General features: G+C 40.4%; 5 protein-coding genes, 1 long non-coding RNA gene, 1 other non-coding gene and 1 pseudogene across 15 annotated transcripts; 3 read left to right on the forward strand and 5 right to left on the reverse strand.

The window, feature by feature from the left end:
- Positions 1 to 15,730: 15,730 nt before the first annotated feature.
- Positions 15,731 to 19,582, reverse strand: LOC123335217. The gene is made up of 3 exons (XR_006553618.2): positions 19,203 to 19,582; positions 18,842 to 18,928; positions 15,731 to 16,374 (listed from the first exon to the last, which is right to left on the reverse strand). It is a non-coding gene; the product is annotated as an uncharacterized LOC123335217 (long non-coding RNA).
- Positions 19,583 to 21,611: 2,029 nt separating this feature from the next.
- LOC102402946 (zinc finger protein 177) lies at positions 21,612 to 51,105 on the reverse strand. 8 transcript variants are annotated; one of them, XM_044948660.2, is made up of 8 exons: positions 50,468 to 51,105; positions 46,400 to 46,488; positions 44,550 to 44,632; positions 34,023 to 34,108; positions 33,032 to 33,158; positions 32,515 to 32,607; positions 32,063 to 32,145; positions 21,612 to 21,941 (listed from the first exon to the last, which is right to left on the reverse strand). In XM_044948660.2, exons 4-8 carry the CDS (start codon positions 34,053 to 34,055, stop codon positions 21,888 to 21,890), a joined length of 390 nt encoding a protein of 129 aa, XP_044804595.2. In that variant the 5' UTR covers positions 34,056 to 34,108; positions 44,550 to 44,632; positions 46,400 to 46,488; positions 50,468 to 51,105; the 3' UTR covers positions 21,612 to 21,887. The 8 variants fall into 8 exon arrangements, with proteins under 8 accessions (XP_044804595.2, XP_025149364.2, XP_025149369.2 ...); XM_025293579.3 differs by lacking the exon at positions 21,612 to 21,941 and adding an exon at positions 28,571 to 31,095 and having other exon boundaries at positions 31,958 to 32,145; positions 50,468 to 51,096; XM_025293584.3 differs by lacking the exon at positions 21,612 to 21,941 and adding an exon at positions 28,571 to 31,095 and having other exon boundaries at positions 50,468 to 51,091.
- Positions 51,106 to 53,965: 2,860 nt separating this feature from the next.
- On the forward strand, positions 53,966 to 75,986 carry ZNF699 (zinc finger protein 699). Of its 2 annotated transcripts, none has more exons than XM_006044412.4 (5): positions 53,966 to 55,363; positions 61,581 to 61,669; positions 62,894 to 63,020; positions 71,721 to 71,901; positions 72,256 to 75,986. In XM_006044412.4, exons 2-5 carry the CDS (start codon positions 61,622 to 61,624, stop codon positions 73,712 to 73,714), a joined length of 1,815 nt encoding a protein of 604 aa, XP_006044474.1. In that variant the 5' UTR covers positions 53,966 to 55,363; positions 61,581 to 61,621; the 3' UTR covers positions 73,715 to 75,986. The 2 variants fall into 2 exon arrangements, with proteins under 2 accessions (XP_006044474.1, XP_006044473.1); XM_006044411.4 differs by having other exon boundaries at positions 53,969 to 55,363; positions 61,617 to 61,669.
- Positions 75,987 to 81,796: 5,810 nt separating this feature from the next.
- LOC102401870 (60S ribosomal protein L7-like) lies at positions 81,797 to 83,824 on the forward strand. Its single transcript, XM_045161870.1, has 2 exons — positions 81,797 to 82,227; positions 82,508 to 83,824. The coding sequence occupies exons 1-2, from the start codon at positions 81,931 to 81,933 to the stop codon at positions 82,835 to 82,837; spliced, it is 627 nt and encodes a 208-aa protein (XP_045017805.1). The 5' UTR covers positions 81,797 to 81,930; the 3' UTR covers positions 82,838 to 83,824.
- A 2,404-nt stretch (positions 83,825 to 86,228) lies between these two features.
- LOC102413829 lies at positions 86,229 to 87,186 on the reverse strand (annotated as a pseudogene).
- A 10,554-nt stretch (positions 87,187 to 97,740) lies between these two features.
- Positions 97,741 to 98,717, reverse strand: LOC102413514 (olfactory receptor 18-like). The gene has a single exon (XM_045161886.1). The coding sequence runs from the start codon at positions 98,566 to 98,568 to the stop codon at positions 97,741 to 97,743; it is 828 nt and encodes a 275-aa protein (XP_045017821.1). The 5' UTR covers positions 98,569 to 98,717.
- A 25,758-nt stretch (positions 98,718 to 124,475) lies between these two features.
- Positions 124,476 to 124,547, forward strand: TRNAS-GGA. Its single transcript has one exon. It is a non-coding gene; the product is annotated as a tRNA-Ser (tRNA).
- Positions 124,548 to 133,955: 9,408 nt separating this feature from the next.
- LOC102398197 (olfactory receptor 18-like) lies at positions 133,956 to 134,935 on the reverse strand. The gene has a single exon (XM_045161887.1). It carries the CDS (start codon positions 134,808 to 134,810, stop codon positions 133,956 to 133,958), a length of 855 nt encoding a protein of 284 aa, XP_045017822.1. The 5' UTR covers positions 134,811 to 134,935.
- Positions 134,936 to 144,179: the final 9,244 nt, after the last annotated feature.

Here is a 144,179-nt window from a genome sequence, read left to right on the forward strand (position 1 = left end):
CCTCGTCCAAGGTAAGGAGCAGCGGCTGCGCTTTGCTGGAGAAGCAGGGAAGAGATACCCCATATCCAAGGTAAGAGAAACCCAAGTAAGACAGTAGGTATTGCAAGAGGACATCAGAGGGCAGACACACTGAAACCATACTCACAGAAAACTAGTCAATCTAATCACACTAGGACCACAGCCTTGTCTAACTCAGTGAAACTAAGCCATGCCCGTGGGGCAACCCAAGACAGGCGGGTCATGGTGGAGAGATCTGACAGAATGTGGTCCACTGGAGAAGGGAATGGCAAAGCACTTCAGTATTCTTGCCTTGAGAACCCCATGAACAGTATGAAAAAGCAAAATGATAGGATACTGAAAGAGGAACTCCCCAGGTCAGTAGGTGCCCAATATGCTACTGAAATCCTGGTAGGGGATTACAGATACAGAGGGAAAGAAACCTAGTGAACTTTGTTAGTTAATGATCGCTTAAGAAGGCTATCAAAACCTCATGAAATGAAGTAGGCTCGCTTAAGTATAAAGTATGAGACATGCCCCAGGTCATTAAGTGAAAGAAAGAAAATGTTATTAATCTTCTGATGATGTGAATAAGCGCTATGACAGTCCTAGTTTGACCTCATAGGGTCAGACACTCTTCTGCCCCATACGAAGGGGGAGCTGGTAACAAAAGCTTAACATCTACTTGAACAACAAGGAAGAAAGAGGTCTTTTCTTTCTCCCCCACTCTCTTTTGATTATAAAAATATAGCCTATTTAATCCTTGGAAGGGCTTTCCTAGTGGCTCAGAGGTAAATAATTCGCCTACAATGCAAGAGCAAGGAGACATGGGTTCGATTCCTGGGTCAGAAAGATCCTCTGGAGAAGGAAATGGCAACCCACTCCAGTATTCTTGCCTGGAGAATCCCATGGACAGAGGAGCCTGGCAGTTTACAGTCCATGGGGTAGCAAGAGTCAGACACGACTTAGCACTAAACCACCACCACCACCAATCCTTGGGGTGGAGTCCCCTCCACATGGCCTGCTTGCATCTCTCACAAGTGTCCTAATATATTAACAGATCAGCTTCATGCCTACTACTTTGCCTCTTGCTGAATTCCATCTGTTCAGAGAGACACAAAGAATCTGAGCCTCGGTAAGTTCAGACACCAGGTGAGTGACTGTAATGGGTTCAAGTCCCAATCTGAAGTTCACTGGTACCTAGATCTCAGAGTTCCAGTCTATAGAACTGTGAGAAATACATTTTTCTTGTTTTCAACCCCCACCCCACCCCCACTTATGGTATATATATTTACAGCAACCCAAGCTGACTTAACACTCCTTTTTTCAAGTAAATGGAAGAATTTGTGTAACCCATCAATATTATGATGTTGTTGTTTAGTTGCTAAGTCTTGTTCAACTCTTCTGTGACCCCATGGACTCTGGCCCACCAGGCTCATCTGTCCATGGAATTTCCCAGGCAGGAAAACTGGAGTGGGTTGCCATTGACTTCTCCAGGGGATTCTCCTGACCCAGGGGTTGAATCTGCCTTTTGAGCACTGCAGGCAGATTCTTTACCACTGAACCACTAGGGAAGTGCTTCCAATTTTCCAAATAACCAATATTCTCTCTATACACTCTCATTTGTCAAGTTTCCTATCAAAATTGTTATTTAAAAAAACTCCCATAGTTTTTACTAATTAATTGTTTCCAATCCAAGTTCTCACTATAATGCTTCTGTGATATTAATAATTTGAGCCTTAATATACTGCTTATATTTTTTGTCTTATCAATAAGTTCAGGGTTCAAATGCAAAAGTTTTGAAAGTACATACTGTGTAAAAAATCGATGCCATCCCTCTGAAGAAAGGAAGGGAGGAATGAAGGAAAGAAGGAAAAAACATTGAATTTGTTCTCAGTTTAGCTGTCATTTCTTAAGAGAAGCCTTTCCCAACTATGGAACCCCATGCAGCACAAATAAGTTTTCATCAGACACTGTTCATACTACTGTAGGTCATGCTCCCTGAAAAGCTGATTCTGAGACAAGGACAGACTATTAGGAAGCTTTTTGGGGCATGTTTTGGGGATAAACAGAATTACCATATGACTCAACAATTCTACTCCTAAATCATTGAAAACACTCAAACAAATATATTGGGTTGGCAAAAAAGTCTGAGTTTTTCATAAGATGTTACTTTTTGGCCAAACCAATATGTGCATGCAATCCAATATGTACAGCACTATTCCCAATTAAAAATCATGGAACCTAAATGCTCATCACTGGATGAAAGGATACACAAACTGTGGTATACATATACAGTGGAACATTATTCAGTCATAAAAAAGAATGGAGCAATTAAATATCAGTTTCACAGCCAGAGGGCAGGAGGAGAAGGGGACAACAGAGGATGAGATGGTTGTATGGCATCACTGACTTGATGGACATGGGTTTGGGTGGACTCTGGGAGTTGGTGATGGACAAGGAGGCCTGGTGTGCTGCGGTTCATGGGGTCGTAAAGAGTTGGACAAAACTGAGCAACTGAACTGAGCTGAACACAGCCAGAAATTTTTTCTAAGGAATGAAATACTAATTTCATGAACATGCTCGATGAAATATGCCAGATACAAAGGTCTCACATTGTATGACTCCTTTTATCTGAAATATTGAGAATAAGTAAATCCATAGAGAAAGAAAGCAGATTGGTGGTCTCCAGGGCCTGGTAGAGAAAGCAAAAATAGTTAATTGCTGAATGGGTAGAGTTTCCTATTGGGGTGATAAAAATAACCCAGGTCTTCCGCATTGCAGGCTGATTCTTTACCAGCTGAGCCACCAGGAAGCCCAAGAATACTAGAGTGGGTAGCCTATCCCTTCTCCAGCAGATCTTCCTCACCCAGGAATTGAACCAGGTTCTCCTGCAGTGCAGTGGATTCTTTACCAGGTGAGCTACCAGAGAAGCCAAAAATGTCTCTAGGAAAAAGATTTAAAGATTGGAAAATGGGCATTTCTTGGAATTGCCTTTCCCAGTTTTGACAGTAAATGGTAAAATACAACATGAGAAAGAAATGATGACTACGGCTGACAACACTCAGGGATGAGGTTCAGGGTCACCCTACCAACTAAGCCATCTGATCTAGCAGAGTATTATCTGGGGATAAGAGTTGAGGATGGATAATGCATGAAGGAGACAATGAGAATCAACTGTGGCCCTGAGGCCACCTACAGTAGCAGAGGCTATAGATTGACCCATTGACCCTCTTTTAAGTAGAGGTTTATCTCACTCACCCTCACCCCTAAAAACAACCCATGGAAACTATGAAAGAGAGTATCAAAGAAATTATTTCAGTGAGCCCAGACCCTTGCGTCTCCCCATACACGGAAAATCACTAAATTCCTTACCTTGACATATCTGACTTCTTTAATTAACAATAATCTTTTGACTTTCAGGTTACCTGGTCTTTGTTGCAAAAGCTTTTCTATATCCTAGCTCACCTCTCACCTCCTTGGAACAGTTTCTCAGATTATCTGAAATTCTTTTTCCCAGGATACACTTCTCATTTGGTCCCCACTAAAACTTAACTTGCTGGGGACCTTCTTGGTGGTCCAGTGGTTAAGACTTTGCTTTCCAATGCAAGGGATGCAGTTTTGAGCCCTGGTCTGGCCACTAAGATCCCACATGCCATGAGGCGCGGCCAAAAAACAACATCAACAACAACAAAAAGTAGCAACAAAACAACTTAACTCATAACTGTCATGTTGTGCAGTTTTTTCCAACAGGAGTTATGTTCCATAAGCCTATTTCCCCACATCAAATTCTTCATTTAGAGACCCATGTACTCTGTTGGAGATACAGCACATAATGATTGTCATTGACTTAGAGTGTATACTGCATTTTGCAAATTAGTTAGAATACCCTGTGTGTTCAAATGCCTACACTAAATATGATCATTCTTTATGAAATTAAACCTCTCCCTGTGTCTTCTATTAAAAATTTTAATCTTTCCTATATTTTATACTCCTTTTAGACTATACATTCCTCTTTCCTTCTCTTTATAGTTATTTTATATTTGCCATATATACGCCTTTAATATTTTTCAACCCACTTTACCTGGGTTATTTCTGTCCCTCTCGTTAGAGATAATAAATGGAGACCTCTCTTATAGCAACAAAGCTATTAGAGAACAAAGCAACAAATAGCTCCTGACATAAGCAAATACCAGGGGATATTTTTCAGTCTTCATTTTGATAGTTATTTCAAGAAAACCAAAACTATTAACCAGTTTATTTTTCTTCAGAAAGGACATTTTTTCTCCGTGATATTGTGGACACCAAATAATCCATGAAACCTCCAAAGATTCATCAAGGGAAGAGCATTATAGAAAGTTGGTTCCTGTAGAAATTAAAGTTTCTCTGGGGGACACCTTGTAATTTTAAGTCAAGACAAAGAAAGAAAAATTTCTACTTGGAGGAAATAAATCCATCTCCCTCCAAGGATACTTGCAAGGACATCACACTGGCTGAAAACTTTCCATTCTTTAATCTATGCACCCCAAAGGAGGTGAATTGTTTGGAGAGCAGGAAGACAATAGAACAGTTTATTTAATGAGGAGCTTTGAGGATCCAACCTCTGAGATGCTGGAGGCTTTAAAACTTTTGTTGTCCCATTCCTATAATTTTCTGACTCTAGCCAAGTGAAAACACAACTGGGCTTCCCAAGAACAGACAATGGAGAACAGAAAGCTTCAGTGATAAACATCAGAGAGTGTGTCTCTCAGGATGTACTGCTGGAATAAGAAGGAATAGAGAGATAGTACTGGGAGTTGACTTAAAAATACTGACAACCTAAAAGTTCTAAGTTGTGTTTTATTCAGCAGGGATTTTTAGGACTTCAAGCCTGGGAGGCAGCATCTAAAGGAATTCTGAGAGAACTACTTTGAGAAGGTGAGGAGGGGGGCAGCCAGGTTATATAGAAGTTTTATAGCCAAGGGCAAGTAGTCTGAATGTCAAAGATTATTGTTAATTAAAGAAATTGGGTATGCCACTTTAGGAATTTAGTGATTTTCTATGCCTGTGAAGATTCAAGAGTCTGGGCCTACCAAAATCATTCCTTTGATATGCATATCAGCTATGTAAGGCCAGTATCCTAAGATTTCACATCTTGAGTTTCCTCAGGGCTCACCAAAGGGGCTGTGCTCAGATAGCTGCTAGATGGCAGGTAATCTTTTTCTTCTTGTGTTCCCTCAGGGCTCACAGGTTCATGAAGGAAGGCTGCAATTGCTGATGACTGTGACATCCTTGTTTACTGATGTGGCAGAAAACAGTCCATCCTCATTGGCTTGACTTGTAAAATAGTGAGACTGGGAGAGTCTCATATTTACTTGATGTGTAACATTGAAGTCCCTGTTTTTTGAAGGTGCTGTAGTATGAAATGAAATTAGTCTTTTCTAGTTCTGGTTGTTTCTTTCTCTCCCTTCTTGGGATCGAGAGCCTCTTCCAGTGAAGAGTATTTTTCCAGAGAGTCTCCACATCTTCCCTCAGTTCAGTTCAGTCACTCAGTCATGTCCAACTCTTTGAGACCCCATGAATTGCAGCATGCCAGGCCTCCCTGTCCATCACCAACTCCCGGGGTTCACACAAACTCATGTCCATTGAGTCGGTCATGCCATGCAGCCATCTTATCCTCTGTCGTCCCCTTCTCCTCCTGCCCCCAATCCCTCCCAGCATCAGAGTCTTTTCCATTGAGTCAACTCTTCACATGAGGTGGCCAAAGTACTGGAGTATCTATGTAATACACCACATTAACAAATTGAAAAATAAAAGCCATATGATTATCTCAACAGATGCAGAGAAAGCCTTTGACAAAATTTAACATCCATTTATGATAAAAACTGTCCAGAAAGCAGGAATAGAAGGAACATACCTCAACATAATAAAAGCTATATATAACAAACCCATAGCAAACATTATCCTCAATGGTGAAAAATTGAAAGCATTTTCCCTAAAGTCAGGAACAAGACAAGGGTGCCCACTCTCACCACTACTATTCAACATAGTTTGGAAGTTTTGGCCACAGCAATCAGAGCAGAAAAAGAAATAAAAGGAATCCAAATTGGAAAAAAAGAAGTAAAACTCTCACTGTTTGCAGATGACATGATCCTCTACATAGAAAACCCTGAAGACTCCACCAGAAAATTACTAGAGCTAATCAATGAATATAGTAAAGTTTAAGGATATAAAATCAACACACAGAAATCCCTGGCATTCCTATACACTAATAATGAGAAAATAGAGAAATTAAGGAAACAATTCCACTCACCATTGCAATGAAAAGAATAAAATACTTAGGAATATATCTACCTAAAGAAACTAAAGATCTATATATAGAAAACTATAAAACACTGGTGAAAGAAATCAAAGAGGACACTAATAGATGGAGAATTATACCATGTTCATGGATCAGAAGAATCAATATAGTGAAAATGAGTATACTACCCAAGGAATCTATAGATTCAATGCAATCCCTATCAAGCTACCAATGGTATTTTTCACAGAGCTAGAACAAATAGTTTCACAATTTGTATGGAAACATAAAAAACCTCAAATAGCCAAAGCAATCTTGAGAAAGAAAAATGGAACTGGAGGAATCAACCTGCCTGACTTCAGGCTCTACTACAAAACCAGAGTCATCAAGACAGTATGGTACTGGCACAAACACAGAAATATAGATCAATGGAACAAAATAGAAAGCCCAGAGAGAAATCCACGCACCTATGGACACCTTATCTTTGACAAAGGAGGCAAGAATATACAATGGAGAAAAGACAATCTCTTTAACAAGTGGTGCTGGGAAAACTGGGCAACCACTTGTAAAAGAATAAAACTAGAACACTTTCTAACACCATACACAAAAATAAACTCAAAATAGATTAAAGATCTAAACATAAGACCAGAAACTATAAAACTCTTAGAGGAGAACATAGGCAAAACACTCTCCGACATACATCACAGCAGGATCCTCTATGACCCACCTCCCAGAATATTGGAAATAAAAGCAAAAATAAACAAATGGGACCTAATTAAACTTAAAAGCTTCTGCACAACAAAGGAAACTCTAAGCAAGGTGAAAAGACGGCCTTCAGAATGGGAGAAAATAATAGCAAATGAAGCAACTGACAAAGACCTAATCTCAAAAATATACAAGCAAGTCCTGCAGCTCAATTCTAGAAAAATAAACGACCCAATCAAAAAATGGGCCAAAGAACTAAATAGACATTTCTCCAAAGAAGACATACAGATGGCTAACAAACACATGAAAAGATGCTCAACATCACTCATTATCAGAGAAATGCAAATCAAAACCACTATGAGGTACCATTTCACACCAGTCAGAATGGCTGCGATCCAAAAGTCTACAAGCAATAAATGCTGGAGAGGGTGTGGAGAAAAGAGAACTCTCTTACACTGTTGGTGGGAATGCAAACTAGTACAGCCACTATGGAGAACAGTGTGGAGATTCCTTAAAAAACTGGAAATAGAACTGCCTTATGATCAAGCAATCCCACTGCTGGGCATACACACCAGGGAAACCAGAATTGAAAGAGATACATGTATCCCAATATTCATTGAAGCACTGTTTATAATATCCAGGACATGGAAGCAACCTAGATGTCCATTAGCAGATGAATGGATAAGAAAGCTGTGTTACATATACACAATGGAGTATTACTCAGCCATTAAAAAGAATACATTTGAACCAGTTCCAATGAGGTGGATGAAACTGGAGCCTATTATACAGAGTGAAGTAAGCCAGAAAGAAAAACACCAATACAGTATACTAATGCATATATATGGAATTTAGAAAGATGGTAACCATAACCCTGTATGCAAGACAGCAAAAGAGACAGAGATGTATAGAACAGTCTTTTGGACTCTATGGGAGAGAGCGAGGGTGGGATGATTTGGGGGAATGGCTTTGAAACATGTATAATATCATATAAGAAACGAATCGCCAGTCCAGGTTCCATACAGGATGCTTGTGGCTGGTGCACAGGGATGACCCCGGAGGATGGTTCGGGGAGGGAGGTGGGAGAAGGGTACAGGATGGGGAACACGTGTACGCCTGTGGTGGATTCATGTTGATGTGTGGCAGAACCAATACAATATTCTAAAGTAGTTAGCCTCCAATTAAAATAAATACATTTAAATTAAAAAAAATACTCACTTTTTATTTGGCCAAAGGACTCTCTTCTTGTTTGAAATAATTTCTGGGTTTTTTGCTGGCCTTAAAATTCTCTTCCAACTCTAGTTTAATAGATTTCCTAATTTTCTTCTAAAATTAAATATTTTTTTTACTGACATTTTAGTCTTTAATCCTTGAAGAATGTATTTTGCCATGTGGTGTGGGGTAGTATTTCCAATTACGTTTTCCTATGGAAAGACAGCCAATTGTTTACTGATAATCTATCCTTGACATACTAATTTAAAATTTCACCTTTAATAAATAATAAAGTCCTATATATACCTATATTAGATTTCAGACTCTTCTGTGCCAGTTAATATTTACATATGCCTGTATCAGACTCTTGATAAAAATAGATTTATGTAATTTTAAAATTTAGTGGTAAAAATATTCTGGAATTTTGGTTCCATTACCTTTAGCTGTCACACCATTTTCCCACACACTTAACATCTGCACTGCTGTGATTCCGCTATTTCTATACATTTGCATTTTCTAGAATTTCACATAAATAAAGTCATCAATAATTTTTTCACTTAGTGTATTTTTAAAGATTCATGTCCTTTATAGCATATATAATTTCTTTTTATTGCAGAAATATTCCATTTATTTATTCACCAGTTGATGAATGTTGGGTTGGATTGTTTCCACTTTGTGCATGTTATAAATAATGGTGCTTTAAAATTTATGTATATCCTTTTGTTCAGAAATATTTTCATTTCTTTTGGGTAGTTATTAGGATTATCCAGAGAAACAGAACAAATGTGTATATATACGTATGTATACAGACACATAGGTAGTAGATACCTATATACATATGTATGTATGTGTGTATGTCAGTCAGGTCACTCACTCAGTCGTGTCCGACTCCTTGCGACCCCATGAATTGCAGCACGCCAGGCCTCCCAACTCCTGGAGTTCACTCAAACTCATGTCCATCGAGTCGGTGATGCCATCCAGCCATCTCATCCTCTGTCGTCCCCTTCTCCTCCTGCCCCTAATCCCTCCCAGCATCAGAGTCTTTTCCAATGAGTCAACTCTTCGCATGAGGTGGCCAAAGTATTGGAGTTTCAGCTTTAGCATGAGCCCTTCCAATGAACACCCAGGACTGATCTCCTTCAGAATGGACTGGTTGGATCTCCTTGCAGTCCAAGGGACTTTCAAGAGTCTTCTCCAACACCACAGTTCAAAACCAGCAATTCTTCAGTGTTCAGCTTTCTTCACAGTCCAACTCTCACATCCATACATGACCACTGGAAAAACCATAACCTTGACTAGACGGACCTTTGTTGGCAAAGTAATGTCTCTGCTTTTGAATATGCTATCTAGGTTGGTCATAACTTTCCTTCCAAGGAGTAAGCGTCTTTTAATTTCATGGCTGCAATCACCATCTGCAGTAATTTTGGAGTCCCCAAAAATAGCCTGACAAAGTTTCCACTGTTTCCCCATCTATTTCCCATGAAGAGATGGGACCAGATGCCATGATCTTAGTTTTCTTGAATGTTGAGCTTTAAGCCAACTTTTTCACTCTCCTCTTTCACTTTCTTCAAGAGGTTGTTTTAGTTCCTCTTCACTTTCTGCCATAAGGGTGGTGTCATCTGCATATCTGAGGTTATTGATATTTCTCCCGGCAATCTTGATTCCAGCTTGTGTTTCTTCTAGCCCAGTGTTTCTCATGATGTACTCTGCATAGACGTTAAATAAGCAGGGTGACAATATACAGCCTTCATGTATGCCTTTTCCTATTTGGAACCAGTCTGTTGTTCCATGTCCAGCTCTAACTGTTGCTTCCTGACCTGCATATAGGTTTCTCAAAAGGCAGGTCAGGTGGTCTGGTATTCCCATCTCTTTCAGAATTTTCCACAGTTTATTGTGATCCACACAGCCAAAGGCTTTGGCATAGTCAATAAAACAGAAATAGATGTTTTTCTGGAATTCTCTTGCTTTTTCCATGATCCAGCGGATGTTGGAAATTTGATCTTTGGTTTCTCTGCCTTTTCTAAAACCAGCTTGAACATCTGGAAGTTCACAGTTCACATATTGCTGAAGCCCGTCTTGGAGAATTTTGAGCATTACTTTACTAGCGTGTGAGATGAGTGCAATTGTGTGGTAGTTTGAGCATTCTTTGGCATTGCCTTTCTTTGGGATTGTGATGAAAACTGACCTTTTCCAGTCCTGTGGGCACTGCTGAGTTTTCCAAATTTGCTGGCATATTGAGTGCAACACTTTCACAGCATCAGCTTTCAGGATTTTGAATAGCTCAACTGGAATTCTATCACCTCCACTAGGTTTGTTTGTAGTGATGCTTTCTAAGGCCCACTTGGCTTCACATTCCAGGATGTCTGGCTGTAGGTGAGTGATCACACCATCGTGACTATCTTGGTCATGCAGATCTTTTTTGTACAGTTCTTCTGTGTATTCTTGCCACCTCTTAATATCTTCTGCTTCTGTTAGGTCCATACCATTTCTGTCCTTTATCGAGCCCATCTTTGCATGAAATGTTCTCTTGGTATCTCTAACTTTCTTGAAGAGATCTCTAGTCTCTCCCATTCTGTTGTTTTTCTCTATTTCTTTGCATTGATCTGTGAGGAAGGCTTTCTTATCTCTTCTTGCTATTCTTTGGAACTCTGCATTCAGATGCTTATATCTTTCCTTTTTTCCTTTGCTTTTAGTTTCTCTTCTTTTCACAGCTATTTGTAAGGCCTCCCCAGACAGCCATTTTGCTTTTTTTTGCATTTCTTTTCCATGGGAATGGTCTTGATGTTTGTGTGTGTGTGTTGTGTGTGTGTGTGTGTGTGTGTGTGTGTGTATAGTATATATCTTCTATTATTACCCACCAGGGAAGGGCAGAAAACCAAACCAATTAAAGTAATCATTATCAATTTGATTCCTTTATGAATGACTGGAGCTAAACCCCCTTCTGAAATACCTCATGATATGTCTCTCAGAACTTTCCAGTCAATAAATGAAAAGAAAGCAGCTCCTCCATTCTATGGGCCAGAGGTGGTCCCAGAGAGATTAGCATACCTCTATGTCTGAGTTGTACATTTCTGAATACAGAGCAGACTCTCTCAGGTGTCCCATAGTGTAGTATCAGAGAAGCTTTACAGCAGAAAGCAGGAGGTATATGGCACGGGCCTATGGCAAGGTGTTGTCCAGTTGAAGCTGGACAAAACTTGTCACATCTTCCACTGAAATAATTATAGTGCAGATCTCTCCTCCCCTCATGTAGCACAAATGTAAGCTGACCCTGATCTAACCCCACTTTAATGACTAACACCCCCCACTACCCCCTCAAAGGAGAAAGCGATGGCACCCCACTCCAGTACTCTTGCCTGGAAAATCCCATGGGCGGAGGAGCCTGGTAGGCTGCAGTCCATGGGGTCGCAAAGAGTCAGACACGACTGAGCGACTTCACTTTCACTTTTCACTTTCATGCATTGGTGAAGGAAATGGCAACCCACTCCAGTGTTCTTGCCTGGAGAATCCCAGGGACGGGGGGGCCTCGTGGGCTGCCATCAGTGGGATCGCACAGAGTTGGACACGACTGAAGCGACTTAGCAGCAGCAGCAGCAGCTCCTCCCTCAAAGCTCCTGTACTAAAGAGATACTTGTCTGCTGTTATGCCATGTGGAAAGACACACTGCTGAGGTGCAATAACATCTTTTACAATGTCCCTGCCACAGGGATGCACAGGCCACCCTTTATGTAACAAATGACAGAACACTGAGGAGGGAGAAAAGGCCACAGGAAGACAGCTGCCTGTGAGAGCAGCAGGCTTGGGCAAAGAGGGAAGAAAGAACCCGAGATCCATTGACTGCAGGGTCCCAGAAACAGAGGACAAAGCAAATGGGAAACTCAAAGGATGGCACCACTGGGGACTGAGGTTGACAGCCATGTCCAAAGTTGTCTGGGGCAGAAAAGGCCAATGTGTGGAACTTCCCTGGTTGTCCAATGGTTAAGACTCAGTGCTTCCACTGCAGAAAATGAGAGTTTTATCCCTGATAAGGTAACTAAGATCCCACACATCAAGCTGCATGGAAAAAGAAAAGTCCAATGTGAAGCGTTCATGACCCAGGCAAAGCTGGGTAACAGTCAAAATCATTCCCATCATCATTACGGTTATGTCCACAATGGGGCAATCATGCAGTCCATCTCCATGGCTGTGTTCCTGTGGAAGGAGCCAGCCAATTTACCTCACAATAGTGCATTAATTTCACTGTTGCTGATGATACTGAGGACTTCCCCACAGGGGTTTCCAAGTCACTGTCAGTTGTAACTTCTCTCAAGAAGGAAGGGCTCTGCCACTTCTCAGGGGGGGGACTTGTTTTTTTTTCCCCCATCTGGGCCTGTTTAGTGCCTCTTCTGACTGTGTTCTGATTTTTGGGTCTCTGGGTCAGTTTGCTGCTGAGAAGTTGACAATCAGCATTGTCAAATGGGATCACAAGTCCCAGTACACTTTGTATGAGGGAAAAGGTATAAAGACTTTGGTGAAAGACGTTAATTTAAAAGGTTTCAGAGGTCTTTGCTAGTGGTCTGGGGTGAAGAATTAGACTTCCAATGTAGGAGACATAGGTTTGATTCCTGGTCAGGGAACTAAGATCCCACACTCCATGGGGCATTAAGCCAGCATGAGGCAATTAAATCCACACACTGTAACCACTGAGCCTGTGCCCCAATGAAGACCCAATACAGACAAAAAAAGTTTCAGGGTAGTAGCTAAAATGAAAGTTGTTGTTCAGGCACTCAGTTGTGTCTGACTCTTTGCAACCCCATGGACTGCAGCACGCCAGGCTTCCCTGTCCATCACCGTCTCCTGGAGCTTGCTCAATTGCTCAAACTCATGTCCATTGAGTTGGTATGCCATCCAACCATTTCATCCATTGTCATCCTCTTCTCTTCCTGCCTTCAATCTTTCCCAGCATCAGGTCTTTTCCAAAGAGTTGGCTCTTTGCGTCAGGTGGCCAAAATACTGCAGCTTCAGTATCAGTCCTTCCAATGAATATTCAGTATGGATTTCCTTTAGGATTGACTGGGTTGTCCTCTTTGCAGTCCAAGAGACTCTTACCAGTCTTCTCCAGCACCGCAGTTCAAATGCATTAATTCTTTGGCACTCAGCCTTCTTTATGGTCCAACTCTCGTATCCGTAGATGACTACTGGAAAAACCATAGCTTTGACTATACGGACCTTTGTTGGCTAATGTCTCTGCTTTTTAATATGCTGTCTAGGTTTGTCATAGATTTTCTTCCAAAGAGCAAGCATCTTTTAATTTCATGGCTGCATCACCATCTGTAGGGATTTTGAAGCCGAAGAAAATAAAGTCTGTCACTGTTTCCATTGTTTCCCCATCTATTTGCCATGAAGTGATGGAACTGGATGCCATGATCTTAGTTTTTTGAATGTTGTTTTAAGCCAGCTTTTTCACTCTCCTCTTTCAGCTTCATCAAGAGGCTCTTTAGTTCCTCTTCACTTTCTGTCATAAGGGTGGTGTCATCTGCATATCTGAGGTTATTGATATTTCTCCCAGCAATGTTGACTCCAACTTGTGCTTCATCAAGCCTGGCATTTTGCATGATGTACTCTGCATATAAGTTAAATAAGCAGGGTGACAATATAAAATAAAAATAGTGGAGTATATAATTTCAATCACTGACAGTTAAGTCATTCATGTGAAAATACTCTAACCATGCAAAGAAAAATTTCCAAGTGAAGGTTTTCTCACATTTCTTGGGTTTTATTCCAGAGTGAGTATTCTTGTAATGTTGAAGGCATAAGGAATGTTTAAAGGATTTTCCACAATGATTTCTATGCTCCCTAAATGGAAACTTAACAAAAAATTCACAATCTTCACATAAAAACTTTTTAGCATGAGTTTTCATATGAAAAGTGAAGAAAGACCAGATGAAGGCTTTACCACATTCCTCACATTTATATGGTTTTGTTCCAGGGTGAATTTGATTGTGAGTGTTAAGATGCAAAGAACTTTGAAATAATTTTCCACATTTTTATCATGGAAAAGGCCATCTTAACTATGAGATTTCCTATGTTCTCTGTCTACAGGAAGTATAGAAGTTCTTCCCACACTCCTTACATTTATGCAGTTTTTTATTTCTCTGTGATTCTGCATAGGAGGCCTCTTTTCAGTATGAGATTTTATACAGCTCCTAAGACAATAAGCTCAAATAAGTCTTTCCTATGGGAGAAAATAATAGCAAATGAAGCAACTGACAAAGAGTTAATCTCAAAAAATATACAAGCAACTCCTGCAGCTCAATTCTAGAAAAATAAATGACCCAATCAAAAAATGGGCCAAAGAACTAAATAGACATTTCTCCAAAGAAGACATACAGATGGCTAACAAACACATGAAAAGATGCTCAACATCACTCATTATCAGAGAAATGCAAATCAAAACCACTATGAGGTACCATTTCACACCAGTCAGAATGGCTGCGATCCAAAAGTCTACAAGCAATAAATGCTGGAGAGGGTGTGGAGAAAAGAGAACTCTCTTACACTGTTGGTGGGAATGCAAACTAGTACAGCCACTATGGAGAACAGTGTGGAGATTCCTTAAAAAACTGGAAATAGAACTGCCTTATGATCAAGCAATCCCACTGCTGGGCATACACACCAAGGAAACCAGAATTGAAAGAGACACGTGAACCCCAATGTTCACCACAGCACTGTTTATAATAGCCAGGACATGGAAGCAACCTAGATGTCCATCAGCAGATGAATGGATAAGAAAGCTGTGTTACATATACACAATGGAGTATTACTCAGCCATTAAAAAGAATACATATGAATCAGTTCTAATGAGGTGGATGAAACTGGAGCCTATTATACAGAGTGAAGTAAGCCAGAAAGAAAAACACCAATACTGTATATTAACACATATATATGGAATTTAGAAAGATGGTAATGATAACCTTATATGCGAGACAGCAAAAGAGACACAGATGTATAGAACAGTCTTTTGGACTCTGTGGGAGAGGGCAAGGGTGGGATGATTTGGGAGAATAGCATTGAAACGTGTATAATATCATATGTGAAACGAATCGCCAGTCCAGGTTTGATGCATGATACAGGATTCTCGGGGCTGGTGCACTGGGATGACCCAGAGGGATGGTGTGGGGAGGAAGGTGGGAGGGGGGTTCAGGATGGGTAACATGTGTACACCCATAGTGGATTCATGTTGAGGTATGGCAAAACCAACACAATATTGTAAAGTAATTAGCCTCCAATTAAAATAAATAAATTTATATTAAAACAAAATAAAAAAATAAAAAATGAGAAAAAAAAAAAAAAAAGAAGTCTTTACTAAGATTCCTTACTTTTTTAAAAATATAGATTTATTTATTTTAATTGGAGGCTAATTACTTTACAATATTGTATTGGTTTTGCCATACATCAACATCAATCCGCCATGGGTGTACACGTGTTCCCTATCCTGAAGCCCCCTCCCACCTCCCTCCTCATACCATACCAGATGGTATGAGGAGGGAGGCTGGTCCAGTGCACCAGCCCCAAGCATCCTGTATCATGCATCAAACCTACTTATAAGCTCTAATGAAAGCTTTCCTAAATTTCTTACTTATAAAGTGCTTGTCTCCAGTATGAAATTTTTATATACCGATTAAGTTTAGAAGGTATAATGAAGGCTTTCCCATATTCTTTACATTAACATGAGTTTCTCTCCAGTGTGAATTCCCATATGAATTTTAAGGGATGTACGATACTTTCCCACACTCCTTACATTCATAAGTAGTTTGAGGTGTGATTTCGTACATGTACATCATAGCTTGTGAAGTGAACAGAAGCTTTCCCATGTTACTTCTATTCAGTTTTTCCCCATTCTGAGTTACCATTTGTGCCTGAAGAGAAAGCTGATGCCCAGAGGCTTCCAGCTTTCTCTCCCATGCTGGTTCTCCCATCTACAGCATTCAGTCGGACTGATGGCTTTTCCACACTAATTAAACAGAATGTTTCACAACAGTAGAGTTTTTCTTCTGTGGAGGTAGGAAGCTTCTTCCGCACTCATTATGCTTTTAAGTGTTCCCTCCATTCTGAATATTCCTGTGTATCATAAGGTTAGTGTGTTCACTGAAGCCTTTCTCATGTTGCTCACAGTCATAGACTTCCCATCCATTTTTGATTGCTGCCTGTGGATGGATAAAGAAATGATGACACTGTTTTGCCAAAAGTTTTCACTTTCATCTCAGGTTCAAAGGTTTTGTTAACAAAGTGAGTAACTCGTTATATACAAATAAATAATACAAATATTTATTAGAGAATTATCTAGCTTACTTTTAATATACTAACATTAAAAGAAAAGAGAAATAGAAAGCAGAGAATACATCACCAAATTGGGTTTTGACCAACATCCTGACTTAAATAGCACTGAGAAGTCTCATGTCGCAGCACATCTGGAATCTCAACTGGGAAAGGGTTTCAGGAAGCAAGTCTGCTCTACGGGTAAAACTTCAAAGATTGCAGTTCAGGGTTCCCATTTATAATCCCAGGAGGGCTGCAAACTGATATTATCATCAATCTGTGACCAAATTGCAAGCCTGGTTTCATGTTAATACTGTTGGTTTTGTCATGTAAAACTTGGAATGTTGCTAAACCTGGGCCTTGGCTGGCCAGGCCCCCTCCAGGGGCTCAACAATCTCAAGACCCCTCCCCCATCTTATCTACGGTGCTGCAAGTCTTGCATTCACAGCAGGCAGTCACTCATAGTCACTCACAGTCAGGACAGTGTCCAGGCAGGTTGGAAGCAATGTCAGAGGCTTGCTTTGTCTCTGAAGCCTAAACAAAACTATTTATTTAATTTCCCAGCAGATGCAAAGATTGCTCAGACTCATTAACTGATCCTATTCATCTCAAACTTGAAATATGACTATAATAATGATGATGACTTTCACCATTTCTATTATATTCACAAACATCTGCTCTGTTGATTTCTTTCAAATTGAATGATGGAATCTTTCCGCTAGAATGATGTTCCATCTACTTCAACCTTGAAATAATCCTCTACAGCTTCATGAATTATTGTGAAAATCTCAAATTTCCTGTTACATATGTGGAAGCGAGAACTTAGGGGAACTCTGAAGCAATAAGTATCAAGCTAGGCTTACGATATCCCCAAATTCATCCTGTTCAGACTATCTCACCATAGACACTGCTTTCCCCTGGATGACTGCCACCTATTGCATACATCTATCACTTTGCTTGTACTGTAAATGAAATTACCTTTCTTTTCTGAATATGGATAAAATGAAATATGACATTTTAATATTACTGATGTTACTGTTTTCATTTCAACAGATGTTTCCCCCACAAAGTTATCCTGCTGAATTGCTGAGTCTTTGGTTTAAATTGTTTTTCCCATAAAAAAGAATAACAATTGTGTAAGAGTTTGTAGAAGCAAAGAGTTCATTGATGGAGTTAAAAATAATACTCATTTTTATTTGCTTCCAAAGTAAAGATGCTAAAAATGTTGATATATACATACTTGATTTGAGGAGTTTGGCTAATGCAAAGTATTTACAATGATAGGGTTGCAGAGCTGAAATCTAGTACCTGATTAAAAAGAATTCCATAAAAATTAAATGTGATGGAGAAAAAAAAAAAAACCAGAATATTATCAGTGAAGGAAAAAAGAACTTTTTGGGAAAAAAAGCCTACATCAAAATGATAAACTTAAAAAAGAAAAAATGTCATTTGCAACAATATGGATGGATTGAGAGATTACCATATTAAGTGAAGTAAGTCAGATGAAGACAAATATCCTATCACTCATATGTGGAATCTAATTTAAAAATAATACAAATGAACTCATTTATAAAACAGATTTAACAATATCAAAAACAACTGATGTTTACCAAGGGAAATGGAGGAGGGAGGGATAAATCAGGAGCTTGGGAGGAATATACACATCCTACTATATATAAGATAGATAACCACCAAGGACCTATGGTATAGCACAAGAAACTCTACTAAATATTCTGTAATGACATATATGAGAAAAGAATCTGAAAAATAATAAATATATGTCTATGTATAACTGAATCACTTTGCTGTACACTGAAACTTAACACAGTGCTGTAAATCAACTATACTGCAATAAAATTATATATATAAGACAGAAAGACTTCCCTGGTTGTCTAGTGGTTAAGAATCCACTGGTAATACAGAAGACACGGGTTCGATCCCTGGTTTGGGAAGATCTCACAAGACACCGAGCGACTAAGAAATACTGAAACTGCAAGCTGCAACTACTGAAGCCCATGGGCCTAGAGCCGGTGCTCTGCAACAAGAGAAGCTACTGCAATGAGCACCCCTTACTCTCCACATCTAGAAAAGTCCATGCACAGCAACAAAGACAAAGTGCAGCCAAAACAAAACAGATAAACTAATAAAATTAAAAAAAAAACACGAACAAGCCACCTTGTGAACCCATATGAAATTTTGAATCAATGTCAAATAAGTATCTATGATAACTTGAATATATTGTGAAACACTGGAGAACAATGACCTCAGCCCTCTGTGAGAAAGCCGATCATTATTCATAAGTCTCCTCACTTATTCCAAACATACTGAAAGTTTCGTTGACCAGGAATCACTCACCTTGGAAGACTCTTCTTCTTTCCACTGTCCTCAAATCTTATTTCAACCAAGATATTAGAGTGGGTTTCAACGACTGATATCCTGTCCCTGAGGAAAGATATATTAATTAAAGAAGCTCCTGCAAAACAGGAGAAATTATCCAATGAATCAGGTCCTGTATTTCTAAAAATGTGGTAAAAGTATTTCAGAATAGATAAAAATGGGAATTCACCTATATCTGTTTTCCACAAAAATTGTTTCTCTTTGGCATCTCAAGTCCACGTTCAGATTGATATACACAATGACAAAGCCAAGACTTTTTTTTGAAATGGGAAACTAAGTGCAAAAAGAGAAGTTCATTCACATGGAGAAACCAACATACCAATGATTGTCAAACTTTGTTCTTCACGAGAGTCAAGTCCAGTGTTTGTTAGGACATAGATGACTGGGTCCCAATGCTGCAATTTCATTCAGTGGGTCAAAGGTGGAGTCTGGGAGTCTGAGAAAGCACATGTCTAAGAACGATGGTGATACAGTTAGTCTTCAAACTACAATTTCAGACACCACCCAAATTGAAACCCATTCATGTGAAGACTAGTGAGTTTCCATTATATTCAGATTTAACATCACCCTTGCTGCAACATACCAGACCACCTTACCTGCCTCCTTAGAAACCTGTATGCAGGTTAAGAAGCAAGAGTTAGAACTGGACATGGAACAACGGACTGGTTCCAAATTGGGAAAGGAGTACATCAAGGTTTTATATTGTCACCCTGCTTATTTAACTTATATACAGAGTACATTATGCAAAATGCCAGGCTGGATGAAGCACAAGCTGGAATCAACATTGCTGGGAGAAATATCAATAACCTCAGGTATCCAGATGACACCACCCTTATGGCAGAAAGCAAAGAGGAACTAAAGAGCCTCTTGATGAAAGTGAAAGAGGAGAATGAAAAAGCTGGCTTAAAACTCAACATTCAAAAAACCAAGATCATGGCATCTTGTTCCATCAGTTCAGTTCAGTCGCTCAGTCATGTCTGACTCTTTGCGACCCCATGAACCACAACACATCAGGCCTCCCTGTCCATCACCACCTCCCGGAGTTTACCCAGACTCATGTCCATTGAGTTGGTGATGCCATCCAACCATCTCATCCTCTGTTGTCCCTCAGAGGGGGAGATGAGTCTTCTCGCCCCTCAATCTTCCCCAGCATCAGGGTTTTTTCAAATGAGTCAGTTCTTTGCATCAGGTGGCCAAAGTATTGGAGTTTCAGCTTCAACATCAGTCCTCTGGTTTCATCACTTTTTGGCAAATAGATGGGGAAACAATGGAAACAGTGACAGACTTTATTTTCCTGGGTTTCAAAATCACTACAGATGGTGACAGCAGCCATGAAATTAAAAGATGCTTGCTCCTTGGGAAAAAAGCTATGAAAAACACTAGACAGTGTATTAAAAAGCAGACATTACTTAGCCAACAAAGGTCCATATAGTCAAAGCTATAGTTTTTCCAGTAGTCATCTATGGATGTGAAAATTGGACCATAAAGAAGGCTGAGTGTTGAAGAATTGATGCTTTTGAACTGTGGTGTTGGAGAAGACTCCCGGGAGTCCTTTGGACTGCAAGGAGCTCAACCTAGTCAATCCTAAAGGAAATCAATCCTGAATATTCAATGGAAGGACTGATGCTAAAGCTGTAGCTCCAGTATTTTGGCCACCTGATGCGAAGAGCTGACTCATTAGAAAAGACCCTGATGCTGGGGAAGATTGAAGTTAGGTGGAAAAGGAGAGGACAGAAGATGAGATGGTTGGATGGCATCACTGACTCAATGGACATGAGTTTGAGCAAGCTCCAGAAGATGGTGATGGACAGGGTTGCCTGGTGTGCTGCAGTCCATGGGGTCGCAAAGAGTTGGACATGACTGAGTGACTGAACAACATCATGCTGCAAGAGTAAGTGCATCACAAATATCTGTTTTCTAAGAGGCTATAGGAATGATAGCAGCCTTATCTGCTGTGGTGAGGTTCTTGTAGTTCTCTAGCATCACATGTCTGTATAGCTTTCTCTGAAAGAGGTCCAGTAAAGTCCACTCTTCCTGGGTGAAGTCCACAACCACATCAGCAAAGGTCATTGAGTCCTAAACCATCACACACATACTAGCTTCAGTAAAGTAAGATTTCCGCCAATGTTTAGTGGGGAATGGAGATGGGTGACCCATAGGAAGAGGTATTCAACATCTCATCTCTCCCAGGTCACATTGGTCCTAGGTTCTCTTCCATCTACACTCACTCATGATTGATATTCTTCAGCTATGGCTCTACAGGAACAAGGAATACATGAACTTATCTAAATACAATGAGCCTAAAAGCATTTCCCTTTGGCTGCACAGTTGTAAGCCAATTGGAGGCCGTGTACATGCTGATGAGAAATTGATGGTCATCTTCGTTACTATGTAAGTGCACCAGGCAAAACAAAAACAATGCAGTCACCATTGTGAAAAGCAGTATTAGGAGGTAATTACTGAAATACTGAGATCATTCAGGGTAATGAATCCCTTGGACTGCAAGGAGATCAAACCAGTCAATCCTAAAGGAAATCAATCCTGAATATTCATTGGAAGGACTGATGATGAAGCTGAAGCTCCAATACTTTGCCCACCGGATGCAAAGAACAGACTCACTGGAAAAGACCCTGATGCTGGGAAAGGCTGAGGGCAGGATGAGAAGGGGACAACAGAGGATGAGATGGTTGGATGGCACCAGACTTGATGGAGACGAGTTTGAGCAGGCTCTGGGAGATGGTGATGGACAGGGAAGCCTGGCAGGCTGCAGTCCATGGGGTTACAGAGTTGGACACAACTGAGTGACTGAACTGAACTGAATGTGTCACCAGAATAAGACTCCATTTTGGGAGGGGATTTCCCAGGGACTGAGTCCTGCAGTGGCTTTTCTTTAAGAAGTTCTGGACAAGGGTCTACCTAAACAAAATGTGTCCACTGGTGGATGTAGCAGGCCATTTTGTAGAAGGATACTCTGTCTTCTTACCAAGAGCAACTTCTCAAACACTCAAGACATTATCCTTTCCCTCAGGAAGGCAGAAAGGGCCCTTAGAAAGAACACCTAGGAGAAAAGAAAGAAGGCATGGGCACACAGAAATGGTCATAATTCCCACAGTCACTGCCTGAAAGTCATTCCACTCTAGCTCGAAACTTCTGAATATTCTTCACATCCAAGAAATCTCACATAAATCCACACTACTGCTGTGAAATATCAGAATAGCCTTGTCTCACCTGGAGCCAGAAAAGGGGATGGTGAGCCACGCTGCCCATTAGGAAAAGACAGTGGCTTCATTTTATGTGTAAGGGACCTTAAGATCTGGGTAATGTGACTTTTCACTTGCCAAGACAATAAAATACATGAATAATATTATACAGCAACTCTACTTAACACACATTCCAGAAAATTTACTTAGAGAACAGCATTCTCTGGCTTCCTTCAGCAGTTCCTAGATGAACCAGAAGTATGACAGCTCAGGCCCAGACTAAAGGAAACTGGCAGATCCTAACCTAGGGTCTCTGAAAAATGGCATTAACAAAGACTTCTCATGGGACATATCATAGCTGTCATGTTGTACCGGGGTCCAGCCCCGGTAGGATCCAGGGATTCCCTCAGGATGACGGCGTTGGCGAAAAGGGATAGCGTCAGTGGAGAGAATCAGAGGCCTAATTATAATTGGTTTACGTGGGAAATCAATATACCCCCACGTTCCAATTACTTTGGCCTGAAGAAAGAGTAGAGACAAAAGGAAAGAAAAGGAGACGAAAAAGAACGACACGGGGAGACCGAGCTTAGTGAGCAGGGTTCGTAGCTTTATTTCCAGCAGGGGCTTTTATACTCAAAGTTGTACATAGAAGATAATAGGGGATGTAAACGCATGCAAAGTCAGCAGACCTTGAAACCAGGCTTTTCTTCAGATACAAAGGCTTTATGATTTACATCATCTGGTCAGGAGACCTGCTAACATTTTTCTTCTGATAAGAGTTAGTCAGCCAGAAAAACTTTTCTCCAAAGGTGACTTTAGAGTTTAGTACCACTCCCCAAAAGCACTAGGCAGAGTTGCATTCCTATAGGGCAAGGGTGCAGTGGGGGTAATTAAAGGAAGAATTTATTAGCTTAGGGGTCCAAGGTTATTACTAACATTAAAGCTTCTACTTATATTTCTTATATATCAACTATATTAATCAATACACTTTCAGGGACATAGTGGGTGGGAAATATGGAAACTTGGCAGCAGGCATTAACTGGACAAAGAATTTTTCTATTGGTTCTATTTTGACATTTTCTAACTCTCCGGAAGGCTCTGTATTGTTAAAATAACCGAGTCTCCTTGTACCTCATACAGTTGGGGGACTATAAACAATCACATGCATAGCTGTAGGAGTCTGGAAACCTGTTGGGCAGGTTAGAAGGCTTTCTGAGGGGATCACAATTGGAACACACCTTATTATACCCTGGAGACTTAGTAACTAGAGCTCTAAGTTGCTTTTCTTACAGATAAGAGTGGTTGGGGGTAGCCCCTCGTGACTGTCAAAGGAGTTGGTGAAAGTCATGAAGCAGTAAAACAGACAGGCTCAGGTTTTGGGGTAGATGCTCAGGCAGGCCCAGAGGGGCACCCCTCGAGTTCTGGCTCACCTTGCCCACCAGATCTCTCCCGCATGACCTTGTCATGGGGTGGGGACTCCCGTGCTGGCTCCCGGCAGTCATGGGTGGGGACTCTCATGCTGGCTCCTGGCAATGTTGTGATGATGGTAAAATTTGCCTCAAAATTTCATTCTTTGATGTCAAGATCATGTAAGGCAGCTTATAAATATAAGCGGATAGGGATATCTCCATCCCCTGGGAGACTGGGTTATCTGGAGTCTTGCTTCATACCAAACACCAAACAAGAAATACTAGTTATCTCATATACAACATCATAAATCCGGTCTATGTAGATGATAGTTACAAAAAGAGTATACTCTATATGGCAATATCAGTAACATCAATTGATATTCACTGAAGACATTATGTACCAGATCTCTCATTAGGAGCTTATACCTTACGTATATTTTTTAGAACAACTTGATTATTGGAATCTACTCTTTCCACTGTGAATTATGTAAACTCTAAACAGAAATCAAGTATATAGGATAAAAATTTAATGTCCGGTAGATTCAAATCCCTTTGCATGAAGAAAACAATGTAAAACATCTCATTGTTTTATGTGTGTATGTGTGCTAAGTCATTTCAGTCATGTGCAACTCTGTGCAGCCCTATGGACTGTAGCCTGCCAGGCTCCTCTGTCCATGGGATTCTCCAGGCAAGAATACTGGAGTGGGTTGCCATGCCCTCCCCATCTCATTTTTAATATTGACTTAAGTGTTTAATTAATATTTGAGTATATATAGGATAAAATATATTCATATAAACAAATTTCATCTTTCATTATTATTGTAGGCAGTGAAAATATTTTCATTATGTACATGATCTATACATTATATTTATATCGGAAAAGCACTGGTGTAGGCTGCTGCTAAAAGGGCTTCCCAGGTGGTGCTAATGGTAAAGAACCCACCTGCCTGGTTTGATCCCTGGGTGGAGAAGATCCCCTAGAGGAGGGCATGGCAACCCACTCCAGTATTCTTGCCTGGAGAATCCCCATGGACAGAGGAGCTTCATAGGCTACAGTCCACAGGTTTGCAAAGTCGGAAATGACTGAAGTGACTTAGCAGGCACTCAGGATGCTTCTGGGCTTATGAAGGGAGAAAATAAAACGTTTATTTGGTCAAAACCCTTGAGTTTCTCTTAATGGATGTTAGAGACGCTTGAAGCTCTGGGCCTTTTTAAGTTCTTGAAAGTGAAAGTCGTTCAGTTGTGTCCAACTCTTTGCGACCCCATGGACTATACAGTCCATGAAATTCTCCAGGCCGGAATACTAGAGTGGGTAGCCTTCCCTTCTCCAGGGGATCTTCCCAACCCAGGGATCGAACACATGTCTCCCGCATTGGATGCAGATTCTTTACCATCACTGGATTATTCCTTTATTCTTTCAATGCCACTAAGCCAGGCAATCACTTGAGAACAGTAACATATACAGAAAATATTATAGGCATTAAATATCCATCATTCTTATTACAGAAGATAGATAATAAAAGAATAATTGATAAATCAATTCATTAGTAATATGGGAAAACAATCAAACAGGTAAAAAAAAAATGTTATCCTACACACACATAGAAACAGAGACACACAGACACCCTACATATATTTTGCTATTTCCTGGGCAAATTAAGAAGGGAGAAATCATTAGGTCTCCCATACTTGACCCAAAAAGATTACAAAAAAATGTATGAAACTTTTTACAAAAGAATTCAGAATACATTAAAGTACTGGTAAGCCTCCACAGGTCCTCATTGGACACCCTCAAAACAGTTCTGCACTCTCTCCTTGCCTTGGACAAGGAGCAATGCCCCATCATACTTAGTCCAACATTCATCTATTTTATGAATCTCTTCAGAAAATCACCTTCTCATGTTAGTTTTCAATTCCATTTTCATTTAATTTGCTTTTGTTTATTCACTTCTTCCACAGACTTTCTTCATGCTTAAGTTCTTTTAACATTCTGTATCTAAAGGTTAGCTTCTTTTTGTTAAATATCAATAACCTTTAACATATCCAAACATGGATCACCACTTTCCCCCACTGCTCACCAGAATCTCCAGGACCGTAAGGATGTCAGGACACAAGGTTGGAGTCAACGACTTTAAAGGCAGAAATTCCTCACCTCTTGAAGAAAACTCATAAAGGTTGCTTTGGATGCTTTTGAAGAGCAGAGCACAAGATGAAACCAGAATGACCCTGTGGAGGCACCCTTACATTTTGCTGTAGCGGCCTCTGGACCTGGTTCTGAGAGTCCTCGAGGCCCCAACAGAAGGGATCGGTACACACCAGGCATCTCTAAGCCTGTCTGGGGAGTCCCAGGACAAATTTTTCTTTGAATTTTGTTTCATTTTTAAATCAGTAAGCAAGCTGAGACTAGCATTACATTTGCTAGATTTCACAACTGCTTGGTATATAATATTTAGTTTCCCCTTTTTTTGATAGGGGTTGAGGAGACTGCCTGTAAACCTGTAAAGCCCCAGCCTTTATATTTTTTCTTTTGGTCTCCTGTCTTTCCCTTTTTTATTTTTGTTAAGATACTTACCTGATAAGCTCCTGATGGTCCTGAGTGACTCTTGCTCTGAGCAGTAGCCTCCCTTTCTAGAATGGCCCTGTCAACCTCAGAGAGACTAGAGTCTATAGCCAAGGTGGGGCAATCCCTATTTTCTAAGTTTGATTTTCAGGAAGACGCTCTTTCATGGTGATAGGCAGTGGCATTCACCAGAGCCCAAGCACACTGACCAGGAGCTTTACAAACTGATTTGAGAAACCTTCTGAGATTTCTTGGGAATTAGAACAAAATGTCCCTCTCCCTTTTCATTTTTCATTAAATACTGAGCCACCAGTCTCTATGGATGAGATCCCTCATATCCCAGTAGGTTGGGGAACAAATCACTATAGAAGCCAAGCAAGGAGCAACAGAGAGATAGGTGAGGGTTGCTGGTGTCTTTGGTTGGACAGCTGCTGGGGACCTCCAGGTCTCTTTGTCTCCCACAAGGGATGTTGTGGAGGAGATGTCCCTTGGTGTTGCAAGGAACATCATAAATAATATGGTGATGAAGAAAGGTTGTTTCTGGCTGTCTTTAAAATTGGTAGGGAGAAAATGTTATCCTGGGGCTTCCCAGGTGGTGCTGGTGGTAAAAAACCCACCTGCCAATGCAGGAGACTTAAAGAGATGTGGATCCAATCCCTGGATCAGGAAGATCTCCTGGAGGAGGGCATGGCAACCCACCCAAGTATTCTTGCCTGGAGAATCCCTTGGACAGAGGAACCTGGCAGGCTACAGGCCACAGGGTCACAAAAGGTTGGACACCACTGAAGCAACTTAGCATGCATGCAGTAGGTCAATAGCTCACATTTATATCAAGTGAGGGAATTCCCTGGTGGCTCAGACAGTAGAGTGTCTGCTTACAATGTGGGAGACTCGGGTTCGATACCTGGGTTGGCAATAAATACTTATTAACAGGAAAAGAACAGACACTATTTAAGAATGAAAGGATAATTTATCAGAAACATATAAAATGGCTACATTTGTGTGCTTCCAGTTCTATGGCCTCAAAATAAAAGAATTAAAAAACAACCTAATATCCACTGTCATACTGGGACACTAAAATACCTCTCTCAATAAAGGGGTGATCAGGAGATAAAGTTTGTAATGATACAGGTTTTAAAAACACAAGATTTATTCATCAGATATACTGAAAATCTATTCAATTCAGTTCAGTCACTCAGTTGTGTTCAACTCTTTGTGACCCCATGGACTACAGCAGGCCAGGCTTCCCTGTCCATCACCAAGTCTCGGAGCTTTCTCAAACTCATGTCCATGGGGTTGGTGATGCCATCCAACCATCTCATCCTCTGTCATACCCTTCTACTCTCGCCTTCAATCTTTCCAGCATCAGGGTCTTTTCCAAGAAGCCAGTTCTTCACATCAGGTGGCCAAAGTATTGGAGCTTCAGCTTCAACATCAGTCCTTCCAATGAATATTCAGGACTTATTTCCTTGAGGACTGACTGGTTGGATCTCCTTGCAGTACAAGGGACTCTTAAGAGTCTTCTCCAACACCACAGTTCAAAAGCATCATCAATTCTTTGGTGCTCAGCTTTCTTTATAGTCCAACTCATATCCATACATGACTATGGAAAAAACCATAGCTTGACAACATGGACCTTTGTTGGCTAAGTAGTGTCTCTGCTTAATATGTTGTCTAGGTTGGTCATAGCTTTTCTTCCAAGGAGTAAGCATCTTTTTAAATTTCATGGCTGCAGTCACCATCTACAGTGATTTTGGAGCCCAAGAAAATAGTCTCTCACTGTTTCCCCATCTATTTGCCATAAAGTGATGGGACCGGATGCCATGATCTTAGTTTTCTGAATGCTGAGTTTTAAGCCTACTTTTTCACTCTCTTTCATCAAGAGGCTCTTTAGTTCTTCTTCACTTTCTGTCATAAGGGTGGTGTCATCTGTGTATCTGAGGTTATTGATATTTCTCTTGGCAATCTTGATTCCAGCTTGTATTTCATCCAGCCCAGCATTTCCCATGATGTACTCTGCATATAAGTTAAATAAGCAGGGTGACAATATACAGCCTTGACATACTCCTTTCCTGATTTGGAACCAGTCTGTTTCATGTCTAGTTCTAACTGTTGCTTCTTGATCTGCACACAGATTTCTCAGGAGGCAGGTAAGGTGGTCTGGTATTCCCATCTCTTTAAGAATTTTCCAGTCTGTTGAGATCCACACAGTCAAAGGCACTGCCATAGTCAATAAAGCAGAAGTAGATGTTTTTCTGGAACTCTCTTGCTTTGATGGTGCAATGGATGTTGGCAATTTGATCTCTGGTTCCTCTGCCTTTTCTAAATCCAGCTTGAACACCTGGAAGTTCGCAGTTCACGTACTGTTGAAGCCTGGCTTGGAGAATTTTAAACATTACTCAAAAAAGTCAGATATGACTGAGCAACTGAACTGAACTGAATTGAACTTGTTAGCATGTGAGATGAATGCAACTGTGTGGTAGTTCTGAGCATTCTTTGGCATCGCCTTTCTTTGGGACTGGAATGAAAACTGACCTATACTCAACAATTACAGAATACACATTGTTTTCAACTATACTTGAAGGATTAAAAAATTTTTTTTTAATTGGAGAAGAACTGCTTTACAATGTTGTTGGTTTCTGCCATACAACAACATGAATCACCCATAAGAATACATATGCTCCCTCTCCCTTGAAGGATTCTTAAAGCTTGACCATATATGAGATGCATCAGTTAAGACTGAAATCCACTGTAACAGATTCTTCCCACACGAGTGATTTAAACCAGTTAGGAGTTTATTTTTCTCATGTTACATGAAATTCAGAAACAAGCAACTCATAGTTGCTTATATACATCCAAAAAATACCTTACGTGTCTATTATATAATCAGTAGTCTATGATTGTCATCTTATTGGTCTATTCTCTAAGAAAAAAGAGATAAACCTGAGGGCAGATGGTAAAGTGAAAATGCCAGATGCCATGCTCCCATTTCCATGGAATTCTTTAGAACCCACAAGCCGTGACCTCTTGCTTCTTTCTCACAGGCCAAGAATGTGAGGTCATGGGTACTCACAGCTGCAAGAAAAGCTGGGAGATGAGTCCTCAGAAATTGTCTACACTGCTAATCTGAACACAACTGTAGTTTTGTTACTTGAAGGAAGCAAGGGAGAAATGGATATTGGGACAGCAACTTCTTATATCTCACACATTAGGCCACATAGCAAGTCTCTAATAATTTTCTGTTTGTAGGTTATTGGTCTATGTCATGAAGATCAGGCATTCTGTGGACAGTACAATTCAATTAGGAATCTATAACTAAAAGATAATTAAAATATGCCCAGCCCATACATTAAAATACATATTTATAAATAACCTATAGTTCAGTCCAAGATATCTTGATGAGAAATGCACAATACTTAGTACTTACTTATAATAAAAACATTACATACCTAAACCTTAGTGAGGGATTTCCCTTGTGGTCCTGTGGCTAAGACTCCACACTCCCGATGCAGAGGGCGTACCTAGGTTCAATTCCTGGTCAGGGAACTAGATCCTGTATGTTGTGACTAAAGATCTTGTTTGCCACAATGAAGACTGAGGATCCTACATGCTGCAATTAAGACTTGTTGTAGCCAAATAAATACATAAATAAATACTAAAAACAAAAACAAAAACAAAACCTTTGTGATGTACATCAGGGGGAATTTAGAGTGCTATATAATCTTTAATACTCATCAACTAATGAGTTGTCACACTTTAAACACTCACTGATAAATATAATCATAGAAGCGTAACATTTATGTTTGCCTCAGTATAATGTAACTGAAGAGTTGTGCCTGATGGCCTTCTGAATTGGTCATAATATGATTTCTCTCCAGAGTGTATTCGGAAATGACTGAGAGGGGAAGGAGCCCTTAAGGCTAGCTTGTACTCATTTCATTCACAGAGCTTCTGCCCAGTATGTATTCGCTTGTGCATGATAAGGTTAGTGCTAGTGCTGAATGCTTTTCCACACTGGATACATTTATAAGGCTTCTCCCCTGTATGAGTTCTCATATGTACTCTTAGGCAAGAGGAATTCCTAAAGGCCTTCCCACATTCTTTACATGCATAGGTTTTCTCTCCAGTGTGAGCTCTCTTGTGCACAATGAGATAAGAGCCTGTGCTGAAGGATTTTCCACAGTGATTACACTCATAAGGTTTCTCTCCAGTGTGAGATCGGGTATGTTTCTTAAGGGATGACTGATCAATAAAGGCTTTCCCACAGTTACTGCATTCATAGGGTTTCTCTCCAGTATGGGTTCTCATATGTTTCTGAAGGGATGAAGGAACAGTGAAAGCCTTGCCACATTCCTTACAGTCGTAAGGTTTCTCTCCAGTGTGAGTTCTTTTGTGAACGTTAAGGTGAGAGCTCTGGCTGAAGGATTTTCCGCAGTGATTACACTCATAAGGTTTCTCTCCAGTGTGTGATCTTACGTGTTTCTTAAGGGAAGATTGAAAAACAAAGGCTTTCCCACAGTCCCTACATTCATAAGCTTTCTCTCCAGTGTGAGGTCTCATACATATCTGAAGGGACAAGGGGCCAGTGAAAACTTTCCCATGTCCATTACATTTTGAGCTTTCTTTCACAGTACATATTTTTTTGTGGACACTATGGAAAGATCTTGTTCCACAGTCACTGCGTTCATGGAGTTTCTCTTCAGTAGGTATTTGTTTATGTACTGAGAAGGAAGAGTGTAATTTGGACATAAGATGTTGATTACACTCAGATTTTTCTCCTGTGAGAGTTCTGAAGTGTTTCCTAAGGGATGACTCTTGATTAAAAGTTTTTCCACAATCACTGAATTCAAGAATTTTCTCTCCAATGTGAGTACTTAAATGATTCCTAAGAGTTGAGGGATGGCCAAAGTCTTTCCCATATTGTTTATATTTGTAGCATTTCTCGCCCTTGCAATATCTTGTACGAATAAGGTGATAATTCTTTCTGAAGAATTTTCTACAGTGATCACATTCCAATGGTTTCTCACCAGGGTGGGTTGGTGCCTACAGAAAAAGGAGTAAGTGATGACTAAAGGCCTTCTTGGGGCTTCCCTGGTGGCTCAAGCAATAAAGAATCTGCCTGCAATGCAGGAGACCTGGGTTTGATCCCTGGGTTGGGAAGATCCCATGGAGAAGGGCTTGGCAGCCCACTCCAGTATTCTTGCCTGGAGAATCCCATGGACAAAGGAGCCTGGCAGGCTACAGTCCATAGGGTCTGCACAGAGTCGGACAAGCCTGAAGTGACTTAACATGCACAAAGGCTTTCTCACTTTTATTACACAGGAACTCATTTCCATGTGGATCCTGCCATATATAGGAAGTATATTATTATGACTAACATTTTTGCCATTTTCAGGATGTGTATATATTTTTTGCCTTATTCTTTCAAGTTGAAATAGCTGAATACTCTTCCCAAGGCCCCATGGAATTCATTCCATCAAAGGGCATCCTAATTATAGAGTTTTTCTAATCATGGGTGAAGAATGAATGATTTATTAAATACTTAATAGTGGAATGACATTTAAGTAAATGTTTGTTGTTGTTGTTTAGTCGCTATGTTGTGTTTCTTTTGTGACCTCATGGTCACCAGGCTCCTCTGTCCATGGGATTTCCTAACTAAGAATACTGGAGTGAGTAGCCATTTCCTTTTCCAGGGGATCTTCCCAACTCAGGGATTGAATCTGCATCTCCTGCAGTGGCAGGCAGATTCTCTACCATTGCACTACCAGGGAAGCCCAAGTAAATTTTACTTTTTGATATTCTCTGCAAGGCTGCAAGTGTTGAGGTAGGTTTGGAGATTTCTCCAATTTTATGGGATTAATAAAGGATTTCTTGATGCAGCTTTCTGATGAATGATTCTACTTGCCTCAAGTGTCTCCTCTTGCTTGGGTGCTGCTGCTGTTTTAATTCCTTGAAATTCACAGAGCTCTCCCAGTCTTAAAAAACAGGAATAATTTCTAGTGAATCTCACCATTTTTATGCCATCAGCAGTTTTTTCTCCAGGAACATTCTGCATGAGAATTACATCTTTTGATTTAAGTTGAGTAGCCCCATCTGAAAGTGAATGGGGAAATTTTTTATAATTATTGGGAGAAAAAGTAGGGGTGAAAGAAAAAAGGAGGCAGGCATGCTATCGATTTGTTTTTAATTAATAACCCTAAATATAGGAGGAAAATGTGAGAGAGAAGATACAACCAGTGACCAGAGAGATTAATTTACGAACTTGGCTCTCTCTGGGAAAAGATGCCAATGATAGGAACAAGCAACGGAAATGTGAGGTATTTTACATAGAATTCTGGAGGCTTGAGACGTAAAGCTCATGTAATGGTCTCAGCCTTCTTATCTCACAATGACTGACAACTGTACCACCACTCACAAGCTGTGGCTATTCCATACAATGACTCTTTCCTGCCTGGGGCTCACCTGTACAAGTACTTTGGAGAATTCCTCTCCCCTCTGGCCTCAGCTCTTCCTGCGCCACCTCAGTGATTGGACTGTGTTTGCAGAGATGATACCCTGCTCATGGGAAAAGACACATGATGTGGGGAGACTGTGAAGGAGACAAGGAATCGTTCCACAAAACTGATTCCAATACTTTGGTTTTCAAGGATTCTAAAGATAGGCAAGAGCAGCAAAAGAATCAGATTACATAGCCTTTTCACAAAGCACCGTAAGACAAACACCCGCACACCTTTTCCCACATGATCTGACCCTTGAATTCTAAGCCCAAGATCTGTAAATTACCTAAATTTTTTAAGGACTGAGAAAATACAATCAGTGAATTTTCTTGGGAAGTGATAAGACTGCCCCACAAGGGCAGGAACCGTTCATTCTGTGTTTACTGTGTATAGCTGTTCTTTTCAGTTCCTGGGAGAGACAAGTGATGAAGAACTAGTACATGCATGAACAAATGAATATGAAGGAATGAGGCCAACTTTACCCACTGAGGCCAGGTTCCTAAAGTTCTCCAACATCACATCTCTGTACAGGATTTTCTGAGCGGGGGCCAGCAGGGCCCACTCCTCCTGTGAGAAGTCCACTGTCACTTCCTCGAAGGTCACCAACTCCTAAAACACCATGTATACATTCAGGTTCAGCCAAGAACTATCTCTAACTCTGAACCAGAAAGATGATGGGTGAGGCTGAGAGGACTTGGGGAGAAGACCCAATGTGCAGTAAGCTCAGACATTCTTCAGAGGCCTCTTATCATCTCACCCAAGTTCTTGGAAACTTCCACTTCTGTTCTCACTCACTGGGCCATCTCTTTCAGGCTCATGGTTTTTAGAAGCTTTTCTAACACAACTGAGCTGATATTGCCACAACTAGGTTGCAAGGAGTCTTCTAATCTTATTCAAGATCTAGTACAGATTGAGCATACTATAGAATGAGAAAATACTTGGAAAATCAATGTTTTTCCTAGTGAAAAAAAGTCTTTATTTTTCTTCATGGCAGCCAGCAGAATATGGAACTCTCACTCACCCTGGGGGATTATCTGAAACACAAAACAAATGTTGAAGCCTTTCCTTAAACATTCTCTCTCTCCCATTCTAAAAAGCCCAAAGAACTGAGGGAGCCTGAGGCTCCAGTACTTCAGCCACCTCACGTGAAGAGTTGACTCATTGGAAAAGACTCTGATGCTGGGAGGGATTGGGGGCAGGAGGAGAAGGGGACGACAGAGGATGAGATGGCTGGATGGCATCACTGACTCGATGGACATGAGTCTGAGTGAACTCTGGGAGTTGGTGATGGACAGGGAGGCCTGGCGTGCTGCGATTCATGGGGTCGCAAAGGGTCGGACACGACTGAGTGACTGAACTGAACTGAACTGAACTGAGGCTAGCCTGGTTGGGCTGTGAAGCTCTGGGTCACAGACAAGAGATGTAGCCTTTGGGAACAGTGATTTTTTTTGGAAAGAGTAACTTCCCGCATACCTGTGACCAGGTTGTCAGTAATCCTGCAGCCATTCTTTCTTTTGTGTGTCTCCCTCCTGGCTTGGCAGGGTTCTGACCATGAAGACCTAGAAACGAAGAAAGAAGCCATGAGATTCTGGGCCTGACAGATATTCAACACTTACAGGCCTTGTAAGAGTCCTCATACTAGCTTCAGAGTAACCACACGCACCTAAATGCACATATATATATACACATAATACAGTAAAGAATTTATCTCCTTACCCAAGAACAATTAGGAATTGAGAATACAGTATGTTCTTATTTTTTAAACTTTTCCCTAGATTGAGCCACCAAAATTGCCTAGAGTCACTAACAATTCAGGAGCAATGATTCCTCTAGTATTAAAATTCCTCTGTATAAGAAACCAGGACTCCTTTGGGAACTATGTTCAGTGTGGAACAAGAAATGTTCGGCATAAGCCTGGAACAGCTTATACCAGAAAGGAAGGAATCTACCACACAGGAGAAAACTTAAAAAGGTTCCCACTGGCTTATGATGGAACAATTTAATAAAGAGTAATTACAATCAGTTGAAATACACCAAATATAAAACAAAGGCATGAGTCCATAATGTTACTAAAAAACGGTCAATGGTCACTACCGGAGGTGGCCAGGATATAATTTTGTTATTCTGAAAATTTGTAAAAAAAAAAAAAAAAATCAAGCCTGTATCATCCTGTCCCCTCCTTTATGAACAACATTTTATTATTACTAAATAGTTGTGATGCAAGAAAGTTCTTTCCAGAATAATCATACAAACTTTATTCTAAGTTTCATTTATTATGAAGAAAATGCTAGAATCAGAAAGTCACGATTCTGAAACCAGTAGTAAATTAATGCAAGTAGGCAATGACAATCAATGGTTACTAAAATATTACGTGAAAAGTGAATGGGAATATGTATTTTCAACTTCTAGCTTTGAAAAAATTTCAAACTCAAAAGTTGTAAGAATTAGTGTAAAAATGATGAGCTTCCCTATACTCTTTACTAATTGTTAAAGTTTTGTCACATTTGCTTCCTTTCTCCTCTCTGTAGGGGTGTGTGTGTGTTTCATCAAGAATATTGAGAGGAAACTACTTGAGAGGAAATTGCAGGTGTCAGACCCTTTTTTCCTATATACTTCAGAGTGTCATAGGAACTCAGGACTTTATACAATCAAAACCAGGATTTAATATTTATTATCTAACATATAATTCATATGCAGAATTTTACCAACTAGTCCAATAATATCCTTTACAGCAGCCACTTTAAAATTTCTCATCCAGGATTATACCCTCAGACTATGTTTCTTTCATCTTCTTTAATCTGGACCAGTCCCTTGGCCTTTCTTCATCTTTTCAGGTTTGAAAAGTCCCAGGTCAAATGTTTTACAGATTACATCTCAGTTTTAGTTTGTCTGTTTTCTCATGGTTAGATTCACAAAGTTTATTTTTGGATGATGTATTTTATAACTGATGCTTGTCCTCAGTGAATCACTTCAGGAGGCATATGACAACAGTGTGTCTGAATACTGATGTTAATTTTGATCACTTGGTTAAGGTGGTATGCAGCAGGTTTCCCCATTAAGTGACCCCCCCCCCTTTTTTTTTTGTAACTAAGAAGAAACCTGAAGGGGATTATTTTAACTAAATAGATGTGCTGGGCAACTTTATAAAGGAAGATCAAGCTGATAAATCTTAACATCTTAAGAGACATGTGGATACCATGAGTTCTGATATGATGCAATAAGAGACAATACCAATTATAAAATATTTTTTGCTAAAAAAAAAATCCTAACAAATCCTTTCATCTAATTAGTAGTTTATAGAAGAAGGGTAAGAGGAGGGGACAGAGGACATGCTTAATGATATATAGACGACATAATCAGAAATATCCAGTTTGGAGGAGAAAGAGGAAAGCAGAACTCTTCCTGATTAAGAGACTTAAGAGGTGTAACAATTCACTGCAATGTGTGGCCCTTACAGCTTAAAAAAAAAAAATAATGTTATTTATTTTAGGCCGTGCTGGCTCTTCGTTGTTGTGTGGGCTTTTCTCTAGTGGCAGTGAGTGGGGGCTACTCTCTAGTTGTGGTACACAGGCTTCAGTAGTGTGGAACATGGGTTCAGTAGTTGTGGTGCTTGGGCTTAGTTGCTCTGCAGCATGTGGGACCTGCCCAGACCAGGGATTGAACTCGTATCTCCTGCACGGGTGGGTGGATTCTTTACTACTGAGCCACCAGTTCAGTTCAGTTCAGTTGCTCAGTCATGTCCGACTCCTTGCGACCCCATGAATCGCAGCACGCCAGGCCTCCCAGTCCATCACCAACTCCCGGAGTTTACCCAAACTCATGTCCATCGAGTCGGTGATGCCATCCAGCCATCTCATCCTTTGTCGTCCCCTTCTACTCCTGCCCCCAATCCCTCCCAGCATCAGGGTCTTTACCAATGAGTCAGAGTCAACTCTTCGCATGAAGTGGCCAAAGTACTGGAGTTTCAGCCTTAGCATCATTCCTTTCAAAGAACACCCAGGACTGATCTCCTTTAGAATGGACTGGTTGGATCTCCTTGCAATCTAAGGAACTCTCAAGAGTCTTCTCCAACACCACAGTTTAAAAGCATCCATTCTTCAGCACTCAGCTTTCTTTATAGTCAAACTCTCACATCCATACATAACCACTGGAAAAACCATAGCCTTGACTAGGCGGACCTTTGTTGGCAAAGTAATGTCTCTGCTTTTTAATATGCTAAGTTGGTCTTTATTCAACTTATATGCAGAGTACATCATAAGAAATGCTGGGCTGGAAGAAGCACAAGCTGGAATCAAGATTGCTGGGAGAAATATCAATAACCTCAGATATGCAGATGATACCACCCTTAACAGCAGAAAGTGAAGAGGAACTAAAAAGCCACTTGATGAAAGTGAAAGAGGAGAGTGAAAAAGTTGGCTTAAAGCTCAACATTCAGAAAACGAAGATCATGGCATCTGGTCCCATCACTTCATGGGAAATAGATGGGGCAACAGTAGAAACAGTGTCAGACTTTCTTTTTTGGGGCTCCAAAATCACTGCAGATGGTGATTGCAGCCATGAAATCAAAAGACGCTTACTCCTTAGAAGGAAAGTTATGACCAACTGAGCCACTAGGGAAGCCCCCAATTTTTTTTTTATAGATTAGAGAAATATGATAAAATATTTTAACATTAAGGCTTTGTAATGGCATTTACAAAGTTCCTGGTTTCAGCTGGCACCTCAAAGATATATTCCTTTTAAGTTACATGATTTTAGGTTCTCAATGAACAAAGGTCAACAGACATGGAGAAAGTCTAGAAAATGCTCAACATTGACAAATTAGTTCGAAAACTAGAGAATTTGCCTTCAAAAATAGCTATTTCTACCAATGTGAGAAAAAAAGGTATTGTTGTTGGATTAAACTACAATTTTAAATATCACCGTCCCTTGGAAAATATCACTATAGCTTGAAAAATCACATTGACTTACAACTCACACTTTTGATCCTTGGAATGACATTTTTTAATAACAAAACGCAGTGTGCTTTTTTTTTCCCCAAAGTGATTTATTATAAAAAAGCTTGCTCCCTCTCAATGCTGAGTTAGTTCAGCAATGCAGCTCCATCCTTTTAAGCATTCTAGTCAAGTGTTAGTCACTCAGTCGTGTCTAACTCTTTGTGGCCCCATGGACTATAGCCTACCAGGCTCCTCTGTCCGTGGAATTCTCCAGACAAGAATACTGGAGTGGGCTCCAATTCCCTTCTCCATGCAGTGTGCTTCTGAGTCAGCAGTTTTATACTAGATGCCCTTTAAAGCAATCTTCCTGGATGTTAAAATGATCTATGATTTTTTTCATTAAACTTATGAGCAAATTTGCTAATATGTTTATCAAGAGCAATGTTTCCCTTTCTTTTTTTTTTTAAATATTTATTATTTATTTCCTGCACCAGGTCTTTGTTGGGGCACGTGAGATCTAGGTCTCTGACCAGGGATTGAACCTGGATCCCCTGCATTGGAAGCTGGGAGTCTTAGCCATGGGACTATCAGGGAAGTCCCTTCCTTTCCTTTTTAAAAGTAATTTTTAAGTTTATTTTTATTGAGGTAATAATGATTTACAAAATTATGTAAGCTTCATGTGTACAAAACCAAATGTCTTTTCTAACACTCCTTTATTAAGACATCCCACAGTTCACTATAGTGTGCATTCTGCCTTGCTGCAATAAGTAATAAATCCAACTTGCTTAATTCTGTGTGTTCCTGGTAACCTTTGGCTAAAGACCACTGATAATATAAAGAAAAACTATTAACTTGGGGGTGTGTCATAATGGTGTTGTGATAATGCTAAAAACTTCTGTTAAAAGTTTGTTTAAAAATTTTTAATTGAAGTATATTGATATATATGTCATGTTAGTTTCAGGTGTACAGCAAAGTGATTTATTTATATCCATTGTATACATACATGTATGTGTATGTGTGTGTATATATATATACACACACACACATTTATACATATATATACATATACATATATGGGCTTCCTTTGTGGCTCCATGGTAAAGAATCCACCTGCCAGTGCAGGAGATGAAGGTTCTATCTCTAGGCTGGGAAGATCCCCTGGAGAAGAAATGGCAGCCCACTCCAGTATTCTGGCCTGGAAAATTCCATGAACAGAGGAGCCTGGCAGGCTATTGTCCATAGGGTCACAAAGAGTTGGACATGACTGAGCAACTGAACACAGCACAATAGATCAAAGTAGAAAATAGTATGATCATCTCAATAACACACTAAAAATGTCTGATAATACTCAACATTGCCTAATGATTTAAAAATATTTTCAGCCAACTCCATAAAAAAAAATAAAAAAAACCCTCAACTTTTAAAATGGGCAAAATATGTTTTTCTAAAGAAAAATACAATGGCCATTAAGCATATGAAAATATGCTTATTATTAACTACCAGGGACATGCAAATTAAAACCACAAGATACTACTTGACACTCATTTTGATAATTATTCTCAAAAGACTAACAACTGGTGAGGATGTGGAGAAATCAGAACTCTTATTTGCTGATGGGAAAGAATAATGGTACAGCCCCTTTAGAAATATTTGCAGTTTATCAAAAGGTTACATATATGATTATCATAAGAATCAGCATTCCACTCCTAGGTATAAACCCAAGAGAAATGAAAATAAGTCCACACAAAAACTTTAGCAGGAGAGCTCACAGCAGCATTACTTATAACAGCCAAAATGTGGAAAATAACCCAAATGCCCATTAAATTTTGAGTGGATAAATGTGATGTATCCATACAAAAGAATTACTTGGCCACTAACAGGAATTAAGTACTGATACTTCCTACAATGTGGATGAACCTTGAAAATATTATACTAAGTGAAAGAAACCATTCACAAAAGACAAAATATTATATGATTACATGTATACGAAATGTCCAGAATGGACAAGTCTATAAAGACAAGAAACAGACTAGTGGTAACCTGGGCCTGGTGGGTAGTGAGGCATGGGGAGTGAGTGCTAATGAGTATGGGATTTCTTTCTGGGATGATGAAATCTTCTAAAATTAGATTGCGGTGAGGGTGGCACATCTCTGGGAATACACTAAAATACACTGGATTATACACTTTAGTTACATGTGATTATATCTCAATAAAGCTATTACAATTAAAAGATGCTCCTTGGAAGGAAAGCTATGACAAACCTTGATAGCCTATTAAAAAGCAGAGACATCACTTTGCTGACAAAGGTCTATATAGTCAAAGCAATGGTTTTTCCAGTTGTCATGCAGGAATGTGAGAGTTGGACCATAAAGAAGGCTGAGCACTGAAGAATTGATGCTTTCGAACTGTGGTGCTGGAGAAGACTCTTGAGAGTTCCCTGGACTAGGGAGATCAAACCAGTCAATCCTATTGGAAATCAACCCTGAACATTCACTGGAAGGACTGATGCTAAAGCTGAAGCTCCAATACTTTGGCTACCTGATGGGAAGAGCTGACTCACTGGAAAAGACCGTGATGTTGGTAAAGACTGAAGGCAAAAGGAGAAGAGGGCAGCAGAGGATGAAATGGTTAGATAGCATCACTGACTCAGTGGACATGAATCTGAGCAAACTCTGGGAGATAATGGAGGACAGAGAAGCCTGGAGAGCTACAGTCCATGGGGTCACAAAGAGTCAGGCATGACTTAGCAACTGAACAATAACAACAATGAAAACTATTACAAAAAATAATGTTAGTAAACAAAAAAAAAGAAGCATAAAGGGAAATGTCTTTAAACCTGAAAATGTCAAAAATATACAGCAAGTGTTTCAATTTACTAGATAAAAGCCGAAGGCCTTTGAGACACAGAAAAAGAGTGGCTCCTTCTATTAAGCATGTTACAGACAGCACAGTAAACTGGGGAGAGTGGACAAGGATAGGGAGACATGATAGGTTGGAAGATAATAAAGGAAGAACATCATCCTGCCATTCCTGGATGATATGACAGTGTGTAAACATCCAAAAGCATCTACAGGTAAGATTAATTGAAAACTAAGAGGTATGCAGCTTGCTGGATACAGAATATAGCTCTGAGGGCTCAAAACAGAACAAGGGGGCAGTTTGCAGTATACAGGAACAGCACCTATGACCCGACAACTCAAGTTCTAAAAATCGACCTTAAAATTTAAAATCCTAAGTCCATAAAAATGAAGAAACATGGACAAACCCATTCAGATGGGAACAACTCAATCGTCCACCAACAGGATGATTCCACACAACAGAGCTGTAAAAGAGGTTAAAAAAAAAAAGGGCAGATCTCTGTGACCTAATGAGTACTTCAAGACACGTCATTAACGGAAGAAAATGAGATACAAGAATGGACATCTTCTTACGGAAATGCAGTCTGATTTGAGTGAGGCTTTTTAAAGAAATGGTGGACAGGAGACGGAGAAAAGACCCCGCGCACGTGCCCTGTCCGCATCTCTTCCTGTGTACAGACCGATCCAGCAGTCTTTCTGGAGGCGGGAAAAGCGTGGCCCCAACAGGCGGGGATGGAGTCGGTCGCTGCGGGGAGTAAAAGCGGTGGGTCTTGCAGCCCTATGCGCGCAGCTAGGGCTGGGAGTCGCGCGAGAAGCGTGGCAATAGGCGCTTGCGCCTATCCTATCCATGATCCTTCCCCGTTCTCCAACCGCCACTCCAGACTCTCAGTCAGAACCTGGGCTTGGGTCTGGCCGGATCGGATGCCAACGGATAAGGTAAGCTGAGGAATGGGGCTACAGAGACCACGCCGTTTCCGGAGGCGCACTTCTGCTTCCAGTTTCGACGTTAACGAGTGGGCGGGGCTAGGATGCGGCAAAGCAGAGAGTGGCTAAGGCCCAGTGAGGCTGCTGGGCCACAAGCTGAGGACAAGCCCAGTAAAGTTTGGGGGCTTGCCAGGTGTCTCGTGGTAAAGAATCCACCTGGTAATGCAGGAGACGGCAGGTTTCAGGTTTCATCCCTGGATGGGGAAGATCCCCTGGAGTAGGAAATGGCAACGTACTCCAGTATTCTTGCCTGGAAAATGCCATGGGCAGAGCAGCCTCGCGGCCTTAAGTCCATGGGGTCGCAGAAGTTGGACAGCCCGAGAACCCACGCAGGACATCGTATTTTAAGCAAAAGAGGCTTATCAAGTAAAGTAACTTACTCTTGATGTCACATTAAAATATAAAATGATCCCCAGGTACATGAGCCCAAGTCTTTTGACTCCATTTGCTCTCCCCAAGGGAAAACGTAGAGGTCCCCAAGATTTTGAAAAGGAGACTCAGCAGTCAAAAGGAGTCCAAACTTCACTTCCTCAGCCATTATGGATTCTCTTGTGTAGTTAATGCCTCTCCCTTCTTCCTAACCAAAATAAGCCCCCAGAAGTCAGAGACCTTTCTGTCCCAATTCCGATTTAAACAATGATTATCCTGGTATTAAAAACAAATAACCAGAGAGTCTAGATCAGACTTTAAGCTACCTGCTGAGACAGACTGACAGATAGACAGAGACAGAGACAGACAGGCCACTACAAATCTGAGAATGGCCAAAATCCGACACTAATAATGACAAACACTGGTGAAGATGTAGAACAGGAAAGCTCATTCAGTGCTGGTAGAAATACAAAATTGTACAGCCACTTTGGGATACAATTTGGTGATCGCTTACAAAACTAAACATAATCCTACCAAGTAATACAGTAGTCACACTCTTCGATATTTACCCAAGTAAGCTGAAAATATATGTCCACACAAAAACCAGCACATGCATGCTCTGGATTGGGGGCTGGGGTGGGGGTGGGGGGTGGGGGGGTTGTTTCTTTGCACATGAATGTTTATAGCAATTTTACTCATAACTGCCAAAACTTGGAAGCAGTCAAGATGTCCTTCAGAAGGTGAACAGATAAGAAACAACGTATTACCAGAGCTAAAGTGAATGAACTATCAGGCCATGAAAAGACCTTAAATGCATATATATTAAGTGAAAGAAGCCATTCTGGAAAGATTAAATACTGTATGATTCCAACTATAAGACACTCTGGAAAAGACAAAATTGGAGATCAGTGATTGCCAGGGATTAGTGAGAGTGATTGGTAGAATATATAAGCAGGGCACAGAGGACTTTTAGGGCAGTGAAAATACCCTGTATGATACTATAATGAATATATATCGTTACAGTTGATAGGTAACAGGTCCACTTATATGTAGATTTTTTTTTGTTTTTTTCAATGAGTACATACTAGAGTACTACACAGTTCATGGATGGTTGTATTCACAGGTGCAGAACTCAGAAGGCTGACTGGTGAGTTGTACTGGGGTTTTTGACTTTGAAGAGGGTCAGGGTCCTTAGACTTCATGTGTTCAGCATTCAACTGCAGTTCTCAAATGAGATTCATTCAAATGAGAAATTCACATCTGGTTCAATAGTTTTATGCCAGCTTCATCATTCCTGGCCTCAGGTTCTGCTTGGCACCTGGAAGCCATCTATGTGGGTACCCTCAGGACTTACTCTTATATCAAATTAGTGTCCCCCACCCCGTCCTAAATATTTTTATCCATCAGAAGTAGGAGCAGTGTTTGGTGGTCCTGAAGTGGAAGAACCTTGAGTTCAGGGCCAAAGGTTGTTAATGATTATAGCAGGAAGCAGAGCAAAGTTTGGTAAGAAAAGACATGCCACTTGTCTGAATTTCTGGGCTGTCTGACCCCCTCTGGAACTTCCTTCTACCTCCTCTCTCCCAAATTAAAACAATGGAATAAACCTCTTCAGTGGATTCTCCTTTCTAGGCTGTATCCCAATGAATAAGCAGTCTGCCCTCTGTGTTTCTGTTGGGTGCAGCCTTGTCATTTCCTCTAGGAACAAGAGGCTCTGGGTTTCTAGTGAGGTGCATGAGTATGGATGGCCAAGGCAGAGTTACTGGCAAAGGGTGTGTGTGCTTATATTTACAGTAGAGCTCAGGAAGGCCCTCTCACTCTTTTTTCTGGTGATATATGATGTGGACCATCTTTTCACACGCTTATTTGCTATTTGTATGTCTTCTTTGCTGCTGTGTCTTTTAAGGTCTCAGTCCATTTTTAACCAGCTATTTGTTTTCTTATTGTTGAGTCTTAAGAGTCTTTTATCAGTTGTCTTTTGCAAATATTTTCTCTAAATCTGTGCTTGCCTTCTCACTCTCTGGACAATGCCTTCAGCAGAGCAGAAATTTTAAATTTTAACAATGTCAGTTTATCAATTATTTCTTTTATGGATCATATCTTCCATGTTATATTTAAAAAAGTATTGCCATACCCCAAGGGCTTCTAAGTTTTCTCCTATGTTATCTTCAAGGAGTTTTACAGTTTTGTATTTAATACCTGGGGCTGCAATGCATTTTGAATTAATTTATGTTGAGAGTGTTAAGGTCAGTGTCTAGATTTATTCTTTTGCATGTGGATGTCTGGCTGTTCCAGCATCATCTGTTGAAAAGAATTATATTTCTACATTCCATTTCCTTCGCTCCTTTGTCAAAGATCAGCTGATCATATTTATGCTTAACATCATTAGTCTTTAAAAATAAAGGCTTTAAAAATAAGAGTATATACAAGAAACAAATTGGTATGATTGAAGTTTTTTGTTTTTTTTTTTTCATTTTCACTGCAATGCATGGTTCCAGGCCTCACTGCTTTCAAGCAAAATGAAATAATCATTCTGCAACAAAGCTCTGTTGTATTCTTTACTTTCATAAGGATTCTTATAGAGTTGAGCTGATAGTTGACCAAAATGAAATGATTTATCCAAAACTTCATCAGAATGACATATATGGGAATATTTAGCCAAGTGAATTCTATGTAAAAAAATATATTGTGAGGGGTATTTCAAGTGTCTGCCAAATTCACAATGCTCAGAGACTGAAAAACAGGTGAACGACACAAGCCTCAAATATCTGTCATGGTTATCGTGCTGCTTTTCTATTTTATGGAACTGTTAATCTTCCACTAGTGGAAGGGAAGGAATTATACCTTATGAATCTTACCATGTCTACCACGTTGGATTTTTTCCCATTCAAAATATTCCCTTGAGGTGCTGACCTTCTGGTATTGAGACAAATCTCCCAATCTGAAATAAGATTACAAAACATTATGTTATTGGAAAATAAATGGAAGGAAGGTGTTAAAAATGAAGGCCAATGTGTGTTTACTTTCAAACACTGACTTAAAATATATTTTAGAACAGAAAGAATAAATTAAGTTTGGCTGGATTAAGAGTTTGGCGTGATAAGGTGCCGTGGTCAAATTGGTAGGTGATTTACTAAGAAATGATTCTAAAAGTGTTGAAACTGACTATGAACGGAAAGCACCATGGAGGAAAACAAAGGTGAAAGGAAATGGATAAAGAGCTTAAGGCAAATGCAAAATTTAAATTAAAAAATGGGACAGAGTCTACTGTCAGGCCAAAAGAAAGTTTCCAAAAGTGAGGGAAAAGTTAAAGAGAAGAAAAGTTTGGACTTCCCTGGTGGTACAGTAGATAAGAATCCACCTGCCGATGCAGGGGACGTGGGTTTGGTCCCTGGTCCGAGAAGATCCCACTTGCTGTGGAACAACTTAGCCCATGTGCCACACTGCTGAGCCTGAAAGCCTAGAGCCTGTGCTCCACAACCAGAGAGGCTACCAAAATGAGAAGCCCGTGCACCACAACAAGGAGTAGTCCCCACTTGCCACAACTAGAGAAAGCTGCGAACAGCAACGAAGACCCAGCACAGCCAAATAAATAAATAAATAATTAGCCTTTTCTCTTGCTTGGAAAACTTTCCATTTTCTTCAGCTTTCCTCTTAGTTCTACCTGAAATATCAGACGAGGTCTGCATAGCTGGTGCCCTGCTCTGAGAGGAAGATGCCTGATATAAGACTAACATGTAAGGGATGACAAATACTTCCATAAATAAGGGGCTGAGAGTCTGCTCTTCAGGGATACCAAATACTCTCAGGTATAACTTGAGAAACAACAAAATGTTCATGTCAACTTTATCAAACCAGTAAACTTTAAAATAAAACTAAAACGCAAACATATTCACATTCTCTATCATTTTTCACAAAATAGACTCCCAATCTTTTGCCTAAAACCTAAGCTCAAGCTTATATACAGAATTTTGAAGTCCTAAGCCTTTTATCCTAGAAAAAATAAAGTCAGTACAATGGACAGATCTTCATTTTTCACGAGGAAGCCATTGTACTGTAAAGTCTGTGACCTCAAAGGTCACTGGATCCTACACCATCACAAACATCCTGGCATCAGGCAGTTGCCATCTCTATCAGTGTGCACTTGAAAAAGAGGAAGGGAGACCCAAAGCCTAGGTTTCATGTTCTCCCACCATCAACCCCAGGGCTTGATGGTCCTCAAGCCCCTTCTCCTCTCTACCTGGACATATTCTTAGTGACCTCATCCAATTATGTAGCTTAAGAGCACCTATCTCTCTCCTAACGATGTATCTCACCACAACTAGATTGTGACCTCTTCTGGTCTTAATTTTCTCTTGTGATAGGATTAGCAATAGTTCTGAGCACATTACAGACAATAAATGCTGGAAATGCATCACTCCTCCAGTGACAGCACAAATTCTCAGAATCACATGTCAGCTCCCTGTCTATTATAACAAAATGAGGGCACACAATCATGGATGATCAGACTGAATTAGTAAATACTGGGATGATAGTATCATTCTCTTATGTAAATGAAAGGCCCTAAGATCTGAGGAAATTTAACTTGGACTCAGACCCTCAGTTTTTATTCCTATTGGAATAAAAAACTCTGTTTCACTAGAAGGAAACACATCTGCCTGGAAGGAAGAAGCATGTGCTTTTATAAAAGAATAAATTTCCCACTCACTTGAAAATAATTTGTCAGACATCCAGTCACAGTCCTTTCCCCTTCTGACATCTCTTCATAAAGACAGAAAAAGTCCTGAGAAAGACAGCCTTAAGAAGAAGAAACAAAAACTGAGAATTCAGGCTGCCCACAATTCCCATACTCACAAGCCTGGAAACACCCCACACTAATTCTAAGTAAACACATACACACTGCTGCCATAAAATGCCCTACAGTCTGCCTCACCTGAAATTAGAAATGGATTTTGGTAAAAAGGAAAAAAAGTTTAATAATCTAAGTTCATTTTACAGATAAAGTCTAGACAGGTAAAATTGTTGGGATTATTTTTTTGGCTAACAGTGATGACTCATCTATTAAGCAGAACTTCTCCCACAAAAATGGGCACTTACCCCTTTCTCCCCAAGTCCCAGAATTTACACAACAGGATATTGTTATATACTTAAGCACCCTCTTAGACAGCCCAGAAGCAGGACTGTGTAGACCCAGACCACAAAGACACTATGCTCACAGGCCAGTAAAGTACTGTCTCTGAAAGGAGCATCAGCAAGCACTTGCCACAAGGGAAAAAATCAAAGGCTGGCATCTGTGAATCTGACAGTGAAATCTGCCTCATATATGTTATTCCCGAAGTCTCTTCAAGACAGTTGAATTCCTCTTGATTAAGTAGTAGTGGGAGTCTTGCCTCATGCCATCAATCTTTAAGCAGTAGGCATTACTGATATGTCATCAAGCATCATTCATTAGCCATCACTCTATAGAAGACGGCAGTTATATATTATGTGAAAGTCATTAGAAACTGTAGATGGCATGAATATAAATAATTGCCATTTACTGAGTACCCATTATGTACTGGAAACATTGAAAGCTCATATGATTATCAAGTTATTATTACTGCCATTCAATAGTTGAGGCAATTCATGTGCAAACAGCAGTAGTAATTGGTCCAAGATCACCACTTAGGAAGTGGTGAGCCAGAGCCTGAATCCAGGTTACTCTGTCTCAAAAGCCTGAACTCCTAAGATTATTGTTAATTCTCCAATATGACTGGACAGTGATCATGAAATAGTGTGCAGGAAATGACTAACTTAGCAGGTCTGGGTTGCCCAAAATTTTTACTAGGAATATGAGTATGAACCTATGATGTAAAAAAAGATATATTTTAATTGGGTTTTTGAAGAATAATAATATGAGTATGTTCACAATATAATTTATATGGAAAGGAGGGTATAAAATTATAAATTAAAAAAAAAAACTTATTTATTTATTTATATTTTTGGCCACTTTGTGTGGCATGTAGGATCTGAGTTCCCCGACCAGGGATCGAACTTGTGCCCCCCGCAGTGGCAGCATGGAGTCTTAAGCACTGGACCACCAGAAAAGTCCTGAAAATATCTATTTTAGATATCCACTGAAAGGCCTAGACACAATTAAACCCCAGGAGCACTGAGTCCATGTATCATACAGACCTTGGTGTCTACAAGGAAACAGGCTTCTTGGAGAAATCATTGATTATGGTCTGTTAACAGTCAAGTTTGGGGCTTCTCTGGTGCCTCAGCAGTAAAGAATCTGCCTGCAATGCAGGAGACCTGGGTTTGTTCCCTGGGTTGGGAAGATACCCTGGAGGAGGGCATGGCAACCCACTCCAGTACTCTTGCCTGTAGAATTCCATGGACAGAGGAGCCTGGCAGGCTACAGTCCATAGGGTCACACAGAGTTGGATATGACTGAAGTGACTAAGCAGCAACAGTCAAATTCAAAGTGAACTGGGAATTTACGCTCAAAGATTTATAGGGATGTGTTGAAAGGACAAATGAATCAAATTAAAAGGACTACTCTTGGCCAAGTTTGGGAGAGCCCGAGCATCAAATAACAGCAACTGTTTATAATATGATAAATGAAAGAAAAATAGGGGAATATGTTGTGAAATCCTGAAAAGGGGGAAAAAAATAGAGAAGGGAGGGGAAGTGGGGAGAGAAAGCTCTTGTTCACAAAAGACTGACAGCAAGAGAATGGAAAAATTTGGAAAAAAAGAAAAAAAATTAGAAACAACAACAACAACCACCAAAAGCACTTTTCAAGACCTCAATGTAAAAAATAGGTAGAAGTGAAGATCAACAAGTGATGCTAAAACCACTGGGTGAAAGGGTTGGGCAACAGATTATTCCCCTGTTGCCAAGTATCACCCTCAGATTGTTGTTGTTGTTGTTTAGTTGCTGAGTCATGTCCAACTCTTTTGTGACCCCACAGATTAGCCCACCAGGCTCTTCTGTTCATGGGATTTCCCAGACAAGAATCCTGGAGTGGGTTGTCATTTCCTTCTCCAGGGGATCTTCCTGACAAAGGGATCAAACCAGCATTCCCGCACTGTGGACAGATTCTTTACCACCGAGCCACCTGGGAAGCTTATCACCTACAGATTATCACAAAGAAAAATGTGACTGTGCAAGACAGAGATGGGTACCTTAACTAAACGCTTTGCACTAATACACAGTGGACGACTTGCATTTATGTGCCTCCTGATGTGACATAACATGAAGTACACATCACCTAGGAAATTTTCAAGTCTCTAAATCTGCAGTCTAATGCAGTAGTCCTTGTCTTGGTCTATGTGGCTATCGTGAATATGAAATGTGGCTAGTGAGACTGAGGGCCTGAATTTGTCATTTTATTCACTTTTAATTAAATTTTAGAAATAAAACTGTTCAGTTACTAAAAAAATCTTTCAGTATGTTTGGAGCAATCTGGGTTTCCCCAAATACTTTTTCAACAGTCAATTTTCTGAAAGCTAAATACAGGTCAAGAATTTCTAATAAAAATTTAGCATCCATACTGAGGTGAGCTTAGGTGTAAAGTACATATCCGAGTCCAACAATTTGGTACAAAAGAAATGTAAAATTTCTCAGTAATAACTTTGTATTAGCTACATTGGTCGTTAATTTCACCAATAGTTATATATTAATAACTGGGTAAATTAGGTTAGCTACGACATATTATTAAAAATAACTTCACATGTATATTTTCTCCTAATTTGACTACTAAAAATTTTTAAATCACATTACATTTGTATTAGATACTACTGGCTGTACCAGGTGACTCAGTGGTAAAGAACCTGCCTGCAAAGGCAGGTGACCTGGGTTTGACCCCTGGGTCAAGAAGATCCCCTGGAGGAGGGAATGGAACCCACTCCATTAGTCTTGCCTGGGAAATCCTACGGACAGAGGAGCCTGGTGGGCTACAATCCATGAGATACACAATTACATGAAATTATAGGAAAACATCACCATATGGGAATGCCAACGTTTTTCAATATAAATCTCCTGGACTGCAGGAACCAAAAATACTGGTAAATGTTTTAGGTAAAACAGATGTAAAACCTAAATGCAATGTACCTTATTTGATTCCTAGCTCCCTCCAAAACCCGACAACTATAAAATATACTTTTGGAAAACTGGAGAAATTTTGATTTTCTTGGATGGACAATGGAGTTTTGTTCTTAGTAGGAAACTGTCCTCATTGTTAGAAGTCAATGTCTGCAGTTTACCATTAAATGGTTCATCATTTTATATATATATAAAATGACAGACAAAATCTTAAATTAGTGAACTTAGATTCATGGATATTCCTTTTATTGACCACAAATTTTCTTAAGATAAAAATTTCAAGATGAGGGAATTTCTTGGTGGTCCAGTGGTTAGGACTCCGCACTGTCAATCCCGTGGGCCAGGGTTCACCTCCTGGTGGGGGAGCTAAGATCCCTCCAGCCGTGCAGCATGGGCGAAAAAAAAAAAAAAGAGAAATTCTAGATGAATACCTGGAAGAAAAATCTACCCGTCAAAACTCATCTTAGGTAAATTCAATTCCAACGGCGGCTACTAACGGAAAACATCCTCGATTGACTTCCTTCCCAGAGGCTTCTATATTTTGAAGGTTTGGGGCTTTAGGGGGCTCTCATATGGTAAATTTATTATTTATATGAATCCCTTCACTCCTGCTCTTATTTAGATCAAACACATGTGCTCCCTAATAACCTACAAAGGTTTCTTCTGTTTCCAACGGAATATGACTTACCAAACTTTAATAACTGACAACCACGGCCGGAGTAAAGCCACCGAGAGCTCACCGGGACACGGGGACAGGGGGCCATAGGCGCCGGAGTGTCGAGAAGGACGGAGATACTATTTCTTTTCCTTGTGGAGGAAGGACCCAAAGGCTGCTCCGGTGGCTTGTGAAATTGGGAGCAACGCGGATGGAGAGTAGGCCGGGCCGACCCGCCTCCTCCCGGAACTGCCGCCGGGCCGAGTGGGTCCGAGCTCTCGGAGGAGGGGCCGCCGCCCAGCAGCGCCGGCGGGAAGCCAGGGCGGCCAGGTTAGCCCTCGAGGCTAGTGTCCTTTGATTTCAAGCCTCCTCTTGGGTCTGTTCTCCTGCTTGACCACACAGAGACCGGACGATAAGAAACGAAAATTTCACCTCACACCGGAGCAGGGGCACACAAATAACAGAACTTCTTCATTGCGCACGCGCAAATACAAACGCGCACGCGCACTTTCAGTGTCCTCGTCCAGCCTAAGGGGTGGGGCCTCGGAGGTTGAGCGGGCCCTAGAGGCCACTGCTTCTAAAGTCCCGGAGCTTCGGTGAGTTTATACCCTTTTCCTTCCGCCGAGAGGCACTGAGGCGCAGTTTCCGGACCCGCATGGCGGGGCTGTGGCCCAAGATTGGCTCGGAGGTTTGCTTTCCTCAGTAGTCCATGCATCTTACATGAATGACAGTTGCTTTCAAATTTGGGTGCATAATTGAATAGTCATTTCATAGAAGGAGGCAGATAATTAAGGTGACAGTGCACAGTTCACAATAAGTTTTAGGAATCCTAAATACGTGAACCGTGAACTTCCAGATGTTCAAGCTGGTTTTAGAAAAGGCAGAGGAACCAGAGATCAAATTGCCAACATCTGCTGGATCATGGAAAGAGCAAGAGAGTTCCAGAAAAAAATCTATTTCTGCTTTATTGACTATGCCAAAGCCTTTGACTGTGTGGATCACAATAAACTGTGGAAAATTCTGAAAGAGATGGGAATACCAGACCACCTGACCTGCCTCTTGAGAAACCTGTATGCAGGTCAGGAAGCAACAGTTAGAACTGGACATGGAACAACAGACTGGTTCCAAATAGGAAAAGGAGTACGTCAAGGGTGTATATTGTCACCCTGCTTATTTAACTTCTATGCAGAGTACATCATGAGAAACGCTGGGATGGAAGAAGCACAAGCTGGAACCAAGATTGCTGGGAGAACTATCAATAAGCTCAGATATGCAGATGACACCTCCCTTAGGGCAGAAAGTGAAGAGGAACTAAAAAGCCTCTTGAAGAAAGTGAAAGAGAAGAGTGAAAAAGTTGGCTTAAAGCTCAACATTCAGAAAACGAAGATCATGGCATCTGGTCCCATCACTTCATGGGAAATAGATGGGGAAACAGTGGAAACAGTGGCTGACTTTATTTTTCTGGGCTCCAAAATCACTGCAGATGGTGATTGCAGCCATGAAATTAAAAGACGCTTACTCCTTGGAAGGAAAGTTATGACCAACCTAGACAGCATATTAAAAAGCAGAGACATTACTTTGCCAACAAAGGTCTGTCTAGTCAAGGCTATGGTTTTTCCAGTGGTCATGTATGGATGTGAGAGTGGGACTATAAAGAAAGCTGAACGCCGAAGAATTGATGCTTTTGAACTGTGGTGTTGGAGAAGACTCTTGAGTGTCCCTTGGACTGCAAGGAGATCCAACCAGTCCATCCTAAAGGCGATCAGTCCTGGGTGTTCATTGGAAGGACTGATGTTGAAGCTGAAACTCCAGTACTTTGGCCACCTGATGCGAAGAGCTGACTCATTGGAAAAGACCCTGATGCTGGGAAAGATTGAGGGCAGGAGGAGAAGGGGACGACAGAGGATGAGATGGTTGGATGGCATCACCGACTTCATGGACATGGGTTTGGGTGGACTCCGGGAGTTGGTGGTGATGGACAGGGAGGCCTGGCGTGCTGCGATTCATAGAGTCGCAAAGAGCTGGACACGACTGAGCAAATGAACTGAACTGAACTGAACTAAGTTGTCTTTCAGCAAAAGGAAATGGAATTTTTTAAAAGTTTATTGTACTTTATATTGATGTATTTACTTCGCTGCATTGGATCTTAGTATTGGCGCACGCAGCATGTGTCATCTTAGTTCCCCCACCAGGGATGAACTAGCGTCCCCTGCATTGGAAGGGAGATTCTTAACCACTGGATCACCGGCGAAGTCCCCAGGAAAGGGGATTTTTAATAGCTGTTATTCAGTTTGGTGTCAGGACTTGTTTTTCAGTGTTACATCATGAACTATACAATTAACCTACTAAATCTGATTTAATTATAATTTATCCTCAAAAACTTTGTGTCTTATTTCTTTATTTTTGGCTGGGAGGCTCGCAAGATCTTAGTTCCATGACCAGGGATTGAATCCAGGCCCCCTGCAATGAAAGCACTTATCCCTAACCACTGGATAACCAGGGAATTCCCAGAAACTGTACGTCTTTAGATAACAAAGTTTTCCAGAGATAAAAATATTTCTCTTGAGGGGAGGTTAAATCAGGTGAATATAAAAGTTCAGCAGAGGATGAGATGGTTGGGTGGCATTACCAACTCAATGGACATGAGTTTGAGCAAGCTCTGGGAGATGGTGAAGGACAGGGAAGCCTGGCATGCTGCAGTCCATGGGGTCGAAAAGAGTTGGACAGGGCTGAGCGACTGAACACCACCACCACCACCACCACCACCTAGAATCAAAGTAGAAGAATAGGGAGGTTGAAAGGCTTGGAGGCTATGGTTGAGAAACTGGAAGAAGTAGGAGGGGATGTTAGTGAATGAAGCCTTGTGACATCATACTTCCAGGTGTATTGTTTTGTCATACTAAAGCGAAAGGTATTTGGAGTCAGGATGTAAAGGAATACTAGAGAAAGCTGAACAGAGACCTACTACTGTGAAGTAATGCTGATTTCAGAAGTAAAGAAGCCAGAATGGCAGGTGGGTTGGGGGGCCACAGGAAATGCAGGCACATGATACAATTTATAACCCTTAATTTTTTTTTTTTTTACAAAATAATTCCCCTTATCATTATTTTTTTAAAGAGGAGAGGAGTGTTTCAGAGATTAGTACAAGGAATGAGTAAGCTCTTGACTATGAAATCTGCAACAATAGGTCATAGTGCCTCTAATTCTTTGAGATTGTTGTTGTTTAGTTGATAAGTCACGTCTGACTCTTTTGCGATCCCATGGACTATAGCCCACCAGGCCCTTCTGACCATGCGATTTCCCAGGCAAGAATTCTGGGGTGGGTTGCCAAAACTGTGCAATTGCAGAGGCATTGTGGGGTTTATATTGATTCATATGGGTCTATAATCTTTCTTTCCCCCACATCTGTAGATGAGAAGCCAGTTATTGAGAAAAGTAAATCAGAAAACTAAACTAATTAGTGAGTTGGAGAAACAGGAGTGGAGGGTCTTTAAGGGAAGCCAACATAAATTAGTATATTAGGACATCAGAGCCTGAGAGATTAAAGAAGGGAAAAAAAATCTTTCAGGTGTGAACCTAATAGTGGCTCTTCATTGAGTCAAAAGTTCCCATCTAAATAGGTTAGTGGGGATGAAGAACTGAGAAAGATGTGTTGAGTATTAAGGGTCCCAGAGAGACAGGCAAGGTTGGGAGAAAAAGAGGGAGTGGGAGAGAAGGTGGAAACGTATGGTTGGTAAATCCCACCATTGAGAACTTTTTATTGCTCCAAGAAAGGTTCATGGAAGACTGAGAGAAATTAATTGGTGGAGAATATGTCTCAAGTGTCTTAAAAAACTGGAAGTTTGATGGCAACTCACAAGTAGAGTTATTTTACCTTGCTGACCCAAGGGTTATCTGTAATGTAAGTTTTAAACATTTTCATATCCTCTTGGTGTATGTGTGTGGCATAATATCTTGACATGCAAATAAAGTTTGGGGTGGGGTTCCATTCTATATCTGCAGAGTGACTATGACAATAGGATAACGGGTTCTGTGGATACCAGTAAGCCTACTTTTCCAGTTGCTCTTGTCTCTCCAGTGGGCTCCGGAACAAAGTAGCCACGGTGGCAGGGATGAAAGTTATGCACGGGATCAGCAAAAACCTACTACCTCGGGACTTCTCTAGTGGTCCAGTGGTTAAGCATGTGGTTAAGATTCTGTCTTGTAATGCAGGCAACAGAGGTTCAATCCCTGATTGGGGAACCAAGATCCCACATGGGAATATTCAACTAAGCCACGCCCCTAGGCCTGGTCGCGTCCCAGCTCCGCCCCACAGGCCTAGTCAACGAAGCCCCGCCACGGGCTTGGTCCTGTTCCAGCGTCATCCAACGCCAAGTCCTCGGCTGACCCGGCTCCAAGACCCACTCTGGTCTCTTCCTGGAGGAAACTAACACTTGTCCGCTTGCTGCTGGAAGCTGCCACCGCCCTCCCCAAGTTCCCAGCTCCCGAGACCCCGCCCCTTACGCTGTACGTGGCTCAGAAACCGGAAGCAGCAGCACGCTTCTGCGCTTGCGCGAGCGGGCGGCCTTGTCTTCTTGCATCTCCCATCTAGTTCGACCCAGCCGGCCTCAAGTCTGGTGCTCGGGAGGAGGAGAACTCGGCCTTGGGATCTGTGGTCAAAAGGCTGCCGCTTGGGCTCCCCGCCGCTCCCGGGGTCTGTAGCAGCCGCGGCAGGTCCCAAACTCACTGAATCAGGAACTCTGTGAGGGTCCAGCAGTCGGGGTGAATCAGCTGCAGGCAAGAGTTGAGGAGCTATTCTCGTACTTAATCGGCCTCCCAAAGCATCCTCTGCTGTCTTTCCGGAAAGGAAAAGCATCCTTGCCATTCGGGTCACGGGGACGTGAGCCTCAACCTCGTCTCTGAGCGGGTCTGTGGATTTCGGTTTGTTCGGTGAGTGCGAGGTGACGTTTGCTTAACTCCGTCTGCATCTCTCCCTTCCAGGTGCAAGAGATACATTTTAACCTGTGATTTCTTTTTCTCTGTTTGTGGGAGTTAGTTTGTTACATTGTATTCAGCTACATACTAGTGAACTGATTACTTAGTATCTTTTTAACCCCTGTTTGCCGGTTGCCGCTCTGAATGTTGGTCAATTATCCATAGATTTTTTAAAAATTTCACACCGGAAGTGTGATCATATGCGTTTTAGCGTTTTCTTTTTTATTCCTTGTATCTTATATTTTTGTTTATTTAGTGCATTTGCCAGGACTTTCAGTTCAATGTAGAAAAGCATATAAATTGTATCCTTGCCTTGTTCCTGATCCCAGAGGGAATTGTCATTTCATTATTAAATAGGATGTTTGCTATAGGTGTTTGTAGATAATATATATATTTTCTAATTAAAGCCTATTTCCTTCTAGTCCTAGTGGGTTAAATTATTATCATCAATGGGTATTGATAGAGATCAGTCACTATTTTGTATTGAAAGGGATAAATCATATGATCTTTTTCTATTGATGTGAATTATATTTATCGTTTTAACCATATAAATCATTTTAACCACCCATCATTCCTAGGAGGAAATGAACTTAGTTTGTGATTGCTATTTTCATTATTACTTCCTGGACTGTACTTAATATTTTAATATTTTGCCCTTGTGTATACGAATGAGGTCTTTCATATATATGTATGTGTGTGTGTGTACATGTACATAAATACACATATATTTGAGTTTTGAGTCCCTTTCTGGTCTTGGAAATACACAGGAAAACACCAACTCAACAACAAAAAAATGGAATTATGAATCCTTTACTTGTTTGGTGAACCTGTCTGTAAATTCTATAGCTTCCGTTTCCTTTGTAGGTATGTTCTAAACTGCTGTTTTTTTTTTTTTTTTTTTTTTTTTCTTTAATGACTGGATGTAAACAGGTTTTGTGCTTATAGTTTTATTTTGTTAACTTTTTTCACTTTATTTATTTTTCTAATTGAAGTATGGTTGATTTACAATGTTGTGTTAATTTCTGCTCTGCAGCAAAATGACTTATACATGTATACACATTCTTTGTTTATATAGTATATTCTTTTTCATTATAGTCTATCCCAGGATATTGAATATAATTCCCTTTGCTATGCAATAGGACTTTGTTCAGAGAAGGCAATGGCGCCCCACTCCAGTACTCTTGCCTGGAAAATCCCATGGATGGAGGAGCCTGGTGGCCTGCAGTCCATGGGATCGCTGAGGCTCGGACACGACTGAGCGACTTCACTTTCACTTTTCACTTTCATACATTGGAGAAGGAAATGGCAACCCACTCCAGTGTTCTTGCCTGGAGAATCCCAGGGATGGGGGAGCCTTGTGGGCTGCCGTCTGTGGGGTCGCACAGAGTCGGACACTACTGAAGCGACTTAGCAGCAGCAGCAGCAGCAGGACTTTGTTGTTTATCCATTCTATAGTTTGCATCTACTAATTACAGACTCCTAGTCCATCCCTGTCCTATCTCCTCTCCCCTTTGGTAACCACAAATCTGTTCTGTATATCTGTTGAGTCTTTTTCCATTTTGTAGATTGGCTTGTTTGTGCTACATTTTAGATTCCGCATATAAGTGATATCATATGGTATTTGTCTTTCACTTTCTGACTTACTTCACTTAGTGCAATAATTTCTGGCTGTACCCGTGTTGCTGCAAATAGCATATTCCTTTCTTTTTTTTAATGTCTGAGTAGTGTTCCATTTTATATATGTACCACATCTTCTTTATTCATTCCTCCACTGATGGATATTTAGGTTGTTTACCTGACTTCACTGTTGTGAATAGTTCTGCTTTGAACATAGGGATGCATGTAGCTTTTTGAATTGCTTTACTCCAGATATATGCCCGGGAGTGGGGTTTTTGCATCAACGGTAGTTTTGTGTTTAGTTTTTTAAGAAACCTTACATACTGTTCTCCACAATGGTTGTACCAGTTTACATTCCTACCAACAGGTAGTAGGGTTCCCTTTTTTCCATGGAAGAGAGTGTGTTCTAATTTCTTTGATTTACATGCAGCTTTCCAGCTTTCCCAGCATCACTTGCTGAAGAGATTGTCTTTTACCCATTGTATATTCTTGCCTCCTTTGTTGATGATTAATTGACCATAGGAGTGTGGGTTTGTTTCTGGGCTCTCTATTCTGTTCCATTGATCTGTATGCCTGTTTTGTGTGTGTGTGTGTGTGTAAATATCACACTGTTTTGATTACTATAGTTTTGTAGTATTGTCTGAAGCCTGGGACGGTTATGCCTTTTGCTTCATTCTTTTTCCTCAGGATTGCTTTGGCAATTCTGGGTCTTTTATGATTTCATATAAATTTTAGTATTATTTGTTCTAGTTCTGTGAAAAATGTCATGGGTAATTTGATAAGGATGGCAATAAATCTGTAGGTTGCTTTGGGTAGTATTGCCATTTTAGCTTTTCTGATTCTGTTTTAAGTTTTTAAAAATATCAAATAACAAATATCAAAATATCAAATAATTTATGCACAACTGACCCTCAAACAATTGCATGGGTTGGGGTACCAACCCTCCAGCAGTGGAAAATCTGAGTTTAACTCATAGTCAGCCCTCAGTGTCCAAGGATTCAACCAATGGCCCATCCTGTAGTATCTGCAGTATTTAATAGTGAAAAAAAAAATCTGCATATAAGTGAACACATGCATTTCAAACCTATGTTGTTCAAGGGTTAGGGTTAGTGGTGGTGGTTTAGTCACTAAGTCGTGTCTGACTCTTGTGACCCCATGGACTGTAGCCTGCCAGGCTCCTCTGTCCATGGGATTCTCCAGGCAAGAGTACTGGAGTGGGTTTCCATTTCCTTCTCCAAAAGATATCATTAATTTTTTCATATATATATATTTACACCTTTATGTGGTTCTTTTTCTGCCATTATACGTCAATGGTTAACCTATCATTACTAATTTTTATCATTACTAATATAGGAATTCATATTTATAAATACAATTAACCCTTGAACAACATAGGTTTGAAATGCATGTGTTCACTTATATGCAGATTTTTTTTTTTCCCCACTATTAAATACTGCAGATACTATAGAATGGGCCATTGGTTGAATCCTTGGATACTGAAGGCTGACTATGAGTTAAACTCAGATTTTCTACTGCTGGAGGGTTGGTACCCCAACTCATGAAATTGTTTGAGGCTCAGTTGTGCATAAATATATGTGCCACACCAGCCATTGATTTTTTGTGTTATTTGAAACAGTTCTATTTATTTATTCTTAAAAAGTTATTTTTGGCTGCACTGGGTCTCCATTGCCAAGCATGGGTTTTCTTTAGTTGTGGTGAGTAGGGGCTACTCTTCTCTGCAGTGCGTGGGCTTCTCATGGTGTTGGCTTCTCATTGCAGAGCACAGACTCTAGGTGCGCAGGCGTCGGTAGCTGCAGCAGGGAGCATAGTAGTTGCAGTGTGAGGGCCCTAGAGTGCTGGCTCAGTAGTTGTGGTGCACAGCTTAGTTGCCCTGTGGCATTTACACTCTTTCTGGACTAGGGATCAAACCCCTGTCCCCGGGAGATTCTTAACCACTGGGCCACCAGGGAAGTCCTAAAACAGTTGTTTTAATTTCCTGCTTCTACCCTGTCACATAAGTGGTCCTGACTTGCTAAAGGTAAATGTGTATGTATCTCCTTATCCCTATAATGTGATATATTTTTATATAGCATATACCATCACCTGATAATATTCTGTTAATTTACTGGTCCTCCTTAAAACAATTATAAGACCCAAGCACTTTAGGATTTTTCTGTTTTGTTCAGTGCTGTGTCTCCTACGACTGCACATAGTTGGACAGGGCAAATATTACCTAAATAAATATGAGATGAAGGAGCAGGAGGTAGGGACCTTAAGGGGAGCATCCTTGTTGAAGACATAGGGCTTAGTCAAGAGAAGGAGCTCAAGGGCAGGAATAGAGATGCAAATGTAGAGAATGGACTTGTGGATACAGTGGAGGAAGAAGATGGTGAGGTGAATTGCGAGAGTAGCATTGACATATGTATGCTACCATGTGTACAGCAGATAGTAGAAAGCTGCTGTATAGCACAGGGAGCTCAGCTTGCTGCTGTGCTACAACCTAGAGGGGTGGGATGGACATGGATGAGAGGGAGACTTAAGAGGGAGGGAATATAATGTAATTTGTTGTATAGAAGAAACCAGCATAACATTGTAAAGCATTTGTTGTTCGGTAAACTAGTGAAAGTGAAAGTCGCTCAATCGTGTCCGACTCTTTGCGACCCCATGGACTATACAGTCCATGGAATTCTTCAGGCCAGAATACTGGAGTGGGTAGCCGTTTCCTTCTCCAGGGCATCTTCCCATCCCAGGGATGGAACCCAGGTCTCCCCTGCATTGCAGACAGAGCTTTACCAGCTGAACTACCAGGGAAGCATTCAGTCGCTAAGTCGTGTCCAACTCTTTGAAACCTCATGAACTGCAGCATGCCAGGCTTCCCTGTCCCTCATCATCTCCCGGAGTTTGCTCAAACTCATGTCCATTGAGTCAGTGATGCCATCCAGCTGACATCCATCTTCTGTCATCCCCTTCTCCTCTTGCCCTCAATCTTTCTCAGCCTCAGAGTCTTTTCCAATGAGTTGGTTCTTTGCAGCAGAAGGCCAAAGTATCAAAGGTTCAGCATCAGTCCTTCCAATGAGTATTCAGGGTTGATTTCCTTTAGGATTGACTGATTTGATCTTCCTGTCCAAGGGACTCTGAAAAGTCTTCCCTCCAATTAAAAATAAATAAAAAAAGAGAAGGCGCTCAAAGATAAAACAGTTGAAGGGAATACTTTATTTGTTTACTCTCCATAGTGTGCCCGACAGCATTCTAGGCTAGACCCCAGTAGTGTTAGGGCATAAGGGCCTCACTGACAACTAAATTATAAGGTATATGTTCAGAAACACACTCTTGGGCATTTAGCTTTGAAGGTAAATACACCTGGATACACACCCTCCCTTAGCTTTCTAATTGGATAACATTGAGCACATGTCTAAGTGACTTAAGTTTCTACTGGCTCTACAGTACATATTTGGTCCACTGAAGTGAGAGAGATTGCTGTGTTTTCATTATTCGAAATTCATGCACTAGTGCTGTGGATGCCACTGTCAGAGATGACACATATGCCAACTTCACTTCAGGTGTTCTTGTTATTCTGTGACTATATCTCCTGTACAGGCAAAATTTAACATGAGGTGCCTTCTCTGCCATCTGCATGTAAAATTCAGTCAGTTGTGCTGTTTCTCAAAAACCAGGTTTTGGAGACCCTGCAGCCCTTGGAGGGGGAAGATCTCATAGTCAGAGATTGAGTAGTAATACGTGTTGGCCTGCCAGGCAGTGCAGAAATAAATATTGGGTCTGGAACCCCTGGAGATCTGGCATACAAGTCACACTTTCCTTTAAGATGGAATGTATATTCTTACTACTGAAGGCATTCTCTTATATTTTTAATGTTTTCATTATCATGGGCAGATTGACAGCCAAATTTTTTTAGACTCCAGCTGACTCACTTAAAAAATGGACTCTTAAACTTTTTTTTTTTTTTAATGATCTACAAGAGTGAGAGGACTGTTTCTAGCTCTGGAGGAGATAAAATTGCTCCAACTTAAAAAAAAAACACACCTTTTTATTTTGTATTGGGGTGTAGCTAATTAACAATGTTGTGATAGTTTCAGGTGAGCAACTAAGACACTCAGCCATACATATATATGTATCCATTCTTCCCTAAACTCTCCTCCCATCCAGGCCCTCCACATAACATTGAACAGAGTTCCATGTGCTACACAGTAGGCCCTTGTTTGTTATCCACTTTAAATATAGGAGTGTGTACATGTCCATTCTAAACTCCCTAACTATCCCTTTCCCTTATCCTTCCCCCTGGCAACCATAAGCTCCTTCTCTATGTCTGTGAGTCTCGTTCTGTTTTGTAAGTAAGTTACTATTATTATTTTTTTTCTTGCTCCATTTTCTCACAAGATCAATGTGTATTTGCTTGGGTGTGCAGGGTCTTTGCATGTGTGTGTGTGTGTTTTGAGGAGAATGATCACTCATAACAGATGTGCTGCCAAATCCACAGTCTTGATTGTGGAGACTGTGGGGACACCCAGATTCTCATGTCTTCTTTCTCCTGTCTCAGCTGTGACATCTCAATACTCTGTCTTTCTTCATGAAGGGAACATGGAGGAAGAGAGAACAGCTGCTGAGTTACAGAAAAATGTGATACAGGTAAGTAAGAGCTAATAATTCTCCAAAACAATATTTCAATTCCATCAGCTTATCTATGTCCTAAATTTAGAGCAGAGATCAACAACCTATTCCTACATTGGGTCACATAGTAAGCATTTTAGGCCATAGTTTCTATTTTACTCAGTTCTGGTATTTTATTGTTTTTTGTTTGTTTGTTTTGGGCAGCTTGTGGGATCTTATTTCCCTGACCAGGGATTGAACCTGTGCCCTCAGCAGTGAAAGCATGGAGTCCTAACCACTGGACTGCCAGGGATTTCCCATCAGTTCTGCTATTTTAGTGTGAAAGCAGCCATATACAGTGTATAAATAAATGTTTTATTGTGTTCCAGTAGAACTTTACTTATATAAACAGGTGATGGGCTGATTTTAGTTCATGTTCTATAATTTACCGCTCCTGGGCCTAGAGTGTAAGAAAATATGACTGTGGGCCTGGGTTGAATGTTGTGCTTCTTGCTGACTTCTGGGCTCCAGGTGTATGGGGGGGAAAAGAAAAAGAAAAGGTCCTTGTGCCTTGGGGATTTAAACCTCATCCAAATTTTATAGTGTTTTGTGTTGTGCTGATTGCTATGGTGGGGAATAAGGAAGCAGGTGAACTTGTTCCTGTAACAAGGATTTTTTTTTTTAATAGGTTTTTTTTTTTTTTTTGTTACAATAGTTTTTCTATTTTACAGTAGAATGTTTTGTTTTGTTACAGTTGTTTTTTCTGTTTTCTGTTTTGGTTTTTTGGCCCTAAGGCATGTGGGATCTTAGCCCCTCAACCAAGGATTGAACCCACATCCCCTGCATTGGAAGGCACAGTCTTAAGCCCTGAACCTCCAGGGAAGTCCCTCTAACAAGGGATTTTTGCTTCTTTCGATGTGGAAATTGTCATTTCATTTTTAGAGCATTTCTCTCATTTCTGCAATATGTTCTGGATGTTCTTGATTATTGTAAGAGTGGAACTGGTCACCATCAAACAGTGGAAAGATAAATTTAGTGTTTCAAAAATGTTGTTAAATCTATGAGACAGAATTTGATCAGTCAGGATGCTTAGATAGAACGAGAAAGATCTGATGACTGAATCCTAGGGTAGATATTTGGGAGAAAAGAATCTTCTGAACTTCCTGTGAGTTGATTCTCAGTTCCCCAGTAGTGTCAGCCTCATTCAGCCTCCCTGCTGGGGGAGTTGGTACCTTTCTGAACAAAGTATGTGGAATGTTTTAGGACACAGTGATCTTCGAGGATGTGGCTGTGGACTTTACCCAAGAGGAGTGGGCTCTGCTGAATCTCGCTCAGAGAAACCTCTACAGAGATGTGATGCTGGAAAACTTCCGGAACCTGGCCTCATTAGGTAAGGATGGTAACATTCCTCCAACATTCTGTTATTTAGAAAACAGCTTTATCTTATAAATTGCCCTTGTTCTAGGATTTGGGTTGAGAAACTGGAATAAATTGTTAAATAAGACAGACATGGTCACTGACCCCAAGGAGCTTATAGTCTAGTAGCTTCACCATGAAAATAAATACGTGTATTGTTAAAGTATTTCACCAATATAAAACAAACAAAAGAATTAATGAAAATTTCCTTACCCATTTTGCCACTGGCACTGAATGCAGAGTTTTCATTTTCTCAGGGTTGTAAAGTTTTCATTTTCTCTCAGAGTACTGAAAGCATTATTTTTCTTCATTCAGTCATTCTTTCATTCTTTAAGCATTTTTTTTTGAGGATGAATTTGTATCAAACCCTTTTGAATATATACTATAGGCAATAAGATGTCATTGTATTCAAAATGCTTCAGTAATGGAAAAGATAAATATGAAATTAACATGACAAAAAGGAAGAAAATAAACATATATATTGAACCTGCTTTTCCTTTTTCTTGTGGTCAGAATCCTCAAGGAGGCTTATTAAGTGTGTATGGTGTGGGCACAGGCTTCAGGGGTCACTTTGGGGGACAGGGAGAAAATTGGTGGTTTGGGACCTTTTGAGAATTTTACTGCTATTAATTCCCTGTACCCAAAGACCACCAGTTTAACAAGTTGGGTTTATTCCTTGGAGCAGTGAGGGAGAAACACATGTCATGGGGAGCAATGCAGTGTGTTAGAAAGTAAATATTATAGGATTTATATACTTAGGTCAAATGATTTGGGGGTAGGTCTATGACAACAGGCTGTTCTGTTTTCCTAGGCCTTTCATAACAAAGTGCCACCAACTGGGTAGCTAGGAACAACAGAAACTTATTCTTTTACTTAAAAAAAAAACTTCCTCTACCTCTACTCCCCAGTCTTATTCTGTAGCTAGGCAACTATTTTATTTATTTAGGTTGTGCTAGGTCTTTGCTGCACTTGGACTTTCTCTAGTTGCAGTGAGTGGGGCTACTCTTTGTTGGGGGTGCATGGGCTTCCCACCGTGGTGGCTTCTGTTGTCGGGGAGCCCAGGCTTTAGGTGCGAGGGCTTTGGTAGTTAGTTGTAGGGTGTGAGGGCTTCAGTAGTTGTGGTGCATGGGCTTAGTTGCTCCATGGCATGTGGAATCTTCCTGCATCAGGGATCGAACCTGTGTCTCCTGCCTTGGCAGACATCTTCTGTACCACCTGTACTACCAAGGAAGTGTGAAATTTACTCTTCTAAATTAAAGAGATTGGAAGTCTGAAATCAAGGTGTCATGATCCTTCTGAAGGCTCAGGAAAAATCCCTCCTTGTCTCTTCCTAGCTTTTGGTTGTTGCTGGCAGTCCTTGGTTGCTAGCCACATCACTCTAATCTCTGCCTCCATCTTCATAGGGCCTTTGTCCTTTGTCTCTACATCTTTCTGTCCTTGTAAGGACACCAGTCATTGCATTTAGGGCTTACCCTAGTCGAGTATAACTTTATGTTAACTTGATTACATCTGCAAATATCTATTTCCAAATAAAGTAAATGTTCTGAATTCTGGGTGGACATGGATTTTCTTTTTTCCAGTACACTCTATTTTTTCTTAGAGCAGTTTATAGGCTCACAGCAAAATTAACTGGCAAGTACAAAGATATCCCATAAATGCACTGCCTTCTGCCAGAGTAGTATATTTATTACAGTTGAGGAACCTATATTGACACATCATTATTACGGTAAATCGCAAGTTTATATTAGTGTTCACTTTTGTTGTACTTTGTTACAGTTTAGATAAATATGTGATGACATTTCCACCATTATGGGCTTCCCTGGTGGCTCAGTAGTAAAGAACCCTCCTGACAATGCAGCAGATGTGCAGTTTGGATCCCTGGGTTGGGAAGATCCTCTGGAGTAAGAAATGGCAATCCACTCCAGGGTTCTTGCCTGGGAATCCCATAGACAAAGGAGTCTCTGGTGGGCTATAGTCCATGGGGTCATGAAAGAGTAGGACACAACTGATCAACTAAACAACAAGCATCCACCATTATAGTATCAGAGAGTAATTTCACTACTCCTAAAAATCTTTTATCCCCTTCCACCCCAATTTATCTCTCCTTCCCTCCCAACTCCTGGCAGCCACTGATCTTTTTACTGTTCTCATAGTTTTGCCTTTTCCAGAATGTCATGTAGTTGGGATCACACAGTATATAGCCTTTTCAGGTTGACTTTTTTCACTTACTAATATGTATTTAATGTTCTTCCATCTCTTCATGGCTTGATGGCTGATTTCTTCTTAGTGCTGAGTAATATTTTGTTGTCTGGATGTGCAATACCAGTCTGTTTATCCATTCACTCACTGAAGAAGACCTTGATTGCTTCCAAGTTTTGGCAATTATGAGTAAAACTGCTATAAACATCCACATGAAGGTTTTTGTGTAGATGTGTTTTTAACTCCTTTTGGTAACTTCCAGAGAGTATGATTGCTTGCTTATATGGCTAAGAGTATGTTTAATTTGGTACGAAACTGCTTTGTATTCCAAAGCAGCTGTACCATTTTGCATTCCCACCAGCTCCATATCCTCACCGGGACTTGGCCATTCTTTTAGGTATGTAGTGGTGTCTCATTGTTTTGATTTGCATTTTCCTTATGACATGTAATGTGGAACATCTTTTTTTTCATATGCTTATTTGGCATCTATGTATCTTCTTGGTAAGGCATCTGTTAAAGTCTTAGGCCCATTAAAAAAAAAAAAAAAAACTTAAAATTTTTTTTTTGAAGTGTAGTTGGTTTACATTGTTGTGTTTAATGTCTGCTGTATAGCAAAATGACTCAGTTATACATATATATATTCTTCTTCATATTCTTTTGGAGAAGGAAATGGGAACCCACTCCAGTATTCTTGCCTGAAGAATTCCATGAACAGAGGAACTTGGCAGGATATAGTCCATGGGATCGCAAAGAGTCAGACACGACTGAACAACTCACACTTTTCATTTTCTTTTCCATAATGATTTATCACAGGATATTAAATATATTTCCCTGTGCTATACAGTAGGACCTTGTTGTTTATTTATTCTATATATAATCGTTTGCATCTGCTAATCCCACACTCCCAATCCATCCCTTGCCCTTGACAACCACAAGTCTGTTCTCTGTGTCTGCCAGTCTGTTTTTGTTTTGTAGATATGTTCCATTTGTGTCATATTTTAGATTCCACATATTAAGTGAGATCATATGGTATTTGTCTTTCTCTTTTTGACTTACTTCACTTAGTATGATAATCTCTAGGTCAATCCATGTTGCTGCAAATGGCATTATTTAATTCTTTTAAATGGCTGAGTAATATTCCACTGTATATGTATACTGCATCTTCATTATCCATTCATCTGTTGATGGACATTTGGGTTGTTTCCATGTCTTGGCTATTGTAATAAATAGTGCTGGTTTGAACGTTGGGGTGTATGTATCTTTTAGAATTATAGTTTTGTCTGGGTATATGCACAGGAGTGGGATTGCTGGATCATATGGCAACTGTACTTTTTGTTTCTTGAGGAACCTCCATACTATTTTCCATAGTAACTGCACAAGTTTACATTCCCACCAACAATGTAGGTGGTTATTCAGCTGCTAAGTCATATCTCACTCTTTGTGACCCCATGGACAGCAGCACACCAGGCTTCACTACCTTCACTATCTCCTGGATAGTGTAGGAGTGTTTCCTTTTCTCCATACCCTCTCCAGTGTTTGTTATTTGTAGACTTTTTAAAATTAATTAATCTTTTATTGAAGGATAATTGCTTTACAGAATTTTGTTGTTTTCTGTCAAACCTCAACATGAATCAGCCATAGGTATACATGTATCCCCTCCTTTTTGAACTTCCCCCCCATCTCCCTCCCCATCCCACTCCTCTGGGTAGATACACAGCCCCTGTTTGAGTTTCCCGAGCCATATAGCAAATTCCTGTTGGCTGTCTATTTGACATATGGTAATGTAAGTTTCCATGTTACTCTTGGCATACATATTTGTAGACTTTTTAATAATCACCATTCTGACTGGTGTGAGGTGGAACCTCGTTGTTTTGATTTGCATTTCTCTAATAATTAGTGATGATGAACATCTTTTCATGTGCCTGTTGGCCATTTGTATGTCTTCTTTAAGAGAGAAATGTCTAGGTCTTCTGCATGTTTTTCAATTTTGTTGTTGTTGTTATTGAATTGTTTGAGTTAAGGAGCTTAATTTTGGAAATTAAGCTCTTGTCAGTCGCATCATTTGCAAATATTTTCTCTCAGTCTGTAGGTTGTCTTTTTGCTTTGTTTATGGTTTCCTTTGCTGTGCAAAAGCTTGTAAGTTTGACTCAGTCCCTTTTGTTTATTTTTGCTTTTCTCTCTCTTGCCTTGGGAGACTGACCTAAGAAAACATTGGTATGATTTATGTCAAAGAGTATTTTGCCTGTGTTCTCTTATAGGAATTTTATGGTGTCTTGTCTTTTAAGCCATTTTGAGTATAGTTTTGTGTATGATGTGAGGGTGTGTTGTTGTTTCCTTGATACACATGCAGCTGTCTAGAGTTCCCAACGTCACTTGCTGAAGAGACTTTTTCTCCATTGTATATTCTTACTTTGGCCTATTAAAAAAAAATCAAGTTATTTTCTTATTGTTGAGTTTTAAGACTTCTGTGTATATTTTGGATAATAGTTCTTTATCACACATGTCTTTTGCAAATATTTTCTCCAAGTATGTGGCATGTCTTTTCATTTTCTTGACAGTGTTTTACTCAGAGCAAAAATTTTTAATTTTAATGAAGACCAGCTTGTCAGTTCTTTCTTCCATGAATTGTGCTTTTCAGGTTACCTATTGGCTTTAAAAATAAAAAGTTATTTTATCAACAAAAAAATAGTTTACTTGGGAATAGTAGGGGAATTGCAATTTGAGATAAGAAAGCTATAACAAAACCCATTGGCAAGTCCACAGAACAACGGAGAAGAATGTAATTTTGTAGAGAAAAATGAGGAAATTGGGAAAGGTTGTTTTGGATGAAAGTCCACTGGATAAAGGTGAGAGTTCAGGGTGATGATGGCTGAGTTGCTGGAGTAGTGATTTCTGATAGGAGATGTGATGTACATCTTTTCCTGTTAGGATTATAATTGGTGATTCTTGTTGGGGTCTCTGATGAACAATTCTCCCTGTAATTAATGTTGTAAAGAATTAGATGAAAACTTCCTCTTCTGGCCTCTCAACTCCATTTTAGTGAAGTTTTCCTTGATTAATTTTCACATATCTAACAAAGCACTAGATCTTAGGGCATCTACATTTTTTCCCAGTTATCTTTTAGGAATTCCATAGTTTTACGTTTTACATTTAGATTTGTGATCCATTTTGAGCTAATCTTTTACTCTCTATTGATGGACCCCAATTATCCCAAAGCCCTGTATGCCTCCCTGTGTATTTTGAGTTAATTTTTTGCAAGTCTATGTCAAGATTTTTTTTAAAATGTACCTTAATGTCTAGTAGTTGTTTTAGCACCATTTGTTGGAAAGACTTATTTTTTTCTCTATTGTATTGCCTTTGAGCCTTTGTCAAAGATAAGTTGACTATATTTATGTGGGTCTATTTCTAGACTCTCTATTCTGTTCCATTGGTCTATTTAGATATGAATTTTTGAGGGCCACTGTCACCTCAGTTCATAGGTGTTCATTTTAGATTGGATGCTGACAGAAAGCAGGGGAAATTCTAGTAATACTTTGTCCCTAGGCTAAATCATGAAGTAGCCTTATTTTGTTTCATTTTATTACCATATTAGAGTAACCTTGTCTAAGATTGGTATTCAGAGATTATTTATCTTCAACAGGAGAACAACATATCCTGCCTGTGAGTATTGGACCAGCTTCTAATAATATCGAGGTCTATGTGTGAATATCAGATCAGTTCTATTCATCAGACTGCCCCGTCCCCTTAAAAGATAAATTAGATATTTTTTTTGCAGTTAAATTCACAGTTGTGAAACAGTTCACCTCAGATTGGGACTTGAACCCGTGTGCCAGAGTTTGAACTCATGTGCCAGTACTCAAACTTGGCCACAATCCAGTTTGGGACTTGAACTCATGAGGCTGGAACTTCAGCCTGGCCAAAACCCGTGGTCTTCCAACTGAGATCACATACCTGGTTTCTGGACTTAATGATGGTCAGATTCTTTGTATCTCAGTCTGAAAGGAACAGCAAGAAGCAAACTGATAGGCAAAAAGTAGATTTATTAGTATAAGATGCTTGTAAGAGATGTAAGTGGATAGGTGAGGGAGCCCTGCACTGAGGATTAAGTGGGCTATAATTTTATTGTCAAAGGAAAGTAGGGGAGGGGAAAGGACTGCCTTCTTTGAGTTGATTTCAGGCTTACATCACTAGCTCCTCCTTTGTATCAGGCACAAGAATGTCTGACCCTGTGTGGTCAAACTAGAATTGTCATGTATGGATGAATGCTCAGTCCTGTCTGACTCTTTGAGATCCCATAGACTATAGCTCACCAGACTCCCCTGTCTCTGGAATTTTCCAAGTAAGAATAGTGGAGTGGGTTGCCATTTTCTACTTCAGAGGATCTTCCCAGTGTAGGTGTCGAACCTGTGAATCCTGCTTTGGCAGGCAGAGTTTTGACCACTGGTACCACATTGTCATAGCACTTATTCAAATCAGTAGAAGGGTGGTGACATTCTTATTTCATCTAATGACCTGGGGCATATCTTTTGCGTTTATAAATTGCATTATAGTTAAACAAGCCTGCTTTGTTCCACCACGGTCTAATAGCTTTTTGAGCATCATTAACTTCCACAGAGTACATCATGAGAAATGCTGGGCTGGAAGAAGCACAAGCTGAAATCAAGATTGCCGGGAGAAATATCAATAACCTCAGATATGCAGATGACACCACCCTTATGGCAGAAAGTGAAGAGGAACTAAAAAAGCCTCTTGATGCAAGTGAAAGAGGAGAGTGAAAAAGTTGGCTTAAAGCTCAACATTCAGAAAACTAAGATCATGGCATCCGGTCCCATCACTTCATGGGAAATAGATGGGGAAACAGTAGAAACAGTGTCAGACTTTATTTTTGGGGGCTCCAAAATCACTGCAGATGGTGATTACAGCCATGAAATTAAAAGACGCTTACTCCTTGGAAGGAAAGTTATGACCAACCTAGATACTATATTGAAAAGCAGAGATATTACTTTGCCAACAAAGATCCATCTAGTCAAGGCTATGGTTTTTCCAGTGATCATGTATGGATGTGAGTGTTGGACTGTGAAGAAAGCTGAGCGCTGAAGAATTGATGCTTTTGAACTGTGGTGTTGGAGAAGACTCTTGAGAGTCCCTTGGACTGCAAGGAGATCCAACCAGTCCATTCTGAAGGAGATCAGCCCTGGGATTTCTTTGGAAGGAATGATGCTAAAGCTGAAACTCCAGTACTTTGGTCACCTCATGCGAAGAGTTGACTCATTGGAAAAGACCCCGATGCTGGGAGAGATTGGGGGCAGGAGGAGAAGGGGATGACAGAGGCTGAGATGGCTGGATGGCATCACCGACTCAATGGACATGAGTTTGAGTGAACTCTGGGAGCTGGTGATGGACAGGGAGGCCTGGCGTGTTGGGATCCAAGGGGTCGCAAAGAGTCGGACATGACTGAGCGACTGAACTGAACTGAACTGAACTGAACTTCCACTGGTCTCTTAAAGTTCCCTAGGTTTCCCTCTTTATCTATAATCCACTACTGGGACTTCTGCATAACTATCCTGTATAACTATCCTATTCTATCCCTATCACTTGCTTTAAAGTATCAGAAGAGCAGTTTTTGTTCTGTTTCATAGAAATATTTGTGGTAACTCATTGTTTTCCCTCATGATATACCTTTTTATGTGAAGAGGGTATCCACTACACAAACCGTATCTGATCTTACAGTGGAAACAAGAGGAGGACCTAGAGACAGTGGAGAGAAGACTATCTCTCCAAGGGGAGCATCAGTAAAGCAAGAATACTTGATGTAGTTGGGGGATATTACATTTGGAAAAAATAACGTAAAATCAAAATGAAGCTTTGTTTTGTCTGAGGAAGCTGAGCTTCCACAGATGCCTTAGATTACTATTTTATTTATTTAAAAAATTTTTATTTTTTTTACTGTGCTGGATCTTCATTACTTTGCATGGGCTTTTCTCTAGTTGCAGAGAGTGGGGACTGCCCTCTAGTTGCAGTGCTTGGGCTTAGTATTTGCAGCTTGTGGGCTCGAAGCTGTGGGCTTAGTACTTACAGCACACTGGCTTAGTTGCTCTGTGGCATGTAGAATCTTCCTGGACCAGGGATTGAACCAGTGTCCCCACATTGGCAAGTGGATTCTTATCCACTGTGCCACCAGGGAAGTCCTTGATTACTATTTTGACTTTTCTTCAGTCCTCTCACCTGTTCCTTGTTCTTGGGAAAGACCACATTTTGTCTTTGTAATGTACTATTTGGTCATGTGTGTTTTATTCCATTTCTTTTTGTTTTGTTCTCCTAGTAATATCTCATTTATGCTACCATCAGTTTCCATCTTAATGGGATTATTTCCTAGTCACTTTACTATTTCGACCGTGTGCTTATTACCAAAGTCCTGAACCAGCCTTACTGCCAAAGTCCTTTGCTCATGGGTACCTTTGCTACTTTGTTTCAGGTTTCGAGATTCAACTTAAAATTAATGAATCAGTTGCTCCACAAGATACTTATGGAAAAATATCCAATGAACAGGATGTAGTAGGATTCAAAAAGAGTGATTCCTCATTGTCCATTTTACATAAAATCTGGGAATACCATGATATTGATTATCAGAACAAAAACCACAAGAGAAGTTTGAGGTAAGTGTCATTCATATAAGAGAAAAGTAGTGCCTCAGGAAAGAATCTTAAAATATCACAGAATTAAAAAATGAAAAATCTAAAACTTAGTCAAAAATTGTAATTTCATAAAGACTTTTCATAAGATATTTTTTTCACAAGTGAGACTTGAGCCCTTCCATGTTTGACACATAAATCATTGAGCAACCATCATAAAAATCTCATAAGTCAAAAACTCAGTCATAATATTGTCTGTCTTAGAGCACTATGTGAGTACTTTCATCTTATCATTGGACAGGGCAGAAAAACACATATAGTCACTGAAAATGGTAAAAATTTACTTGCCACTAATAATGTGCTTTTTCTTTTTGAAAGAATTCATGGGGTTGAGAACATCTATGAACATAATGAAGAAAATCAGTGTGGCCAAATCGTCAGCCAAATTTCACACCTTAATATACTCAAGAGAACTACTGAAGTAAGAGCCTATGAGTGCCATGTGTGTAAAAAGGCCTTCATAGATCATTTATCCCTGAAGAATCACATTAGGTCTCACACTGGTAGCAAACCCTATCAGTGTAAGGAATGTGGGAAAGCTTTCCATTTTTTTGCTTGTTTTAAAAAGCATATGAAAACTCCCACTGAAGAGAAACCCTACGAATGTAAGGAATGTACCAAAGCCTTCAGTTGTTCTTCCTTCTTTCGGGCACATATGAAGATTCATGCAGGAAAGACAAGTTGCGAATGCAGGGAATGTGGGAAAACCTTTAGCTGTTCTTCATCCCTCACAGAACACAAAAGAATTCACAGTGGAGATAAGCCTTATGAATGTAAGGAGTGTGGGAAAGCCTTTAGCTGTTCCTCCTCACTCTCCAAACACAAAAGAATTCACAGTGGAGATAAGCCATATGAGTGTAAGGAGTGTGGGAAGGCCTTCAGTTCCTCCTCTCACCTTATCATACATATAAGAATCCATACTGGAGAAAAGCCTTATGAATGTCAAGAGTGTGGGAAAGCCTTCAGTGAGTCCTCGAAGCTCACTGTACATGTTAGAACACATACAGGTGAGAAACCCTATAAATGTAAGGAATGTGGGAAAGCCTACAACTGTCCATCCTCCTTGAGCATCCACATGAGAAAACACACAGGGGAAAAGCCCTATGAATGCCTAGAATGTGGGAAAGCCTTCTATCTTCCCACTTCCCTGAATACACATGTGAAAAATCAGAGTAGAGAGAAACCCTATGAATGTAAAGAATGTGGAAAAGCCTTCAGTTGCCCTTCGTCCTTTCGAGCACACGTGAGAGATCACACTGGAAAGGCGCAGTATGAATGTAAGGAATGTGGGAAAGCCTTCAGTCGTTCCTCATCCCTCACTGAACACTTAAGAACTCATAGCGGAGAAAAGCCTTATGAATGTAAGGAATGTGGGAAAGCCTTCATCAGTTCATCCCACCTGACGGTACATATAAGAACTCACACTGGAGAGAAACCTTATGAATGTAAGAAATGTGGAAAAGCCTTCATTTACCCCTCAGCTCTTAGGATCCACATGAGAACACACACTGGGGAGAAACCCTATGAATGTAAGGAATGTGGGAAAGCCTTTCGCCATTCTTCATACCTGACTGTCCATACAAGGATGCACACTGGAGAGAAACCCTTTGAATGTCTGGAATGTGGGAAAGCTTTCAGTTGTCCTTCATCCTTTCGAAGACATGTAAGAAGCCACACTGGTGAGAAGCCCTATGAATGTAAGGAATGTGGGAAAGCCTTTGTTTGTCCCGCTTACTTTCGAAGACATGTGAAAACTCACACTAGAGAAAATGTATAAAGTAAGGAATGAGGGAATGTCTTTAATGCTTTTTCAAAGCTTAGGGAGTGTGTGAGATCTCACACCGTGGAGACACCCTATTTTGGAAAAACCCATAACTGAGAGAAACTCTGTGTATGTAAATCATGTGGTAATACCTCCATGACCATCACTTATTGTGTTCTAAGAAAATTCATACTCAAAACAAAGATCAGTGCCTCATCCTTAAAGTGGGCTACTGCTGGCTCATTGATTTCCAGTTTAATTTTCTGATATGAATGTTTAAGGTGATAAATTTCCTCTAATACCTTTCAGCTCTAGCCACATATGTTTTATTATGAGGTGCTTTTATTTTGGTTCAGATGTAAATGTTATTTCTATTACAGAGTTTTCTGGACCCATCAGGCATTTAAAGTATATATTTTTTATATGTAGGCATGAGTGATCTTTTATTATTATTATTATCAGTTACTAATTAATTCTCTTTGTTCCCTAAGTGTGCAGTCATTGTAGTATTGACATTCTAGTATTTGTAGTTTCTTTGGTAAATGGTAGTTTCATTTTGATCTAGTATGGTGGAAACTGGAAATTGCCTACCCACTATTCCCCCCAACCCTGCCTCTTTTTTTTTTTTTCAAAAACATTATTAGTTTTTACCATTAAAAGCTTTCCCTGTCTAATAACTAATCCAGTGGAAATCAATAAGTGCAAAAGCCTTGATAGAAGACTCTCATCTGTTATGGTATTTTTGTATTTTGTTCTTTATCCTTGCTTATGACTGGGAATTGGACCCAATGTTTTGAACGTTTATAAAAGAGACCTTGCAACAGGAAAGCTACAAGTAAAGTTGGTTGGGCTGTCTTATGTTGTGGTACTTTGGACATGGCTGGGACTGCATTTCCCAGAGTCAGTTCTTTATCTAGTTCCAGGTTTGAGTTGTCTAAAATCAGAGTTTGTGTGAGAATTGGAAGGCAGAGGGAAGAAACCATTATTCTGAGTTTGTGGGGGCAGTGAGACAGGGAGACAGATGCATGGGGGCTTGGCAAGCTTCAGTTTCCAGCTTTTTCCCTAACTATTGGACTCGCTGATCAATACTGGCTCAAAGCAGAACACAAAATGCTTGACTTTCATTATCTCAGAGGCAGCCATTCCATAGATATCTCCATAAATTTCTCCATCATGGCCATACACAGCTTCTTGGATTTTTCTGGCAAGTTCTTGCATTGTAATTTTGCTGATATTACAGCCCCTCTGGCACATCTGTTGACTGCATAGAGTTGGCTCCAGTTTGGTTCAGGGTTGTTGTCATCTACATGGTCCAAAGTGTGCTAATCTTAAGTGTACAGCTTGATGAAATTTTACACTACATACTGTGACAAACAGAACTTTTCCAGGATTTCAGAAAGTTCAGTCATCTGCCTTCTCAATAATTGCTCTGGGGACTTTCCTGGTGGTCCAGTGGCTAAGAATCTGCCTGCCAGTGCAGGGGGCTGGGGTTTGATCCCTGGTCAGGGAACTAGATCTCACATGCCACAACTAAAGATCCTGCATACTGCAACTAAGACTTAGTGCAGCCAAAAAAAAAAAAAAAAAAAATTAAATAAATAAAATAAAATGTGTTGCTCTACAATTTTGGCTTTGATTATAATTTATTAAGTTTGCTTGTTCTCGATCTTCATGTAAATGTTAAGATACAATATGTACAGTTATATATTTGGCTTCTTTTTTCAATGTCTAATTTGCCTCTTAATTGCTATTTTGGCAGACTATGAACTTATGTCTCTTGTTACATGCTTTGAATATAAGAATGAAATTACTGAATCATAGAATAGACTTTATGTAGGTATTCCAGTTTTTCAAAAGCAATTCTACTTATAATCCTAAAAGCAATGAATGAAGGTCCTAACTGTTCCACATGCCTGATTAGCACTTTCTAATTTTAGCTGTTCAACACAGAATGTACTATTATCTTGTCTCTGGTTTTAATTTGCATTTATCTGATATGTAACAATGGTGAATACTTTTTTTATATGCTTATTGATTATTTGGATATCTGTTTTTTTTTTTTTTTTTGGCTGTGTGACTTGCAGGTTCTTAGTTCCCTGACCAGAGATTGAACCTGGGCCATGATAGTGAAAGCCTGGAATCCTAACCACTAGGCAACCAGGAAACTCCCTGGATATCTTCTTTCTGGGAGATACCTGTTAAAGCACTTCACCCATTTTTGGTTCCTTTTCTGTTTGAAAGGTTTCCTATGGTTGTGTGTGTGTGTGCTCAGTTGATCAGTCATGTCCAGTTCTTTGCAACCCCAGGGACTGTAACCTTTAGTCCCCTGTGTCCATGGAATTCTCCAGGCAAGAATACTGGAGTGAGTAGCTGTTCCCTTCTCCAGGGGATCTTACTGACCAGAGATAAACCCCAGGTCTCCTACAATGCAGGTGAATTCTTTGCTATCTGAGCTACCAGGGGAGTCAGGTAAGCCCTGACTATAGTTAGATCTTGAGAATTCATCTTCTATCTGGCAGTTTGCATCCTTTGATCAATATTTCCCCATTTTCCCAATCTCTAGTCCCTGGAGAAACTGGTTGCATGAAATCAAGATTAAATTGTGTAGAGTCCACAGAGATAAGAAAAGAGATCTATACCTGTGACAGTGAATGTAGGAGCATGTGAGAATACATAGCTGAGATCTAAAAATATTACAGAAAATCATAATTTTTATTGGCCCCATTTTAAAACTAAGAAACTGACATTTCAATAGGCTGGGTAACAAAGTTTTTAGAAACAGGTATTAATAGTTTCAGCTACAATTCATACTTAGAGTTACAAGTTGATTCAAAAGAGGAAATATGGACTTCACTTTCATGAGAGGACTGTAAAAGAATTTGGGAGCCATGTCTTAAAATTGCCGCCTTTGTGCCTGATCAGTCACTCAGTCATGTCCAGCTCTTTGTGACCCCATGGACTGTAGCCCACCAAGCTCCCCTGTCCATGGGATTTCCCAGGCAAGAATACTAAAGTGGGTTGCCATTTCCTTCTCCAGGGGCCCTTCTGAGCCAGGGATTGAACCCACGTCTCCTGTGTCTCCTGCATTGACAGGAGGATTCTTTTGCACTACACGACCTGGGAAGCCCTTCCTCTGGTTACTTATCCTTTTTAAATGTATGTATATGTCTCTATCTAGTTACATACATATACATAAAACATCTGTTGTATATTATATATATGTAAATTATGTATACTATATATACCTGTATTGCAGGTATATACTATATATAAACTGTATTTCAGATAATTTTTCCCAGTCTCTGGCTTGTCCTCATTCTTTTCATTTTTGTAAACTATAAAGAGAATTAAATAGTTTGATTACAGAAAAATCTTTGGGTATAACTAATTGCAGAGATGGCTGGGTCCTAGAGCTAAAAAAATGTTGTCTGGATGAATTCTGTCTCCATTCCTTGACTGTGCATCTTTCTGTATTAACTATTCTTCCTGGTGGGCTCTCTCTCCACAGTGGCCCTCAGAAGATCCAAGCTGCTTTCTTTCCAGGTGACGTGTTAGGGAGAAGAGAGTGATTATCATTGTGACCAATTCCAATATGCCTGTTACAGTTCAATCTGATTGGCTTTCTTGCCAACTGTTATCAATTCATTGTGGCCAGAGAAATACGATTCTTTGGTTGGTTTAGGACTGGCTTCTCACTGAATCTTGTTGTTCAGTTGCTAAGTTATGTCAGAATCTTTGTGACCCAGTGGACTGAAGCACACCAGCCTTCCCTGTCCTTCACTATCTCCCAGAGTTTGCTCAAACTCATGTCCATTAAGTTGGTGATGCCGTCTAACCATCTCATTCTCTGTCACCCCCTTCTCCTCCTGCCCTCAATCTTCCCCATCATCAGGGTGTTTTCCAATGAATTGGCTCTCTGCATCTGGTGGTCAAAGTATTGGAACTTCAGTTTCAGTAATGGTCCTTCCAATGAATATTCATGATGTATATGGTGAAGGGAGAAGGAACTTCAGTTTCAGTAATGGTCCTTCCAATGAATATTCATGATGTATATGGTGAAGGGAGAAGGCAGCAGGGGCAGATAGGGTATAGTAATAGATGTAATAATAACATTAGCCAACACAATATGCTTACTCGGATCTTAGCAGTGGGAGGGAACTATGAAGTCTGTTGACTATGAAGTCAGCCAGCCATAGTTCAAGAAATCTTTCAGAAAGGTTTGATTATGTTACCATCTCTTTTGATTGCTGAAGATGATTTCTCAGTCTTTACATAATTTTGCAATATTTTTAGATACTTGGGAGCAAGAGCCTTCCAACCTTTTTATTCAAGATTGTCATGCCTTCTCTATTTCTCACTTGATTCTATATTAATTTTAGGATCTCCTTAGCAATTTTCACAAATCTTTTGGGACTCTGCTTGGAATTGCATTGACTTTATAGAATAACGTGAATAAAATTAATGTTTTACAACACTAAGTCTTCCAATTGATGAGCCTAATATAATTGTTCATTTATCTAGGTCTTTTGTATCTAGGTCTTATTGTAGAGGTCTTGAATAACTTTATTTCTAGGCTTGTGGTATGTTTTCCTTTGTAAATATTTTAATTTAATTTTTGATTTTGGAGGCTAGCACATAGAATTGCAGTTTTTTTTTGTACATTGATCTTTTATTCATGACATTTATAAATTCAATTATTTATTCAAATGGTTTATGAGTTATTTTGGATTTTCGTTGTATACAATCTTGTGAACACCAATAAAAGAAAGTCTTACTTGATTTCTAAATTTTACCCTTTCTTTTTCTTCTTTATAGTAATAAATAGAAATGATGAAAGTGAACATCTTTGCATTCTTCCTGATCTTAGGGGAAAATGTTCCATATTTTGCCATTAAGTATAATAATAGTTATAAGTTTTTCATAGATAACTTTTAAAAATGAAAGGAATTCTGTTCTACTATCTATTCCTCAATTGTGAAGATGTTTTTGAAAAAAATACCTTGTAACTTAAAAAAATCTTTTTTTAATATAAATTTATTTATTTTAATTGGAGGTTAGTTACTTTACAATATTGTATTGGTTTTGCCATACATCAACATGAATCTGGAGGATAATTGCGTTACAACATTGTGTTGGTTTCTGCTGTACAATAACATAAATCATCCGTAATCAGCCATAAATGTGTGTGTGTGTATATATATATATATATAGGAAGAGTTTTTAAAATCATTAATGGATAATGGATTTTATCTAGTGCCTTTTCTATGTCAGGGTCTTTAAAAATCATTCCTTGGTCTCTTAATGTGGAGAATTACTACATTCCTTGCTTTTCAAGTGGTAAGATAACATGTATTCCTGGAATAAACCATACTTGGGAATGTTATAGATTAGCTTATTAACCTATTCATTTTGCTATATTCAAAATGCTATTTAAAAAAATTATTTCTGTGTCTGTGTTAATGAGGTTTGTCTTGTAATTTCTTTTATGTCAGTATGCTTTGTATCAGGTTCATAAACTGTTCTGAAGACTTTATATGAAATCTGAACTATCTATTATCTATTCCTTATATGTTTGGAAAAATTCACCAGGGAATCTATATTTGGGTTTTCTTGACAGGAAACTTGTAAAATAGTTTTACTTGTGAATTTGTGTGTGTGTGTGTGTAATGCTCAGTTGTGTCCAACTCTTTGCAACCCCAGGGACTGTAGCCTGCCAGGTGCCACTGTTCATGGAATTTTCCAGGAAGAATACTGGAGTGGGTTGCTATTTCCTACTCCAGTGGTGATTTATATTGAATGTATAAATAGACAAAGATTATTTAAAATTTGTATTTGTTTTGCTATATTGTATCTGTCTATTCCATAACTTTCCACATTTGTTGGTCTAAAGTTATTAATAAAATCCTATAATTTATTTTTAATGTCTAAAAGCTGTAATGATACTAATACCTCCTTTTTCATTCCTGATCTTGGTAATTTATGTGGTCTCCCTTTTCTTCATCTTGGTAGGGATTTAGATATTTTAATTGTTTTTGAAGAACCAACTCTCACTTTTATTCTACTTATAATTCTTTAATTTTTGGTCTTATTCCTTCTACTGAATTTGGGTTTAATTTTCTCATATTTTCCTAGCTAGTTGTGATAGATGCTTATGTCAGTGCCTGTCTTCTGTTTTGTGTAGTTTGCTTATAGAACCATCCCATCAGAATATTCTACTATTAACATTGTCAGTTGCGATGCATTTGAGATGTATGCAGAGAAACACCTTTATGTGCCCATTGTCATAAGGTCACAGGGTTTCCTTGTTGGAATGGAAAGAAAACTGGTCTGGGAACCAAGATACCTGATTTCTAGTCTTCACTTTTCAACTCGTTACCTCTGTGACCTTAGAAAAAAGTCATTTAAGCTTTCTCATCCTTAGTTTAGTGTATCAGAAATGCACATAGGAAGTGCTACTGCAGTGGCTGGGGTGGGACTGCATCCTTTCTGTGCTATCAGAAATACTTCCTTCTCAGGGACTTCCCTGGTGGTCGAGTGGTTAAGACTGTGCCTCCAATGCTGGGGATGTAGGTTTGATCCCTGGTCAGGGAACTAAGACCATTAGAACTAAGATGTCACATGCTATGGGGCCATACAGTCTCTGTCCCATACCATGGAGAAGTTTGCTGCTGCTGCTGCTGCTAAGTCACTTCCGTCGTGTCCAACTCTGTGCAACCCCATAGACAGCAGCCTACCAGGCTCCCCCATCCCTAGGATTCTCCAGGCAAGAACACTGGAGTGGGTTGCCATTTCCTTCTCCAATGCATGAAAGTGAAAAGTGAAAGTGAAGTTGCTCAGTCGTGTGCGACTGTTCGTGACCCCATGGACTGCAGCCCACTAGGCTCTGCCATCCATGGGATTTTCCAGGCAAGAGTACTGGAGTGGGGTGCCATTGCCTTCTCCAGTGGAGAAGTTTAGAAGACTTAAATTTGTTTCAGAGAAGGCTTTGAAGAGAAGGGGCTTATTTGGTTTTATGATAAGAGGTAAGAGAAAAATAATATTTAATATTTCATGAATTTCACTCTGTGTCATTCACTATCTTAATACTCAAGATATTTCTATATATTAATCTTTTTGATTGTCACAAAAAGTTATGAGGCAGATACTTATCCACTTGACACAAATAGTGAAACAGCACACATGAGCTCAAATAATTGGCCAATGTTATACATTTAGTGAAACTATGTCTGAATTCAGAATGCATGATTTTTATAACTACACTATATTGCCTCCAGTGACCAAAGAATTTTGAGGAACCAGTTAGAGAAAGCAGGCTTATTTGTGGTTAGACAAGGAACTGCTAGGGTCAGCTGAGGCTGAGACAGCATTTTGGAGTGACCTTCACTTCGCATCTTCTAGGCAAGCTCCAGATATCTTTTCAATTTTCCACAGAATATGAATTCCTTATCTTATGGAAGGAGTGTGGTTACAAGGGAAGGAAAGAATCCATTTAATAAAGTATAAGACCTAACTAAAAAAGACACATGCATCCCAATGTTCATTGATGGACCTAGAGAATGTCATTCAGAGTGAAGTAAGTCAGAGAAAAGCAAATATTGTATATTAATTCATATATGTGAAACCTAGAAAAATAGTATAGATGATATTTGTAAAGCAGAAATAGAGACACAGGTGTGGAGAACAAATATATGGGTACCAAGGGGAAACGGTGGGGTGGGAGGAATTGGGAGACTGATATTGACACATATATACTACTTATACTGTGTATAAAATGGATAACCTACTGTATGACACAGGGAACTCTACTTAATGCACTGTGATGACCTGAATGGGGAGGAAGTATGTACATGTAATACTGATTCATTTTTCTGTACAGTAGAAACTAATACAACATTGTAAAGCAACTATACTCCAATTAAAAAAAATGAGACCAATACATACAGCTCATTGTTAGCAATATATGCATATTAATAGTTTGATTCAACTGAAATAGTTATGGTTTATTGAACTGTTTGTTACTCTGTGCAGGGAACTCTTTGAAACACTTTATAGCTCCAATGCATTTAACTCTTCACACAAAAGTTTTGAGATAGCTCTTTTCCAGCTGGAACCATGAAGTGTGCAGAAGAGAAAAAAAAAAGGTTCCTACTGTGCCTGAAACCCTTAAGACAAAGCAAAAGAATTTCACAGAGCTTAAGATCAAGCACCTGAGAAAGAAGTTTGCCCAAGAGATGCTTCGAAAGGCAAGGAGGAAGCTTATCTATGAAAAAGCTAAGCATTACCACAAGGAATACATACAGATGTACAGAATTGAAATTCGAATGGCTAGGATGGAACAAAAAGCTGGCAACTTCTATGTACCCGCAGAACCCATATTGGCATTTGTCATCAGGATCAGAGGTGTCAACGACGTGAGCCCAAATGTTCGAAAGGTGCTACAGCTCCTTTGCCTCTGGCAGATCTTCAATGGCACCTTTGTGAAGCTCAACAAGGCTTCAGTTAACATGCTGAGAATTGTGGAGTCATACATTGCATGCTGCTGCTGAGTCACTTCAGTCGTGTCTGACTCTATGCGACCCCATAGACAGCAGCCCACCAGGATGCCCCGTCCCTGGGATTCTCCAGGCAAGAACAATGGAGTGGGTTGCCATTTCCTTCTCCAATGCATGAAAGTGAAAAGTGAAAGTGAAGTCACTCAGTCGTGTCCGACCCTCAGCGACCCATGGACTGCAGCCTTCCAGGCTCCTCCATCCATGGGATTTTCCAGGCAAGAGTCCTGGAGTGGGATGCCATTGCCTTCTCTGATACATTGCATGGGGGTACCCAAATCTGAAGTCCGTAAATGAATTGAAATACAAACATGGTTATGGAAAAATCAGCAAGAAGCAAATTGCCCTGACAGGTAACGTGTTGATTGCTCGATCTCATGGGAAATATGGCATCTTCTGCATGGAGGATTTGATTCATGAGATCTATACCATTAGAAAACATTTCAAAGAAGCAAACGATTTCCTGTGGCCCTTTAAATTGTCTTCTCCACGAGGTGGAATGAAGAATAAGACCAGTCATTTTGTAGAAGGTGGAGATGCTGGCAACAGGGAAGACCAGATCAACAGGCTTATTGGAAGGATGAATTAAGGTATCTACCAGGATTATTTTTTATAATCTCCTCAGTTAATAAACAATTGAAACAAATTAAAAAAACAAAACAAAACCTTTGAGATAGATGTTGTCATTATCCACATTTCATAGATGGGGAGATTGAGGCAGAGAAACTGAGTTTGCCCAAAGTCACAACTGGCAGCTAAAATCTGCCTGGATTCAGAATTCACACTTTTAACGTGTGTTACTGCAGTTGACCCTTGAACAATGCTGCAGGGAGGGGCACTGACCTTGAGCAGGAGAAAATCCATGTATTATTGCATTCAACCCTTCATATAAGTGATTTTGTATTCTCAGATTCAAGCATCCAAATGTGTAGTGTTGTAGTCTGAATAACTGGACCTGTACAGTTCATACCCATATTCAAGGGTCAACTGTACTCAAAAGAGGATTTGTGGGAGACATAAGAGATGTTGATTTGATCCCTGGATTGGGGAGATCCCCTGGAGGAGGAGATGGCAACTCACTCCAGTATTCTTGCCTGGGAAATCCCATGGACAGAGGAGCCTAGCAGACTCTCAGGTCACAAGAGTCAGACACGACTTAGTGACTAAACAATAAAAACACAAAGATCCTATTACTAGTAAAGAAAAGAGTTAGCCTTTGCTGAAGTAAAGTACAGAAGGCTGAATTCAGAGCAAGGTGACAATATCTTATTAATGAGCACAAGCAACAGGTTTTATGGTAATGGAAAGCAAATATATGTAAAGAAATATCAGGAATGTTGGGGAACATAACATGGCCTATTTCTAAGGTAAACTTTCTCAGATCATCCTTCTTGTGAGCTAGTATGACTCTAAGAACTTCAGCATCTGCTCATGAACACTAAAGGATCCAAACCTACCAGTCAGACTTTATTTTCTTGGGCTCCAAAATCACTGCAGATGGTGACTGCAGCTGTGAAATTGAAAGATGCTTGCTCCTTGGAAGAAAAGCTATGATAAACCTCTGCTGTATTAAAAAACGGAGACATTACTTTGCTGACAAAGGTCTGTATAGTCCAAGCTCTGGTTTTTTCCAGTAGTCTTGTATGGATGTGAGAGTTGGACCATAAAGAAGGCTGAGCGCCCAGGAGTTGATGCTTTTCAGTTGTGGTGTTGGAGAAGACTCTTGAGAGTCCCTCAGTCAGCAAGGAGATCAAACCAATCAATCCTAAAAGAAATCAACCCTGAATATCCATTGGTAAGCCTGATGCTGAAGCTGAAGCTCTGAAGAGCCAACTCATTGGAAAAGACCCTGATTCTGGGAAAGATTGAAGGGAGGAGAAGAAGGGGATGACAAAGGATGAGATGATTGGATGACATCACCAACTCAATGGATATGAGTTTGAGCAAGCTCTGGGTGATGGTGAAGGACAGGGAGGCCTGGTGTGCTGCAGTCCATGGGGTCACAAAGGGTTGGACATGACTGAGTGACTGAACAACAACAACAGTCTTTGAACAAAATGTGATTATATCATTAGTTCCCAAACTCAGCATGAAAATCAACTGGGATCATTTTAAAATCCTATGCTAAGAATGCAACTCAGTCTAATTAAATCATAATCTATTTTGAGAAGCTGTCACCAATATTTTTTAAAGACTCCCAGGTGAGTCTAATATGAAACCAAAGTTGAGGACCAGTTACATGGATGTTACACACAACATGCATAAGCAGATATGAAAGATACAATGGTTCTGTGGACAATAGACATGAATTTTGGAAAGAATTGCAGATTTTTAAATTTTATTTTCTAATTAGAGTATAGTAGCTTTACAATTTTGTGTGAGTTTCTGCTGTACAACATGGTGAATCAGGTATGTGTATACCTATATCCCTTCCCTAAGGATTGAAGATTTTAATTGTTAAGGATTTTTACATGTCTCCAGGATGTCTGGGTCCAGCAGTATGACCCAGCAATCCCACTGCTGGGCATATACACTGAGGAAACCAGAATTGAAAGAGACACATGTACCCCAATGTTCATTGCAGCACTGTTTACAAATAGCTAGGACATGGAAGCAACCTAGATGTCCATCAGCAGATAAATGGATAAGGAAGCTGTGGTACATATACACAATGGAATATTACTCAGCTATTAAAAAGAGTGCATTTGAATCAATTCTAATGAGGTGGATGAAACTGGAGCCTATTATACAGAGAGAAGTAAGCCAGAAAGAAAAACGCCAGTACAGTATACTAACACATATGTATGGAATTTAGAAAGATGGTAACGATAACCCTATATGCGAGACAGCAAAACAGACACAGAGATAAAGAATAGGCTTTTGGACTCTGGGAGAAGGCGAGGGTGGGATGATTTGAAAAAATAGCATTGAAACGTGTATGTTACCATATATGAAATAGATCATCAGTCCAGGTTTGATGCATGAGACAGGGCACTCAGGGCCAGTGCACTGGGATGACCCTGAAGGATGGGATGGGGAGGAAGGTGGGAGGGGGGTTCAGGATGGGGGACACGTGTACACCTGTGGCTGATTCATGTCGATGTATGGCGAAAGCCACTGCAATGTTGTAATTAGCTTCCAATTAAACTAACTAAAAAAAAAAAGAAATAAATAGAGTCTATAGCTATAACATGATTCAATCATGCAGTGATTATAATGATAGGATCCCACAATGATCCCTTAATCCCATTCAGTTCAGTTCAGTTCAGTTCAGTCACTCAGTCATGTCCGACTCTTTGCGACCCCATGAATCGCAGCACGCCAGGCCTCCCTGTCCATCACCAACTCCTGGAGTTCACTCAGACTCACGTCCATCGAGTCGGTGATGCCATCCAGCCATCTCATCCTCTGTCGTCCCCTTTTCCTCCTGCCCCCAATCCCTCCCAGCATCAGAGTCTTTTCCAATGAGTCAACTCTTCACGTGAGGTGGCCAAAGTACTGGAGTTTCAGCTTCAGCATCATTCCTTCCAAAGAACACCCAGGGCTGATCTCCTTTAGAATGGACTGGTTGATCTCCTTGCAGTCCAAGGGACTCCAAAGAGTCTTCTCCAACACCACAGTTCAAAAGCATCAATTCTTCGGCGCTCAGCTTTCTTCACGGTCCACCTCTCACATCCATACATGACCACTGGAAAAACCATAGTCTTGATTAGATGGACCTTTGTTGGCAAGGTAATGTCTCTGCTTTTGAATATGCTATCTAGGTTGGTCATAACTTTCCTTCCAAGGAGTAAGCGTCTTTTAATTTCATGGCTGCAGTCACCATCAAAATATACCAAATGAAGCAACAAACTGATTGGAAACATTGTTAAGTTTTGAAAGGCACAAGAGCTACAAAATCATAGAACCAACTTTGAATTCCAACTGTTGTTTTTACTGGCTCTTCTAACCTATGCAAACAAGATGCACAGATGTTGAGATTAGGTTGTTTTGCTGAGGAGCCCCCACATGGCCCTCTTGATGTCCCTGTTCCTCAGGCTGTAAACAAAGGGGTTCAGCATGGGGGTGACCACAGTGTACATCACTGAGGCCACTGCACTGTCCCTGGGAGAAGATGAGACAGTAGAACTGAGATGCACCCCAATGCCTGTTCCATAAAATAAACACATGATTGCCAGGTGACAGCCACAGGTGGAGAAGGGTTTATACTTCCCACCTGTTGAAGGGATTCTCAGAATAGAGGAAACAATGTGAGTATAAGAGAAGAGGATCCCTGTGAATGGAAAACCACCAAAAATAGCACCAATAAAATAGATTAATATGTTACTGCTGGGGATTTGAAAACAGGCAAGGCTAAGGAGCTGAGAAGGGTCACAGAAGAAATGAGGAATTTCCATATCCAGGAAGAAGGTAAGTTCTAACACCATCAAACTATGAAGAAGGAAAGCCAAAAGGCTGATGAAAAATAACACCAAAACCAGCAGGCTGTAGAGGCGTGGGTTCATGATGACCGTGCAGTGCAGAGGGTGACGGATGGACACAAACCAGTCATAGGCCATGGCAATCAGGACTAGATTATCCAAACATCCAAAAAGGATAAAAATAGACATCTGGGTCAGGCAGCTCATGTAAGAGATGAGTCTGCTGTGAGTTTGAATGTCCACAATCATCTTGGGGACAGTGGTAGAGGTGCAGCCAATGTCAGTCATGGACAGGCTGGAAAGGAAGAAGTACATGGGGGTGTGGAGGTGAGAATCAGAGATGAAGGCCAGGATGAGGAGCAGGTTCCCAAGCACAGTGATCAGGTACATGGACAGGAAGAGGCTAAAGAGGAGGGGCTGCAGTTCTGGATCATCTGAGAGGTCCATGAGGAGGAATTCTGAGACAACTGTTAACATTCTCTGGGCCCATGTGGCTTAGACACCTCCTAGAAAGGAAAAGAGGTTTCAAATAAATGAGACAAGCAAACAAGGAGTCAGCACTTTTTGTTAGATTCAAGCAAGTCAAAGCATTCACACTTGAGGATCATACATTCCAGTAACTTCAGTGATATTTCTTAGTTCTGGCAAACTTATTTTCTCTTACAACTCTTTTCTCACTGATGTCTTGGCTATTTACCTGTTTCTATGTACAGTCATTTTATAGACAATAGGCCAAATTGTCATAAAGAAGGAGCCAATTTAGAATTAATCATGAACACAGTAGAATATCAGTTGCCACCTTTGAAAGAAATATATGGAATAAGAAATATGTTTCTTATATGCATGTCTATATCCATAGCAGCACTATTCACAGTGGCCAAAACACAGAAGCAACATAAATGTCTATTGACAGATGAATAGATAAATAATGTATGGATAAAGAAGATATGGTACATATATACTGTGGAAATCTACTCAGCCATAAAAAACTAAAATATTGCCATTTGCAGCAACATGGGTACAACTAGAGATTATCATACCAAGTGAAGTAAGTCAGAAAAAGACAAACACCATAGGGTATCAGTTATGTGTGGAATATAAAATTTGGCACAAATAAGCCTATCTACAAAACAAAAATAGATTCACAGACATAGAGAACAGACTCGTGGTGGCCAAAGGGGATGGGGCTAAGCAGAGGGATGGACTGGGAGTTTGGGGTTGGTAGATGCAAACTAGTACATTTAGAATGGATGATGCTTTTGAATTGTGGTGTTGGGGGAGACTCTTGAGAGTCCCTTGTACTGCAAGGAGATCCAACCAGTCCATCCTAAAGGAAATCAGTCCTGAATATTCATTGGAAGGACTGATGCTGAAGCTGAAACTCCGATAATTTGGCCACCTGATGCTAAGAACTGACTCATTTGAAAAGACCTTGATGCTGGGAAAGATTGAAAGTCGGAGGAGAAGGGGACAGAGAATGAGATGGTTGGATGGCATCACCAACTCAATGGACGTGAGTTTGAGTAAACTCTGGGAGTTGCTGATGGACAGAGAGGCCTGGCATGCTGCAGTCCATGGGGTTGCAGAGTCAGACGCAACTGAGCAAATGAACTGAACTGAAACAACAAGGTTTAATACATAGCACAGGTACTATATTCAATATCCTGTGATAAGCCATAATGGAAAAGAATATAAAAATATGCATATGTGTATAACTGAGTCACTTTGCTGTGCAGCAGAGAATGACACAACACTGTAAATCAATAATACTTCAATTTTTAAAAATTGAAAAAGGGGAAGGAGAAGGTGGAACGAGTTGAGAAAGTAGTGTTGAAACATATACATTACCCTATGAAAATAGCTAGCTAGTGGGAAGCTGCTGTATAGCACAGGGAGTGCAGCTTGGTGTTCTGTGAAGACCCAAAGGGGTGGGATGGGATGAGGAGTGGGAGAGAGCTTCAGAGGGAGAGGATATATGTATATTTATGGCTGATTCACTTTGTTGTACAGCAGAAACTAACACAACATTGTAAAGCAATTATTCTGCAATTAAAAATAAAAAGTTAAAAAGAATGAAATATCTTTCTCTGTTAAAAAAAAAAAACCCACCACACACACACACACACACACACACACACACTCACTCATTCACTCACTCACACACACACACACCTCTTCTGGGAATTCTCTGATAGTCCATTGGTTAGGACACAACATTTTCACTGCTGTGGGCCAGAATTAATCCCTGGCTGGGGAAATAAGATCCCTCGAGTGACATGGCCAAGAAAAAAACAAAAAAACCCACTCCAATTAAAAGACACTAGAAAGTAGTCAAACATGGCTTATCCAAATGTAGTGCAAGAAATTCCCTTAATTTAGAATATATATAAACACCTTATAACCTTATGTATATTCTAAATTAAAGTCAAATGTACTTCATCAGAATTTTGATAGCATAGTCATCTCCATGGATTTTCATCATTATTTGGTTTTCTAATAGCCATCCTCCATGAAAATAAGTGCTCACTTCGGTATGTAAGTTGTCTTTTAAAAGTCTTTTCAAATATTAATTCTAATACTAAGCTTGTTATGCAGTTGTTTGTATAAACTTTATACAACTTCAGGGACAGTCTTATGTTTGAGATTGCTTTCTGTTTTTCTTGTTTCCATTATGTAGTGGCCTGGTTGTTGTTGCTGTTCAGTTACTAAGTTGTGTCTAACTCTTTGCCACCCCATGGACTGCAGCATGCCAGGCTTCCCTGTCCTCCACTATCTCTTAGAGTTCACTCAAACTCATATCCATTGAGTCAGTGATGCTATCTAACCATCTCATCCTCTGATGTCCCCTTCTCCTTTGCCTTCAGTCTTTCCCAGCATCAAAGTCTTTTCCAATGAGTTGGCTCTTCATATTAGGTGGCCGAAGTATTGGAACTTCAACTTCAGGATCAGTCCTTCCAATGAATTTTCAGGGTTGATTTCCTTTAGGATTGACTGGTTGGATCTCCTTGCAGTCCAAGGGATGCTTCAGAGTCTCCTCCAACACCAGAATTCAAAAACATCAATTCTTTGGTGATCAGCTTTCTTTATGGTCCAACTCTCACATCTGTACATGACTACTGGAAAAATCATAGCTTTGACTATACACAAGTTTGTTGGCAAAGTGATGTCTTTGCTTTTTGATACACTGTCATAGCTTTCCTTTCAAGGAACAAGTGTCTTTTAATTTTGTGGCTGCAGTCATCATCCACAGTGATTTGGAGCCCAAGAAAATAAAGTCTGTCACTGCTTTCACTTTCCTCCCTTCTATTTGTCATGCAGTGATGGGACCAGATGTCATGATCTTGGTTCTTTGAATTGAGTTTTAAGTCAGGTTTTTCACTCTTCTCTTTCACCCTCATCAAGAGGCTCTTTAGTTGCTCTTCACTTCCTGCCATTAAAGTAGTATCATCTGCATATCTGAGGTTGTTGATATTTCTCCTGGCAATCTTCATTCCAGCCTGCATGATGTGCTCTGCATTTAAGTTAGAGTAACAGTATACAACCTTGTTTCATCCTTTCCCAATTTTGAACTGGTCCATTGTTCCGTATCTGGTTCTAACTGTTGCTTCTTGTCCTGTATAAAGATTTTTCAGGAGACAGGTAAGTTGGCCTGGTATTCCTATCTCTTTAGGATTTTTCCACAGTTTGTTGTGATTCACAAGAAGGCTTTTGTGTAGTCAATGAAGCATATTTTTTTTTTTTTTGGAATTCCTTTGCTTTTTCTATGATCCAACAGATGTTGGCAATCTGATCTCTGGTTCCTCTGCCTTTTCTAAGCCCAGCTTGTTCATCTGGACATTTAAACATGCTTCTAACTCTAAAATGTGTGGAGCACTGTTTCCTCATCAAACCAACCCTCTTATTTAATATTCAGTTTCTACAACCAGGGATTGGGGAAGGAAATGGCAGCCCACTCCAGTGTTCTTGCCTGGAGAATCCCAGGGATGGGGGAGCCTGGTGGGCTGCCGTCTATGGGGTCGCACAGAGTCGGACACAACTGAAGTGACTTAGCATAGCATTCTACAACCAGGGAAGCCCCTAAGTTACATCTGAAACCCAGTGTTCTTTAATATATTTAAGAACTTTCCATATCAATCCTTCCTGATTAAAGGGGTTCCAATTGTCCTTAAACCTGCTTCCTACAGGCAACTTAGGACTTCCTTTCTCCTGTCAGGAAACAACATGATTTTATTTGAGAAAATGTGAAAGAGAATAAACACCTGGATCATTTTCTTCATCTACAAATGGGGATTAAAATGGAACCAACTTTGCAGGGTGGTTGTAAGAAATTAAATAATAAAGTGCTTAGACCAGTGGCTCTCACTCTGGATTGAGCATTGTAATCCTTATAATTACCTGTAGATCTATTAAAGTATATATGGATGAAGGAGGGAGTGAAAGAAGCGAAATCTAGAAGCAAGAGCAAGAGAGAGATCTGTGCTAAATTATAATATTGTGATCCTTCTACAAGCCCTACCTTGATCTCAGCTATCCTTCCTAGAGCCAATGCAGCAAGAGCACCACTTACCCTTCACTGAGGTCTACCAGGAGCCTCCAAAGGAGAGAGGATGGTGAACATGGAATCTTTGCTGGAAGTGACCAGTAAATAAAGTAAGAGGAAAGAATTCTGGCTAAATGTCCCATGTCTGGAGTCTAAATGCCTGGATTCAAACCTGAATTCACTCCTATTATACCCATGATCTAATACAAGTTATATTTAAATGATATGCTCCCTTGTTCACCCATAAAATGACAATTATATTCATTCCTATTTCTTGGTGATAATTATGCAGATGAAATGAAACAAAATACGTGGAACACTTAGCTCAGAGCCTGGCACTTAGGAAATCCTCAATGAAAAATCATGATACCATGTTTGCTGTTTTCATCCTCATCCTCACTTTATGATTTTGGGGTACTTAGGGACAGTTTAGAGGGACCATTCCTGCTATCAAGGGGGTCATGCCTATGGGAACTAGAACCAGCGTGGGAGGAAAGCAAAACTCCGAATGAGAGTTCTTAGAACCCCACCAGAACCAAGGACATAAATGTCATAGTGCCTGGAGCCGAAACTTTGCATACTGGTGTACTACTGAAAGGTTGTTGCTGAACCATGAAAAACGCCGGGATTCTTGGCCTCCGGAGAAGAAGAATTCAATCCGAGGCCAGAGACGAGGCTTGATTGCTCAGAGCTTTTGTGTAACAAAGTTTTATTAAAGTATAAAGGAGATAGAGAAAGCTTCTGACATAGACATCAGAAGGGGGCAGAAAGAATACCCACCTGCTAGTCTTAAGCTGGATGTTATATAGTTACTACAGTTTGTTAATGAAAGACAGGAATGTCTTAAAACTCAGAGAATGGTACCAGGCCCCTCACCCACAAGATGTATTTTGGGATAATCTTGGCACCAGACGAGTCATCCCGGGCCATAAAACGATTGACTTGAATCTTGTAGAAAGGCAGATTACCATACAAATACTTTCATTTACATAGATTAGGAGAACAATGTCTGAGTATAACATACTGGTTTGTCAAGTCAATTCTGAGCCTGTAGGCAGAACTGACTTGAAGACAGAGTTTGGGGTAAATGCATAGTACATTAACATAGCTTAAGACAAATATTTCCATAAGAAAAATGCATTGGTTAGCTCAAGGCTTGAGAATAGTTAAGTTCAGGTGGAAACAGGTGTCATTATGGCAACACAGTATTTTAAGATAAACCTCTTTTTTAGATTTGTATGGAGAAGGGGAAAAAATATATCACTAGTTTGTTTCCTCCTGCTGCTTAAGAGAGAGATAAAAAAAATGTCTGACATTTGCAGCCTATTTCCTTCATTTGGAGACCCCTGGCTTTCCTGCCTGTTACCCTTTCATTACCATCTGTCAATTGCAATTCTTTTGTTTGCTGTGACAATGAGGAAACAAAAGTCCTGAAATCTTTCCTCCATCCACTGTCTCCATCGCACTCATTGGGCTGTGCTAAGACCCTGCTGGTCCATGACCAAGGGCAGTGAGTCTGCCACTCCTCTCTGCCTGGTGAGCAATGATGGCTGAAGCTCCAGCCTCAGAATTGGCAGAAAGATAGACTCCAGCCAGAGCCTCCTGTTGGAGATGATTACTCTGGGAGGAGACACAGGTGTGGAGCCTGCTGGACATGGACCCACAACCTGAAGGGCTGGAGACACAGGCTGACTCTTTACAGTTTTGTGGCCTTGAAAGCTTGATACACAGAGCTCCTAATTAGCCAGACTGATCCATGAACTGCATTCCCTGAAGACTTCACAATCTTTGGAGAACCACAAGAAAATCAGTGTCTGTCAACTCAGTTACTCTGAGCCCTACCCCTTCCAAGGGGGAAGTTCACTTGGCCTGCTCTCATCACATATCCAAAAGGAAGGCCCTTGCTATAAAGTTCAGACTTGTTATTTTCTCAGCTAAAAATTCAATTGCAATATTGAGTACTGAAACTGCCTCAATGATGAAATAATATCAGGAATATTGGGATATTTGTTGTTAACATTTACCATGCTAAAATCTGACAATCGTTCCATGTTTGAACACTTTGATATGACCAAGGAGAGCTTCACACTTTTCTTAATCTAAGTCCTTCTAATTCATTGTGGGGTTTAGTCCTTAGTAATATTTTGTTGCTATTTTAAGTTATAACCTTGTTTTATTTATTGCTAAAATTATTTTATACTTGCATTGTAGAAAATAATTGAATTGTATATTTCCATTGTCCACCACTCTATTCGAAGAATGTCTCTAGTTGTTTATTTTTAGTGAAAGTTGCTCAGTCGTGTCTGACTCTTTGTGATCCCATGGGCTAGACAGTCCATGGAATTCTCCAGGCCAGAATACTGGAGGGGGTAGCCATTCCCTTCTCCAGGGGATCTTCCCAACCCAGGGATCAAATCCAGGTCTTCCGCATTGCAGGTGGATTCTTTGCCAGCTAAGTCATCAGGGAAGCCCGTTTTTCTAGAGTGGAAGTATATCATCTGAAATTATTTATCATTGTGTTTTTTCCCTTTTCACAGTCTATCTCTCCTTGTAACACAATAAAATATTGATAGAGTGGAAACAAACAAAGAAAAAAAAGTAATTTAAAACTGGGCAAAAAATGTGAATAGACACTTTCAAAATACAATATACAAATTATCAACTGGCACATGAAAAATGCTCAACACCACTAATTATCAGGGAAATGCCAATCAAAACCACAGAGAGATATCACTTCAGACTTGTCAGAATGGCTATTACACAAAAGATGAGATATAAATGGTGATGAGGATATGGAGCAAAGGGAACACTCCTCCACTTCTGTTTGAGAATAAAATTGGTGCAGCCAGTATGGAAAACAGTATAGAGACTCCTCAAAAATTAAAAATAGAACCACTAGCAATTCCACTTCTGGATATGGAAGAAAATGAAAACACTAGTATGAAAAGATATTTGCACCCATATGTTCATTGTAGCATCATTTACAACAGCCAAGATATGGAAGAAGCCTAACTGCCCATCAACAGATGAATGGATAAAGAGACATGGTATATTTATACACACAATAGCATATTACTCAGCCATGAAAAAGAATTCTATCTTGCAATTTGCAACAATGTGAATGGACCTAGAGGGTATTATGCTAAGTAAAATAAGTCCAACAGAGAAAGGAAAGTACTGTGTGATTTCACTTATATGTGGAATCTAAAAATCAAAACAAGTAAATATAATTAAATAGAAACAGTCATAGGCATAGAGAACAAATGGGTGGTTGACAGAGAGGGGGAGAAGGGAATAGAAATAGGTGAAGACATTAAGAGGTACAAAGTTTTAGTTTACAAAATAAATAAGTCACTGATATAAAATGTACCATGTAGGAAATGTAGTTGATAACTATGTTATATCTTTGTATGGTGACAGATGGCAACTAGACTTAGCATGATGGTCATTTTGAAATGTATAGAAATATTAAATCATTATATTGTGTACCAGGAACTAACATAGTATTGTAGGTCAATTATACATCAAAAAACAAACATACAAGCTCTAGAAAAATAAATACAATTTGTGGCTACCAGGTGGGAGTTGGGGAAGAGAGAATTGGATGAAGGTAGTCAAAAAGTACAAACTCTTAGTTATAAAATTTAGCTACTATAATATAAAGCTACTAAGCACACTGCTATACTTAAAATGGATAACCAATAAAGTTCTACTGTATATCACAGGAAACTCTGCACAATGATATGTGGCAACCTGGATGGGATGGGAGTTTGGGGGAGAATGGATACATGTATATATATGGCTAGTCCCTTTGCTGTCCACCTGAAACTATCATAACATTGTTAATCAACTATAACCCAATACACAATAAAAAGTTAAAAAATTAAGTTCTAGGGGTGTAATGTACAACATGTACAAAGATAATACTGTTATACATTATATATAAAAGTTGATAAAAGAGTAAATCCTAAGAGTTCTCACAACAAAGAAAAGTGTTTTTTTTTTTTTTTTCCTGTTTCTTTAATGTTCTATTGATATGAGATGAAAGTTATTCACTAAACCCATTATGGTCATTGTTTCATGATGTGTTGAAGTCAAATCATGTGTTAAGTCAAACCTTTGATGTGTTAAGTCAAATCTTAAACTTATACAATACTGTATGTCAGTTATCTCTCAATAAAACTGGGTTGAGGAGAAAAAGATTGAGTGACTCTCATGGCACTATTGCTAATAGTCTAGCGAAAGTGTTAGACCCTCAGTCATGTCTGACTCTGCAACTGCATGGGCTGTAGCCCACCAGGCTCGTCTGTCCCTGGGATTCTCTAGGCAAGAATACTGAAGTGGGTTGCCATTCCCTTCTCCAAGGGATCTTCTCAACCCAGGGATCAAACCCTGGTCTCCTGCATTGCAGGCAGATTTTTTACTGTACTAGTATCTGGGTTCAGTTCAGCTCAGTTCAGTCACTCGGTAGTGTCTGACTCTTTGTGACCCCATGAACTGCAGCACGCCAGGCCTCCCTGTCCATCACCAACTGCCGGAGTTTACCCAAACTCATGTCCATTGAGTCGGTGATGCCATCCAACCATCTTATCCTCTCTTGTCCCCGTCTCCTCCTGCCCTCAATCTTTCCCAGCATCAGGATCTTTTCAAATGAATCAGCTCTTCGCATCAGATGGCCGAAGTATTGGAGTTTCAGCTTCAGCATCAGTCCTTCCAATGAACACCCAGGACTGATTTCCTTTAGGATGGACTGGTTGGATGCCCTTGCAGTCCAAGGGACTCTCAAGAGTCTTCTCCAACAACACAGTTCAAAAGCATCAATTCTTCTTTATAGCCCAACTCTCACATCCATACATGACTACTGGAAAAGCCATAGCCTTGACTAGATGGGCCTTTGTTGACAAAGTAATGTCTCTGCTTTTTAATATGCTGTCTAGGTTGGTCATAACTTTCCTTCTGAGGAGTAAGCGTCTTTTAATTTCATGGCTGCAATCACCATCTGCAGTGATTTTGGAGCCCCCCCAAAATAAAGTCAGCCACTATTTCCACTGTTTTCCCATCTATTTACCATGAAGTGATGGGACTGGAAGCCATGTTCTTAGTTTTCTGAATGTAGTATCTGGATATCTGGATTCAAACTAGGCAGTCTAGCCTCAGCTCCAACATTCTTAATCACTAAGATGCAGAATTGTATTCAGTTTGAATCTGTAAGTTAAATACATTTCCAATTTTTTGCATTATCATAAAATGCATAATTAATATTCTTGTAGGTTTCCTCATTTACATGTGCAAATGTTCTTCCATAATAGCTAATGAGGGACTTCTCTGCTAGTCCAGTGGTTAACACCTCACCTTCCAATGCAGGGGATGAGAGTTTGATCCCTGGTTGGGGAGCTAAGATCCCATATACCTCACCAAAACATAAAACAGAAGTAATATTGTAACACATTCAATATTTCTGTGGATGGTTGAAAAGCTTTCTTTTGCTTGCCTAGTAGATGCCAAGTGAAGGTCACCCCACAATGCTGTCTCAGCCCCAGTTGACCCTAGCAGTTCCCTAACCAACCACACATAGCTTGCTTTTCCTAACTGGTACTTCAGAATTCTCTGATCTCTGGAGGCAGTATAGTGTAATGATAAAAACCATGGGTTCTGGATTAAGACATAGTTCCACTACATACTAAAAATACAACACTGGCCAGTTATTTGAGTTCATTTGTGCTGTTTCACTGTGTGTGTTATGTGGATAATAAATATCTCTTGTCTTTAGACAATAGCTATTCTGACAAGTGTGAAGTGATATTGTGTGTGTATGTGTGTTTAAGATTTATTTATTTATTTTTGGCTGCTATCCAATGCAGTGGGCATGAGTTCAATCCCTAGTGCAGGAATTAAGACATCATATTTTACACCATGTGGCCAAAAATAAATAAATAAAAATAAGGAAAATTAAAAAAAAATATCCTCAGCTCAGGACACATGCAAATCTAATTGAATCAGAATCTTTGGCAATGAGACTCAGTTGTCAGTATATTTTAAAATTTATTTTATTGTAGTATAGTTGATTTACAATGTTGGGAAATAGTATTTTTAAGCCTTCCAGATGATTTTGATAAAAGCCAAGGCTGAGAAGCAGTGACATGCATCTTCATACATAGACTGCATGCAAAAAATTAAAACATAGTAATCAACTGGAAAACAAACAACAGCTTTGGGAAAAATATATATTTAAATCTGTAAAAAGGGAGTTTTTTCATCTTTCTAGAATGTGGATCACCATGATAAGCTAGATACTCCTCGTTAGGTATAATAAGATTCAGTCACGCAGTAGTTCTAATGTCTACAGAATCCCAGGATACTCTCCCAGCCCCATTAAAAACATACCAAAAGAAGTAATATTCAGGTGTAAAACAAGGAGAGACAGGCCCTAAGAGCTACAAGAATGATATTATGAGAGAGGTAGAATTTTCAGATGTTAATGTTGCTACATTTTCCAACCTACACTCCAAATGGGTGACACAGGCAATGAGATTAGAACATTTTTCTGGAAAACCTCCACATGGTCCTTTTGATGTGTCTGTTCCTCAGACTGTAGATGAAGGGGTTCAGCATGGGGGTGACCACAGTGTACATCACTGAGGCCACTGCACCCTGCCTGGGAGGTTGTGAGATGGTTGAGCTGAGGTACACACCAAAGCCAGTTCCATAAAATAAGCAAACAACTGCCAGATGAGAAGCACAGGTGGAGAAGGCTTTATACCTCCTACTTGATGGGACTCTCAGAATGGAGGAAAGAATTTTGTAGTAAGAGAAAAAGATTCCTGAGAAAGGTAGAAAAGCAAAAATGGCACCATCAAAATACGTGACTATGTTATTGGTGAAAGTATCAGAACAAGCAAGCTTGAGGAGCTGAGAAGGCTCACAGAAGAAATTAGAAATGTCAACATTCTTAAAGTAGGTAAGTTGTAGCACAATCAGATTGTGCACCTGGGAGTCCGAAAGGCTAAGAAAAAAAGACACCAAAACTAAGAAGCAGCAGAGGCGAGGGTTCATGATGACCGTGTAGTGTAGTGGGTGACAGATGGCCACAAACCTGTCATAGGCCATCACAGTAAGAAGCAGACAATCCATACATCCAAAAAGGATAAAAATAGACATCTGTGTCAGGCAGCCTGCATAGGAGATGACTCTGCTGTGAGTTAGGATGTTCACAATCATCTTGGGGACCGTGGTGGAGGCAAAACCGATGTCAGCCAAGGAGAGGTTGGAGAGGAAGAAATACATGGGGTTGTGGAGGTGGGAGTCAGAGGTTACAGCCAAGATGATGAGCAGGTTCCCCAGCATGGTGACCAGGTACATGGCCAGGAACAGGACCCAGAGCAAAGGCTGCAGTTCTGGATCATCTGAGAGGCCCAGGAGGAAGAATTCTGAGACACTGGTTAGATTTCCAGTTCTGTGTAGCTCAGACACCTTTGGAAAAAGAAAAAAAGGCTGGAAAAATAGGAAATATGTAAATCGTCATGCAGTCCTGCATCATATTTTGGATTCAAGCAATTCATTTCTAAGAGTATACATCCGAGGACCTTCAGCAATTGGAAAAGGAAAGAGCAACCCACTCCAGTGTTCTTGCCTGGAGAATTCCACGGATGAGGGAGCCTGGCGGGTTACAGTTTATGGGGCCACAAAGAGTTGGACACAACTGGGTGACAGCACCTTCAGCAATATTTCTCAGTATGAGAAATTCTGTCTTAGAATCGTTTCCTCATTGGCTTCTATGTTATTCATTTTTGTCTATACACTGTTAGATTATAAAGCTTCATGACAAGTGAAAGAAAACAAGAACATTAGAGACAGTACATCCATGATCTCAGTTAAATACAGCCTACTTTTAAAGAAATAACAGAACGAGAGATTCCCTTCTCCTTCTAAGAAAATATATAATTATTAAAATATAAAGAAATTATGTCATTTATATAAATCTTATTTTCTTCAAATACAATTCTAGATATTTCCTTAATTTAGAATATTTACAAATATCTATGAAATGCAGAACTATGTCATCTGGATTCTAAATTAAAAATGAATTTTCATAATCAGAACACAGTTTATTTGATATTCAGAGTTTTATCATCTTTGATTTTCTGTCTTCCCTCTTCATGAAATGGGGATTACTCAAATATCAAAGTTGTCTTTTAGAAGTCATTTAGTATATACTTCATATCTTTGGTGGACTTCAAATTTCAATGAATATTGTTTAATTAATTGCATATGGTGCTGGAGTGGTGTGCTGGAGCAGCGAGCCCCTGAGAGGAGATACTCCACATCCAAGGTCAGAGAAACCCCAGTAATGTGGTAGGCTCTGGAATGGCTGTGAGGAGATACTCCACGTCCAAGGGCAAAGGAGAAGTCCCAGCAAGATGGTAGGAGGGGCGAATTTGCATTTGGAATCAAACCCCATTCCCGCCAGAGATGCTAAGAGGGCTCAAACAAACCTTGTGCACACCAGGACCCAGAGACCCCCACAGAGACTGAGACAGAACTGTGTTTGAGCATCTCTGTGGAGGTATGGGTCAGCAGTGGACTGCCACAGGGACAGGGCTCTGGATGCAGCAGACTTGGGTATGGCATAAAACCTCTTGGAGGAGGTTGCCATTAACCTCACCATAGAGCTGCCAGAACTTAAACAGGACTGGGAAATAGATCCTCAGAGGGCACAACAGAACCTTGTGCACCAGGACCCAGGAGAAAGGAGCAGTGACCCAAAAAGAGACTGACCCAGACTTGCCTGTGTGTGTCCAGGAGTCTCCAGCAGAGGTGTGGGTCAGTGGTGGCCTGCTTCAGGGTTGGGGGCACTGAGTGTAGCACTACCTGCATGGGATTTTTTGAAGGAAGTCATCATTATCTTCATTACCTCTACCATAGTTTGGCCCCAGCTAAATAGCAGGGGGGGAACACAGCTCCACCCATCAACAAAAAATTGGATTAAGGATTTATTAAGCAGAGCCCCGCCCATCAGAACAAGACTCAGTTTTCCTCTCAGTCAGTCTCTCCCATCAGGAAGCTTCCATAAGCCTCTTATCCTTCTCCATCAGAGGGCAGACAGACTGAAAACCACAATCAAAGAAAACTAACCAATCTAATCACATGGACCATAGCCTTGTCTAACTCAATGAAACTGTGAGCCATGCCATGTAGGGCCACCCAAGACGGACGGGTCATGGTGGAGAGTTCTGACAGAATGTGGTCCGCTGGAGAAGGGAATGGCAAACCACTTCAGTATTCTTGCCTTGAGAACCCCATGAGCAGTATGAAAAGGAAAAAAGGTAGGACACTGAAAGATGAACTCCCCAGATCGGTAGGTGCCCAATATGCTGCTGGAGATCAGTGGAGAAATAACTCTGAAAGAATGAAGAGATGGAACCAAAGTGAAAACAACACCCAGTTGTGAATGTGACTGGTGATGGAAGCAAGGTCCGATGCTGTAAGAGCAATATTGTACAGGAACCTGGAATGTCAGGTCCACGAATCGAGGCAAATTGGAGGTGGTCAAACAGGAGATGGCAAGAGTGAACGTCAACATTCTAAGAATCAGTGAAATAAATATGGACTTGAATGGGTGAATTTAACTCAGATGACCATTATATCTACGACTGTGGGCAAGAATCCCTTAGAAGAAATGGAGTAGCCATCATAGTCTACAAAAGAGTCTGAAATGCAGTACTTGGATGCATTCTCAAAAATGACAGATGATCTCTGTTCATTTCCAAGGCAAACCATTCAATATCATGGTAATCCAAGTCTATGCCCTGACCAGTAATGCTGAAGAAACAGAAGTTGAATAGTTCTATGAAGACCTCAGTTCAGTTCAGTTCAATTGCTCAGTTGTGTCCGACCCTTTGTGACCCCATGCACACACCATGCGTCCTCCACCCCAGGCCTCCCTGTCCACCACCAACTCCTGGAGTTTACCCAAACTCATGTCCATTGAGTTGGTGATGCCATCCAACCATCTCATCCTCTGTTGTCCCCTTCTTCTCCTGCCCTCATTCTTTCCCAGCATCAGGGTCTTTTCAAATGAGTCAGGTCTTCACATCAGGTGGCCAAAGTATTGCAGTTTCAGATTCAACATCAATCCTTCCAATGAACACTCAGGACTGATCTCCTTTAGGATGGACTGGTTGGATCTCCTTGCAGTCCAAGGGACTCTCAAGAGTCTTCTCCAACAACACAGTTCAAAAACATCAGTTCTTCGGCGCTCAGCCTTCTTTATGGTCCAACTCTCCCATCCATACATGACTACTGAAAAAACCATAGCCTTGACTAGAAGGACCTTTGTTGGCGAAATAATGTCTCTGCTTTTAATATGCTGTCTAGGTTGGTCATAACTTTCCTTCCAAGGAGTAAGCGTCTTTTAATTTCATGGCTGCAATCACCATCTACAGTGATTTTGGAGCCCCCTGAAATAAAGTCAGCCACCGTTTCCACTGTTTCCCCATCTATTTACTATGAAGTGATGGGACCAGAGGCCATGATCTTTATTTTCTGAATGTTGAGCTTTAAGCCAACTTTTTCACTCTCCTCTTTCACTTTCATCAAGAGGCTCTTTAGTTCTTATTCACTTTCTGCCATAAGGGTGGTGTCATCTGCATATCTGAGGTTAGTGATATTTCTCCTGGCAATCTTGATTCCAGCTTGTGCTTCATCCAGCCCACCATTTCTCATGATGTATTCTGCATATAAGTTACAAGAGCAGGGTGACAATATATAGCATTGATGTACTTCTTTTCCTATTTGGAACCAATCTGTTGTTCCATGAAGACCTAGAAGACCTTTTAGAACTAACACCCAAAAAAGATGTCCTTTTCATTATAGGGGACTGGAATGCTAAAGTAGGAAGTCAAGAAACACCTGAAGTAACAGGCAAAATTGGCCTTGGAGTACAGAATGAAGCAGGGCAAAGGCTAACAGGGTTTTGCCAAGAGAACACACTGGTCATAACAAACACCCTCTTCCAACAACACAGGAGAAGACGCTACACAAGGACATCAGCAGACTGTCAACGCCAAAATCAGATTGATTATATTCTTTGCAGCCAAAGATGGAGAAGCTCTATACAGTCAGCAAAAAGAAGAGCAGGAGCTGACTGTGGCTCAGACCATGAACTCCTTATTGCCAAATTCAGACTAAAATGGAAGAAAGTAGGGAAAACCATTAGACCATTCAGGTATGACCTAAGTCAAATCCCTTTATGATTATACAGCAGAAGTGAGAAATAGATTTAAGGGACTAGATCTGATAGAGTGCCTGATGAACTATGAACAGAGGTTCATGACTGCCGGGGTCCAGCCCCAGCAGGATCCAGGGGTACCCTAAGGATGGCTTAGGCGATAAGGATAGCAAAGTGGAGAGATCAGAGGCTTGATCTTCCTTGATTAACACAGAAAGCCAATAAAGCTCCTGTGTTCCAAGGAGTCATCCTGAAAGAAGAACAGAGAGAAAAGGAGGGGAAAGGGAAAAAAAAGAATGACATGGGGAGACCAAGCTTTGGTGTGCGAGGCCCATAACTTTATTTTCAAAAGGAACTTTTATACCTTGACTTGTACATAGAGGGAAATGAAAGATGCAAAGTCATACAGAGTCAGCCCAAACATTACATCTGTTTTGTCTTTATCGAAACCAGGATTTTTTCTACATACCTTTCCCATAAACAATGTTGTGTACAATATCTTCTGGCCTTGGAGGCCTGTGGACATTTTATGACCCCCCCCCCTTTTTTTTTTACAAAGGCTGATCAGCCAGAAAACTTGTTTTCCCTTAAAGTGTTTCTTCTTTATTTCTCCCAGCCTGAGAAAGTGCTAAACAGAGTTACATTTTCATGGAGCAAAGGTGCAGTGGGCCACAACAAAGAAAGAACCAATTAGCTCAAAGGTCTGATGTGGTTAATTCCAAGGCTGCTACTTGTTTTTCTTACATTCCAACTATGTTAACTAATGCACTCCCAGGTGCACAATGGATAAGGGATATGGGAACTTGGCAGCAAGCATTGGCCCATAATGAAGCCCTTTACCAGTACTATCTATTCTAATAATTTTTCATCCCTTAAAGGACTCTATGCTCATTAGGACTTTTAGAATATTTTGGCTTCCCGTGCCTTTCAAGGTTGGGGAGTTGTGAACAATCATGTGTGCTAATGTCAGAAGAGTTGGTGAAAGGCACAAAATAGTAAGACAGACAGATTTTGGTTTTGGGGTGGATGCTTGAGCAGATTCAGGGGGTCCCTTGAGGCCTGATCTGCTTTTTCCTGTCAGGTCTCTTCCGCATGACCTTTGTCATGGGTGGGATCTCCCGTGGTGGCTCCTGGCACGTGACATTGTACAAGAGACAGAGATCAAGACCATCCCCAAGAAAAAGAAATGCAAAAAAGCAAAATGGCTGTCTGAGGAGGCCTTACAAATACCTGTGAAAAGAAGAGAAGTGAAAAGTAAAGGAGAAAAAGAAAGATACACCCATTTGAATGCAGAGTTCCAAAGAATAGCAAGGAGAGATAAGAAAGTCTTCCTCAGTGATCAATGCAAAGAAATAGAATGGGAAAGACTAGAGATCTCTTCAAGAAAATTAGAGATGCCAAGGGAATTTTTCATGCAAAGATGGGCACAATAAGGAACAGAAATGGTATGGACCTAACAGAAGCAGAAGATATTAAGAAGACATGGCAAGAATACACACAAGAACTATACAAAAAAGATCTTCATGACCCAGATAATCACGATGGTATGGTCACTCACCTAGAGCCCGATATCCTGGAATGTGAAGTCAAGTGGGCTGTAGGAAGCATAACTATGAACAAAGCTAGTGGAGGTGATGGAATATCAGTTGAGCTATTTCAAATCCTAAAAGATGATGCTGTGAAAGTGCTGCATTCAATATGCCAGCAAATTTGGAAAACTCAGCAGGGGCTACAAGACTGGAAAAGGTCAGTTTTCATTCCAATCCCTAAGAAAGGCAATGCCAGAGAATGCTCAAACTACTGCACAATTGCACTCATGTCACATGCTAGTAAAGTAATGCTCAAAATAATCCAAGCCAGGCTTAAACAATATGTATACCAGGAACTTCCAGATAGTCAAGCTGGTTTTAGAAAAAGCAGAGGAACCAGAGATCAAATTGCCAACATCCGCTGGATCATTGAAAAGGCAAGAGAGTTCCAGAAAAACATATACTTCTGCTTTGTTGACTATGCCAAAGCCTTTGACTGTGTGAATCACAGTAAACTATGGAAAATTCTGAAAGAGATGGGAATACCAGACCACCTGATCTGCCTCTTGAGAAACCTGTATGCTGGTTAGGAAGCAACAGTTAGAACTGGACATGGAACAACAGACTGGTTCCAAATAGGAAAAGGAGTACGTCAAGGCTATATATTGTCACTCTGCTTATTTAAGTTATATGCAGAGTACATCATGAGAAATGCTGGGCTGGAGGAAGCACAAGCTGGAATCAAGATTGCTGGGAGAAATATCACTAACCTCAGATATGCAGATGACACCACCCTTATGGCAGAAAGTGAAGAGGAACCAAAGAGCCTCTTGATGAAAGTGAAAGAGGAGAGTGAAAAAGTTGGCTTAAAGCTCAACATTCAGAAAACGAAGATCATGGCATCCAGTCCCATCACTTCATGGCAAATAGATGGGGAAAGAGTGGAAACAGTGGCTGACTTTATTTTGGGGGGCTCCAAAATCACTGCAGATGGTGATTGCAGCCATGAAATTAAAAGACGCTTACTCCTTGGAAAGAAACTTATGACCAACCTAGACAGCATATTGAAAAGCAGAGACATTATTTCGCCAACAAAGGTCTGTCTAGTCAAGGCTATGGTTTTTCCAGTGGTCATGTATTGATGTGAGAGGTGGACTGTGACGGAAGCTGAGCGCCGAAGAATTGATGCTTTTGAACTGTGCTGTTGGAGAAGACTCTTGAGAGTCCCTTGGACTCCAAGGAGATCCAACCAGTCCATCCTAAAAGGAAATCAGTCCTGAATATTCATTGGAAGGACTGATGCTGAAGCGGAAACTCCAATACTTTGGCCACCTGATGTGAAGAACGGACTCATTTGAAAAGACTCTGATGCTGGGAAAGACTGAAGGTGGGAGAAGACGGGGATGACAGAGGATGAGCTGGTTGGATGGCATCACTGACTCGATGGACATTAGTCTGAGCCAGCTCCAGGAGTTCGTTATGGACAGGGAAGCCTGGTGTGCTACAGTCCATGGGGGTGCAAAGAGTTGGACATGACTGAGTGACAGAACTGAACTGAATGCAAATGAAATCAAACAACATACATAAAACACAGACCTCAGTGCCTGGCACTAGGGATGACCTCAGGAACAGTACATGATATTATGGCTAATGTCATCCTCCTTATCACACTCACCACTGCTTTCAGGATCATTAGAAGTGCCCATGGGAATTTTACAGAGACCCATGTGCTGCTGCAATTGGAGAGATGCCAGCCAGAACCAGAACCAATGATGGTGGACGTAGCCATCTGAATGAGAGCTCTCACAAGCTAACCAGTACCAAGAACTTTAACTTCATAGGGCTGTGATCCCAAATCTTGTATATCAGTGCCCTCTCATCTTTCCATTCTATTGTCATGTTTGTTCCTCCTAAACAGGAAATATTGCTCCCAGTGGTCCCTCCTTCAATCACAGTCTCCCCTTCAACACTTACTGGGCTGGGCTGCATCTCTGCTGGAGCACGACCAAGGAGCACAGACTCAGCCCCTCTCCTGCCTGGTGTGTGATGAAGTCTCAGGGTCCCTTTTCAGGGTGGGCAGGAAGACAGATTCAGGTGGGGAACTTCCAACGCAGGTGCTCCCAAATGGAGGAGGGACATGTATAGAACCACACACTTAAAACTGGCAAACTAATGTATAGATGGCACCAGCTAATTATTTAAAATGGTATGACCTACGACTTAATGCACAAAGGGCATAATTAGCCAATTGGTCCATGTTGTCCCAATCTCTGGAGACTTGTTAATATTAATGGAAAATGAAAAAAAAAAAAAAAAAAAAAAGAGAAAAGTGAATATCCTTAGGAGGGTCTGGGACCCTCTCTCCTCAGGTGGAAGTCCTCCACTTCTACTTCTTCCTTCCAACTTGGAGGATTTTAACATAAAATTCAGACTTCTTTTTTTTTTTTTTCAATTTAACCACTTACTGTGAAATTTTGATATCTGTATATCAATTGTATTTCATGTGAAATCTATGCAGCTTTAGGCCTACAACAAGTATTTGATATTTTTCATTTTCTTAGTTATTATTTGTCTCTAAGGATAATTTGGGGCTTCCCTTGTATCTCAGTCAGTAAAGAATCTGCCTGAAATGTAGGAGACCCAGGTTTGACTCCTGGGTAGGGAAGATCTCCTGGACAAGAAAATGGCAACCCACTCCAGTATTCTTGCCTGGAGAATCTCATGGACAGAGGAGCCTGACAGGCTACAGTCCATGGGGTTACAAGAGTCAGACACGACTTAGCAACTAAACCACCACCAAGGATAGCTTATTTTCCTTTTCTTAGCCTTTGCTTTGGTTGGCATTTTATAGGATGAGATTTACATGTTTTTATTATTTGCTTATTTGAATATGTCATCAGCTCTAGTTTTTACTCTAATTGCATACATTGGCATATTAGATAGCTGCTGATTTTTTATTTTATTTAATTAATTAATTTATTTCAATTGGAGGCTAATTACTTTACAATATTGTAGTGGTTTTGCCATACATTGACATGAATATGCCATGGGTGTATATGTGTTCCCCATCCTGAACCCTCCTCCCACCTCCCTTCCCATCCCATCCCTCTGGGTCATCCCAGTGCACCAGCCCCGAGCACCCTGTCTCATGCATAGAACCTAGACTGGCAATTCGTTTCTTATATGATAATATACATGTTTCAATGCCATTCTCCCAAATATCCCTCCCTTGCCCTCTCCCACAGAGTCCAAAAGGCTGTTCTATAGATCCGTGTCTCTTTTGCCGTCTTGCATATAGGTTTATCATTACTATCTTTCTAAATACCATATATATGCGTTAGTATACTGTATTGGTGTTTTTTTTTTTTTTCCCTGGCTTACTTCACTCTGTAAGTAAGCTCCAGTTTCATCCAGCACATTAGAACTGATTCAAATATATATATATTTTTAATGGCTGAGTAATACTCCATTGTGTATATGTACCACAGCTTTCTTATCCATTCATCTGCTGATGGACATCTAGGTTGCTTCCATGTCCTGGATATTATAAACAGTGCTGTGATGAACATTGGGGTACGTGTGTCTCTTTCAATTCTAGTTTCCTCGGTGTGTATGCCCAGCAGTGGGATTGATGGGTCATAAGGCAGTTCTATTTCCAGTTTTTAAAGAAATCTCCACACTGTTCTCCATAGTGGCTGTACTAGTTTGCATTCCCACCAACAGTGTAAGAGGGTTCCCTTTTCTCCACACCCTCTCCAGCATTTATTTCTTGTAGACTTTTGGATCGCAGCCATTCTGACTGGTGTGAAATGGTACCTCATTGTGGTTTTGGCGTGCATTTTTCTGATAATGAAAAGATGTTGAGCATATTTTCATGTTTTTTTTAGTCATCTGTATGTCTTCTTTGGAGAAATGTCTGTTTAGTTCTTTGGCCCATTTTTTGATTGGGTCATTTATTTTTCTGGAATTGAGCTGTAGGAGTTGCTTGTATATTTTTGAGATTAATTCTTTGTCAGTTGCCTCATTTGCTATTATTTTCTCCCATTCTGAAGGCTGTCTTTCACCTTGCTTATAGTTTCCTTCATTTGCAGAAGCTTTTAATTTTAATGAGGTCCCATTTGTTTATTTTTGCTTTTATTTCCAATATTCTGGGTGGGTCATAGAGGGTCCTGCTGTGATGTATGTCAGAGAGTGTTTTGCCTATGTTCTCCTCTAGCAGTTTTATAGTTTCTGGTCTTACATTTATATCTTTAATCCATTTTGAGTTTATTTTTGTGTATGGTGTTAAAAAGTGTTCTAGTTTTATTCTTTTACAAGTGGTTGCCCAGTTTTCCCAGCACCACTTGTGAAAGAGATTGTCTTTTCTCCATTGTATATTCTTGCCTCCTTTGTCAAAGATAAGGTGTCCATATGTGCGTGGATTTATCTCTGGGCTTTCTATTTTGTTCCATTGATCTATTTGTCTGTCTTTGTGTCAGTACCATACTGTCTTGATGACTGTGGCTTTGTTGTAGAGCCTGAAGTCAGGCAGGATGATTCCTCCAGTTCCATTCTTGTTTCTCAAGATTGCTTTGGCTATTCGAGATTTTTTGTATTTCCATACAAATTGTGAAATTATTTGTTCTAGCTTTGTGAAAAATCCAGTTGGTAGCTTGATAGGGATTGCATTGAATTTATAGATTGCTTTGGGTAGTATACTCATTTTCACTATATTGATTCTTCTGATCCACGAACATGGTATATTTCTCCATCTGTTAGTGTCCTCTTTGATTTCTTTCACCAGTGTTTTATAGTTTTCTATATATAGGTCTTTTGTTTCTTTAGGTAGATATATTTCCAAGTATTTTATTCTTTTTGTTGCAGTGGCGAATGGAATTCTTCCCTTAATTTCTCTTTCTATTTTCTCATTATTAGTGTATAGGATTATTATTATATAGGATCTGTGTGTTGATTTTATATCCTGCAACTTCACTATATTCATTTATTAGCTCTAGTAATTTTCTGGTGGAGTCTTTAGGGTTTTCTATGTAGAGGATCATGTCATCTGCAAACAGTGAGAGTTTTACTTCTTCTTTTTCAACTTGGATTCCTTTTATTTCTTTTTCTGTTCTGATTGCTGTGGCCAAAACTTCCAAAACTATGTTGAATAGTAGTGGTGAGAGTGGGCACCCTTGTCTTGTTCCTGACTTTAGGGGAAAGGCTTTCAATTTTTTACCTTTGAGGATAATGTTTGCTGTGGGTTTGTCATATATAGCTTTTTATTATGTTGAGGTATGTTCCTTAAATTCCTGCTTTCTGGAGGGTTTTTTTTTTTTAATCAAAAATGGATGTTGAATTTTGTCAAAGGCTTTCTCTGCATCTATTGAGATAATCATATGGCTTTTATCTTTCAGTTTGTTAATGTGGTGTATTACATTGATTTGTGGATATTGAAGAATCCTTACATCCCTGGGATAAAGCCCACTTGGTCATGATGTATGATCTTTTTAATGTGTTGTTGGATTCTGGTTGCTAGAATTTTGTTAAGGATTTTTGCATCTATGTTCATCAGTGATATTGGCCTGTAGTTTTCTTTTTTTGTGGCATCTTTGTCAGATTTTGGTATTAGGGTGATGGTGGCCTCATAGAATGAGTTTGGAAGTTTACATACCTCTGCAATTTTCTGGAAGAGTTTGAGTAGGATAGGTGTTAGCTCTTCTCTAAATTTTTGGTAGAATTCAGTTGTGAAGCCGTCTGGACCTGGGCCTTTGTTTGCTGGAAGATTTCTGATTACAGTTTCAATTTCTGTGTTTGTGATGGGTCTGTTAAGATTTTCTATTTCTTCCTGGTTCAGTTTTGGAAAGTTGTACTTTTCTAAGAATTTGTCCGTTTCTTCCAAGTTGTCCATTTTATTGGCGTATAATTGCTGATAGTAGTCTCTTATGATCCTTTGTATTTCTGTGTTGTCTGTTGCGACCTCTCCATTTGCATTTCTAATTTTATTGATTTGATTCTTCTCCCTTTGTTTCTTGATGAGTCTGGCTAATGGGTTGTCAATTTTATTTATCCTTTCAAAGAACAAGCTTTTGGCTTTGTTGATTTTTGCTATGGTCTCTTTTGTTTCTTTTGCATTTATTTCTGCCCTAATTTTTAAGATTTCTTTCCTCTACTAACCGTGGTGTTCTTCATTTCCTCTTTTCCTAGTTGCTTTAGGTTTAGAGTTAGGTTATTTATTTGATTTTTCTCTTGTTTCTTGAGGTAAGTGTGTACTGCTATGAACCTTCACCTTAGCACTGCTTTAACTGGGTCCCATAGGTTTTGGGTTGTTGTGTTTTTATTTTCATTCGTTTCTATTCATATTTTGATTTCTTTTTTGATTTCTTCTGTGATTTGTTGGTTATTCAGAAGCGTATTGTTTAGCCTCCGTATGTTTGTATTTTTAATAGTTTTTTTCCCCATGTAGTTGACATCTAATATTACTGCATTGTGATCAGAAAAGATGCTTGGAATGATTTCAAATTTTTTCAATTTACCAAGGCTAGATTTATGGCCCAGTATGTGATCTATCCTGGGGAAGGTTCCGTTGTGCACTTGAGAAAAAGGTGAAATTCATTGTTTTGGGTGAAACGTCTTATAGATATCAAATAGGTCTAACTGGTCTATTGTATCATTTAAAGTTTGTGTTTCCTTGTTAATTTTCTGTTTAGTTGATCTATCCATAGGTGTGAGTGGGGTATTAAAGTCTCCCACTATTATTGTGTTATTGTTAATTTCTCCTTTCATATTTGTTAGCATTTGTCTTATATATTGCTGTGCTCCTATGTTGGGTGCATATATATTTATAATTGTTATATCTTTTTCTTTGATTGATCCTTTGATCATTATGTCGTGTCCTTCTTTGTCTCTTTTCACAGCCTTTGCCTTAAAGTTTATTTTATCTGATATGAGTATTGCTACTCTTGCTTTCTATGGCCTCTATTTGCATGCAATATCTTTTTCCAGCCCTTCACTTTCAGTCTGTATGTATCCCTTGTTTTGAGGTGGGTCTCTTGTAGACAGCATATATAGGGGTCTTTTTTTTTTTTTTTTGGTATCCATTTAGCCAGTCTTTGTAGTTTGGTTGGGGCATTCAATCCATTTATGTTTAAGGTAATTATTGATAAGTATAATCCCATTGGCATTTACTTTATTGTTTTGGGTTCGAGTTTATACACCCTCTCTGTGTTTCCTGTCTAGAGAAGATCTTTAGATTTGTTGGAGAGCTGGTTTGGTGGTGCTGAATTCTCTCAGCTTTTGCTTGTCTGTTAAGCTTTTGATTTCTCCTTCATATTTGAATGAGATCCTGGCTGGGTGCAGTAATCTGAGCTGTAGGTTATTTTCTTTTATCACTTTAAGTATGTCTTGCCATTCCCCCCTGGCCTGAAGAGTTTCTATTGAAAGATCAACTGTTGTCTTTATGAGACTCCCCTTGTGTGTTATTTGTTGTTTTTACCTTGCTACTTTTAATATTTGTTCTTTGTGTTTGATCTTTGTTAATTTGATTAATATGTGTCTTGTGGTGTTTTGCCTTGGGTTGATCCTGTTTGGGGTCTCTGAGTTTCTTGGATTTGGGTGATTATTTCCTTCCCCATTTTAGGGAAGTTTTCAGCTATTATCTCCTCAAGTATTTTCTCATGGTCTTTCTTTTTGTCTTCTTCTGGGACTCCTATGATTCAAATGTTCAGTTCAGTTCAGTTCAGTCACTCAGTCGTGTCTGACTCTTTGCAACCCCATGAATCGCAGCACACCAGGCCTCCCTGTCCATCACCAACTCCCAGAGTTCACTCAGACTTATGTCCATCGAGTCAGTGATGCCATCCAGCCATCTCATCCTCTGTCATCCCCTTCTCCTCCTGCCCCCAATCCCTCCCAGCATCAGAGTCTTTTCCAATGAGTCAGCTCTTTGCACGAGGTGGCCAAAGTACTGGAGCTTCAGCTTTAGCATCATTCCCTCCAAAGAAATCCCAGGGTTGATCTCCTTCAGAATGGACTGGTTGGATCTCCTTGCAGTCCAAGGGACTCTCAAGAGTCTTCTCCAACACCACAGTTCAAAAGCATCAATTCTTTGGTGGTCAGCTTTCTTCACAGTCCACCTCTCACATCCATACATGACCACTGGAAAAACCATAGCCTTGACTAGACAGACCTTTGTTGGCAAAGTAATGTCTCTGCTTTTTAATATACTATCTAGGTTGGTCATAGCTTTTCTTCCAAGGAGTAAGCATCTTTTAATTTCATGGCTGCAGTCACTATCTGCAGTGATTTTGGAGCCCCCCAAATAAAGTCTGACATTGTTTCCACTGTTTCCCCATCTATGTGCCATGAAGTGATGGGACCAGATACCATGATCTTCGTTTTCTGATGTTGAGCTTTAAGCTAACTTTTTCACTCTCCACTTTCACTTTCATCAAGAGGCGTTTTAGTTCCTCTTCACTTTCTTCTATAAAGGAAAGGAAAGATATAAGCATCTGAATGCAGAGTTCCAAACAATAACAAGGAGAGATAAGAAAGCCTTTCTTAGCAATCAATGCAAAGAAATAGAGGAAAACAACAGAATGGGAAAGACTAGAGATCTCTTCAAGAAAATTAGAGATACCGAGGGCACATTTCATGCAAAGATGGATTCGATAAAGGACAGAAATGGTATGGACCTAACAGAAGCAGAAGATATTAAGAAGAGGTGGCAAGAATACACAGAAGAACTGTACAAAAAAGATATTCACGACCAAGATACTCACGATGGTGTGATCACTCACCTAGAGCCAGACATCCTGGAATGTGAAGTCGAGTGGGGACGACCCAGAGGGATGGAATGGGGAGGGAGGAGGGTTCAGGATGGGGAGCACATGTATACCTGTGGCGGATTCATTTTGATATTTGGCAAAACTAATACAGTTATGTGAAGTTTAAAAATAAAATAAAATTAAAAAAAAAAAGAAAAAAAAAAAAAAGAAAGCATCACTATGAACAAAGCTAGTGGAGGTGATGGAATTCCAGTTGAGCTATTTCAAATCCTGAAAGATGATGCTGTAAGAGTTCTGCACTCAATATGCCAGCAAATTTGGAAAACTCAGCAGTGGCCACAGGACAGGAAAAGGTCAGTTTTCATTCCAACTCCAAAGAAAGGCAATGCCAAAGAATGTTCAAACTACCACACAATTGCACTCATCTCACACACTAGTAAAGTAATGCTCAAAATTCTTCAAGCCAGGCTTCAGCAATACATGAACTGTGAACTTCCAGATTCAAATGTTGGGGCATGTTAAACCTGTTAAACATTGTCCCAGAGGTCTCTGAGATTGTCTCATTTCTTTTAATGCGTTTTTCTTTTTTTCCTCTCTGTTTCATTTATTTCTTTCATTCTATCTTCTACCTCACTTATCCTGTCTTCTGCCTCTGTTATTCTACTGTTGGTTCACTCCAGAGTATTTTTTTATCTCATTTATTGCATTATTCATTATATATTGACTCTTTTTTATTTCTTCCAGGTCCTTGTTAAACTTTTCTTGCATCTTTCAATCCTTGTCTCCAGGCTATTTATCTGTTACTCCATTTTGTTTTCAAGATTTTGGATCATTTTCACTAATATTTGGAATTCTTTATCAGGTAGATTCCCTATCTCTTCCTCTTTTGTTTGGTTTGGTGGGCTCATATCCTGTTCCTTTACCTGCTGGGTATTTCTCTGCCACCTCATCTTGTTTATATTGCTGTGTTTGGGGTGGCCTTTCCGTATTGTGGTATTTTGTGGAGTTCTTTTCATTGTGGAGTTTCCTCGCTGTGGGTGGGGTTGGATGGGTGGCTTGTCAAGGTTTCCTGGTTAGGGAAGCTTTTGTCGGTGTTCTGGTGGGTGGAGTTGGATTTCTTCTCTCTGGAGAGCAATGAAGTGTCCAGTAATGAGTTATGAGATGTCAGTGGGTTTGGAGTGACTTTGGGAAGCCTGTATATTGAAGCTCAGGGCTGTGTTCCTGTGTTGCTGGAGAATTTGCATGGTATGTCTTGCTCTGAACTTGTTGGCCCTTGAGAGGTGCTTGGTTTCAGTGTAGATATGGAGGCGTTTGATGAGATCCTGTCAATTAATGTTCCCTGGAGTCAGGAGTTCCCTGGTGTTCTCAGGATTTGGACTTAAGTCTCCTGCCTCTGGTTTTCAGTCTTATTCTTACAGTAGCCTCAAGACTTCTCCATCTATACAGCACCAATGATAAAACATCTAGGTTAAAGATGAAAAGCTTCTCTACCGTGAGGGACACCCAGAGAGGTTCACAGAGTTACATGGAGAAGAGAAGAGGGAGGAGGGAGATATAGGTGACCAGGAGGAGAAGAGGGGGAATCAAAAGGGGAGAGAGCAAGCTAGCCAGTAATCACTTCCCTATGTGCTCTCCACCGTCTGGATCCCTTAGAGATGTTTCCGGAGTTATACAGAGAAGAGAAGAGGGAGGAAGGAGACAGAGGTGGCCAGGAGGATAAAGAGGGGAATCAAAAGAAGAGAGACAGATCCAGCCAGTAATCAGTATGGTTTTTCCAGTGGTCATGTATGGATATGAGAGTTGGTCTGTGAAGAAAGCTGAGCACTAAAGAATTGATGCTTTTGAACTGTGGTGTTGGAGAAGACTCTTGAGAGTCCCTTGGACTGCAAGGAGATCCAACCAGTCCATTCTGAAGGAGATCAGCCCTGGGATTTCTTTGGAAGGAATGATGCTGAAGCTGAAGCTCCAGTACTTTGGCCACCTCATGCAAAAAGTTGACTCATTGGAAAAGACTCTGATGCTGAGAGGGATTGGGGGCAGGAGGAAAAGGGGACGACAGAGGATGAGATGGCTGGATGGCATCACTGACTCGATGGACGTGAGTTTGAGTGAACTCTGGGAGATGGTGATGGACAGGGAAGCCTGACGTGCTGTGATTCATGGGGTTGCAAAGAGTCGGACACGACTGAGCAACTGAACTGAACTGAAGTATTCTCCACAGTCTGGAACACACAAAGAGATTCACAGAGTTGGGTAGAGAAGAGAAGGGGGAGGGAGGAGATAGAGGCGACTTGGTGGAGAAAAAGGAGAGTCAAAAGTGGGAGAGAGCAATCAGGCCAGTGATCTCACTCCCAAGTAAAAATGGGTACTGAGGATTGGGTTCTTAGAGGTACAAAATTGATAGCAAATACCCAAAAGCAAAGATTAAAAATCTAGAGTAGAGGTTGGATTCTCAAAAATACAGTATTAAAGAAAAAAAACAAAGTCACAAAAATTATAAAATATATATGTGAAGTTTCTTTAAAAAATAGGGTCTTTTTTTTTGAAAAGTAATAGTAGGTTATAAAAATGAAAATTAAAGGAGTAATAGAGGACTTAAAAATAAAAAAAAATTAAAAAATATTTAAAGAATGATAATAGTAAAAATATATCTAGGACTTTCTCTGGTGTTGTTGTGGACAGTGTGGGGTTAGTTCATTTTCAGATAGTTCCTTGATCCAGCTTATACTTCTCAAGATCTATAGGCCCCTTCATATGTAGTCGGTGCTAACTGCAGGGTTTTAATCTATTGCACCTTTCACTTCCAAGAGTTCCCTCTGTTTGTTTTAGCTTCTTCTGTTTGCTAGTCTCTCAGTGTCTAATTTCCGCCCTGACACAAGGGGGCAGTGGTGGACACTTTTTAAGGCTCACTTGTTCAGTCGTGCTGTGGTGAGGGAGAAACGCTGCAAACAAATAACACTTGTGTGTGCTTGCAGTGTCTCGGCCACACTGGGTTTAACCCCCGCTCACGGCGTATGTGCTTTCCCTGACTACACTGCTTAGGCTCTAGGTTGCTCTGCTGGGAACTGTCTGAGGCCGGCCCTGGGTTGTATGCACTTCCCAGGTCTAAGCCACTCAGGTTCAGGTACTCGGGTACTCCACAAAGTCGCAGACTCGGTTGGGCCTGCATTTTGTGCCCTTCCCAGGTCTGAGCAGCTCTGGTGACCAGGTGTTTGGTGAGTGCAGTAGCTGCTACTTATTTCCTCCCCCGTCTCTGCCACTCAGTTTTCTGGGTGTACAACCGGCGCACCTTCTCAGGCAAATGTCGACTGTCCAGAATCCCAAGAAGTCTTGGTTAGCAACAAAGTCTGCTTGAAGTTTGGTATGGGATGCTTCTCTGGGGCTGCGATTGCCCCCTTCTGGCTCTGGCTGCCCTGGCCTTCCTGTCTCTGGCAGGGGATGGGCTGGTCCACAGCCAGCTAGCTCTAGTCAGTCCTTTGTTCTGTGAGCAGGCCTGGCGGTGTCTTAGGTTAGGGCTTTTCGTGGGATAGCTATCCCACAGTCTGGTTTGCTATCTCAAGTTAGTTCCCTCAGATTGCCCTTGGGGGATTCAGGCCGGGTCCTTACTCTAAGCAATGCAGCCCGCACCTCCCTGCCCAGCCCCTGCTTGCTAGTGGTGGATGTGGGCATCTGTGCCGCTTCTCTGCTGGGAGTTACCGTTGGGCAAGTAATCTGTGGGTTTTAATTATTTATTTATTTTTCCTCCCAGTTATGTTGCCCTATGAGGTTCCAAGGCTCACCACAGACTTGGCAGTGAGAGTGTTTCCTGGTGTTTGGAAACTTCTCTCTTTTTTAAGACTCCCTTCCCAAGATGGATCTGTCCCTACCTCTTTTGTCTCTCTTTTTATCTTTTATATTTTTTCCTACCTCCTTTCAAAGACAATGGGCTGCTTTTCTGGATGCCTGATGTTCTCTGCCGGCATTCAGAAGTTGTTTTCTGGAATTTACTCAGCGTTCAAATTTTCTTTTGATGAATTTGTGGGGGAGAAAGTGGTCTCCCTGTTCTGTGAGAAAGTGGTCTCCCCGTTCTGTTCCTCCACCATCTTCAAGAATATATTCTTGAAGTCTGTCTTCTGATAATTTCACAATACCTGCACCAGACTTTTCATCTTGTATAGGAGAAATTTTTCAACCTTAGACTTCAAATCTGGATTGCAAAACATGACGATTCACGTGAAATCTTATTAGTTCCATTATGGCCTCATCCTCATAAGTCACAAGTTAACTCTGAATCAAAAGAGGATCCCTTATGAATCCCTTGTTCTACCTTCATTTAACATCTGGGACCAAAGTAGGTTAGAAAAGAAACACTTATTAGCTACAGTGGAGTTGGCTGAGAGCTGGTGCAGGAATAAGCAGATCCAGGGTTGAGTCCTGGATATTTCACCCCCTGTATGTGGAGTGTATGCAAATCTATGCACCTCTCTGTTTCTTCCTGGAAGAAAAAAACAGTCTAAATTGCACTTCTAGATGTTAAGAGAAGTTGGGAACTTCCCAAGTCATTTGTTGTGAAGGATTTCAATCATTTTGAAATAGAGTTCTTGGTAATGAAGCACAGTCCCCCAAATTTAATGACATTTTGCTGGAGTCCAGCTCCAGCAGCCAGGGAATCAGCCTGAAGGGGTGAGTGGTGTCGGCGGATGATGATGTAACCTCTGACTTGAGGTACGGGACTACATGTTTATTTCAAGCTTCAGGTTTTCTTTTATACTGTGACAAAAGCATTAGGACAGAGGTTTGACATTTTTAGTTTTCCCCACCCAGATTTATTGTCTCCAGAAATCATTGTTGTCCTACAAACAGAGTTCCTGCTTCAGCAATTCTCTCAGAATTGGCTTTACTATTATCTACTTTCTCTTATGTGTCTTATACTTAACTTGTGATTACATTGTAACTCATGCCACATTCCTCAGTTTATTTCTTATCTTTCTAAATCCTGTTTGCCCCTAGCATCTTAAGAGCACTATCTCCTAAAAAGGCTTCTAGCTATTATTAATTATTCCTAAACCCTAAACTCAGCAAACTACTTTTGCCATAAATATTTCCCTCACAAACAGGCCTCAGAAAACAATCCTTCCCATGGCCTCAAGCTGCGGCCTATGTGCTCATCCTGAAACATTCTTTGTAAAGATCCTTGAACAAATGTCAATGGTTATTTTATAGGTTATTTTCTGGGCACAACTGCAGAAGGCTTTGTGCTTTCTCATGATTCCCTCAAGCACCTTAACACTCTTTCCAGCCAACTCAACCAAAGAAAGGAAAGAACAAGTCAGAATCACAAGGCCTAACTCCTTCATTCCAGGACTGTGCCTGTGAGATGAGGAGAGGGGGTTGGGGCCGTGCCTCCATTTTGTCAGTAATGCCTAACACGGCTCCCAACATTTCTTGGGTTATATGGCAGAGAGAGCAAAGGCTTTCCTGTGTCATGACTCTGCAGCACAGAGTGACATGAACTCCCAAAATGTGTCTCAGTCCATAGAATAAAGTTATCTTCCCCTTCTTTTCTGACTCTCTTTCCCACATATTTTTGAAAATCTCTGCAGAGATGTTTCAATCATTGAATGCTGCAAGTGCTATTCAGTAAAAAGTAATAAGCCCCAGAGAAAGTTCATGACATACACACGAATAATCACATCGTTTCTTGTCTCTGGTCCTATGGGACAATCTGAAAAATGAAGAAACTGGCAGGCACCATCCACTATTTGGAAGCCATAAGCTCATGCTTTGTTTCTGTTTAAAATGGAAAGATTTATTTAGTAGTGAACTGTTTTTTTTTTTGTTTTGTTTTTTTTTTTTAAATTCTTGGTGCTTCCTATGTGACGTCAAGGTATAGGCTCTGGAGAAGCAGAAATGAATGAGCCTCAGTCATTTCTTTACATCTATGAAAAAGATATATGCATAAACAAGAATGAAATATCCTGCCAAGAATCTAAGAAAAATATAACATCAGATTACCAGATATTTAAGTCAAATGAAGTGAAAAGTAGACCTATCATTAAGAATATCTAAAATTTATCTTGCCCTTTCATTTTGTATCCATCACACACTTACTACATAGAGGGCATCTATTATTCATTTGGTCCTTATTCACAGAGAGGTTGTATCAACAAGTAATAAATTCAGTGGACAATTCTAAGTTCATGTATACTAAGAACTTGTCCCCACATAAATGGAACAAACAGGATTCAAAATGAAGTTGTCAGTCAGAGTCCCTCACATAAAATCTCACTGTATCCAGACATTTTGAGGGCTTCCTAGGTGGCGCTAGTGGTAAAGAACCCATCTGCCAAAGCAGGAGACATAAGGGACGCTGGTTTGATCCTTGGGTCAGGAAGATCCTCTGGAGGAGGGCATGGCAACCCTCTCCAGTATTCTTGCCTGAAGAATCCCATGGACAGAGGAACCTGGCAGGTTATCATATGGACCTGGCAGGTCCATAGAATTCCAAAGAGTCAGACACGACTGAGGTGACTTAGCATGCACACAAGCAGACATTCTGATATTTTAAAGCAAAAGTGTAGAATATAATCACAGATATGTATGAAGTACATTTAAAAAACTGTTTTTAATTTCCTAAGTAAGAATGAACTCTAAGACTGAATTTATATTATGTTTTGTGATTGAGTAGGCTGAAGACAATGGCACCCCACTCCAGTACTCTTGCCTGGAAAATCCCATGGACGGTGGAGCCTGGTAGGCTGCAGTCCATGGGGTCGCTAAGAGTCGGGCATGATTGAGCGACTTCCCTTTCACTTTTCATTTTCATGCATTGGAGAAGGAAATGGCAACCCACTCCAGTATTCTTGCCTAGAGAGTCCCAGGGACAGGGGAGCCTGGTGGGCTTCCGTCTACAGGGTCGCACAGTCAGACACGACTGAAGCAACTTAGCAGCAGCAGCAGGCTGATTATATGTGAACCGTGAACTTCCTGATGTTCAAGCTGGCTTTAGAAAAGGCAGAGGAACCAGAGATCAAATTGCCAACATCTGCTGGATCATGGAAAAAGCAAGAGAGTTCCAGAAAAACATCTATTTCTGCTTTATTGACTATGCCAAAGCCTTTGACTGTATAGATCACAATAAACTGTGGAAAATTCTGAAAGAGATGGGAATACTAGACCACCTGACCTGCCTCTTGAGAAATCTGTATGCAGGTCAGGAAGCAACAGTTCGAACTGGACATGGAACAACAGACTGGTTCCGAACAGGAAAAGGAGTACATCAAGGCTGTATGTTGTCACCCTGCTTATTTAACTTCTATGCAGAGTACATCATGAGAAACCCTGGACTGGAAGAAACACAAGCTGGAATCAAGATTGCCGGGAGAAATATCAATAACCTCAGATATGCAGATGACACCACTCTTATGGCAGAAAGTGAAGAGGAACCAAAAAGCCTCTTGATGAAAGTGAAAGTGGAGAGTGAAAAAGTTGGCTTAAAGCTCAACATTCAGAAAATGAAGATCATAGCATCCAGTCCCATCACTTCATGGGAAATAGATGGGGAAACAGTGGAAACAGTGTCAGACTTTATTTTTCTGGGCTCCAAAATCACTGCAGATGTTGACTGCAGCCATGAAATTAAAAGATGCTTACTCCTTGGAAGGAAAGTTATGACCAACCTAGATAGCATATTCAAAAGCAGAGACATTACTTTGCCAACAAAGTTTCGTCTAGTCAAGGCTATGGTTTTTCCTGTGGTCATGTATGGATGTGAGAGTTGGACTGTGAAGAAGGCTGAGCGCCGAAGAATTGATGCTTTTGAACTGTGGTGTTGGAGAAGACTCTTGAGAGTCCCTTGGACTGCAAGAAGATCCAACCAGTCCATTCTGAAGGAGATCAGCCCTGGGTGTTCTTTGGAGGGAATGATGCTGAAGCTGAAACTCCAGTACTTTGGCCACCTCATGCGAAGAGTTGACTCATTGGAAAAGACTCTGATGCTGGGAGGGATGGGGGGCAGGAGGAGAAGGGGACGACAGAGGATGAGATGGCTGGATGGCATCACTGACTCAATGGACGTGAGTCTGGGTGAACTCCGGGAGTTTGTGATGGACAGGGAGGCCTGGCGTGCTGCGATTCATGGGGTCGCAAAGAGTCAGACACAAATGAGTGACTGAACTGAACTGAACTGAGGCTGATTATAAGCATGAAGAAGAAAGTGGACAGTGGACATTACATCTGGGAGCAGGGTCAACAGAGAATCTCCCTGAATTTCCTGTGTCTCTTTTCTTTAAGACATTGCTTGTGATCTTGGCAACCCATTTTATAATAGATGCAGTGAGTGCTGCCTGCTGTCTTCCTCTGTGTCCTCCAGAAAACTCTAAAGGAAAGGGCACAGTGACCAGTGAGTCTGCCAGGACTGACAGGGAGGTGACAGGACTCTGGGTTTGTAGGAGGAGGACTGCCCATGTGTCCTGGAGTCAGTCTGCCCAGATTGACGGGCTTCAGAGTTTTCTAAATTCTAACTCATGATCAAGTATAAATTACATAAAATTCTGTATGCATTTACTCTTATTAAAATAATGATATCTGTGCACTTATTATCAGGAGACTATGGAGAAACATATGAAATCAAACAAAAAACAAAACACATACTTTTGAGCCTGGCACTTACCCTCAATTACAAGACATTATGGTTAATGTCGGGCTTTCCAGGGAGTGCTAGTGGTAAAGGACCTGTCTGCCAATGCAGGAGGCATAAGAGACGTGGGTTCAATCCCTGGATGGGGAAGATCCGCTGGAGGAGGGCGTGGCAACCCACTCCAGTATTCTTGCCTGGAGAACCCCATGGGCAGAGGAGCCTGGTGGGCTACAGTCCATAGGGTTGCACAGAGTCAGGCATGACTGAAGTGACTTAACAGGTGGTTAATGTCATCCACCTCATCATCACTGTTTTCAGAATTCTTTAAAGTTCTGAGGGGGAAGTGTACAGAGACCCATTCACTGCCGTGGTCAGGGAGATGCCAGCCACAGCCAGAACCAGCGAGGGTGGAAGCAGAACTCTGAGTGAGAGTTCTCATACCCCAATCAGGTATAAGAATATAAGCTATAAGTCTCTGAGCCAAAATTTGTACATTGATACTCTCCCATCTGACTATTCCAACTGTCATGTTTGTCTTGTTGAAGAAAAAAACATCATGCTCCCAAAATCCCTTCATCCATCCCTGTCTCCCTCAGCACTTACAGGGCTGGGATGGATCTCTGCTAGTCCATGACCAAGGAGCACAGACTCCCTGTTTCTCTCCTTCTTGGTGTGTGATGAAGTTTCAGGGAGCTTCCTCAGGGCGGGCTAGGAAGACTGACTCAGGCTGAACCTTTGCAGGTTCCTACAAAGGATGGAGACATAGGTGTTCTAATATTCTCACAATATTAGAACAGGCAAACAAAAGAGCTGGGGGCACTGTGTATTTACAATGATATTAACTTAGGGTTCAGTGCTGAAAGCTCATTATTAGCCAGTTGGTCCCTGTTGTCCCAATCACTGGAGACTTGTTAACATTAACAGAACAGGGAAAGGAGAAAAGTGAATATTCTGGAAAGAGTCTGTGTCCCTCTTCTCCTCAGAAGGAAATTCTCCTGTTCTCTTGCTTATTAGTTCTAACTATCTGGATCTTAATGTAAAATTTAGACTTCTGTCCTCAACTTGACCACTCAATGTGCGGTTTGATAGTTGCAAATCCAGTGTATCAATCATGACATCTATGCCGGATCAGTTCTATTCAAAGGATGTGATACACTTTCCATTTTTACAGTTAATATTTGTAAGGATAGCTTTTCTCCTAATGTGAATGAATCTTTTGTTCTAAACTTTTTCTCTAAGTGAATTGCATTGGCATATTAGAAAATATTGATTTTTACTTATTATTTAATAATTTATACTTTAATTAAATACTTCAATGGGCCTCCCAGAAGGTTTCAATCAAGGTGTCATCCAGGGCTGCAGGTATCTCAAGACTGGATCAGCAGGTGTCCACTTTCAAGCACACTCACGAGGCTATTGGAAGGACTCACCTGTTCACACAATATTGTCCAGAAAATTCCTTCAGGTCCTTGACGCATGGTCTCCTGGTGGGGCAGCTGGGTTTTATTCATGTGAGCCATCAAGGATGCAAGAAAGAGGAATGAGGAAGAAAGCCAGTTTATTTTACTCTGTTCCCAGAAGTGACTTCCCAACATTTCTTCCACATTCTCATCATTGTAATCTAGTCACTACATACATCTTGACTCAGGGTGAAGGCAATACACAAAACAATGAACACCAAGATCTAGGATTATTGAGAACATTTCAGATCCTGCCCCCTCCCACCCTTCCCCCCTAACCCATGCTACAGTCCTCATCATCTATTTATAATGACTTTATGCTCCATGCAATTCAAGACTCAGATCCTGTCCTTTTACTTTCCAGCATATTCCAAAATTCATTCTAACACCTCAATAAAACTTCCCTGGACACAAACTAGCATTTGAGTCGAACCTCAACCACTGGGTACTTCTGCAGAGCCCACTCTACTGCTTCAGGTCATGCAGTCTCAAGTAGACTCCTGGTTTCTGATACACTAGGAGAGCCCCTCCATCACATCAGGACAACCTGAAGCTGTTCCATGGCAAAATGTAACAAATGTTCCAAGTATTCTGATTTCTTCTAATTAGAGAACAGCAACTAACTTCAGAATATATTCTCTTTAGATTCCTTTGTGGTCTCAGCTCTTGTATACTTAAATAAATAAAGTGTAGTTGGGCTTACCCTGTTTTTTTCCTACTGCGTAAAGTGGGATGTAGATGCAAATTGGAATGATGTAAACTTCTGTATCACACCTATGCAGCCTTCCTGACTTAGAGACCTTTTTGCTGAGCAATAAGGAGATTGGTTTGTCATTGAGTGATATGAACAAAACTTTGGTTTATACCCAAGTCAAATTGGATGTGGAGGGAAGAATGTCATTTACCTCTGTGTGGCCAAGTGTCAGAGGGTATTTTTAGGAGACAGCCCATGGCAGATATTTACAGGCACATATGAAAGGAAGAGACTGTGTGTTGAAGCACTTAAAGGAATTAGTCCAGGGCAAAAATGCATTATTAAACTAGAATTATTTCAGAGTGACTAGAAGGAGTAAAGTACTAGGGTCAATGACAAACACGATTTCCAGGACATGGAATATGAAAACCAGTGGTAGTTGTTTGCACAGTAAAATATTTTGGTAAATATGTCACAATATATACATGTATCAAAACATCCTATTGTACATCTTGAAAATGAAAGTGTTAGTTGCTCAGTCATGTCCGAATCTTTGCAACCCATAGACTGTATCGCATCAGGCTCCTCTGTCCATGGAATTTTCCAGGCAAGAATACTGGAGTGAGTTGCCATTCCCTTCTCCAGGGGATCTTCCTGACCCAGGAATTGAACCCCAGGTCTCCTGCATTGTAGTCAGATTCTTTACAGTCTGAACCTTTTACAATATTATGTCATTGATATCTCAATAAAGCTAGAAAAAAACTTATTCTCTATTTTTGTTGGAAAACATGTGCACCTGCCTCCAGAAGAATGTCTATTGTGTTCACACTGTTCCAGAAGATTTAATGGAATGGGATAATCGCCAGAATGAGGACAATGAAATGGATCAGTCACAAAAAGCTGTCCTATATGACAAGATGAAGTCTAAGTTATCCCATTTTCTAGTCATTTGGGAACATCTTTAAATGAAATGGGCTTCCCTGGTGGCTCAGCGGTTAAAGCGTCTGCCTGGAATGCAGGAGACCTGGGTTCAATCCCTGGGTTGGGAAGATCCCCTGGAGAAGGAAATGGCAACCCACTCCTAGTATTCTTGCCTGGAGAATCCCATGGAGGGAGGAGCCTGGTAGGCTACAGTCCATGGGGTCCCAAAGAGTTGGACACGACTGAGCGATTTCACTTTCACTTTAAATGAAATAATTTTCACATTGTTTTTTAATCATTTTATTTAACCTGATTTATTTTTTCTTTTGGACTTTCAATTTTGTGCTGTGGTATAGCCAATGTGATAGTTTTGAGAGAGTCAATTCCTAGGCAGGTTGATAAGAAGTCTGGGGGTCCCTAAAGAGAGAGGGATCTTGAATTCTCAAGGAGGAGGAAAGATTACTGATAAAGGATGGTTACAGTCCACAATTGGATGATTACTAATTTCTGAAAAGGCTCAATGGAAAAATTTCCAAAGCCTTCAGTTCAGTTCAGTTCAGCCACTCAGTTGTGTCCGACTTTTTGCAACCCCATGAATCACAGCGCGCCAGGCCTCCCTGTCCATCACAAACTCCCGGAGTTCACTCAGACTCACGTCCATCGAGTCAGTGATGCCATCCAGCCATCTCATCCTCTGTCGTCCCCTTCTCCTTCTGCCCCCAATCCCTCCCAGCATCAGAATCTTTTCCAATGAGTCAGCTCTTTGCATGAGGTGGCCAAAGTACTGGAGTTTCAGCTTCAGCATCATTCCCTCCAAAGAAATCCCAGGGCTGATCTCCTTCAGAATGGACTGGTTGGATCTCCTTGCAGTCCAAGGGACTCTCAAGAGTCTTCTCCAACACCACAGTTCAAAAGCATGAATTCTTCGGTGCTCAGCTTTCTTCACAGTCCAACTCTCACATCCATACATGACCACTGGAAAAACCATAGCCTTGACTAGACGGACCTTTGTTGGCAAAGTAATGTCTCTGCTTTTGAATATGTTAAGTTGGTCATAACTTTCCTTCCAGGGAGTAGGCGTCTTTTAATTTCATGGCTGCAGTCATCATCTGCAGTGATTTTGGAGTCCAAAAAAATAAAGTCTGACACTGTTTCCACTGTTTCCCCATCTATTTCCCATGAAGTGATGGGACCAGATGCCATGATCTTCGTTTTCTGAATGTTGAGCTTTAAGCCAACTTTTCACTCTCCTCTTTCACTTTCATCAAGAGGCGTTTTAGTTCCTCTTCACTTTCTGCCATAAGGGTGGTGTCATCTGCATATCTGAGGTTATTGATATTTCTCCCAGCAATCTTGATTCCAGCTTGTGTGAATTAGCTAATTATGTAACTCAGCTCTCAGCTTTTCAACAGGCATTAATGGAACTTCAGGAGGTGACTCCTGACCCAGCCTCTGAGTCAAGCAAGCCTCTATTTGAACCAGGAACAGAGGTCCTGATAAAAACATTGGGATCTGGGGGCAATCTTTTGAGCCCGTCTGGGAAGGCCCTTACCAGGTTATTCTTTCTTCTCCCACAGCTGTCAAAGTGCCAGGAATTGATTCATGGGTGCATCACACTCTTGTTAAGAGGCGGCACTCTGACCAGAACTAAGTGACATCATTTTATGTCTTTACTTTGTATGCTCTGACTGTACTTTTCAGGTGGGCCTGATAATCTATGTGTGCTTACTTCTGCTGACTCCAGAGGTCCTGAGTCTGCCATTTGACCCTCAAGAAAATGCCTTCCTGTCCTGGGCTCACTCCTACACTGCATTCCACAATCGGTCTAACTGCTGGGTCTGCCGAGCACTCCCCTCCTCATCAAGTGGAAGACTTCCCATGGTGGGTTTCTCCACTTCAAGGAAAGGACTTTCAACTCTGTGATCACATCTAACAATCCTAAGATGGACTGATTTAACTATGGACATAATGTGACTTTTAATTTTGATTTTAACTTGGTTTAATGACTATTTTGGCTTACATCTGTAACTGTATAATGGGATTTGTTTCTGTCTGAAAGCTTTTAAGTTACAAATGGTTGTCCAAACTCCTACAAGTGCCACAGCCTCCTCCAACTATTACTTGGGGTTCCTGGATCAGAGACCTTCAATATGAGGGTTAGGAGACTAGTTTGCCTCAGCAATTTAGGGACCATGCCCCTAAACAGCAGGAAGTAGTTATAGAACAAAAATGACATTCCTTTCCCTTGGCAACATAATTCTCCTAAAAGAAAAGAGGGGAATGAGAGAGTCAATTTCTAGGCAGGTTGATAAGAAGTCCGGGGGTCCCCAAGGAGAGAGGGATCTGGATTAATTCTCAAGGAGGAGGAAAGGACAAAGTTTTTTTTTTCCCCTCTACATTCCTTAGGATTATACAACAATAATGTATCCTTCTTGAGAACAGTCTCTGGAAAAAAACTTCTGGCTAATCCTGTTATCTAAAATGTAAATTATGGGAGTGGGTCTAGTAAGGTCTTTACAATCTCCAGACATTCTTTTGATTCACTGTAATAACTAATTCTTTCTTCAACTTAAGTCTGAATTTGGCAATAAGGAGTTCATGATCTGAGCCACAGTCATCTCTTGTTTTTGCTGACTGTATAGAGCTTCTCCATCTTTGGCTGCAAAGAATATAATCAATCTGATTTGGGTTTTGCCCTTCTGGTGATGTCCATGTGTAGAGTCTTCTTTTGTGTTGTTGGAAGAGGGTGTGTGCTATGACCAGTGCATTCTCTTGGCAAAACTCTATTAGCCTTTGCCCTGCTTCATTCTGTACTCCAAGGCCAAATTTGTCTGTTACCCCAGGTGTTTCTTGACTTCCTACTTTTGCATTCCAGTCCTCTATAATGAAAAGGACATCTTTTTTGGGTGTTAGTTCTAAAAGGTCTTGTAGGTCTTCATGGAACAGTTCAACTTCAGCTTCTTCAGCGTTACTGGTTGGGGTATAGGCTTGGATTACCGTGATATTGAATGGTTTGCCTTGGAAACGAAGAGAGATCATTCTGTCCTTTTTGAGATTCCATCCATACACTGCATTTCTGACTCTTTTGTTGACCATGATGGCTACTCCATTTCTTCTAAGGGATTCCTGCCCACAGTAGTAGATATAATGGTTATCTGAGTTAAATTCACCCATTCCAGTCCATTTTAGTTCACTGATTCCTAGAATGTTGACGTTCACTCTTGCCATCTCCTTTTTGACCACTTCCAATTTGCCTTGATTCAAGGACCTGACATTCCAGGTTCCTATGCAATACTGCTCTTTACAGCATCGGACCTTGCTTCTATCACCAGTCACATCCACAGCTGGGTATTTTTTTTGCTTTGGCGCCATCCCTTGATTCTTTCTGGAGTTATATCTCCACTGATCTCCAGTAGCATATTGGGCACCTACTGACCTGGGGAGTTCCCCTTTCAGTACCCTATCATTTTGCCTTTTCATACTGTTCATGGGGTACCCAAGGCAAGAAAACTGAAGTGGTTTGCCATTCCTTTCTCCAGTGGACCACATTCTGTCAGACCTTTCCCCCATGACCCTCCTGTCTTGGGTGGCCCCACATGGCATGGCTTACTTTCATTGAGTTAGACAAGGCTGTGGTCCATGTGATCAGATTGACTAGTTTTCTGTGACTATGGTTTCAGTGTGTCTGCCCTCTGATCCCCTCTCGCAACACCTACTGTCTTACTTGGGTTTCTCTTACCTTGGACGTGGGGTATCTCTTCAGGGCTGCTCCAGCAAAGTGCAGCCACTGCTCCTTACCTTGGACGAGGGTTATTGCCTCACGGCCACCCCTCCTGACCTTGAACGTGGAGTAGCTCCTCTCGGTCCTCCTTTGCCCATGCAGCTGCTGCTCCTTGGACGTGGGGTTGCTCCTCTCAGCTGCCTCCTCTGACCTCAGACATGGGGTAGCTCCTCTCGGCCACTCTTGTGTTGACAGAGCCTGGTACTCTTGGTGGCCGCCTCTGACCTTGGGGGAGGGGTAGCTCCTCTCAGCCATGATTCTGCATGGTCCATCTCAGCCGGTGTGCTTGATTATATTCTTTGCAGCCAAAGATGGAGAAGCTCTATACAGTCAGCAAAAACAAGACCAGGAGCTGACTGTGGCTCAGATCATGAACTCCTTATTGCCAAATTCAGTTGAAGAAAGTGGGGAAAACCACTAGACCATTCAGGTATGACTTAAATCAAATCCCTTATGATTATACAGTGGAAGTGAGAAATAGATTTAAGGGACTAGATCTGATAGACAGAGTGCATGATGAACTATGGATGGAGGTTTGTGACATTGTACAGGAGATGGGGATCAAGACCATCCCCATGGAAAAGAAATGCAAAGAAGCAACATGGCTCTCTGAGGAGGCCTTACAAATAGCTGTGAAAAGAAGAGAAGTGAAAAGAAAAAGAGAAAAGGAAAGATATACCCATTTGAATGCAGTGTTTCAAAGAATAGCAAGGAGAGATAAGAAAGGCTTCCTCAGCGATCAATGCAAAGAAAACAACAGAATGGGAAAGACTAGAGATCTCTTCAAGAAAATTAGAGATACCAAGGGAACATTTCATGCAAAGATGGTCTCATAAAGGACAGAAATGGTATGGACCTAACAGAAGCAGAAGATATTAAGAAGAGGTGGCAAGAATACACAGAAGAACTGTACAAAAAAGATCTGCATGACCAATATAGTCACGATGATGTGATCACTCACTTAGAGCCAGACATCTTGGAATGTGAAGTCAAGTGGGCTTTAGAAAGCATCACTATGAACAAAGCTAGTGGAGGTGGTGGAATTCCAGTTGAGCTATTTCAAATCCTGAAAGATGGTGCTGTGAATGTGCTGCACTCAATATTCCAGTAAATATGGAAAACTCAGCAGTGGCCACAGGATGGGTAAAGGTCAGTTTTCATTCCAATCCCAAAGAAAGGCAATGCCAAAGAATGCTCAAACAACCACACAATTGCACTCATCTCATACGCTAGTAAAGTAATGCTCAAAATTCTCCAAGCCAGGCTTCAGCAATACGTGAACTGTGAACTTCCAGATGTTCAAGCTGGTTTTAGATAAGGCAGAGGAACCAGAGATCAAATTGCCAACATCCACTGGATCATCAAAAAAGCAAGAGAGTTCCAGAAAAACATCTATTTCTGCTTTATTGACTATGCCAAAGCCTTCGACTGTATGGACCACAATAAACTGTGGAAAATTCTTCAAGAGATGGGAATACCAGACCACCTGATCTGCCCCTTGAGAAACCTATATGCAGGTCAGGAAGCAACAGTTAGAACTGGACATGGAACTACAGAATGGTTCCAAATAGGAAAAGGAGTACATCAAGGCTGTATGTTGTCACCCTACTTATTTAACTTATATGCAGAGTACATCTGGTCCCATCACTTCATGGGAAATAGATGGGGAAACAGTGGAAACAGTGTCAGACTTTATTTTTTTGGGCTCCAAAATCACTGCAAATGGTGACTGCAGCCATGAAATTAAAAGACGCTTACTCCTTGGAAGGAAAGTTATGACCAACCTAGATAGTATATTGAAAAGCAGAGACATTACTTTGCCAACAAAGGTCCATCTAGTCAAGGCTATGGTTTTTCCAGTGGTCATGTATGGATGTGAGTGTTGGACTGTGAAGAAAGCTGAGGGCTGAAGAATTGATGCTTTTGAACTGTGGTGTTGGAGAAGACTCTTGAGAGTCCCTTGGACTGCAAGGAGATCCAACCAGTCCATTCTGAAGGAGATCATCCCTGGGATTTCTTTGGAAGGAATGATGCTAAAGCTGAAACTCCAAATTTGGCCACCTCATGTGAAGAGTTGAATCACTGAAAAAGACTGATGCTGGTAGGAATTGGTGGCAGGAGGAGAAGGGGACGACAGAGGATGAGATGGCTGGATGGCATCACCGACTCAATGGATGTGAGTCTGAGTGAACTCTGGGAGATGGTGATGGACAGGGAGGCCTGGCATGCTGCGATTCATGGGGTTGCAAAGAGTTGGACACAACTGAGCGACTGAAATGAACTGAACTGAACTGAGAGTACATCATGAGAAACACTGGGCTGGAAGAAACACAAGCTGGAATCAAGATTGTTGGGAGAAATATCAATAAGCTCAGATATGCAGATCACACCACCCTTATGGCAGAAAGTGAAGAGGAACTAAAAAGCCTGTTGATGAAAGTGAAAGAGGAGAGTGAAAAGTTGCCTTAAAGGTCAACGTTCAGAAAACTAAGATCGTGGCATCTGGTTCCATCAGTTCATGGCAGATAGATGGGGAAACAGTGGAAACAGTATCAGACTTTATTTTTTTGGGCTCCAGAATCACTGCAGATGGTGATTGCAGCCATGAAATTAAAAGACGGTTACTCCTTGGAAGTAAAGTTATGACCAACCTAGACAGCATATTGAAAAGCAGAGATATTACTTTGCCAATAAAGGTCTGTCTAGTCAAGGCTATGGTTTTCAGTGGCCATGTATGGATGTGCGAGTTGGACCGTGAAGAAAGCTGAGCCCTGAAGAATTGATGCTTTTGAACTGTGGTGCTGGAGAAGACTTTTGACAGTCCCTTGAGCTGCAAGGAGATCCAATCAGTCCATCCTAAAGGAGATCGGTCGTGGGTGTTCATTGGAAGGACTGATGTTAAAGCTGAAACTCCAGTACTTTGGCCACCTCATGTGAAAAGTTGGCTCCCTGGAAAAGACCCTGATGCTGGGAGGGATTTGGAGCAAGAGGAGAAGGGGATGACAGAGTATGAGATGGCTGGATGGTATCACCGACTTGATGGACATGAGTTTGGGTGAACTCCAGGAGTTGGTGATGGACAGGGAGGCCTGGTGTGCTGCGATTCATGGGGTCACGAAGAGTCGGACACAACTGAGCAACTGAACTGAAGTGAACTGAATAACTAATTAAAAGTATATAACTCCATTGCTAAAACTAGTGAGGGGGTACCCTTTCTGCCCCCTTTGATGTCTATGTCAGAAGCTTTCTCTATCCCTTTTATACTTTAATAAAACTCTGTTACACAAAAGCTCTGAGTGATCTTCCTTGTCTCTGGCCCTGGATTGAATTCTTCTCCTGTGGAGGCCAAGAATCCCAGTGTCTTTCATGGTTCAGCAACAACCTTTCAGTTTCAGGTGAATAGTGAATGGACTCAGCCATGCAAATACATGCACTATTCTCCCCCAAACTCCCCTCTCATCCAGACTGCAACATTATATTGAGCATAGTTTTATGTAGGTCCTAGTTGGTTATCCTTTTTAAATATAGCAGTAATTTCACCCAATTTTGTCTTGCAAGTGTATTTACTCTCATCTTACCAATGGTGTACATCATGGAAAGGCATTTCATGAATGTTGTAGAAAGTTTAAGAGTAATACTCAAATGTGTATATTCTATTATAATATACTCAAATTGAAAAATTCATATGTTCACTTATCTTTAGAAATTTTAAGATGGTGCAGTCTGAAAGCAACAGCTAGAAAAATTTACAGAATGCACTTGAAATTAAACTGTATACACACAAAAGCAACTTTTCTTTGTCCTTTTCCAAGGTTCCTTGCCTATCATTTGGCTGGGATGAATGGAGAATAAATATAATATTTTAGGACATATATTTAATATTATATTTTAAAAGTACTAGTAATTTTAATGGGCTATATCTTTTCCCACTGAATAATATGAATTCATCTTCTGTTACATGGATTCCCTTCTTTACTATTCATGTTTCTTATCAATTCAGTTGATAACAGTTTATCCTTGGTTGGAAAATGCAAAGCAAATTAATCTAGTTATGGAAAGCTTTCAGAACACCAAGATAACTACTGCAAAAATGATGTGTGACATCTCTAAGAAGTATTGGAAACCCATCTTGTAGAAAACAAAAGGAGCCCAAAGACTGAGTTATCCTGACTGAAGACAGGGAAGCATGGTGAGGTCCTAACCAGAATACCACTGCTCAAAGGAAACACTCTGCTTTCTGACAATATGGTCCTTTGCAATCCTACAGTTACATAAAAGAAGATACATTTGTTGTGATGACTTTGGTGATTTAAAAACCTTTAGGCATCATTAGAGCCATGTGTAATTGGAAAAATAATATCATCACCTATTTTCCAGTTGGTTACCCATGACTAAGACATATTCTGGATAACCACCCTTATTATCTTTGCATGTTTTATAATTATGTAACTGAAAGCATCATGCAATGTATTTTTATAGCCCATGCTACAATATCAGTAAAACTTCAGTCAAAAAAGCAATATAAACCAATTAGCTGTTTACAGAGGAACATTTAATATAGAGAGTTGGTTAAAAAGTTATTGAAAGACTGAAAGACAAGGAAGAGAAAAGTGGTGCCATAGTGATCATAACTGAAGGAGGAAGCTACTTCACCAGGGCTGGAGGGGTATAAAGGGACCCATTGAACTTTTAGAGCAAAGAGACATTTACAGACCACTGTTCAATGTACATAAGATGAACAAAGATGGACATTGATGGAACATAGACTACAAGATGGAACATGATTTCAAATGCCCCACCCTAAAGCAAAGGCCAGGTGTACAACATAGAGAAGATATGTGAAGAAATTTATTGGAAATAATGGGGAAAATAAATTGCTTATTACCACATCAGGGTCCTCATATCTCCCCCCTTTGAACTGTGATCTCTTTTTGATCTTCAGCATTTGTCCATGAACAACGTTAGGACTCAAGGCATAAACGTCACCTTTGAAAGAGAGGCTTGACTTGGATCAGTAGTTGTCAACCTTGGGCACACACTAGAACCACCTGAGTGCTTTTTAAAATTCTCATGCTTGGATCACACCCAAATTCAGTTGAATCAGAAATTCTGGTGGTGAAACCCAGTGGTCAGTATTTTAAACTTCCCGGAAGATTGCAATAAAAGCCAAGGCTGAGAAGCAGTGACATGCAGCTCACATAACAGCCTGTACAGATTTGAATAGTAGAATTTACTATTGAAAGTATATAAGAGCTTGAAATATTTGTAAATTTTTGGTATATAAAGGGGAATCATTCATTTTTTGAGGATGCTTGGGCTACCAAAGATAAAGTATAGAATCTCCATAGATATAATGAGATTCATTCGAGGAGTGATTTTGATACAAAAAGGCTCTTAGAACTCCCCACTATCATGTTAAACCATGTGTGTGTTTGTGCGTGATCAGTCTTGTTTGACTCTTTGCAACCCCACAGACTGTAAACCACCAGGCTCCTCTGTCCATGGGATTTCAAAGTCAAGAACACTGGAGTGGGTTACCATTTCCTCCTCCAAGGATCTTCCAGACTCAGGGATTGGACCTGTGTCTCTTGTGTCTCCTGCACTGGCACAGGGGGATAAACCATAAGGAGAAGTAATATTCAGGTAGAAAGTGAGGAGAGACATGAAGGCCATAAGAGCTATAAAAATGGTGTCATGGGAAAGGTAGAATTTTTAGATCTCCAGATTTAGTTTTGTTACATTTTCTAGTATACACTCAAATGGGTTTCCAGGTCCTAAGTTGAGTTTGTGCTGCCAGGAACCTCCACAAGGCCCTTTTGATGTCTTTGTTCCTCAAGCTGTAGATGAAGGGGTTCAGCATGGGGGTGACCATAGTGTACACCACAGAAGCTGCTGCAACCTTCCTGGGAGACTGTGAGATGGCTGAGCTGAGGTACTCACCAAGGCCTGTTCCATAAAATAAGCAAACAACTGCCAGGTGAGAACCACAGGTGGCAAAGGCTTTGTACATCCCACCTGATGAGGGGACTCTCAGAATGGAGACAAGAATTTTATAGTAAGAGAAAATGATTCCTGAGATAGAGAGAAAACCAGTCAAGGCACCGATAGTATAGCTGACTATGTTATTGGTGAAAGTGTCAGAACAAGCAAGGTTGAGCAGTTGAGGAGGATCACAGAAGAAACTAGAAATTTCTACATCCTTGAAACAGGTAAGTTGTAACACAATCACATTGTGCACCTGGGAGTCCAAAAGGCTAACACAAAAGGACACCAAAACTAAGGAGCAACAGAGGCGTGGGTTCATGATGACCGTGTAGTGCAGTGGGTGACAGATGTCCACAAACCTGTCATAGGACATCACGGTAAGAAGCAGACAATCCATACACGCAAAAAGGATAAAAATAGACATCTGTGTCAGGCAGCCTCCGTAGGAGATGACTCTGCTGTGAGATTGGATGTCCACAATCATCTTGGGAATAGTGGTGGAGATGAAATCTATGTCAACTGAGGACAGGTTGGAGAGGAAGAAGTACATGGGGGTGTGGAGGTGGGGGTCAGAGGTGACGGCTAATATGATGAGCAGGTTCCCCAGCACGGTCACCAGGTACATGGACAGGAAGAGGACACAGAGCAAAGGCTGCAGTTCTGCATCATCTGAGAGGCCCAGGAGGAAGAATTCTGAGATGCTTGTTAAATTTCCAGTTCTGTGTATCTTGGACACCTCTGGAAAAAGAAAAGAGGTCTGGAAACAAAGGAAATAAGTAAATGGGCATTGAACACTGTGTCCATATTTTGGATTCAAGCAACTTATTTCCAAGATTATACACTCCTGTTCCTCCAGAATATTTCTTACTGTGACAAACTCCATTTGCTTAGAAATTTTCCTCCTTGGTTTCTGTTATACACATCTGTCTATAAACTCTTAGATTATAAAACTTCACAGAAAAGTGAAAGGGAACAAGAACATTAGAGGTAATACATCTATGATCTCAGTTAAATACAGCCTACTTCTTTAGAAGTAATACAGAAAGAGAAATTCCCTTCCCCGTTTAAGAAAAAATATAATTCAAAGATATTAAACATATTTGTATAAATCTTATTTTATTTAAATTAAATTCTAGTTATTTCCTTTATTTGGAATATTTTTACATCTCTATGAAATGAAGGAACTGTTCATCTGGATTCTAAACTAAAAATGAATGTTCACAATCAGAAAACATATTTAGGTGATATTCAGACTTTTATTATTGGTTTTCCTGTCTTCCCTCCTTCATGAAATAAGTGATTACTCAATTATCAGGGTTGCATTTTAAAAATCATTTAGTATATATTTTACTTGACTTTGGTGGACTTAAAAATTTGATCTGTATGGGTTAATTCAGTGCACGTGATCATACAGCACTAGTGACTATAATTATGGCATTAGCATACAGAGCATTGTCAATGATTAAATGATAATGAAATTTTAGAAACGTTCTTGAATTTTTTTTAAATCGTATACAGTATTATTTGTTTCCATATCAACTCAGTTAAATGTCTAATGTGTGAGACCACTTTACATTTTTTGGAGTCCATTCTTTGCTGGTGAACTAATACTTCTTTATTGTTTTTCTTTTTTTTTTTTCAGTTTATTGAAATGATTGACAAAATTGCTTATATTTGGGCTTTGCCACATGAAGGTTTTGAAAAAATGTACAAAATGCTGATTTCAGATCAGATCAGATCAGATCAGTTGCTCAGTCGTGTCTGACTCTTTGCGACCCCATGAATCGCAGCAGGCCAGGCCTCCCTGTCCATCACCAATTCCCAGAGTTCACTCAGACTCACGTCCATCGAGTCGGTGATGCCATCCAGCCATCTCATCCTCTGTCGTCCCCCTCTCCTCTTGCCCCCAATCCCTCCCAGCATCAGAGTCTTTACCAATGAGTCAACTCTTCACATGAGGTGGCCAAAGTACTGGAGTTTCAGCTTCAGCATCATTCCCTCCAAAGAACACCCAGGGCTGATCTCCTTTAGAATGGACTGGTTGGATCTCCTTGCAGTCCAAGGGACTCTCAAGAGTCTTCTCCAACACCACAGTTCAAAAGCATCAATTCTTCGGCGCTCAGCCTTCTTCACAGTCCAACTCTCACATCCATACATGACCACAGGAAAAACCATAGCCTTGACTAGACAGACCTTTGTTGGCAAAGTAATGTCTCTGCTTTTGAATATGCTATCTAGGTTGGTCATAACTTTCCTTCCAAGGAGTAAGCGTCTTTTAATTTCATGGCTGCAGTCACCATCTGCAGTAATTTTGGAGCCCAGAAAAATAAAGTCTGACACTGTTTCCACTGTTTTCCCATCTATTTCCCATGAAATGAAGGGACCGGATGCCATGATCTTCATTTTCTGAATGTTGAGCTTTAAGCCAACTTTTTCACTCTCCACTTTCACTTTCATCAAGAGGCTTTTGAGTTCCTCTTCACTTTCTGCCATAAGGGTGGTGTCATCTGCATATCTGAGGTTATTGATATTTCTCCCGGAAATCTTGATTCTAGCTTGTGTTTCTTCCAGTCCAGCGTTTCTCATGATGTACTCTGCATAGAAGTTAAATAAACAGGGTGACAATATACAGCCTCGACGTACTCCTTTTCCTATTTGGAACCAGTCTGTTGTTCCATGGCCAGTTCTAACTGTTGCTTCCTGACCTGCATACAAATTTCTCAAGAGGCAGATCAGGTGGTCTGGTATTCCCATCTCTTTCAGAAGTTTCCACAGTTTATTGTGATCCACACAGTCAAAGGCTTTGGCATAGTCAATAAAACAGAAATAGATGTTTTTCTGGAACTCTCTTGCTTTTTCCATGATGCAGTGGATGTTGGCAATTTGATCTCTGCCTTTTCTAAAACCAGCTTGCACATCAGGAAGTTCACAGTTCACATATTGCTGAAGCCTGGCTTGGAGAATTTTGAGCATTACTTTACTAGCGTGTGAGATGAGTGCAATTGTGTGGTAGTTTGAGCATTCTTTGGCATTGCCTTTCTTTGGGATTGGAATGAAAACTGACCTTTTCCAGTCCTGTGGCCACTGCTGAGTTTTCCAAATTTGCTGGCATAGTGAGTGCAACACTTTCACAGCATCATCTTTCAGGATTTGGAATAGCTCAACTGGAATTCCATCACCTCCACTAGCTTTGTTCATAGTGATGCTTTCTAAGGCCCACTTGACTTCACATTCCAGGATGTCTGGCTCTAGGTCAGTGATCACACCATCGTGATTATCTGGGTCGTGAAGATCTTTTTTGTACAGTTCTTCTCTGTATTCTTGCCATCTCTTCTTAATATCTTCTGCTTCTGTTAGGTCCATACCATTTCTGTCCTTTATCGAGCCCATCTTTGCATGAAATGTTCCTTTGGTATCTCTGATTTTCTTGAAGAGATCTCTAGTCTTTCCCATTCTGCTGTTTTCCTCTATTTCTTTGCATTGATCACTGAAGAAAGCTTTCTTATCTCTCCTTGCTATTCTTTGGAACTCTGCATTCAGATGTTTATATCTTTCCTTTTCTCCTTTGCTTTTCGCTTCTCTTCTTTTCACAGCTATTTGTAAGGCCTCCCCAGACAGCTGTTTTGCTTTTTTGCATTTCTTTTCCATGGGGATGGTCTTGATCCCTGTCTCCTGTACAATGTCACGAACCTCATTCCATAGTTCATCAGGCACTCTATCTATCAGATCTAGGCCCTTAAATCTATTTCTCACTTCCACTGTATGATCATAAGGGATTTGATTTGGTCATACCTGAATGGTCTAGTGGTTTTCCCTACTTTCTTTAATTTAAGTCTGAATTTGGCAATAAGGAGTTCATGGTCTGAGCCACAGTCAGCTCCTAGTCTTGTTTTTGCTGTCTGTATAGAGCTTCTCCATCTTTGGCTGCAAAGAATATAATCAATCTGATTTCGGTGTTGACCATCTGGTGACATCCATGTGTAGAGTCTTCTCTTGTGTTGTTGGAAGAGGGTGTTTGTTATGACCAATGTATTTTCTTGGCAAAACTCTATTAGTCTTTGCCCTGCTTCATTCCGTATTCCAAGGCCAAATTTGCCTGTTACTGGTATACTACAATACAAATTGTGACTACCACAATCAAATTAATTAATGTATATGTCACCTTCAGTTCAGCTCAGTTCAGTCGCTCTGTCATGTCTGACTCTTTGCGACCCCGTGAATCGCAGCACACCAGGCCTCCCTGTCCATCACCAACTCCCAGAGTTCACTCAGACTCACATCCATCGGGTCAGTGATGCCATCCAGCCATCTCATCCTCTGTTGTCCCCTTCTCCTCCTGCCCTCAATCTCCCCCAGCATCAGAGTCTTTTCCAATGAGTCAACTCTTCACATGAGGTGGCCAAAGTACTGGAGTTTCAGCTTCAGCATCATTCCCTCCAAAGAACACCCAGGGCTGATCTCCTTTAGAATGGACTGGTTGGATCTCCTTGCAGTCCAAGGGACTCTCAAGAGCCTTCTCCAACACCACAGTTCAAAAGCATCAATTCTTCGGCGCTCAGCCGTCTTCACAGTCCAACTCTCACATCCATACATGACCACAGGAAAAACCATAGCCTTGACTAGATGGACCTTTGTTGGCAAAGTAATGTCTCTGCTTTTCAATATGCTATCTAGGTTGGTCATAACTTTTCTTCCAAGGAGTAAGTGTCTTTTAATTTCATGGCTTCTATTTGTGCTCATGTATATGTGGTATAAGTTAAACAAACCTCTCATAGCAGATTTCAAGAACACAATACAAAATTATTAGCTATAGTCATCAGACTGCATATTAGATCCCCAGAATGTATTCATTTTATAGCAAAAGTTTATATCCTTTGACCAACATTTCTCTACCTTCTCCACCACTATCCTCACAACTACAGCTATTTAAAAAAATTTCTTATTTTATATTGGGGTGTAGTCAGTTAACAATGTTGTGATAGTTTCAGGTGGATAGCAAAGGAACTCAGCCATACATATAAATGTACCCATTCTCCCTCAAAATCCCCTTCCCTTCACACTACCACATAACATTGAGCAGAGTTCCCTGTGCTATAGAAAAAGTGCTTGTTGGTTGTACATGTGTACCTTTGGCCAATTCATGTCGATATAAGGCAAAAATTATCACAATATCTTAATTATCTTCCATTAAAATAAGTAAATTAATTAAAAACATAAATGTAACACCAAACAAAAAAAATATAACAGAGGGTTCATGTTGATTCCTCTCTAACTATATCTCCCCTCATGGCTGAATAATATTCCATTGTTTATATACACTCCACATTTTCTTTACTGTTCATCTGTCAACAGACATATATCCATATTCTATTCCAAAAAATATTGCAATGACAAGGGAATGTGTTGTGAAAAAGACTTAAATAGAATAATGGAAACACATCTAAGCAGTTTCCTTATCTATGAAATTGTGATGGTAATTGAACCTACCAATAGGACCATTGCAAGAAGGTTTAAAAAAATCATTTATATTGATTAGACCAGTGATTTTCAGTTCCATTTCATCAATTACTTACATGTGCTTATTTAAAAATGCTTAGTTACCCTGACCTCAGCCTAGAACCAATTTCAGGATCTCTATGGGTGAGTGTCTTGGTCTCCCTTCTGTGAACCAGGGCTTGATCAATACTGCCTTAGAATGAATATTGCCCAACACATAGAAAAATCTCCATGAATATTATTGATTAATATTGACATGAATACCACACCTATTCTTAAAACATACACATTTAATAATATTTCTTCAGATCCCACATATCATAGAAACTTGAAATATTAATGATAAAATTTAACTTCTCTTGGAACCTCAGTTCAATCTCACTTCCCTGCATACATGTCCTCAAAACAACTAGTGTGATGAACTTGACATATATGTTTTCTTGTAAATGTTTTCATAATGTCAATATTCATTTACATATCCATAACCAGCTTTTAGGGTTTCTGTAGTAGCTCAGACAGTAAAGCATCCGCCTGCAATGCAGGAGACCTGGGTTTAATCTCTGGGTCAGGAAGATCCCCTGGAGAAGGAAACGGCAAACCACTCCAGTATTCTTGCCTGGAGAATCCCATGGGTAGAGGAGCCTCATGGACTACAGTCCATGGGGTCGCAAAGAGTTGGACAAGATGGAGCAACTAACACACATACAACCAGCTTTTAAAAAATCTTCCCTAAATAAAATAATATCCATATTGCCTCTGAATGTACTTCATTACCACACTAGTTTGGTTAAGTATGAAGTACATACAACTACATCAAACAATTTCCTGACACAATATTACATAAGGAAAGACACCATTTTCTTCAGTTGGTAAATTTATGTTTATACAAATTAATTTCACTTTAACAAATTTAACACATTTAAGTGCAGTAATATATAATTTGATATATTATATATATTAAATATTTAGTTTACATTACATATATTATTTTTATTTATATCAGTTTCTGCTTACAACAATCCAATGAAAATTCTTGTACCTTTCTCTGTTTCAGACAAATGGAAATTAGTACATAACATGTGAGTGGTAATTAGTTAAGTTCTCACAGTGGGTGCATATCCAGTTTGGTATGTGCGTGCTCAGTTGTTTCCGACTCTATGTGACCCCATGGACTGGAGCTCACTAGGCTCCTCTGTCCATGGGATTCTCTGGGTAAGAATACTGGAGTGGGTTGCCACTTCCTTCTGCAGGGGATCTTCCCAACCCAGGGATCAAACTTGGGCCTCCTGCATCATAGGTATATTCTTTGTTGTCTGAGCCACCAGGGAAGCTAATTCTCTGTACTCATTTTAGTGCAAAAATAATATTCTGTCAACTGCATCCATGCCATTTTCACCTTGTATAGGAAATCTTCTCAACCTTAAATTTCAAAGCTAGACTGCAATTTTCATGACTATTCATTGAAAACTTTATAGTCATCCATGTTAGTGCCATTATGACCTCTGTAAACTGCAACCTCAGTCCCATGATTCACAGATTCTCACTGAACCAAAAGAGGACGAAGTAATTATCTACCTTCCTTTCACCTATGGGAGCCAAGTAGGTTTGAAAAGAAACACATTAGCTACAGTGGAGATGACTGAGAGCTGGTGCAGATCAGTGATTGAGTCCTGGGTCTTTCATTCTTGTAAGTGAAATATGTGCAATTATCTCAAGGTCTCTGTGCTTCTTTTCTTGGACATGAAGATCTAACATCCACTCTAGAATACATGTGGCACCAGAGGGAAATTGGAAACTTAATAAATATTTGGTCATTTGTATAAGGAATTTTAATCATTATTGGGATAATGTGTTTATTAATAGGGCTTCTCAGGAGGCGCTAGTGGTAAAAATCCTGCCTGCCAACGCAGGAAACATGAGATGCAGGTTCGATTCCTGGGTCAGAAAGATCCCCTGGATGAGGGCTTGACAACCCACTCCAGTATACTTGCCTGGAAAACTCCATTGACAGAGGGGCCTGGTGGGCGACAGTCCATGGAGTCACAAATAGCTGGACACAACTGAAGTGACTTAGTACACATGCGTGTTTAGTAAGTACAATGCCCCAAATGTAATGATGTATCATAGCATATATGGCAGAGAGATCAAAGCCTTTCTTATCTCAGAGGTGGAGCACAGATAACATCAAATCCTAAAATATGGTTGCTGCTGCTAAGTCACTTCAGTCGTGTCCGACTCTGTGTGACCCCATAAATGGCAGCCCACCAGGCTCCCCCGTCCCTGGGATTCTCCAGGCAAGAACACTGGAGTGGGTTGCCATTTCCTTCTCCAATGCATGAAAGTGAAAAGTGAAAGTGAAGTCGCTCAGTCGTGTCTGAACCTCAGCGACCCCATGGACTGCAGCCTTCCAGGCTCCTCCATCCATGGGATTTTCCAGGCAAGAGTACTGGAGTGGGGTGCCATTATGCTAGGCACATGAATTAAAATGTGCATGTTCTCTTCTTTTTAAACTCTTTTCTCCCCATATTCATCAAAATTTCTTCAATGATTTCTCAATGATTGAATGCTGCTGCTGCTGCTGCTAAGTTGCTTCAGTCGTGTCCGACTCTGTGTGACCCCATAGACGGCAGCCAACCAGGCTCTCCCGTCCCTGGGGTTCTCCGGGCAAGAACACTGGAGTGGGTTGCCATTTCCTTCTCCAATGCATGAAAGTGAAAAGTGAAAGTGAAGTTGCTCAGTAGTGTCCGACTCTTAGTGACCCCATGGACTGCAGCCTACCAGGCTCCTCCATCCATGGGATTTTCCAGGCAAGAGTACTGGGGTGGGGTGCCATTGCCTTCTCCGTTGAATGCTGCAGATGCTATTAAATGGAAAATAACAAGTCTCAAAGAAGGTCCATGAAATAGACAGAAATAACCGGTGTTTTAACTTTTCTCTGGTCCTGTGGGACTTTCTGAAAAGGATGAAAACACTGACATAAATGGTCCACCGTGTGGACCATATTGCTCACACGTTGTTTCTATGAAAAAAAGAAGAGTTTATTCAACACTTAACTGAGTATTTTTATCCTTGGTGTCTCCTCTGTGCCAACAAGATATAGGTTTTGGGGAATCAGAATAAATGAGCCTCACTCACTTCTCTTAGTCTAGGAAGAATGTACTTGTAGAAACAAAAATAAAATGTACTGTCAGGGATGTAAGGAAACCACAACATCAGATCTAGAGATATTTAAACCTGATGATATGACAAATAGCCTTATAATTATTAGTAACAAAATCACATATGTATTTTTCCCTTTCTTTGTGCATCCATCACATAGTTATTGCATCGAGGGTGAGCCTATTTGCTTAGTCCCAATCTAGAAGTTCTGTATGAGTGAGGAATCCCTCAGTGGATAATCCTAAATCTCAAAGATTCTAAGAAATTGCCCCAAAGTACACTTAAGAATGAGTGAAGCAAATAGGATTCAAAACTAAATGTTTTTCTTCTCTGAGTCCCATGCCCTAAATTTCATTGTAAGTTTTCAGCAGAGGTAGAGAGGTATAACTATGGATACATCTCGAGTATATTATTTTAAATGTTTTCATTTTCCTTAATAGGACTGGACCCCAAGACTGATTTTGTGTCTCCTTCGTGATTGACTTAGCTTATTCTAACTATAGAGGAGAAAGTGGACAGGTGAAGTGAAGTCAAAGAACAGCATAAACAGAGATCTACCCTGAAGTATCAGGTGCCAGTTATTTCTATGGCTTCATCTATGATCTCAGACATTCTTCCTATAGTATATGTGGCAAGTGATACCTGCCCAACACTGTGCCCTCCAGACAACTCTAAGGGGAAGGGCACAATAAGCAGGGAGTCTCTGCCAGGAAGTGACAGGACCGTTTGGGTGAAAAGGGGAAGGCTGCCCTGATGCTCTGTGTCTGGAGTCAGTCTGCCCAGACTGACAGGCTTCACACTTGGCTTTAACACTTTAACATGAACTGGTAGATATGACATAAAATGCTCTGCTTCTTTCCTCTTATTAAAATAATAATAATGTGTGCACTAATAATTTGAGGGAGATTATGCAGACAGAATCAAGAAAGAGACATAAAACGTACCTCAGAACCTGATACTTAGGAAGCCTTGAATAACAGTACATGATGTTATGATTAGTTTTATCCTCCTCATTTTCATCATCTATTCATCACCATTTCATTTTCTTTAAATGTGTGAAAGAAAGTATACAGAGACCCATTAGGTGCTCTGATGGGAAGGATGCCAGCCAGAACCAGAACCAGTAAGGCGTATGCAGAACTCTGAATGAGAGTTATCATATGCCAACCAGAACCAAATACATAAATTTCAAAAGTCACTATTCCAAAACCATGTAGATGGGTGCCTTTCTACCTTTCTATGAAAACTATCATGTTTGTTGCTGTTGAGGAGGAAATAATGCTGAAATAGTCCCGGTGTCAACCACTGTCTCCCTCTGCACTTACTGGGCTAGGCTGCA

This window comes from Bubalus bubalis, chromosome 9, assembly GCF_019923935.1.
Source record: "Bubalus bubalis isolate 160015118507 breed Murrah chromosome 9, NDDB_SH_1, whole genome shotgun sequence".
Lineage (NCBI taxonomy): Eukaryota > Metazoa > Chordata > Mammalia > Artiodactyla > Bovidae > Bubalus > Bubalus bubalis.

Excerpts from the sequence above, each read along its gene's own strand:
- LOC102413514 (XM_045161886.1), bottom strand. The coding sequence starts at position 98,568 with ATGTACCTGGTCACCATGCTGGGGAACCTGCTCATCATCTTGGCTGTA.
- LOC102402946 (XM_025293580.3), bottom strand. The coding sequence starts at position 34,055 with ATGGCTGCAGGATTACTGACAACCTGGTCACAG. Across the intron at positions 33,159-34,022 it reads TACTGACAACCTGGTCACAG|GAGTTGGTGACCTTCGAGGA; the intron begins GTATGCGGGAAG and ends ATGGTGTTTTAG. Across the intron at positions 31,096-31,957 it reads AGCAAGAGGAGACACTTGAG|GCACCAACCCACCCTGGTGA; the intron begins GCAAGTAGAATC and ends CTTTTTCTGTAG.
- LOC102398197 (XM_045161887.1), bottom strand. The coding sequence starts at position 134,810 with ATGTACCTGGTGACCGTGCTGGGGAACCTGCTCATCATATTAGCCGTC.
- ZNF699 (XM_006044412.4), top strand. The coding sequence starts at position 61,622 with ATGGAGGAAGAGAGAACAGCTGCTGAGTTACAGAAAAATGTGATACAG. Across the intron at positions 63,021-71,720 it reads CCGGAACCTGGCCTCATTAG|GTTTCGAGATTCAACTTAAA; the intron begins GTAAGGATGGTA and ends ACTTTGTTTCAG. Across the intron at positions 71,902-72,255 it reads AACCACAAGAGAAGTTTGAG|AATTCATGGGGTTGAGAACA; the intron begins GTAAGTGTCATT and ends TCTTTTTGAAAG.
- LOC102401870 (XM_045161870.1), top strand. The coding sequence starts at position 81,931 with ATGCTTCGAAAGGCAAGGAGGAAGCTTATCTATGAAAAAGCTAAGCAT. Across the intron at positions 82,228-82,507 it reads TGAGAATTGTGGAGTCATAC|ATTGCATGGGGGTACCCAAA; the intron begins ATTGCATGCTGC and ends CTTCTCTGATAC.